Consider the following 144179-nt stretch of genomic DNA (forward strand, 5'->3'; position numbering starts at 1 on the left):
TTGTATTTATCCCTTGTTATGTAAAAGACTAACGTTCTTACGTGGTAAGGATCACTTTCGATCCATTTTACAAAATAGAAATAATTTCGTCACAAATCAACAAACAAACAATAGTTATTTTCCTAACGCATGCTAAAATGCTTTTTTAGCGAAAGAGAGGTTTCGCTAAAAAAGCCTTTTATCATGTGTTAGGAAGAACGTTTTTCCTAAACGACGTGGGAAATAAGCGACGAAGTCGTGATATTTCAACACTAGTTAGGAAAATCAACATTAAACTTTATATTGTAGATTGATAAATGACCATAATTTTTTCGAAAGAAATAAAAGCATGCTGTATGTGAAAGGCTAATGTAATTTCCTCTGATACATACATCACAACATCAGTGACTGTATCAATAATCCAATAGTATTACCGAACGAGTAATACGTAATAAACCTGACAACAAATCTTCTGAAGAAATTGCTTGACCGGAATAACATTATCAGGATACAAAAGTCAGTTACTACTTACTACTTACATACTTCTGCTTCCAATAAACAAAAATTACTAAAGTTATGACATCACATAACATTACATACACACGGATGTAGTGAATAACGTAGATTGACTATGAATTGCATGTGATACTGCATATGTAGGTAGAATCACAATCAATAATGTCTCTAACGCTATAAGTTGATTCGATATAAGACATTCGAGAAACCGAACAGCAAAAGGTGTTCATAAATTCCATCGAGTATCCTTAGCACGTACATCATCTGATGGCTATATATGTTGAGATTTTTCATTACTTACGGGGTGGTGATTTCTTCTCATACATTTTGTATATAAAGCTTGGGAGAAGGTTTAGTTCACTCCGGCTGATTTACGATTGACTTTCAGTTTGGTTCATCACCTACATTTTTCAGCAACAAATCATGGTATGGCGTGTGGAAAATACACTCATCGATGTCTAAAGTGTGATGAATATTTTTTAAGTTTTGATTCGATGTTGATGTTTGAAGAAAAGCTCATTATGAGTTTGAACTTTGATCAATCATGAGCATTCTTTAAGATTCTCTAGCAGAAATTGTATGACCTAGTGTTCGGTACAGAGTAACATTCATCTGTACATTCAAGGCTTTAAGGTACCGTTTCTGTCCTCCATAAGACACAATTGCCGTATTAGAACCACAATTTAACATTAAAAACGTTTTGTGTACTTTGTAAATATGCAAAGGAAAAATGACTTTTTTTCGTAACAGTTCCCATGTCCATATTTGTCTGGACGAAAAAGAGATTTTTTTGTTTCCTATATTATTATGGTAACTTGAGACAGCTTGTTTGTTTTACGTAAGAGCTAGTAAACATATGAAATGAAAATCTCATATTCTTTCGTTTTCGTGTGTAACCATTGTTTACCTAATACCGAGAGTGACCATTATTTAGGCAAATAGTTTGATTTTGGAAAATTGATTGATTTTTCAGATATCGAATTTTGTTTTGTTGGTTTCTACCAAATATTTAATGGGAATTTTTTTCCCCGGAAATTCTGCATGGTAAATGAATCGGTTTGTTTGAGTTTATATTTTATTTAGAAAGACGTTCTTAAGTATGGTAAAGGCGCCTGACAATTCTAATTTAAGTCGAAAATCTGTTATCTGTTCAACAACAAGCATGGTTGAAAAAACATTGTAAGAGTAGCACTGAATACATAGGTTTTAAAGTGAGAGAAAACAAACAAATAACATTGTCAATGGTTTAAGATCCAATAAAGTTAGAGCATTCCGTCAAGTCATTTTTAGTGGGCGTAAAACATTATTCTAAGAAAAAATTGTTCTACGGTATGCCTGTAAAATGAACCCATTTTTTTAGTAATGATTAAAAATTAATTATATGAAAACTTACAGCCGCCCATTAAAAAACATTGAAATGGCAGACCTACATTTTCGATGTTACACTGTTTTAAGATTACTCTGTTGTTATAAAATTTATATATCAATTTTTTAGGTCTTTTTTCTTAAAAAAAGAACCTATTGTGGACACTTCATCTGTCCGTCCGTCCATGTGTCTGTGTCACAAATTATAATTATGGCGATTACAGCCAAATACGTGACACTTAGAATTGCAATGCTACTATGATCAAATCAACACCAGGCAAATCATTATTATTTGTTATCTGGTAACCCATCGATCATAGCAGACATTACGATTTGAAAATTTGGTAGTTTTTGGTAGTTGGACTACCAAAATAATTATCAGCGAAGATGTTAACTGTTCGAGAGATGCGCATCGACTGATGAAATTATTCGGCCTGCTGGTCTATTTAGGTCTATTTATAAATCGAGCATTTGGTAGTTGACTACCAAGCTATTACGGAGGTTGTAGAGATGTTTACTGTTTGAGAGCTGCAAAGCGACTGATGAAATTAGTCGGCTAGCTGGCCTATTTATAATTCGAAAATTTGGTAGTTGAATACCAAACAAAGTGGTAGTTGAATGAATACCAAGCTGATAGTAAACAGAAATTGAAAAAGAAAAGAAAAAAGACCTCACCAGGCTTCAGCCGGTCTATTCTTGTTTTCTTATCGTGCAAATAGCCCCAGTCAAGATTTGGGCGGCTGACGAAATGCGTTGCAATATTATTACAAATTTTTTTTTTTTTTTTTACAAAATGAATTTTATAAAATAATCTGAACATTTTCCAGACATACCGTACAAACAACTTTTTGACTAGAATAACGGTCTGCGTCGAAAAGGTCTCAATGTCTCAACCCTGTGGATGCTATTAACTTATTTACCACATCTTCTTTATGTGTGTAGATAAGTATTTTTTTTGTCTTTTTTCAAAATTTTTGATTGACCAGAGAATCTTTTACTTCAATTGTTTTGATACAGATTTTTAGCTAGATACATTCTCTTACAAAATTAATTCATTTGTAAACAATAAGTGTACTTTTGTTTGGTACACATAATCAAAGGACAAGTTTTTAGCTTGATTTAAGTTTTTTTTTTAATTTTTTGGCGTGTAAATGTAAAATTATTATTAATCTCCTTCTTACGATAAATCGTTGCTTGTACGTGGACGTTGTAAATTAACTGGACATGGCAGCTTCGATATTAAACTGATGTCTTTGACTAAGACTAAGATTCCGACCGGCCGAAATATCTCGGTTCCGTACACATTTCAATTCTGTCGATCGCTGATGGCTGTTGTACGTTGCTTGCTGTTACTTTTCAATGGTCTTGTGGTACAATTGTTCGCCATATCTATAGTAGACTTGCTGGGTATGCTCCTTTGCCTCATCATAAGTTACGTTGAACTTTGTGAAAACGCTGTGCGTTTGTCGCAACATGTTAATGCGAATCGTTTCGGATGATTCTTTCTCGTTAATTGTTGATTAAATTCTTCTTTCTGGTGCGATCGTGTGTTAGGATGTGTCGATCATAATTTTGTTTTTTATTCGACCCATAGCCACACTTGTCACAATTAAATTTGTCAGACTTCACACTCCTTAAGATCGGTATCATTGTTCTTGGCTATAAAAATGATAAAGAAATTTGTTACAATACGAAAGCTTAAAGCTACAATATGATAAAACGGTTGTTGACGTTAGTAGAAAAAGTCACAAAAATTAGACACACATCACATGATACACCAATTCCTCATTTTTTCAAACAATTTTGGTCACTCTTTCCGGGTAATTTCTTTAATGAAACGAGTTCGTGAATACGATTTCACCAACGTTCACCAATTCGCAAAGGGTATGGAACTGCACGCAAAAAGCGTAATATTTGCGGAAGGCTACCGGGGACATTTGATCAAATAATTAATGGCCAAATTCGATTTGAACTCTTCCAACGAACCTCAATCTTACGGCATTGGATTGAAGGGAGTATGGGAAATCGAGGCCAGCAAGCATTTAGCTAGTTTAGCTAGATACAAAAGTGATATAGCAACAGTTCATTGTGTTTATTTTTATTTATTTAATCGCTCGTGATAACTATAACAAAAATGATATACCCAGTTACCTAGTCTAGATGTTTTATTAACCCAATGTGAATTACTCATATTCACCTATATATTGTAATTAATGACATTTTTAAGTGCAACCTTGACTTTCTCCACAAAATATCAATTTCATATTTATAATCAAGCGACTATTATTGTATATTCAACCAAATAAAATTAGTAATTTTTCTTGAATGTCAAATGTAATTTCTCAAATCCAATATATCTTCTGATTCGCCTCTAATAAATCAGCATAAAATTGGACATATATGACACACGATATTCCCGAAAGCAGAAATAATAATCTCATAGCCGCAAAACAACACCTTTCAGTTCGAAAACTTTCAAAAAGAGAAATATTAAAAAATAAAAGAAAAGTAGAAACAGAAACGATTTTTTATTTCAAAATAATTTTTTTTTCGCCAGGAATTACTTTCGTATCTATCATTCGTTCCTTATACTACTATACTACGATATATACGGTCATTGATATTTTCTTGTTTTCCAGGCGATTGAATTTCTTTGTGCAATTTATCAATTTCATAGCCGCCGTATATTTTGTTTCTGGTAACTTTATTGACTATTAAAATACGGTACGCAAAGGATATATATTCAGGAGATCTCGAAATTGCACAAAGTTAAGAAAGCCATTAATTTAATTTTATATTTTTCTGTGTGTTTTTTTCTCTTCGTCTCTTTTCGCTTAGGAAATTTGATCACTTTGTTATTTAAGTGAAGATGTTTTTCTATAAATGTAAGGTACATTTTAGGGTATAAATTAAAATAATTATTGCTTTGCACGTACACTTTCAAATGGCATTGGATCGTACGAAATGGAAAGAAGTTGGAGAGGCCTACATCCAGCAGTGGATAGAAACAGGCTGAAAAAGAAGAAAGAAGAAGAAGACGTACACTTTACTGCCGGTACGTTTGATTATCAATGAAATTAATTTGGACGATTTAACAAATGTGACGTTTATTTCTCAATTAATTGGCACAAATTTGTATCCAATGCTGTTTAAATGATGTACACTCTTTGCAAACGACTTTGTATAGTCCAGTCCGTTAAATATATCAATGGACAAATGATGGAAATGATGCTTCCTGGGGGTATAATTGACCAGGCCTTTGATTCGCTCGGTAAACTTCACAAAAGAAGCACTATTTGCCCATGGATATGTTTCATGTATTAACAATCAGAACTCCGAAAAAGGCCGAAACGAAGATATCGATTGTATAGCTCGAGGTATAGCTCGATCTTCATGCAGAGTCCAAAGTTTTAGTTTTACACGAATGGAATTGTGAAAACCGTCAAAATTTTCTGTTTCTGCGTTTTACTCAAGTTTTTGATTTCTTCATATAAAAATACATGATTTCTGATTTCCTATTTTTAGAAATCACTGTGCGACTGAATTTTAAACGAAAGCTTTTCACAGAAATTTGTAGTTGAATATTAACTGTTCTGTTCCTACACATAACAAAGCGAAAAACAACTCGAAATTTTGATTTCATTTTGTTGTCGGGCAGTTTAACAAAAGCAACTTAAGGTAAATTTCACATTAGGTGGTACTCGCTTGATGAGAATCGCATCATTCTGTCAAGCTAGATTTTATATTCGAAATCCGTAGATCGAATATTCTTTCGCAGTCAAATTTTGAGTGGATTAGGGACTGTGTTCAACATGCAGTTTTAGTTCAGATGTACCACAAACTAGTTCTATTTTCAACAAAATTGGTCATGTTGGTCGTATTTCTCCGCTGTCTTTTGGTCAACGGCAGATAACATCGCAAAATATTTGCAATTTTTTAACACAAAGCTTACCAACTCAATATATCTAACAAAACCTAAAGTTCATTGAGCGCCAAAATTTCTAATTTAGAGAAACATTACCACAACCAAACATGAAATGGTACAAATTCAGCCAACCAACTAAAATAAATCAGTTTGTTTCAGAAAGTCGAGCAAATTTTCATTAAAAAAAGTAAAACCAGCAAAGAAAAATACATCGCTCTGGTATCCGTTCTTTCCAATATCTGACATTACAGTAAAAAAAGCAACCATGAGATTTCGCCTCACCCACGAAAAGCAAATATTCAAATGCAATATCAATGACGACAATAATATAAGTAGCTTTTTTGTGTATAAATTGTAACATCGCATATGTGGTGTATATTATGTGGGGGTATCACACAAAATTTTTCGAACCAAATTCTTTTTCACTATTACTTTCATGGGGAGCTTTTTATTCAGATATGCGAGGAAATGTCTAAAAACGTATTGTGTGTACTCGGTTATATAAAAGCAAAGTGTATTTTAGTATAACTATCGGGTGTTGATCTGGGCAAAAGAAAATTCTTTCACTTCATATTATGCAATGTGTGCTTGAATTTTATATGTATATTTCCACACTACATACAGCATTCAAATATTGTGGAAGAAGATACTGAATCCTATATTGGCGCGGTATATATACATTTAAATTGAAACTTATTTACATAATTTGATTCACACCACCAAATATTTTCGTTGAGTTGATAAATTTTATTTTCTGTTTGATTTTTATTTCTATTTATAGTAACGTTTTCCAACATAAGTATACCTAATCACAATGTTATGCTTTCCGCATGGAATATACGTACATATTCTTCATATATGCCACAAGGATACACTATATACGTACGTCATGGGACAGAGTGTATTATCATGCAAGAATTCAGAAAGTTTTCGCAAAATTTATTCTCGACAAGAATTGTGTATAATATTGAAATATTTCCGAGAAGTTTAAAAAATAACTCAAAGAATATAAAATTGACTTTCAAAGGTTTTGAACTAGCATTTATGCCAAGAAACATTTAAATTCTTTGTAAAAAGTTCGAGATCCGAAAAAAAGGAGAAAATAAAACCGAAAAAAATTGAAATAAACACAAAAAAGAATCACAAGATTAAGAATGGAAACAAATGATACAAATTAAAATGGAAAATTAGTTTTCATTCAACCTTTCCATTACCACATCAAGGTCAAAAACAAATGGATGGGGGGCACAAATAATGGCAACGGGTCGGTTTAATTGTAACTACTTTGTTTAGCAGACCAAATATTTGCCCATGTAGCTTTATAATATCAAGTGAATTTGTTAAAGCCCCCTTAACCATTATAGACTCTGCAGTATTCGAAATATTGTTGTTATGTGAGAGAAAAACCCGAAATGTTCGTATAGTCAACGTGCCTGATGTAAATGATTTTTTTTTTCTATATTAGACTTGCGTTGTTGTTTTGTATATTTTGCGAAGAGTTTACAAACATTTATTTTTGGCGCTAAATCATATCATTGAACACTGCTAATAAAAGTTATGACGATAGACGTCGGCAGCGTATCATTGTACGACTCGAAAATAAACACTGAAACGATTCATCTGAATACAAATTGTTTGGTATCGGCTTTATTTACACTCTGAATAAATATAATTTTGTCTAACGCTTTTTTTCCAATGATTATCTAGGTCGAAAGTCAAATTAAAATTTCTATTTAAGTACAGACTAAAACATGAATTCAATATACAATGGTTGTACATGTGCTTTATATGGAAAAAGAAGGGGTAGAGGTATACGTTGTTATAAAACATTTTATATGACCGAAAACAACAAACCCTATTGACTATTTATTTTGCCAATTTAAATCTATATACGTTGTACTTAAGTGGGCAATAAAATTGATAGATGACTATACGAAATTAAATGGACCAAAGTGAAGTGGAGAAAATACGATCTTGTTCATGTAAATGTATCTAAATAGTTATAAGTTCTGTAAGTTTAGTAAAGGACCGACACGAGAGAGGAAGTAGAGTGTAGCATATACCTCCAAAAATTTTCGAATTGGTAAATTGAACATAGAAATGTGTTTTAATATTGAAACAATTTATTATACATGGAAGTTTTATCGGAATTTCGGGAAGTAGTTGAGTTGTATGCCTTCACATCGTATGAACCCATTCAGATAATGCTGCTAGTGCATATAAATTTTAACCATTTTGATCCAAGAAACGAAAGCTTAGCTCGGTTATTGTGTGTTCAGCGTGGCACCACAGATTTTTTACTGATTTTAATTGAGGTAAGATTGCTAAAATAAGAGGTTAAAACTTATAATTATTTAGACACAGCTACAGTAGCAAATTTTAGCTTAGAAACTGTTTAACATTGTTTGAGCCTTTCTCTCAATTTTTTTTTTCGATTTTCCATTGAGGTCTTTCTGTTAATTTTTCTTCGATTTCCAAACAAACTTTTCCTACTGAGGCATTTCTCTCAATTTTTCATCGATTTCCTACTGAGTCCTTTCTGTTAATTTTTTCTTAGATATCCTACTGAGGCCTTTCTGTAATTTTTTTTCGATTTCCAAACAAAATATTCCTACTTTCTCTCAATTTTTTCTTCGATTTCCTACTGAGGCATTTCTGTTAATTTTTCTTTGATTTACAATCGAAATTTTCCTACTGAGACATTTCTAGAAAACAATTTCGATAGGAAATTAAAGATTTTGTCTATGTTCGCTAAAATGAGCTTCATTTGTTTGAACAATAAATGGTTGAAATTCAAAAAAAGCCTCGTCAGGACTTCGCCCTACTAAGACAAAAGGCCCTTTAAGAATCGCCCGAACACCCAGTATGGCCAGTCCGGACCTGTAGATACAGGCAACTACAGGCAACCAATTACAATGGATCATTTGTACATTTTTACATTTAATGACGGTTACAGTGATAGCAAATATGAATACAATGAGTAGGAATATCGACATTTCAAAAGGTGTTGAGTGAAACATTGGTAATGGAAGACTTACCGAAGGACAGTCTTCTGGTTATCTGGAATTATTTCAGCTCCACAACGAGCACATATTCAAATGAAGAAATAATGGCAAACAAAGGCCAAAGTGCTGATCATTTCTTCGAAAGTGGCTGGGTACGAAAAATGTGCAAAGCAAACTCTCTTCGATGTAATATTTTTTATTCCGACTTTTGATCGGAATTGTAAATACCTTTCACTTGACGTATCGCTTACAAGTGTAGCCTTTAAATGGCCAGAGAAATCTTCGGAAAACGTTAAAGCACTTATGGGCGCTTATAAAGCGCTCAAGAGGGGTCGACCCAAAATCGCCTATCTTCGAACTTAGCCTCACTATTTCAACTACCTTTCAGGGAAAATCGGACATCGGATTTGATTTACTCAAGATATCGACGTGACAGACAGACAGACAAAATTTTTATTGCAGATTCGTCATCTATGAACATAGGCAAACACTTTGCCCCTACCGTCTCATTCGAATTCCATCAATTACACACGGCATCGTAATCCTATAAGCCCCTTTGCACTTCGTAAGGGACTTTTTTTAGCATTGTTTCAGCCAAACGAGAATCTTCATTTTCGATAAAGTATATCTCGAGAAGAACTAGTACCTTCGCTCGGATTGTACATTATAATCATAACAGGCCCAGAATGTCTTCAAATGAAATATTTCTGAGAATACACAATAAAAACTGTGAAGGAGCATAGAATTGTAATGTTCCTGAGCAAATTCGTCGTGAACTAATGGAAGAAAATTAAATATTTTTTTTCTTTTCCATTACAATTCCACGTTGCAAAGGGCGCGCGTTTGAACAATTAACTGAAATTCTTTTTAACAAAATTTAACTTATTTTACCAATGGAAAACAAATTTATTTTCAAAATAGCTGGAAAAAAACCTACATCCGTTACATAACCATCATATGCGAGTATGTTATTCGAAATTGTAACAAAAAAAAGTGGAAAAAGCACAAAAGGCAAATAATCAACCCCGTTGCAAAGTAATTTATCAAATGTAACCACTCTATTAGTCTTTGGCTTCATGTATAAATTGTTCCAATTAAGTAGAGATTATGGGCGGAACAAAACAAACTTGGAAGCTAAAGAAGAAACATGGTTCCGGTGCTTCAATAAATTTGCATGTTTTTATGCACTTTTCAATGACTTATTATGCTATTTTTGAAAGTTTCAAACTTGGATTTTGGTGTTGGCGTACAGTACATATTGATGACATAAAAAATAAGATTATAACAAAAAGTTAAACGTTCCGCGTCAATAGCAAGTTAATTGGAGTTTGACGCAGTAATAAATTATGAATTCGGTAAATATTTTGTTTTGGAGTGAAAAACAGTGAAAATCCAACTGGAAAACAGAATTTACCCACGTTTCTCATATCAACGAAATACCGGATGATGTATCCCCCCTGAAAAAAAGAACAGGATACATTATTATACTTTTCGAAGATCATAAACCATTTCTTAATTCATTTTTCATTGCAAAATCCGAGTCTAAATGCCATAAATATTCGTAACACGTTTTACTTTTCTAAAAATAAATTTAAAAGATTTTGGACTTGTCAATCAAATTATGTTAATCCAAGTTCGGAAGATAATTTTAAGGGAGCACAGCACGTTTCACAGTCAATTTGTAAAGTATTGTATAAAGCTTACTGCTTTTTTACTCGGTGTATGAACTCTCTGGTTCCGATAACATATAGTATAAACGAACTACGTATGTAGGTTGTTTGACTTGCATATAATATCATTCGGGAATCACCATCCACCATGTGAAAGTGTAAATACGGAAACTTTTTGATATATGAAGCTGTGTGAGTGTGTGTGTTTTAATATAAAGTGTAGCGCACGATTTGATCCGTAGCATAAGTCACACCGTTGATGTATACGTTGTGTTTGAAAACTAAACCAACTTTAGATTTCTTCATTTAAGTTGATTTTGAGGAAGTGTGAATTGTGAATGTTGGAAATCGACTAAACTTCTACTCAATTTAGCCGAGGAAAGTTTTCTTGTGGCTTCCAATTTACGATAATTTTGTTACAGATTGACAGCTCGAATTTTATTAATTTTTTTTTCGTTTGCAATGAAATGGATCAGCGGTAAGATCTGTTGACAATCGAAAAGATACATAAGCAAAAAAGGTTGTAGTCACATTTGTTATCACACCATCGCTGACAAAAGTGAACCGTGAGGTTTTTATGGAGTATATAGCAACATTTTTGGTAAAACTAATGAAGAACAAGATTTGACATCAAACACTAGACGACGTTTTAAACAAGATAAGTAGTAGATTGTTATGTAAACGTTGTTTGTAAAAGTTAAAAGACATCTGAAATCTTCTTTATTTCTCTTTTGCATTTATGTGTGAACTACAAGTATAGTATGTAGAAGTTGAAATACAAGCCCATTCGCCATACATACAGGTGATTCCCAGTTCACCACCAGTTAGCATCGAATAATGTAATTAAATTCACACCGAATTTAACAATTCAAATTAATAGTTAAATTTCACTGAAAGGCCATGTATTTCAAATCAATAATTCGACGTGCAACATGTACATTTCAAACAATGCACCATATGCTAAATAATTATTATAATGAGAATTAGAGTTTTGTTTGACCTGACCATAAAATATAATATAAATGCGTTTATGCAGATGAATCAGCAGGCAAAATTTATGGAAAAGCAGCAGTCTGAAATATTTTTATTTCATTATGCCCCGACCGAACCTACGAATTCATGTTTGTCGGACATACATGGAACGGTAGAATCATTTGTATGTTATTTTGGAATTTATTCAACGCGTGAAGCGTTACTTTTGTTTGAATTGATAATAATCAAACGTGTCAACTGAATTGAAACTTTAACGGAACTGACTTTTACCTGCTAAAACATTTAAAATTATCTGGGCGATAGTTAAACTTCTCAACGGCAAGCTTATCTTGTAGGTATAATGATACAAATTGCGAAAGATTCAATACGTAGCGCAACAGTACCAATTGTTACTATAGACTGCAGTTTTGTACAACAGAGAGTACTTACAATGTAAAATGTAAGACAGTACCAATCTGTAAAGTGACCAACGCTGTACGCTGTAAGCATCCTATTATAGAGGACAAATTCAGTAAAGGATTTTTCTTCAATTAAATGAAAGTAACGTTTCTAAGTCCACTCGAGCTTAATAATCTGGGTAGTTGGAGTATTTGGTGCACTCGACGAACCGTACCCTACAGGCGTGCGCGTGGTTCGGAATTTGTGTTACACATTTGGTTGTAACACATATTGTATAGCCTTCCAGTCTTCCCTGAAGTCAATAGATAGTATTTTCCGCTTCAGCAGATGATGCTAAAACCTTAATAGAAAAAAAATCTAAAACATTTCCTTCTTTTTAACATTTTGACCTGGTAATGTTGACATAAGTCTGTTGCAGAATCTGTCTATAATCCTTTCAGCATATTCCATTCAAATCTAATATTTCTACTGGAAAAATGTCTTATTTAGGCACATGTCACGCAAAAGATGTCGCACGACAATAATGCAGTGTGGTATACGAAATATGTGACTTTATAGAAAAGTTTACTTGGGATGTTTACACGAAATCGAAAACCAATCATAAACTTAAGTATAATGCAAAGCCACCAAAATGTGTGGTTTAATAATTCTCGTTTCTCGTTTGCTTCCTTACTTGCACTGACTGCATTTAAATCTTCTCATATTTTCACTTCAATATTATAATATTTGTATAAGAACATCTAACATTTTATGACAAGCTCTGCAATATTGTAACCATAAACTTTACCATACACACAGTTACTCGTTTTCCATGGTTAGTTTATATGTGGAAATCTATTGTGAAGAAAATGCATTTCAATACCCCTCAAAGCATTCGCAATACATATACTTTACATAAACGTATAATAATAATAATGGATCCTCTCCAAAGACGCTTTTCAATACACATATTTATGCAGCCACACAGACACATACTTGCCGAATGTATTATAACCCAAACACATAACCGTTCCATTTAACATTTAACAATTTTCATCAAAGTTGAATTTCAAGTAAACATTCAATAAACCGACTGGAAACAGAATAAAAAAAATGAATTTCATACTCCATAAAAACGCCTTTTTTTACACCAACAACAAGAAGAGTAAAAATCCGAAACGGGAAATGAAATGTCCTTTATATGGGATTTGTATGTCTTGTGAAAAAGTAATTTTATTTTCCCTTATTCGCTATATTTATGACAAGATATGTATTTAATCTGACAAATCCGAGAAGAAAAATGAAAATACAAAAAAAAAATAAGTCTTGTTGCGGGCTTCGGTGTTCGGTGTAAAAATTCGTTGTTAATTTTTGTAATAATTTTATTTACGACAGCAAAAAAGTTTATTGAAATGCATTACCTTCGATATTTTCTTCTCAGAATTTTAAAATTGAAATGCAGTCGAACAAATAATTTTAATAAATGGAAATGAGCCTACATGAGGGTAATCCACTCTGGGCAATGTTGTAAATGACAAGGAATACTGGTAAATACCAATGGTCACATTCTTGGAAATCTGTAGAATTGTGAATGCTATGAAAACGATAGTGTAAGCGCAGCAAATCGAGGGATGACGCAGGTTCTTGACTAAATGGTATCACCACTCACAGCAAAAACCAGTACAGATGAGTAAAATTTTGAGTAATTGGGCTTGCCCTCGAGACTGAACGCAGGACAATCATACAAATTTGTGTCCTGTCTCAGACACACACATATTATATGATCATACCAAGGACATCCACCATCGTAAGTTTCTGCTTTTGTTGACTTTTTCAGTCATTAATTATTAGCTATTCGCTAGCTTGTTAATTCAACTTGTTTAAGATACAGTTAATGTCAACTGAATTCGTGTCTAGGTTTGCTTCAACCGTTTTACCAAGCGTTTTACCAGCTATCCACTTATATAGTCACGCTGCATATGGGTGCTTACATGGTTTTAATACTACCAAGCGAGGCGTGTGACTATGAAACCCAGTGGACCAGTTGGTAAAACAGCTGAAGCTACCGTAAACACAAATTTGGTTAACGTAACTTGTATATACAATTCTCGGAAAAAAAGGTTTATTCATCAAATTAGTTGCAGTGTAAATGTTTCCCAATTGTTCATGAAACACGCCTCGAAATGAAAGCTTTACAATGTGGTGCACAAAGAAAATGTTTAATTTAAATCCACAATCTCCGCTATTCAATTTCCTTCTTGTCTAAGCTTAAAGTTCGCTAAATGTGGACATTGAATTTGATGTTGTTGTTGGCTAAAATATTGGTGAAAGGAATTGGGGATTATTCTTTCAGTTTATCAAGTCGAAAATTGAAATTGAAATATTTCCCTATCACTACGTTTTATAAAATCATTTTGACCATAAATTTAATTGCCATCGACTTTTATTAATTGGATTTAATTTAAAATAGTTTGAAATCAACAGAAACTTCATTGTTATTAATTTCCAATAATACTTCTCGCTCGTAACGTTGCAATGCAAACGAAACTATTTATGCAAATGTGTAGCGTTAAGCAAAACTTATTGAGCAGTTCAAAACTGAAAACTTAATGTATTTTGTGTACGAAATATCGCAGAGGGAAGACGACGACGATGGCGGGAGAATGGGACGTGAAAAACGATAAAATATTCGATAATATTTGCAAAACGATAGTTCCTTTCAAGGTTTGTATAATAAAAACATAATATATAATACACACAGCATTGGCTTTTTATATGAATAAATGAATATAAAGCACTCCACAGCACGGAGTTTCATTTATACTCAGCTTTTCACCCAATTTGTATTCAAACAGCAACTTGTTGAAGTTTAATAAAAATACGGGGTGGCATCTTTCAATGGGGTAAGCTACCTAGCTAGACGCGAACGACATCATCACTATGTTTTTGTTTGCCTTCGTTTCTCTTTTTTTTTCTTGTCTTACATATTATGTTGATATTGTGTCTAGGTTCGATGTTTCAATGTTTATGGAATCGAAAATAAAGATGATGATTCCGTGGAGGTGTGCTACTCAAGGAACACTGAAAAACCCCAATCATGTGGCAGAAGTAATTTTACATGTGATGGTGATGATATTTATCCATCACGGAAAACTGAAAGAAATTCTTACCGCTCTTGTAACATTGTTTAAGTCGTTGAAAATTTTGCTTTTGTCGTATACATTATATACTATTATATTAGCATATTAAATACGGTTATACATGGTGGAACTTGTGCACAGTCATCGTTTCATTCAGGTTTAGTGTTATATTTTACGGACCTTCTTGTTTAATGTGGGGCATGTCATCAAAATGCTAAAAACATTGGTTTTTATATTATGTTGTAGATTTAATCCAATTAAACAGTGTGTTGTATAATGAATACCGTTTATCTAGGGTTGTTTTAGATGACTGGCTGTTTCTTCTGCAGTTCATACACACAGTTGAATTAATTTTTTTTTTGCTTATGAAATTATGACTGAAAATTTATGTCATTTGCTTCATTAGTAAAAATGTTTTACTGTTGTAACAAAATTCATTCAGTCCTGTCTTATCTATAGGAGTTTGACATCTTCATCAGCGGTTGTTGCGAGGAACATTGTTTTTTTTTTAAATTACACACTCCCAATGATTTAATATAATGTGTTAATCATGTACTATTGTAACATACGTCTGATACCTAGGTTCTAAAAGAAAAGGTTGTGACGCCTTAGAGCTCAACACGAAGGCAGGAGCATCAGAACTACCTCTATCGATTTAGAAGATAATTTTTTGTGTTGAAACAGTTCCAATATGGCCTCTAGATGCCTTCGACACGATAGCTTCGTAAGTATCTTAACCTGTTCTTTCAGAACCTAACGTGATACGCCAATGATAATGCGGCTGTTCTGTAAACTCTTGGTTTTTCGTTGGAAATTTGTTAACTGCTAAGAGGTACATCAAAAGCTAGAACTTAGAAATCTAGCTACTCATCCGTTACCACTCTACAAGAAACTGTTTTTTGCAAATAATATACAATTAACTGACTCGAATCCACCTACAACTGTGTCTCTTTTAATATTCCTGTGAATTTGAAACATTTAAAAGTTTTTTTTTCTTTCTTTTCTTTATAGACGAAATGAACCGAACAAATTTAAAGAGGGATAATCGTTGTGTGTTAGAGGTGAACTCTACGGAATTTTTTGTGAACTTTGAAACTCTCAACTAGGCGGAAAACAATGTTGCTTTTATTTTCCTTCGATGTAGGCTTGAATTCTGGATCATTTTACTTTAGTCTCTAGGAAAATAAAGTTTTCGAGAAGAAAAAGTTGTACAAAATATCTGTGCTTTAACCAAAAGTTTAAAGTCAGTTTGAAATTCATGGAAATATTGCAATTATCGTAAAAAAAGTGTTTCAATTGACATTAGTAATTGGTCTATCCCTTGACCCTTGACCAATGTCGAGCAATTTAAAGTTTACCCTTTCAGAAACGGATTGCTCTATAAAATGATCAAAGTTATTACTATTGTTACAATATCGTTTTGTATAAACGCAACTGTTCCACGAGCCCTAATAAAAGTGTTTTTGTCTCAAAGAAAATTAAACAAAGCAGACCCAACCGAAAGCAAGCAGAGCCCAATGTCCCTTTTCTTTTGATGAATATGATTCTATAGCTGTTAGTTAGTTGTCTAGGTCCCAACACCAAGCAAAAGCTCCGTGAACCTTCTTCCGAAATACAATTGATAAATTACGAAAATATCTTGTTGCATTGTAATATCAGTGTAGTTCGGAGCTGAATTCCTTTTCGCATTTGTTGAATTGGTATTTGAGGAACCCAGTATACGATCTGAGCAAACAAAAATATATTTTTCATAAAATTTGTTTAGACAAATTGGAAAGCCCTTGTCTTGGATAAACATTTAAAGAATTTTTCATTATGCAGAAAATGTTGGTTTGTTGGTGACATATTCCCGTTTATAATATGCAACGTTGGAAGTTTTCACTACGTGTGTAACACGTTAAACATACATGGGTAGCATTTATATGCGACATTTGGAGACATGCAGAAAGAACCAAAATAGAAAAACGACGAAAGCGAATTACTTCACGGGATGGTATATTTAGAAGAAGTAGCTGAAGAAGAAAAAAATGAACAAAGGCATTCAACAAGAAAAATTCAAAATATGGGATTTAAAGTGGTTTTGTTTTGACAAAAAGGGATGAAAAACGTTAAATTTGTGAAATAAAATGTAAACTTCCTGATGAACAATTTCTTAACGTCTATGCCGCATGTGGTGTATGTTATGTGGGGGTATAAGTATTATACATAGACTCTGTAGTGTGCATAAAATAACTTGGCAAAACATGATGAACATGAGCGAACATACTTACGTATTTTCTCCACTTTGTCTTCATAATATTGTATGAAAACAAAGCAATGCCAACGATTTACTAAGAGAGTTTACGTTGCTTATGTCATAATGCTACTTACACTCATGTTTTCCTAACAGCATCCTCTAAATATCAAACTTATTTATGCAACACGAGTAAGAAGCTGGCTTTGGAAAAGAATGAAGGGGCTGTTTATCAATGACATGTAAAACTTTCTAGTCATCAGCTTTATTTCGTCACACCGAATAAAATCGTTTTTTTTTTTTGCTTAATAATAATTTATTATTAAAAATATTGTGTTTAAGGCTTACTGTTCAATCAGTTCCTCCTGATAAGACCTCAAACCTATGAATTGATTATATTTGACCTGACAGTTTTTTTCAGGATGTACCTGTATGTAACTCTAATACATTGCAATTGATTTTAAATTCAGATTAGGTTTAGGGTGACCTGGCCTGATAAAAACCTTAAAATACTAAGCTCTTTCGAATTATTTTCATTTTAAATTTCTCAATGATTTCTCACACTGTCGAACTATTCTAATGTTTATTTACTATCGCTGCATGAGCGACGTACACCATTTATCTAATAAATTAGTTTTCGATTTTCTTTAATTCGTGTTCACCCTTGTCTGTGAACGCGCTGTGAATGTGACAAAATTCGATCACCTGATAAATAAAATAACCTAACAAAGACAGTTTTTTTTACATAGAATCAGGTAGTACCTGATTCAGGTACCCAAATGTGTAAGACCTTGAGGAAATTCTCAAAAACTTCTCTTCAGCAAAAACGTAATCACTCCATGTTTTTCCTAAAATTTTAACTTTTTTCAATAAGTTCTGATAGAGTTACGAGCCTTGCAGTAAAAGAAGACGTCATCATCACCATAAGCAAGTAAGCACTGCTCGTATTTAGTTCATAAGGTAAACTGTTTCCATTTTTGTTACTACTATGTATGTAAGCAGCTAAACAGGTTTGTCTTACTATTTATCATACTAAGATGGTGTGCTGACAATTTTCACCTAATTCTAATTAAGCTGCACGATATTTGCTTTTGTTCCACATTTGAGTACCTTACTTCTAATATTTAAAAACATTCATTGTCTGTCCTTGCTGCAAAAATAGTTTTTTTTCCTTAAAACTAAAAAAATATTTTATTTCTGGTTAAATTCAACATAAAATTTCAAATTTGCATCCGAAAAGTTGGTTACTGAATGCAAAAAAAAGTTTTCTGTATGCAGAATATTTCAATTAAAAAGTGGACATGCACGTATTCAAGACACTGATTATATTCACATTTAAGTGGACTCAACGCTTAGTTACTAGATAAAGTCAGTGGTGTCGAGTTTACCGGGGCAGTTCCCCTTATAAGAACAGTAGATTACATTGGATGCTGCGGAGGTACTTCATTACATGAGGTAACAATTTTGTGATACGAGCCCAACTCACAAGTGTGGTTTTAAGCAACAAGCTTTGGAAACGGTTATTTTGACAAGTGTAGAGTTTGCCGAAGTTTGCAACTACACGAGTCAAAATAACCGTTTCCAAAGCGATTTGCTTAAAACCACACGAATAAGTTCGCGAGTTCACAAAATTGATTCCGAGTGTAATGAACTACCAAGCAGCATCCAATGTATGCTGTTTTATTGCCTATTCACCCGGAATATTGTTGTTACGAGTACATTTTTCCACCCAAGGACCTGACAGTTCAAAACCAAAAGTGTTCAAGAAGACACTAGCAGATTCTTGAATACCAAAAGACTATTCTAAATTAATGAATAATTCCCGTTTCTCGATAGAGAAACGGGTCTTCAAAAAAAAATTGCGTTTGTTTGTCCGCAGCCCAACATTATACTATCAATACAATCTACCTGTTTATGTATTATGTATCTATCTATCTAACTATCTATCTATCTATCTATCTATCTATCTATCTATCCATATATCTATCTATCTATCCATCTATCTATCTATTATCTATCAGATATATATTTTCTATTATCTATTATCTATTATGTGTCTGGGCCTGGTCCAAAAAATATTTTTTGAGTTTGTTTGTCCGCAGGCCTCAAAAGTGGCCTCGCAGGGGTCTGCCGGCAGGACGTCGGAGGCCATTTTTCAAAAGTGGCCTCCCAGGGGTCTCCCGGCAGGACGTCGGAGGCCATTTTTCAAAAGTGGCCTCCCAAGGGTCTGCCGGCAGGACGTCGGATGCCATTTTTCAAAAGTGGCTTCCCAGGGGTCTGCTGGCAGGACGTCGGAGGCCATTTTTCAAAAACGGCTTCTCAGAAATAAGTCTACTAGACCTACGAGGCCAATTTTCGAAAACAGCTTCCCAGAGGTCAGTCAACATGACCTACAAGGCCAATTTTCGAAAACGGCCTCCCAGGAGTCAGTCAACAAAACATACGAGGCCAATTTTCGAAAATAGCTTTTCAGATGTTAGTCACCAGGACATACGAGGCCAATTTTCGAAAACGGTCTCCCAGGAGTCAGTCGGCAAGACCTACAAGGCCTATTTTCGAAAACGGTCTCCCAGAAGTCAGTCGACAAGACCTGCAAGGCCTATTTTCGAAAACGGCCTCCCACAGCTTAGCCGATAAGACCTTCAAGACCATTTTTTTAGGATTCAGCCGTGGGATATCCGATGCTTTTCTTTGAAAACAAGCCCAAACGTCTCCCTCGGTCTATACTATGAAATTGTAATTTCCAATGAATTAAAATCTTTTTAGGATTGTATAATCTGATGAATTGTCACAAATCAAGTTGTAAGAAAATCGAAAATGAATCTTGTAAATATTTTTCAAATATTATCTTATTTATTTGTCCGATGATGAGCTTATCTCTATTGATTTATTACAAATATTTACGATATATGTCTACGGCTGATCCAAAAAAGGGTTTGTTTTGCCCACAACCCCTTACAACAATTCAAATATTCATAAGACCATACAGATCGATAAAATTGAGAAACGGGAGTGCCACGTTAGTGGCCTTACTTGTTTTACAACGAACAGCGCGACATATACTATTTGATTCACTGCCTGACCAATAATAAACAAAAAATACCGATACAACAAAAAAATCTGTTGTTGCATTGAAACGTTTATAAACGAATCTAGTCTGCTCATGAAATTGGCTCACACTTCTTCATAATATTAATCCCGAAAGCATCACTGGCAACACTACTGTTTTGATGACATGCTGACAACTACTTCGACTGTTTTGTTTTTATGAAGTGCTAGATTCATATTTTGCGTAATATTTGTCGATTTTTGTGGTGTTACAATAAATTTTGCTGTGAAGTGAAGTGAATACATGATAATAAAGACAAAAGTGTTGATTGTTTTTGAAAATAAGTGAAAAATGCAAAAATTAAAATTGTGCGGCCATAGGTGTTTGTCGAAGTTGAAAAAATTGAAATTGATCAAAATGGCCCCGTCACTTATTTTTGTGTTTTTTTTTTAAAGTTTTTAATGAATTTGCTTAGATTGGTGTGCACTTAATTCAAGTGACAAAGTTTGTGATATTTAAACTAAAATAACATCGCAAGTCATTGTTTCGATTTCAGTGCTAAATAATATTTCATGTGATACACTTTTGCTGATAAAAGTAATGAAATTCTGCTGGTATGTAATGACAATCTCCTGATATGTAATGAATTTTCATATGGCTATAGGTTTGTTCCAAGTAACTGTAAACACGAACTTTGACAACCCGAACAACGACAATTTCATCCATAGCAACGTCGCTTACGTGATATTTCATACAAATCGAGCAACGTCGCCTACGCGATTTACACTGAGATATTATTGAGGTTATGGTTATATGGATGAAATTTGACAATTCATATGGCCTTGGAACAAACCTATTCCTTCACTTATGAGCGCTCACCCCTTGGCAATTTTCTAGCCTACATTTGTGCGCAAAAATATTCGTTTTTTGATGATTTCTCTGAACCAAAATCTTTTTTTGAAAAAGTAAAACCATTAAAGCATGCAAAAATGTGTTACTTTTAAGAAATTGTTTTGTGGATGGTAACTGAACCCACTTGGAGAAGCCTTTGCAAATGTGTAAATTTATGTGTTTTGCAAAGGTTTCTCCAAGTGGGTTCAGTTATCGACCACAAACCAATTTTTCCCTAAAAAGTAACACATTTTTGCATGCTTTAATGGTTTTACTTTTTCAAAAAAAAGTTTTTGGTTCAGAGAAATCATCAAAAAACGAATATTTTTGCGCACAAATGTAGGCTAGAAAATTGCCAAGGGGTGAGCGATCTTATGATGTAATGAAAAAGTTCCCACACGTAACAACCGCTTTCCGCGGGTGGGAAATGTACGTGTAACAACAATATTCCGGGTAGATAGGCAATAATAAATATTATGCACCTAGTTGGTGATTGTGATCCTAAGTCGAAGGCGCGGATCATAATCCAACTCGTCAAAATAAACATTTGCACATAGGTGTGCATATCATTTTTTATGTGTCGATGCAAAGATAAACCCAAACTCCCTCTCCGAGCTGATGCATAATGTTGGTCTTACCACACAATAAATTTGGCACTATGGCGAACGCAGCGTCACTGGATTGTTTTTGCATTCACTTCATATGCATATAATATAATATACTTTCTGTGCTGTGGTTATTAAATTCTTTGATTTACATTTTTAATCTAACAAGAGTAAATTAGAGTGGTGGTGGTTTTTGCAGAATGTAAAAAAAACCTTGGTGTATTAGTCATGTACTTTTCCGTGTTGTTTTTACCATTTCTCATCGTCACAAAATCCGCCATAAATAAATTTGACGAAAAATTAATTTAAATCTCTATAATTCGTATCAAATTGACTTAAAACTGAATGTTTTCTTCTCGAACGTGTTTACATTGAATGATGTAATTTACCGTCCTATAGGACATGATTAATGCTAATGTTTTAAATCCTTTTTTTTTTGAAATGCGAATTCTCTCTTTCTCTGATTATAATAACATTTAAATTTCTACCTCGTTTACCTTTCTATTCAATTAAATTTATGCATCTAGTCGCTCCGAACCAACAATGTTTCCCAGTCAAAGAGAATTCGAAAGTACAATCAAAGAAATCAAATTTTCTAATTTCCCAAATTCGTATTTTATGTATTTTCAAAGGCATTATAGCAACTCCATAAACATAAACATGTAACAAAGTCGTACTGAAGGGAATGATATTCTTTTGACCTTTGTCATTTCGTACTTAATCTACTTATAATTGAATGGATTAAGTGAAAGCTGGTAATTAATTGAGGGGTTTTCAACTGTGAAGTCTGCTAAAAAACTAGAAATGGCAAACAAAACAAAACCGGGAACAGAATGAAATTAAAAAGGAAGAAGAAAAAAGTCATTGCCATGACTTTAAGATTGATGAACAGCCAAGATTTTTGGGATAGCTTTAGGAAGATACTAATTGATGAGATTTGCTTTTGCTTGAGACAAGCTCCATGTATAATTTTTATTCTCATGCTTCGTGCTGTTCGGAGGTGTTTTAAATTGAATTTCTGCTTCCATAAAACAGATAATGTTGCTGTGCTTGGTGTAGAGAAAATAATCAAGAGTTGAGTAAAACGAGGAAATTTTTCGGTGATTCTGAAAACACATTCCAATAAAAAAAACGACATCTCAACCATGTGTGTAAGCAGTTGTGGACATTTTAATGAGATCTTTGACCGCAATATCAATAACATTCACAATTTGCTCCGGTGGAATAACTTTTCCATGAAAGTCAATGGAATGGTACTGCAAACCCATCCACATAGCAATGTTATGATAATGTCTGTTCATCGAATTACGATCGTCCATGAATATTTCGATAAGATGAGAGCCTGGAGTCATGAACATGCTGTATACTAAACCAGCACCGTGGACACCAACTAATATGTTTCCTTGGACAGCAATAACCGTTTGTTCTTTAAATGTTTTGTAGGTCTCTGGACGAAACACTACCACATTTAGTGATGGGAATCTGGTTTTAATGGTTTCAAGGATAACATCTTCGTTTACAAGAACCCTTGTAATACTTCTCGAAGACAGGTACTGTCGCCTGGAGATGAAAAGAAGTGTCAACCGTTTAACAGGAACTGTACCATCAATTTGTAGTTTTTCGATTGCCCAGCTTCTGAAGCCTTTCAAAATCGGAGATGAGCAATAAGTATCCGTTTTATAGCCTCCAAATTCAGTAAAGTGGGACCTCATTCCGTACATATTCGTGATGCTTCGTGCAAAGCAAGTGTTTCGAGGAAAGGGATCATTACGAATGATTCTTACCCCTTTCGGAAACAATTCAGACCAGAACGTGAAAAGCGGATTATTCACAATTCCATCCATACCGTCGTAAATTGCAATTTCCACTTGATTCGGATCTTCGTCGAACAGGATAAGACTCACAAATGTATTTGTAACATCTTCCAAGAAATGATAGGCATTCATTGCATCCCATCTCCAAATCCAGAAGACAGTATGTAAGACTTTGTGTGAGCATTGAAAGTCTAGCATCCTAAATGTATGGAACTGATCCACGCGGAATAAACTGTCGTATTGCATTTTACGTTCATCGACTCCGTTATAGTTAGTTACTATGGACTCACAGTCAGCAGAAACAATATCGTTGTTCATTACCACTGCAGAAAGTGACGATAGATCCGAAGTGTTTGCAACATAATAGGGTTCATACAGTCGAATTTCGGTATTGATTAGCAGACATACCCGCCGAGTAACAGCTTCGTCATATCGTAAATAGCAGGTGATTTTACTTGTTGACTCATTTGCACAAATCTCAAACTTTGTGGACTTCCAAACGTCAAACATTTTCATTCCGTACTTTTGACAACAATTTTCGACCCCATCTTGCACTTCAGTGTCATACCTCAATATGTAGTTGGTTAGGTTTAAAGGAACTATCTCACAATGATTTTTAGGATCACGAAGCACAAAAAATATAATTGAAAAATAAAGTATTAAAGTAATAGTCGTACAAATAAAATATCGACTCCTCAGGCGAAACATGAGAAAGTTGTTTCGGAGAGATTGAATGGATAAATCACCAGATAGAATGCCACTACTCAACTGGCGATTTTACATAATGTAGTACAATATATTAGGTATCGAACTATTAATATTGTTAAGTCGTGCATTTTCATATTTCAATAAAAAAAGCGATAGTCTACATAGAGTTCTGCCGGCACAATAAGCGTGAACAAGAAATATTCGTGATAAGAATTTAACGTTTGCACACTGACCTCGTTTCATATTCTCTAGTCAAGTATAGTAACTTAGTATTGTACGTATAAAATAAGGTATGTTTATGTTACTCATACAGTGCTTCATTGAACAAATTCATCGACCGGTACAAAAGTTCGTCACCAGCTCGATGTCTGATTCACTACTCATTTTGACTACAATAACGTCCAACCAACGTGACGCAATTTGCTCCAGCTGTTTTTCACCTGGTCCAATCATACAACCTCACTACAAAATATTTGAAATAATCCTGGTATTATACTGCATGCATATGGTAAAATATTCTTGAATGTAGGAAAATATGCTCGTATGTGGTAACTTATGATATCTGCAGCCAAAAATTATACTATTTGCAGCCACATTACAATTTTCAATCATTTTAAAAAAAAATAGGTCAGCTAAGACTTCGGATGCCTTCGTGAAAAATTGCGTAGTATCCTCGAGAAAGAGCAGGTATTTTCTTTGGTGACTTTCGAAACGAAAGTTCTAACTTTTTCTCCTTTTTCTATTTCATGCTTTAATGCCACTAGCCATCTGAAAGAATTTTGAATTTGGCGAATGCCGATTATTTAAGAGCGCTTACCCATTGGCAAATCTTTCTCTGAAAAAGTAAAATCATTAAAGCATGCAAAAGTGTGTTACTTTTAAAGGGAAAATTGGTTTGTGGCTGATAACTTGACCATTACACATTTTGCAAGGGTTTCTCCAAGTGGGTAAAGTTATTACTCACAAACCAATTTTTCCTTTTTCAGAAAAAGATTTTGGTTCAGAGAAATCATCAAAATCCGAAAATGTTTGCGCACAAATTCACGCCGTAAGTGTGCCTAAAATTTGAATTTTAAGTGAACGATTCGATGAAAAAGTGAACCGAAAAATACATTTCAACGCTTCATTGTATGAAAATGACGCTACGTTAGAAAGACCTCCGCACTTTCCATTTTGAATTTCGACCACACTTACGGCGTGAATGTAGGCTAGAAATTTGCGGTTAGCTCTTAACAGTGGACAAAATGGAGGTAGACCCAAGATTTTTGTCTAGTAATATACCTCTTAACAGAATTTTCCTAAAGGAATTTGTAAAAATTGATGAAATTTCCAAACGTTTACCGAAAATCATCGAAATAATAAGAAAAGAGTTTAATGCGAGCTCCTTTTAAATTTTATCAAACATAGTTTGCAATCCCTCTCATGTGGATGATAATCTTTTGTCTTGTGACATTGCAACCTCTCATCTCCTTTGGTTTAAAAATGTAAATCTTTTTTTTGTCTCTACGAGTATCTGAAGCGAAATAATCGCACAGACAGTGAATGACCTACAAATCTTCACCTAATGAAAATCAGAAAAGGAAATTCGTGAATATGTGAGTAACTGAAGCTGATAGAAATCTATTTTTAAAGGGAGACAGTTTCACATTGCTTAGCAATTTCACCGATTTGATTTTGTATGTAATTGATTCATATTATCACTTACCGAAACTCAACCGTTTTTATTTTCAGCTGCAACGATCGGTACTACATAAGACTTTGGCGAAAGCACAGTTCTGAAAGAACAGGTTAAGACAACCACGAAGGCGGGTGACGCCAAATTTTATAAACAGATAGTGTGAGAAATCAACTTGAAGAAAATATTTTTCTCGAAAATTCAGAATTTTGTTTTTGTTAAGTTCCATTTTACATATAAACTTCGCAGCCGTTCGTGATCAACTCAGAGTTGTCTTAACCTGTTCTTTCAGAACCTTGGGCGAAAGTGGCTATTATCGTAGCATTTCACGCACAATATAGTCATTAGTATACGCCATATTTAAGCACTTATTTTGTTCAAAGTATCTGTTTTATACAATATATATTACACTTGTCACGAAGAGGCTTGCCGAGACTGATAGTGACAAGTGTGTACTCTATTTTATCACATAAGCGAAAACGAGACAACAACATCATGTCCGGAGCGATAGCGGAGGACTTGACGCAGTCTAATTTCCAAAAAAAGAACGAAGAAATTTTTTTGAGACGCGGCAACTATATATAGGCGAGAATTTAAGATTCTTTCCTTTGGCCTGTATCACCACAAATCCTATTCTATCTTATTCGCGCTTCAAATACGAGCAAAACGAGCTATCACTCGACTATGTAACTTTAAAATTGCCGGAGATACATCGTTTTGAAGTTGGTCATTTTGATAGAAAATGCACCAAATTAACGTTTTCCAAACAATCAAAATCTTTCAACTTACTCTGTATGTTTCTATCTATCTGTCTATCTATCTGTCTATCTATCGACGGTCGATCTCGGAAACTAGTCAGCCAATCTCCATGAAATTTTGCAGGAACCTCAGGGTGGGCATAAAAATGAAAATGTGATACGCCATTACCCCAGGAAAAACCAGAATTTTGTTTTATTGACCTCGAAGTGGTTTCTGAGTGTGGTTTTCGAGGGTCGGGAACGCGTTTTCGGGTGTAGCTTAGCTGTATTGAAGCCTACAGAGGCGTGCGACCCATCAAATGAAAGGTATTCGTAACACGATTCGAACAAAAAAATAATTAAAAAAATCGGGGCAGATTCGTTTGAGCTAGAGTGATTAGAGTGACCAAATTTTGAGCTACTCGAGCGTAGGATGAAAGGACTAATATTTTTTTTGGTTATGAGAGATAGAGAATTACTTTCTTCGGCAAAGTCTCAGAGTTTTACGAGCAGAACAGAGGGGCATATGTGAAAAATGTCGAAAGTTGGAAATGGGTGGGTCAATTGGGGTTTTGGAGATATTTCTTGAATGGTGGCAGATAGAGAGTTACTTTCTTCGGCAAAGTCTCAGAGTTTTACGAGTAGAAAAGAAGGGCATTTGTGAAAAATGTCGAAAGTTGGAAATGGGTGGGTCAATTGGGGTTTTAGAGATATTTCTTGAATGGTGGGAGATTTTCGTCAAATTTCGAATTTCGTCAAATTTTCGATTTTCGTCAAATTTTTGATTTTTGTCAAATTTTTGATTTTTGTCAAATTTCGTCAAATTTTCGACTTTAGTCAAATTTTCGAATTTCGTCAAATTTTCGAATTTCGTCAAATTATCGAATTTCGTCAAATTTCGTCAAATTTTCGAATTTCGTCAAATTTCATCAAATTTTCGAATTTCGTCAAATTTCGTCAAATTTTTGTAATTTGTCAAATTTCGTATAATTTCGTCAAATTTTCAAATTTCGTCAAATTTACGAATTTCGTCAAATTTTCGAATTTCGTCAAATTTTCGAATTTCGTCAAATTTCGTCAAATTTCGTCAAATTTTCGAATTTCGTCAAATTTTCGAATTTCGTCAAATTTTCGATTTTCGTAAAATTTTTGAATTGAAACTGTAAACTGTTATAAAAAGCAGTGTTGACTACACTTCTAAAACGACTGATATCCCAACAAAAATCTCTTCGAGAAAAGTGTGACGCAGTCTTTGAAATACAATTTCTAAAATGAATGATATCGCTAGAGTTGACGCTTTCAGCTTCGTTACGCAAAAATTAAATTTTACACCCAATTTTAGTTCAAACAAGCTGGCTTAGTTTTTCTCATCATCTGCCAAATAATTTTTACAAAAAAAAAATTTGACTGGAAACAACCAAAATTTTACCAAAAAAATCTGCGTCGCATGCGGCAGATAAATTTTCTTGCTGATCTGTTCCTGAACATTTGCCACTTTGCGACGCAGATTTTTTTGGTAAAATTTTGGTTGTTTCCAGTCAAATTTTTTTTTGGTAAAAATTATTTGGCAGATGATGAGAAAAACTAAGCCAGCTTGTTTGAACTAAAATTGGGTGTAAAATTTAATTTTTGCGTAACGAAGCTGAAAGCGTCAACTCTAGCGATATCATTCATTTTAGAAATTGTATTTCAAAGACTGCGTCACACTTTTCTCGAAGAGATTTTTGTTGGGATAAAACTGAAGTGTAATTTTTGAATTATTCTTCTAGTTAAGTAATTTTGACAGCCGAACATCGCGCGTATGTGATAAAGCAGTTTTCATTCTTTTTTTTACCGCGATTAAACCTAGTTTATTGCATTGTATTGCGATCTATATATCGACATTAAACACTCTGTTTTTCAGAGTATTATACCAAACATTATTTCTCTAAATTATTCCATTGATATGACGTCATTATTATTTATCTAGGTAAATATATCCTACATTAATATATCGATAAGTTGATCGTTTCCGCAATACAATAAAACATTATAAGGTACTAGTGAATATACCACGCACTAATACTCTTCTGTATACTCGTTACACTCGTGTTTGTGCAATATACAGAAGAGTATTAATTCTCGGTATATTCACCGGTACCTTAATGTACTATTAGTTCGTTTCAAGCCTAAGTGGTTATATTTAAAATTTATTTACTTTACACTTACATCACATTCGCTCTCACATTTTACAATCCCACCTATGTCAAAGGTAAATTCTGAGCACAGCTTTTAGAATTCGCAAAAATGAAATATATTAAGTTGAGAGATGATTGTTGTAACGTATAAAGCTCAGTGTCTTAAATGGAATATATAAATAAATATGTGTGCTCACGACTGACATATACATGTATGTTGTTGCATTACTTGAATAATATTTAATCTCTTGTGACATCGTCTTCTGCAAATCCGAAAATCTTGAATCAAATTGAACCTAGTTGACAGAGATTTGGTGATGTGAAAACATTTTTCGTTTATTTTATGGTTGACTTAATTTTTGTATTTTTTGATATTATTGATGTCGCTTTCACACCAGAGATTCGACATTTCACATTTTGATAAGACTTTGTCAGATCGTATCGAAGAGAGTCGTTTTTGTGCTCAGCAAATGAAAGCGTTCGCTGGAGATTATTATAGGCAAGGCATATCCGTTCAAGAGCTTTTTGGAACGGTATATTTTTCATATATAAAAAGTTGCTATTTTTAGGATGTCATTTGTAACAAAATAGAAATTGTTTTATCCATACTAAAAGGGATATATATGGAAAGGGCGTCTTTTTTGTTGATGGCAATTTAATTTACCCAAAAACAATTTTGTGTTATTTGTTGTCCTTTCCTTCATCAATTTCACTCAATCCCCAATTAATTAACGACATTTTCAGAAGCCATCCAATTAAATGGAGATTACGGACATTCATTGTATGTGCACAGAGTACATATGTTTGCGTTGTACCATTTGGAATTCAAAGTAATGCCTGGTTATATTCCGATGATCGAATTTAATTCTATGGTCATTATACAGGAGAAATATAACACACCCACCCTGATAATGATGCATTCATTTCTGACATGTGTGTACGTAGAGTGTAACATTCGCGAGCAACATATCAACGATTCTTGTAATTTGGTAGTATCATGTTTCTTACGTTATTTTGTTAGATATTTATAGCATAAACCGATTTTCAGAGTGCAATAGTGCATTAAATGCTCTCCTTCTTGCGATGAATATCAATTCAATGATATCCTTCTTCTTTGATGACGCGGTTTCCTTTTGATTGTTCAATATTAGCATGGAAGAAACTTGTATTATCTTGCTATACTTTCCAAAGTATTTCGTAAAATAATAGTTATATAGTCGGGTGCGAGTTGTCCAAAAAAATCGTTTCGCTCATATTGAATGTGAAAAGCGATTTTATGGTTGATTATCGTAGATGGATCGACCAGTAACTCGAATCGCGATGTTGGCAAGCTGGGATCGGCTTGGTTTGGTCTAGGGAGCCGACGTTGCCCAACACTTCTTTTCGCTCTATAAAATTTTGATTTTTGAAAATTTATTTAAAAATATAAAATGAAATATTTTTGGCATGGTTCCATGGGCGAAAATATTCCGAATGGTGTCTATTTTATGTTAAAAATAAAAAAACATTAATTACTTTAAAAAAAGCATTTCTCGGATTTTCCAGATTTGCACACTTTTTTGAATTGATGGACGCCATCTTGAATTACAGCGCCACCTGCATACTTTTTCATTCACTTATATTTATATCGTATGCAGAAAGGTTCAAGAAACACAGGATTTTTTCACACTCAATTCGGATCAAAATTCAATTTTATAGAGCCGAAAGAAGTTTCAGCTAACGGCGGCTTCTTGGCCCAGACCCAGATTCGAGCTCGTGGCCGACCCACCTACGACAATCAACCATAAAATCGCTTTTCATATTCAATATGAGCGAAAGGACAGCTCGCACTCGACTATATAACTTGTTCATGTGACGTATACTCTGATCTGATTATTCGCACAAGGAAGAGGTGACTTCTTTTCTCGAGGGATTTTTTTTCTTCAATAGACAGCTGCTGATTCGTGGAATAAAATAATCTATTAATTAATTAATTAATTGCTTCTGTTAAAATGTGACTTTCCAATTGTTTATGTCGAACAAGATGTTTAGATATTAATTTGACTCGAGTCCGTAATCTACCATTCCAGAACATCTGATTGTGTCCGAATGGTTTTCTTCTTCTTTTGATATGGAGTGTCTAAATCTAACGAAAAAAAACTGAGCTCGTAATTCTATATGGTACAATTACGTTTCCACAGAATTACATTACCCAAAAAAAAATTGTTTCAGCATTTTCGGTAATAAGAACCAAAACTCCGAAAATTTAATTTCAAACCAAATTTTATTTCCTCTTCGCATTCCTACCGAAATAGAATTGCATTTATGCCCATGTTTAAGCTACAGTGCACACACAATAGTTCAACTTAAAAGATTTTAAGTTTATAAAATAATAAAATCTACCCTCTCCGTGGCAATCCCATTCAAGGATCCCATTCCGTTCAGCTAAAAACGTTATATATATACACAATATATACTGTACATGTACATCGTAAAATGTAATGTAATGTTAGCTCTCGGGAGAAGCGGAAAACGCGCTTTAAAAATTTTTATTATTATTGTGTGCGGACGGCGTTCAGATTCCAAGGATATTGAAGGAAAAGGATATTTCATATTATTGCGCTTGCAATCGTAAACCTTCAGCATATAACAAATCATTTTGTCGGTACTTTATCATCCTAGTTCTGTACGTAATACTTCTGTTTTTGACAAACGAAATTATACGAAATAATTGATGTTCGATATTGCTACAATTGTTTCATGGAAAATAACACGAATCCGAATTCTAGAATTTTGTTACGACCTACATGTAATATGCATTTGATTAACAAATAATTTTCAGGGCAACAGAATCAGTAAATTGTATCGTATTGTGTAATAGTTACAACGTTGAACATACGACTACCATATAATACACAATGTATGTAATAACATCGTGTGTAAATTGTAAAATGGGTGCGATTGACGGTGAATGATGCTGCAGCAATGGTGTTATACTATACATGACAATCGGCGGCAATAAGTGATTAAGCAAGGAAGTTTCGTGCTTGAACCACTGACTGTTGAGTTGACTATATAAACGAAAATTTTTGCTACTGAAATTTTGAACTACACAGTTCAAAAGACTTTTGGGCCTAAATTAATTAATAAAATAATCAAACTTCGCTCGAGCAAGCCGTATTTTTGTTATCACAAGTTCATCGATCTTACATGAATTCACATTCCAGTGGTTTATTAAATCTAAGCACAAAAAATGCTCAAGTCTCTTCTGATGTTCGTTATGTAAGTTGTTGGCATAAACTTTTAGTTCATTAATAATGTCGCCAAATAATAATGAATGCCTTGATTCGATTGTTCATACTGATGTATAAAACATAAGTTAGTGGACTGCTCACTTAAAAATTATAATTTTTGTGATTTTCAAATATAAATTTTAAAGGAGTCATCATTAATTCAGTTTTAAAGTCATCATATGAAGAAGAAGAAGATCATACGTCATATATTTTGTCTTCTCTAATAAATTCGAATTTATTTTAATTATTTTACTATTTTACATGCTCAAATTATGTTGGAAATGTCAATGAGACTCGGTTATTAATCAAATTGATGGAGTGCGCGAATTGAAGTTCCAAATTATGTTGTAATTTACATTGAACAGAATCTACTGCGGACATAACCTCGGAATATTCTGACACCGAAAGTGAATTCATCACTGTGTAAACAACATTTGGAAATTGTGAGTTTTATATTCGACATATATTTTACTAATCATTCTTCGCTTCTTCTATTCTAGCCACACAAAAAAACGAAAAACCGAACGAAAAACCAATCGCTTTTTATCTCTAAAAAGAGAAAAATTGAAATACCGAACTCGATATCAAAATTTTCCTATTTTCCTATCTACCGAAAAACCGAAACGTAAGATCGATTTCCTAAAACCCGTAAAGTCCAGTGAGAAAGGTGTATGTAGAACCTGTGTAAGACCAAACGAAAAACCGATAATCAAATATCTACATACACCGTGTCATTCTAGATAATTTGGTTTGTAAGTTTGCCATATGTAACGTGAATGATCAAGGCTGAAATGATACAGTCTAAAATGAGGTCGCATGAACGCATTAGTGTCTACTACCAGAATGTTCGAGGATTGAGAACGAAGGTTAGAGACTTTCTGTCTAATGTATGAGTAGAGACATCGATGTGATAGTATTGACCGAAACCTGGCTGAATGACAACATCAACTGTGTCGAGTTGTTTGGCAGGGAATATGTTGTTTATAGGGCGGACCGTGATTTGAGCCAGACGACAAAGACAGACGGCGGTGGCTGTCTGATCGCGGTGAAGTCGAAATACTACTCCTGTAGACTGGATGACTGGGAATTAGTTGACGGCGATCTGTAGGTGTCAGTTGAGAAGTTAAACGGAGAGAAATTGTTTGTGAATGTGAAATATATTAATCATGACAGCTCGTTCGATCAGTACAACGCTCATTTCAAGAAGCTCGAAGAGGTCGTAAGTTTACGTCCTCTGACTAGTGAATTTCTGCTTCTTGGTGACTATAACCTGTCTGACTCAGTAGAATGGGTCGTAAACTCAGATGGAATTTGTGAACCGCGAAATATTCGTGGGCAAAAGAAGCTGATGGCACATGCTCTATTAGACGCTATGTCGCTGTCAAACTTGAATCAGTTTAGTCATGTTAAGAATGATATAGGCCGGACGCTAGACTTAGTTTTGTCCAATGTTGACAGTACGAAGGTGTTGGTGGTCCAAGACGTGGATCCACTAGTCGAGATAGATAAGCAGCATCCAGCGTTGCTGCTTGAAGTCGATTTGAAACCGCTCAAATATTTGAGTGAGAAGAGACTGCCGAAATACAATTTCTTCCGTGCAAACTACGAAGAACTGAATAGGTTGATACGGTTTATTGACTGGTAACTAGGTATTATGAACTCATCCAGACATTGCTTTTGACCGTACCGAAAGTGAGACGCTACACAGGCAAGTATCCTTGTTGGTATTCCAGCGAGTTGATTAGATTAATTCAACGTAAGTCCATCGTTAAGAGTTTGCATGATGCGAAGAAGAAAACAGGTCTTGACTCCACAGAAGATTACAGGTTGTTTTCTTCGTTACGTCGGCAAGTGAAGCAGCTCCAGGAGCGATGTGAGACGGAATACGTGTCGAATATTGAAGAGAAACTGTCTTCAAATACGAAGGTTTTTTCTCGTACACTAAATCGCAGAGGGCATCTAACTCGCTTCCGAATGCGGTTCACCATGGTGACGTCACTGCTACCGATAGACAATCTGCCTGCAACTTATTTGCAGACTACTTTGCATCCGTCTATCAAGATCCAGATCAAGAACGAACGAACGAAGCACAACTTTTGACGGACTTTGTAATGCTTCCTATAGAAACCAGCGAGGTAAGATCGATCTTGGTCAAGCTGAACCAATACAAGGCAACAAGTCCCGATACTATTCCAGCTGTCTTCTACAAAAATCTGGCCGATTCGATTAGCATACCATTATCACTACTGTTCAATAAATCGATAGAAGAAGGAAGGTACCCTAAACAATGGAAGGTTAGCTACGTATTGCCGACATTCAAATCTGGTAACCGTTCGAAAGTGGAAAACTATCGACCCATTAGTATCCTCTGTGCTATCTCAAAAGTGTTTGAACGTATAATGTTTAACCGTCTGTATACCACATCAAAGACTACATAAGTCAGCGTCAACATGGCTTCGTTCCAGGTAAGTCAGTCCAATCAAATTTACTAGAATTTATGAACTTTGTAGTTAAGTCGATATCTGACGGGGGCCAAGTTGACACCGTGTTCACTGACTTCTCGAAAGCGTTTGATAAGGTCTCACATAATTTGCTGATACAAGATTTAGAGACGTTGGGAGTGAAGAACGGTTACAGTCGTTGGTTTCACACGTACCTAACAGGTAGAGTGTTTCACACGTACCTAACAGGTAGAGTACAGTTGGTCGTGATCGGAAGCACTCAGTCGAAAGCTATTAGACCTTCATCTGGAATACCACAGGGATCCATATTGGGTCCTCTAATGTTTTTGATATTTATAAATAGTCTTCCGGCGATATTTAACTCATCGTGGAGTTCGCTTTTTGCTGACGACCACAAATTATCGAAAAAGATACGAAGCGAAAGTGACTGTACGGATTTTCAAGCCGATCTGGACTTACTGACGGAGTGGTGTAAACGGCGTCTATTGGACCTGAATGTGAAAAAATGCAGCACGCTCACGGTTACTTATAAGCAGGGGCACCGACTTCTAAGGACAAGCGAGGCTCGGGCACCACTACTCGAATGATGAGCACCACTACATCTTTCCAGTTTTAATTGAAAGAGCACCACTACTCCCAGATTCGCTTGTTGTATGAGCACCACTCCTCCTAAACACAAGTCGTCGTCCCTGCTTATAGGCCGGATAAAATTGACTTCAATTACTCAATTAATGGCGAAGGTACTACCAGAGTCAACGTTAAAAAGGAACTTGGTGTGGATTTCGACGAAAAGGTAAAGTTTAACCATCACATTTCTAACGTGACCCGCAAGTGTTACCAGATGATTGGATTCATTTTTCGAACGACGAGAAGCTTCAGTAACCCGAAAAGTATAATTAAACTGTATGATACATATGTCCGCACTCGACTCGAATACTGCAGTTCTATTTGGAACCCTTATTACACCAAATATATCGACCTACTTGAGAGAGTTCAAAGAAAGTTTACAAGACTTTTGTTCTATAGATTCAACTGGGCAAAAACTGATTATAAATCAAGGCTGAAACATCTTATGATGCACTCACTTGAGACTCGACGCCTTCAACTGGATGAAATGTTACTGTACAACCTGACCAGTGGAAGGCTTACTACGACACTCTCATCCGATATTATATTTCACCAACCAAACCGCTATACGAGGAATCCGCCGACATTCTATCTGCCGACACCTACATCCAACTATGCAGATAATGAACCGCTACACCGAATCAAACGCCACCACAACACGATATTTTCATCACTTGACCTTACCAACCCGAGTCGATATGCTTTCAAACGTGCAGTGATGTCGTTCTTTGAATTTTAGACGGAAATTTGTTATTTTTTTCTCTATTTTTTTTTCTATTTTTTTTTCTAATTTTTTCTAATTTTTTCTAATTTGTCTTTTTTTTGTATTAATGTAAACGATCGCTTGTAATTGGGCACGTGGCCTGTAAGATGATTCTTTATGGTAAATTATGGGTAGATGAACAACTTATTAAGTTCATTTTTTCGTAAATGTAGTTAAATACAATTGTATACAAACTGGAGCTACGCAGATCGTTTATTAACGATTAACTTTTTATGAAAATAAATGAAATGTAAAAGGAACATCTCACTTTGTACATCTCAACCAAAAATTGTAACTTTTTCTGCTTACAAAATCTACAAATCATGACATTAAAAGTCGTGTGCGTTAGGTTCATAGAGAATCTATCTAATGATAGGATAGGATAAGATGGGTAGTAAAGCTGATGCTGTCCAAGCACCTAATCCGCAAAAAGGCCCCTTCGCTGTAACTCAAAGTTAAAGTCTAAAATATGCCAAACCCGAGTGAAATTTTTTCCGAAATTGAGACCGTTTTTGAGACCGTTTCATTTGTATGGTGACTGAGGGTCTCTTTTAGAGCCTTTGAGACAGTTGAGACCGAATGAATTCATCCGATTTTTCATCGGAGCTCATACGAGATGGTTAAAAGTCGTCACAAATCTGTGACAGTTTGCAGGTCTTATATTTGAGACCGTCTGAGTGGTCTCAAAATTGGTTATTTTTTGTATTTCGAAAAGAAATGATGGAAGACCGTTTGAGTGGTCTAAAAATCGATTCCTTTTTTTCTTTTCGAAAAAGAAAATTGCAATTATTTTTTGAGACCGTCCGAGAAGTCTCAAATTATTTTTTTGTATTTTTTTACTTTGTAGCAAGCTTGCATTTATGTATCTTGTGACTTATATATCTGAAACATTCTCATAATTCCCAAAGGATGGGGGTGTTCATTATTTTTCTTATAATTCGCTAGACCCAATTTTACCGGCAAAGTTTCGGAAATGATTTAGAAATTTGTTATATTATTTGAATTTTTTTTACCTTTTTTTTGTGATTTTGTGATTCCGGTCACCCTTCCGAGTACTAACCGCGCCGAATGATGCTTAACTTCTGGATTTGACTGCCAGTGACCATACGCTTGCTGCTAATCTGATATATCTTTTTACAGTTCTTATTTTTGAACCGTTGTTACAATTGGGTTTAGACCGAAAGAGTAGTCTCAATTTATGAATAACACAAGAAATTATTTAGGGATTTTCAGAGACAGCTTGAGACCTTGTAAATGGTCTAAAAATCAACAATATTTCTTTGGATTTTTGAAAGGGAATAATTGGAAATATTTTTTGAGACCGTTTGGGTCACTCGGTGAAGGGTCTAAAAATCAAAAATATTTTTTTTCGTGAATTTCGTTTGGTTTTTGATAGGGATTAATTGGAAATATTTTCTGAGACCGTTTGAGACCGAATGAGTGGTCTAAAAATCGTTCGGTCATTCGGTCTCAAACGGCCTTAAAAAATATTTCCAATGAATTCCTTTCAAAAACCAAACGAAATTCACGAAAAAAAATATTTTCGATTTAGAGACCACTCACACGGTCTCAGTAGCCTGTCTCTAAAAATCCACGAATTTCAACGTGAATTTCTTCTATTTAGACCACTCGTATGGTCTCAACCCAAACACAAGTTAAATAACTATTGCGTTCCTTCAAATTGAGACTCCTCACACAGCCTCTGTAAATGTAATTCATTTTTTCTCTCTAAAGGTGAGACTCCTCACGCAGTCTCTGGAAGTGTTATTTTATTTTTCTTCATATTATTCGAAATTCAGACTGCTCACTGAGCAGTGCTCAGCCATCTCAAACAGTCTCACAAACTGCAATGAACAGCAAATTTAACTTATCCAAAAAATATTGAGACCGAAATTGGACGAATGAATAATTGAGATCAAAACGAGAGTGTTGACGGACCTAAATTGACGATCTCAATGAGACCGTAATTTCACTCGGGAAATTGCTCTAATTTTACAAAATTCTTGGAATTTCTTCAGCTTTCCCACACATTTTTCTATGCAATCTTTCTTTGGACCATTTTCATGCAACCAGCAGTCAGGCGTTTCTAAAAGAATCAAAAGTACCCTTCTGGTTAATAATTAGTTGATTTTACAAAATTCCTGGAATTTCTTTAGTTTCCCCGATATTTTGCTACATTGTTTCAAGTTTGAGGAATTATTCTGAATTTTCCTATCATTTTTTTCTCATCATATTGCTACCTTAATTCAATATTATTTTAACGAATTTCTAGCTAAAACACAATTAAATTTCCATAATTTGAATTCAAAAAAAAACTTCCATGTGATAGCCGGAATTTCCAAGTTAGGGTTGTTGCGGTAAGGTAATTACAAATACTTTAGTCATGTCTCTGTTAATATTTTTACTAGCACCGGAGCGCAATGGTTTTCCTCTCACGAAACGATTATTTTTTTATGGATGATGCACGTCACAGCGCAATATAAATATTCCGAAAACTATTCAGCTGGAATAGACTTCCAGCAAAATAGTTTTAAACAAAAATGAAAAAATGAAACTCGTGTATATCGGTCGAGTATGATACAGCCTTGTCACATCAAATTCGGTCTTAAAATTTTCCTCCTGTTATTTTCAGCTTTCAACCGTAATTCTTCATTGCTTTCTCATACCAACAAAAATATGTTCTCTGCCTGCCTTAGTTTACTTAAATGAATGTCATAATAAAAGTTTTTGTGGCTTCAATGTTGCAGAAAACGTACACACAAAGTTCAGCAGAAATAAAGAAATGAAAAAAACATTGCAATTAGTCTGGATATTTAATGCCATAATGTGGTGGAATAGAATTTATCTGTATACAAATACCTCATCGTTGGTTGCAATAATGGAAGAAAAAAAAATCCTCACCTTTCTACACATTCAATCCGGTAAAATAAAAGTTTGCAGACAAACAATAGCAGCACACCTCTATTGTTAGGTTTTCATTCAGTGCTCTTTTTTTCATTTTACACTAAAAGAGAAACTTACTTATGGGGTGTGGTTGTCAGACACATTTTTATTTTGCCAGACTAGCAAAAAAATATCTTAGTAATGGAGGCATTAAGGCGTATATATAGTTTGCGACATGTTCGACATATTTTATTATTAAAAGTAATTCTTGTTAACATTCACCTAACATAACATCCAATAAATTCCAAATATGCATACCGTTCATAACGAGTATGTGCCATAATACAATCCAACTAAAATAGTGGAGGCGTGTAACAACTATAAGCTACATTCTTGAACTTCATATATTTTAATACCAGTATTAGCAAGGAATTTCGTGTCCTGGAATGGCGTGTGCTCTAAATAGAAGGCTTCCATGGTTTTAAAGAAACATATTTGTGGCGTAAACGTGCACTGGTAGAACCTAAGTACATTGCGATGCTGTGTATCCACCGTTAGGATGCCGGGGATGCCGTATGACTTTTGATTTATTATTTTATAAGTGTCTGTTATGTTTGGCATTTCAGTGAAATTGTTTGCTTAACAGAATATCTCTGTGTGCTTTGAACCGCCGTTTTGGTCTTAAAATAAAAAGATTGGATAGAATTCCGTTGTTGGCTGGAATACATATTTTGCGAAAATTCCTCTTAATTGTCCTTGTTTGATAGTTTCGAAAATATTTCTTGTTTAGCGTGTGAGGTTTATGCAAATTGTAAACCCTCAGATCTCCCATCAATTTTCATATTTTCAAGGAAAATGCGTCATTTTCTCATTTTCTTAATGCTCGATTTGTTTAAAAAGGACTTGCATTTCCGAAACTGCATAACAAAATGTTTTCATAAACTCAAAACAAATTAATTTTGCACTGAAAGAGCTTTGTATGTCTATTAACATTTTTATATTTTCAGGGAAAACTAAACAGTCGCGAGTGGGTGCACACTGAAACAAGTAGCATGTTCAATAAGGAATTTATTTTTCGTATCTCTGCAGAATATTCTGCATAAACTGTGAAATGAATACGAGGTCTCAGTAGGGACCAGTGCGGTCCTAAGACTTTAAAAACATTACAGTTATCCATACTTTCGAATACTTTATACTAAATACTTTATAATAAAGAGAAAATTCATTAATTTTAAAAGCATTACTACAAAATTGGCTCAAATGGCAACGCAAATAAGTCAAATTGAACGAACACTGTGTTTTGTCGAGTAAATCGTGAGCGAAGCGAGCAATTTTTTGTTTTATCTAATAAAATGAGGGTAATGTTCGAATTGATGAAATGCTTTTTGCTTATAAATCTCGTCGAAGAAAATTCTAGAAGAATTGCCCGTTTGGTCCCTCCATTAAGCTGGTAGCGACAGCTACCAATCTGAGTAAACATTTTACAATTTTTACAGCGAAAACAATTTCAATTCCTTTTTCGTTTACACCTAGATTTACCCCTCATGCAGGGTTCTAAGATTACTATTGAACCTAAAAGAAATTAACGAAAAAGTTTACTGAATACTTTAAACTCGACATTTCGTGAAAGTAGTAGCAAGCGTTCGCCTTTTTTAAACGGTTAAAATTTGTCTCTGTGTGTCGACAAATATTTGACAATGGATGTCGAGTACGATTAAATTGCAAATTAATGTTCAATATTTTGTGAAGTTGCGAAAATATTTAGTGTCATTATTATACGAAATATGTAGCCATATAAAAAGCATCGACCATACGTTTATTCTACGGCAATCGTTTCAACTTGAATCAATGTAATCAAATTCACCCACAGGACACCGATATTTGTATAAAAGGGAGATTGCTACATTCACATAATAAGAAACCACATATAAAAGGTACATCGTTATGTTTAATGCATGTAAAAATGGACAATTTCAGAAATATGTTTCTCAACGAAATATAACTGAAGTGTGTGGGATTTATATTGACATTATTGTCAGCAAAAATTTTCTATTAAACATTCTCTGCGCACAGTCATGTGAATATAACAGTTGTAATCTGCACTCTCCCACAAGTTATAACCAATTTTATGCTCATTTTCTTTTCCAAAGGATTTTTGAGGATTGTTTTATTTTCAATAAGTTTATTTCTTGGCGCTATATACACAATGTAAATGTTGCCTCAAATGACAAAGTTGGAACAAAGTTACACATCAGAGAATTTCATCAGATCTGATACATAATAATATTTCGCATCTTTATCTTTAAGTTAACTTACATGGATAATGTCTTAGATAATTTAATTTAATTAATTACGATCTCGTACTATATGTATCCAATAACACTTTCTACATGCACGAGTACACTATGTGTGTGTGTCATAAACATTGAAATCATATCGAATTACTCAAGTAAACCAGCATTAAAGGCTCAAACGGATTTTGATTTTCTTCGTACGGATATATTGTCTATATATACACTCTAGCGCCGTGCTTTAACTTATCTTATGTACTAAATTTAAGGTTAGTAATCTAATTGTGTAATTGTGAATGGTGTACTTATGGAATGAGAGTATATATTGTGAAATGTGTAATGTTATATTAAGACTATGGATAGTACACAAATATAAATAGCTGTACTGGGAAACATCGTGATATTATAGGGCTGTATACTTGTTATACTTGTTATTGTGTATAATAGTATATATTACACATAAGGATAAGGAGTGGATGTGTTGTATATGTACGTACACGTAAGCTCATGGTTTTTTATGGCCATCAGGGTGTCAGATTATTGTAAGCTTTGGGTATGCTTTTGGTTAAATCTTTTTAGAATGTTAAGCCGAACCACCATCCAGACAGGTTATGGTGTATGTATTTCGTTGTGTCCTTGTTGTATGTAGAAATATCTTGTCAGATCTATGTCTATAACCAGTTTTTCTTTTTCTTTTTTCACTTTTCGACCCAACGAGTGTACATATAAGATCGAATATCCCATGTCCAGACAAACGTAAATCGTGTGTGAATCGGATGAGCTAACTCGAAAAAGTTCAAAGAAAATCGAAAATCTGTCGCGTATTTAACTGCTGAAATATACTCAGATTTCGCTCCTTATTCAAATGTGCATGCAATTTCAGTGGTAGAAACTAAATAATAGCATCAACAGAATAGTGATTTTTAGCGGGCTATTGATCGTATGTAATTATCAAATTTGTCACTTCATTTGATGCAAAATCTTGTACGTCAATAGTTTAACAATATATTTTGCTATATAGGAGAAACCAAATCACACCTCAGGCTTATCGAATATTTTTGTAGTCGTTGTTGATAGCAGATGTCTCAAAATCAATTGATGAAATATCCATTCGTAGATAAAAATGTCCTCTTTTTCGGCTCAGTGTGAAAAAAGTAGTCTTCGAAGTCAGGAAAAATTAGAATGGATCCGATGGAAAACGTTTCTGCCACTGTTTCGATCGGTGAGAGAGTGTAAAAATAAACCACATTTAATCAGGTCATGACGACAATGGCAAAGAAATGAAAAGCCTCTATGATGTAGGTCATACTTTTTGCATGTACAAGTCTAGTGAATTATACTTTCATATCATTTCATCACCCGATTTGATAACACATGTGGGTCTTGTGGTGAAGCGACCACTACGCTGGTACCAAGAAACACACATATCAGTGCTTTTTATGAACATTTGGAGTATGAAAACTCAAATGGATCCGATATTGCCCAAACGTAAAGTATTGTCATTCCTTCGTGTAGTTCCCCTGCGAGATCATAGATATTCTGGCGATACTTCGCGCATTTTCATTTTTTTTATGAACAAATAGCTTTTAAACCGAAGGGACCTTAGGTATCAAGTCCTTCCCTGAGCCTGTGCCAGGATGCACTAACTCTTCAATATTCATAGTACCAGGGATTCCACTCACTCACTTTTCTCACTTTTTCCAACTAATTTCAACATGTAAAAAAGTGAGCAACTATTTGCTCGATTTCTCTCTTTTTTCAACTATTTTCAGTCCATTCACTCACTTTTTTACGTCGATTCCAATATACTTTTTGATCCCCACCACGAGCTTGTACCATTGCTATAAAAATTCAAACAGAATGCACGCTTCTTATGATTTAGGGATCCGATCAGAGCTTCAAAGCTGTCAGGTGAATTACAGGTAGCTTGCAACTTTCATAAAAATTTTCCCGGTAACCAGGTTCCAGGTTTCAAAGCAGGTATGGATTAAGTCTCAATGAACCAAACATGAAATGAAAATGGCAGACACAAGAACAAGAGGGACAAGAGTTTAAGAAAATGTTGAGCTCTTAAAAATTGTTAGTTTATTGAAATCCTGATAAAAATTACAGCAAGGTTCCTCACACTCAACCTTCATTAAAATTCTGTAGCTCCGTAATTGTTCTATCAATTTCCAATTGAAAGCCTTCCCTACTATGAGTCACAGGAAATGTAAGATGGAGGTAAAGGGTTTCTCTAGATCTATCTGTTTCCTTAGCCAGAATCATTAAATTCTCAATGTCTTCCACATCCAAGTTTAAGACAACATGCCGAAACCTGGATTCTTTCTGAATTTACAACAATTTTCTCACAAGGACATTCATGATGATTCGAAAACTGCTGTGACGCAACAAAGTTCTAGTTGAGTTTGACGAATTTTAATTTTTAGAAACTTACTTGCGGAATAGCCTTTAGCGTAAAAAAAGGGTACAAAAGTACCTCGAAAAGTACCCGAAAACTCACCTTTTCACCAACTTTTTGATCAAAAAATCAACTATTTCTAGCAACTATTTTCGTGATTTTCGATCACTTTTCCACTTTTTCACTTTAAATTCTCCGTGGAATCCCTGTAGTACGTATCGAAATAATTTCTCTCTGAAAATAAAACTTTACATGAGAACACAAGAATTTCGTCTCTAACAGAGACTGTCTTTTGAAATAGGGTGACCTATACAATTTATACCCACTCCTATTGCATTGACCACAAATTAATCTGTTTATTCCCAGGAATATTTATTTTTCATTAGCCCTAAGTAAATCGCAATTATGAACAATGTTGGCACCATTTACACTCCACAATAATTTTGCAATTTGTTTAGACTTAAAAATCATATAGAAAGAACAAAAAAGTGAAATTTTGGAAATAGCAAAATTCGTCATTTAAAATAAAATTTCCAAGTTTCACCGGTTTTAAATTTATAAGTTGTAGAACAGCCTGCAGCTATTACATCAATTATCCCTTTTTTGTGGAAAACATGAAACTCGTTAAGTAATATTCGCTAATAAAGATTTTGATTTTATTCAAACACTTTGTTAATTGAATTGCCTTTATGAATATGATATTAATTTAGAATTTTCAAATTTGTGTTTATGTTTAATTTAATTTTGGTTAATAACATTTTACTTTAGGGCTTTTTACACTCGAAAATAAAGTCTACCACACAACTATACACAACACAACCTCATCCAAATGACGAGAGTAAGCGTCAATTGTTTCAATATATAATTTTATATCTTTTCATATTTTGAAGTGCAAGGTAAACGAATTTTTATCATTTTCATTGCACACTCTTGACATAACCAACAATAAAAGGTAGCTAATATAAAATCGCTGAATGATCTGCACGTATATAACCAGTGTTCTTGGTGCTCCACATATATAATACATATATACATTAAAATAGAGCTTAAAGTTCAGACCATTTTACTTTTTATATCACAGAAATTATATACCTAATCCCAGACAGTAAAAGATTCAATTTATAGCTTTCTTGGTGCTCTTTGAGCTGGCATGGGATGAAATAGTGAAGTAGAATAAGTAGAATTGTTAACGCTAGAATTGAATTGCACATTGGATTTGGAAAGGTTTGTCGACTATCTCAAAAGAGGGTCTATTGTGGATAAATGCGGTTCATTGCGCCACATACAAATGTGTCTTTATCGATTTGGCTATTTACATGATTCTTTGTTGCGACATTATTCATTAAAAATTGTAGAAACAATATGTATGGGGACCGGGGAGGATATTTGTTAAAAATAAGAGGGGCCATTCACAAATTACGTTCACTCCTAAGGGCAGAAGATGTGTGACAGAAGCCCTACATTCATTTTCAAAATATTCTAAATATTTGTCGTGTTTAGGGGTGGGCGGTTTGAAATTGATCATTTTTTGAGTGCGTTCTTTGTGATTGTTCTCTTAATAATTTTCTGAAATTGCAAAACTTATCCGTAAGCGAACGATTATATTGATAAGCGAATTAATGCGAATTTGGTTTTATCTACAGACTTTCATTTACTTACTTTATACCGCGATGTTTGTGTTGGAAGTTTTACGCGAGCTTAACAGTTTCGTATGTAAACTAAGAAAAGCTATGAGTGAGAATAGTTTCGTCTGAGATTACAGTTTTGAAGAAAAAGGTGTATAATCCCAAATGTAATCTAGATCTTTAATTTAAAATTTATTTAGCTATTAAAGGGTGAAGAAAATAAAGAGTACAGTTGCCTTTCTGTGTCGTTCAGGTGCATACCTTTATTTAAAAATTGAATTATGTTTCGTATACCGTTTTTCTGAGCATTCACCTTGCGAATCGGTAATATTTCAAATTAGAGTAGTAAAAAAATAGCATTCATGAAAACGCAGTGAAAAGAAGTGTAATTTTGCGATAGAGGTACAGTCTCGGAATTATAAGAAGTTACATTTCAAACAATTACAATCCAATCGACGTTATTCATTCCACATGCGATTTACACGTTATAATACATACACATACGTAAATGTCGTAACGTTTACATGTGGAATGAATAACGGCGATTGGATTGTAATTGTTTGAAATGTAACTTCTTATAATTCTTCCACCGTAATCAAGAAACATCATTTTGTTCTGTTTGAGTCTGAAATCGAAATTTCACAAGAAAAACTTGTAATAACGAAAATGATCAATTTTCAAAAATCGCTGCAAGATTACTGAATTTTATATCAACTGTAGCTTCCTGGTTTTTCTCCAAATTTTGTTTTTCCTTTTCTAATTTTTCAAAAGTTATCAAGAAAACTCAGAAAATCAAAGAAAAAACTTCTGAGTTGGAAGTTTCCCAATAGGTTAATATGCAATAAGGCTACAACATATACAACTATTTTAACACCTGTAAAAAGCGGGAATAGACATTTACTTACATAACTAGGGACGAGACAGCTTTCTAGCAACCGCTTATAGTATGTTTACAAAATTAGAAAGCGGAAAATGCATACGCTTTTAACATAATAAGCAGGAAAAAAGCGTTGGTATGTCTAAGTATTATTTTTTTGCTTGTCGAGAATTAAATCGAGAAATTATCAAATGTGGGCTTCAAAAGGAAATTAGCGCTGAATTTACGTATATACTAAACGAATTCACTAACCGTCGACCGCAGGGTAGGAAAAATTTATTTTCTGAATTTGGTATATTTTGCTTTGTTACGCCCTTGTATTGCAATGAATGTGGGAATAAATTTGGAAATTAGGTAATTAAGTCAACTGACTTCTCGCCTCTGCAACCCCGGAAAACAGTCAAGACAAAAAACAATAATGCAACCGTAGAGCGCCAAAGTAAACAATAATATCATAATTTTGTTTGATTTATCTACCCTCATCATAACATCATTGTACACCGGCTTTGATTCCATAATTTTCGTTATATTGACTTTATTATTATTTATGCAGTCGGTACAGGTAAAAGGACATGTCTCAAAAGGAAAGAAAAACGAAATGTTTTCTCCATTTGGCTGTTAATTCTTTCTTACAGAATCAAACTTCTCTCGTGTTGTAGTAAAATAAATCACAGATCCACGCAACTCAATATAGTCTGAAATCTCTCCCTCAAATATACACCATATACCCGTCTCCATCCGAACTTGTATATCCGTACTGTTTTGTCGCCGAAGCAAAAACTTTACAGTTCCAATACAATCCATTCTCGTAGTTAAACTTTCTCCAGTTGTGTACAGATACTTCATCGACGTAGAACATAACGCATCTTTTCGTAGAACGGAAACAGCACGCGTAAAAACATTGTTATTCCTGATTCATGTGACGATTTCGTTTTTCCACACCGAGTTGCTGAAAATATGATTTATTGTACATGGTGTGTATGTACTTTGAATATTTTTCGACATAATAAATGACCGGTCATTGTGAATGTTAAAGAGTATAAAAGAATAGAAGAAAGTAGTCAACGAAAGAAAGAAAAAAATAACGAAGCACATAGCTAAGAAAATCCTTTTGTTGAAAAGGAAATTTTCTTATTTTTTGATTATAAATTGTGGCGATAAAAAATTGGTTAAGTAAAAATATATCTTTCCTTTCTCCGAATGAAGTGTGCAAACTTTTCCCGTTGTTAATCTGGCGATGTAATAATTTTTGGTGTTTTTTTTTCGGTGGATTGTTAAAATCCCGTCCGCAAGATAATATAGAAAGCGTAACTTAATGTTCATTGATGCAGAACTGAACACAAACACTATGTAACGTAATATAATATAACAACGTGTAATAAATGAACATTAAAAGCGTGTTTAATGTAGTGTGCTAAGTTATAGTTTTTGATTAATTGCTGAAGTTTCGACTTAGGAATTTATTGGAACCTCTGGTTTGTTAAAAATTTTATTATTTATGTTGTTTAAAATACATTTTTATTGGAGTGTCCTTATAGTTGTAACGTCGTAATTCATTCATAATCTGTCATTTTTCATAAGTTATAGATTTGGAATGTTATGAGTGTAATAAAATCCTAAATTATATTTCGGTTCATGCATATCTATGCATCATTTTTACTGAAATATTGTCTTTGTACACAGTCGAGTATTGAATAAGGTTTTGAAAGTTGTCAACCTTTACATAATTGACATGGAAAAAGAAAATTAATTTTGGCGTATGAAATCCTCCTCCATACTTCCGTTGGGAGATCTTTATTTTATTTTCAATTGATATAAGTTGACAGTGAATTTCCATTCCAGACTCGATGCCCGATATCACAGTACAAATTAGATTTTCTCTGTTATCAACTCATTCCCTCAAGTAAACCTTACATTAAATTCTACTACTTCAAAAAATCGTGAAAATTCACATGAAAACGTTTGTTTGGTTAGATTATGCATCATACTGACAAAATTTAAAAAAATAGTTTTTACTGCGAAACGGTTCTATCTAAACCAGGACCGTTGCTAGACAGGAATTTAAGGGTGAGCCCAAAGCTGGAAAAAGTATTTTTGTATGGTGAAATTAAAGAAAAACCGGTTATTCTAAAATTTCAAAGCATTCTATCTTGGCCCCTTAGTAGATACGTCCTGATCTAAGCCCACAGTTAAACCCAACTCCTAGGAAGTTAGACATATCTCTTTAAAAACAAGTTTTCATCCAACCTAAATGCATTTCAACTTCTTAATTAAACATTTTGTTATTAATAGAAAAATAAATTTGACTTTTCTAATGTATTTACATTTGAATTAGCAGAAACCAGCATGTTAATCTAATAAATATGTATTTGGGTTGCTAGCGCAACGAGTCATAATTACAAAACCAACGCAGGTCTAACTGTAATCAATTATCCTCCATTGCTTATACATTCCCACTTTACTTATTTTGTTTGCACAACACAATGACGAATTACAAAATAATTAGCAACGTCTCTTGCCGAGTCTCTTGCTTATTACCTTCAAACAAAATGTTAATAAATTTGTTGGTCCATAGCTTTATGACAGAAAATGTCTCGAACAGTAAGATTAAAATCGTCGATAAGTCTTTCTGTCGTTGCGTGTCGTTGCGTTTACTCAGACGGTTATTTAAAAATGTCCTAAATGTTTCCAATGAAGAGCTTATCGTCTGGGTAGCATAAATTTTCCGTTTTTTTTATTATTATAACAGCAAAAAATTCTCGATTACCGTTACGTATAAACGACGGTTTTTGCCAAATTAAATTAATTGATGTAACTTAATATTGAGATGTACATTTTAACCTTCGTAAATTTATTTTTACGAACTTTTTTTCTGAAGACATTAATGGGTGGGAGTGAGTTGAGGTCGCGATAAAAATAACTTCAAGAAAGAAAATGTGACCGCGCTTAAGAACAGAAATTATGCACGGGTGTGTTTTTCTTCGAGGACATATTTAAGTGAGCATGATAAAACAGGAATTTGGTCACCATAAAATATGAATTAACATTACTCAAAAACTGTAAACACAACTTTTTAACGACAAGGGTTGTTCTACTTATTTTTTATTTAAAAAAACATCGACATTCGTCTCAAGGAATACTTATATCGTTGTGCAAATAATGAGCCATCCAATTAAGATTTCAATTCTGTGGTGATTTGCTTAAATTGTATTTTTTGTTGATCAAAAATTATTTCTTGATGGTCAATTTTGTAAGTGCCACCATTTTTTATCCATTTCAATTTTACTTAAATCCAACTTAAACTATCTACAAACAAACCAACCAGATTTAATTTAATTAAGTAAATTGTTTGCAAAACTTTAGAAAGCTATTCAAGTTCTGCAAGTGACCGATACAGTTATAGAGTTCTGTTGGAAAATGTATACGTTTAATATTCAAAATAAATATTTTCTGTGAATATTAGACTGTTTTTTTTTACATATTTTGTGAAATGTTGTCGATAAAACACCACCCTTCTATGTAATTAGTTACATGTAACATTTTTTATGGACGTAAACTTTTTTTAAAATAATTTTTGTTTTTGATATTGTTCGATAATAAATGTCGAAATGTCTCAATTAAATATAATATGACAAATAAGTGAGGACTCATGCGAAAATATATTTTAATTTGAATTGTCATTTTAGTTTTTTCTCGGAAATCTGTTTTAATAGTATTTTATCGCATAGGGTGTGTGTATTGTGCGCTATATACACGACATACATAAGAGTAAGCAGTAATGTACTGTACTGCTATAAGGCTGTATATAAGAGACGTGTACGTATACGAGAGCTTGCGCAAGTATTAGTACGAGTCTCTTATATACAGCCTTATATCAGTGAGGTATTTTATCGCAGTAGGCAAACATCTCTTTTTCTAGTGATATAATTTTGCTTTGAAAACCTTTAGCACTCTAGGGTAAAAAAATGCCGTAACTCTCTGGAAAAATCGGATTAGATAAAAACGAGTTTGAGAAACTCTGCTACTTAATAAAGTTTATAAAAGTGTGAACAAAGTAGCATAGATTCACAAACGTCTTTACCTTAATAATTGTAGTTTGTTTGCTAGAGAGAGTACTGGTCAGGGTTTAATATTTGACAAAGTTTCACAAATGTTTACCAAATGTTTAAAAAATTTGTGAACATATGAAAATCGTTACGATGACATCTGTAAGAAAATAGAAAATTCCAACAAAAGCGAATTTTTGCAATCAGGGCATAACGACGGACAGGAATCACTAGAGTTGGATTTTCATATTTTCCTCCCTTGAAGTAAAAGTTTTATAATAAACCACCAAAAATTAGCTTCAACAACTAAACTAACACACTAAATGATTTTACACATTTTTTAGAAGGAGAAGGCAGGTAAATACAGTTTCTCTTCCGTTTTAAACCATGAAAGTCTTTCTTACATTAACTGTCCGATTGACAATGTCAATCAAAATGAAAAAAGTCATTGACTCGCTTTGAATCGACATATAAAGTTGTATTCGAAGCGTAAATTATCATACAAATCTATTGTCTTTACTGCCGTAATTCGCATGTCGGACTTAGTGCAAAATTTAAACAAAAGAATTCTTTGTTTAAATTTTGCACTAAGTCCGACATGCGAATTACGGCAGTTTATGTGAGATTAATAGGGATGATCTTTAAATTGATTGTGTCTAGTTGTGTTTAGACCGAATTAAAGTGGACAGGACACCCTAACTCGCCTTTATATCAGTACTTAGACATTTATGTTGCAAGGGTACAGTCCGTTTACTTCGGTGTATAATACACTTCTTAAAGTTCGTTGACACTCGCTCATCTTTTAGAGTACTGTAGATCCTAAGGATTCCTTGGGCAAAGACTATGGAAATTTGATATAGTGAAAGGAAATCTAAAACTTCAACAAACTGTAAAGTAAGGCATAACGAGTACATAAACCACTCTTGAAATGTACCAGATGTAAATTTGATTTGCAGGTTCCATTTATTCCGAACTTTGAAACTTAGCTATAAATTTCAGTATTAAAATTCTTCAGGTTGACAATAGCTTACCTACAATTGCTAATGCTCCGTCACTAACATCATTGATTAATTTCAGTGATAAAATATCTTTACAAACTTTGAATCCATTCAATTCTCCACAATATTGTCCAGTTGCACAGTCTCTATTTTTGTTACAAAAACAGTCATCTTGTAAAGCGCAATGCTCCATTCTTGGATCAATAGTTAATTCTCTAGACGCGCCTGTAATTCTTTTCCCGAATTTGTTAAGAAACACTCCGTTTTGATCATATTTCCGTATAATTGCTCCGAAACGCGATAGATTCGGATAATTTTTTTGTGCCATAGAGGTAGTATGAAAAACTTGACCACTCATTGACCAGTGTGGGCGACCACCTAACTGCTGCTTAAAATAAAAAGGCGGTTATTGAGTCATCTGTAACAAGCCTTCAACTTAGATACATTCAAAAATTGCTCTATCGCTTGCACTGTACTTAATCCGTACCGAGATTCTTTGAAACGATTTTTACGCATTGGAGTCACAATTTCAATATGAACTGTGGTCTGTCCAAACTCAACAGCCATCATAGCTGTAGATTGCGGAGCAAATCGGATGAATATGCCGTATATGGGAAATGTAGCATGATCTAGACTAAGAATATTGCGAATACCCGAAACAGCTTCCTTAAACTTAGAAATGTCAAGCCCGACCGCGAATTCTTGAACGTAAACTGATCGTCCTGGACCGTAATCCCAGCCACATTTCTTGCATTTATTTTGCATGAGACCATGGACGTATCCAGTTGCAGGATTTGTGATTGAGATCCCACCATCTTGCGAAAAAATCGGTTGTCGTAGTGGTACTTGTTTATGAAGTGAGAGTTTAGACCAAAGTTCAAGTGCTCCCAAAACAATTCCACTGCGCGTAGTCTGACCTAATTCAAATGCATTATTGATTATTTCGGCAGTAAGTTGATCGATTTCGGGAATATTGTATGTGCTTGCATTTCCCAGGGCGTCATTGTTGATGTAAATCCCCTCTGACACTATGACCGATTTCGTATTTGGAAACCACCACATTTGAAACCAATCTTTTTCGGTAGCCATTCTTATTGCCGAATTATCAAACAAAATATCATCCTTAACCTGATAATTGTAAACGTGCATTTTGTAAGATGCGCAGGTTCGAAAGCTTGCTTCAACGATAACTCCTAAAAGCCCTAAATGAACTTTAAATGCCGACAAGTCGTCAGGTTTAGATTCATCAATGACTTGAATATTTCCAAAACCATCAACTACTTTGACCGCAATAAGTTGATCTGAAAGTGATGTGTGATGCATCAGAGATGAACCTCTAGCGCCTGTTCCCAAAGCGCCGCCTATTGTAACACCACCAAATGATGGTACTTGACCGTATAAAGCTTTACCATTTTCTTGTAATTTCGCGACAAAATCTGCAAGCTGAGCTCCAGCACCTGCCTTTACAATATTAGCGTTTGTATCGACATCTACGTAGTTGATATTCCGCATATCAATTGGAGTGCCATTTGTACAAATAGTGTCAAGAACAGAATGTCTGGCACCAAATGCTTTTACTGTGCTATTTGCGGCAATGGCTTTTAGAACTAGTCGCTGAACTTCTTCGATTGTGGCAGGATATTCGATAGGATAGGTAGCATAGCAAGCTATTTCACTTTGGTAGGACGTGTATATAGTAATTCCATGAACATATCTGAAACTAGATGGGCGGTATTAACAAAGCAATGAAAAATCACAACAAGCCGTAAGTCACACTGATTCAGATCACAGCATTTCTCCTAGCATGAACACTGAATTGTCAAGTGTCATATTTGGAGGCGTTAGTGCTAAAGCTTAGAATATTTTGTATTGTGAAAGAAACGCAGTGCCTGCTGTGAATTTGTCAGTCTCCGAATTTTTCCATGTTCATACTAGGAGCTCAGACGCAAAGATAGATACAAAAGATGCAGAACTATACCTGCTGTGATTTGACATTGCTTATCAATTGAACGACTTCAAAAAATATTTACGTGCGTTCGGACCGAAAAACCTCACTCAAATACTAGACTTTGTGTGTGTGTACTTACAGTGAATTCAGCGTAACGATTGATAGTACAAAAACACTTTCTACTTTATTTAAATTCATGATCATCTATTTGAGAAACTCAATTCTTTGCTCACACTTGACACACCAGGTTGAATATTATGAAATTATAATCGGGTTTCTGGTTTATATTGTAATCGAGCGCATGACTCACAGTTGTCGCTAAATAAACTGATCATTTTTAAATCAATATTTTTACGAATTTAAATCGGTCATTGAAATTATAAACAATTGTTGCAGAGAGATGATGTTAATTACGTTATTTCAATTATTTTATATAAAAAACGGTTTTTAACACTTTGCCGCTTCTTCATTTCAGCTAAATAAGTTGAGCGTCCAGAATTAGAAAAATTATGTGAAGAGTGGAGTCACGAGAGGAATAAACGAACGCTAGCGGTTATCCACTATTATATTATCAAAAGTACACCCTTTCGCGAATTTGGTGTTTCCTTACTACCGTTTCCTTCTAAAATAATTGAGAATATCAATTTTTTTGTAAAGACAGCCTAATCTCAAATTAATATTTTTACATTTCATGGCCACTGACAATTCTCTATAAATAGAGAACCTACGTAACAAGACAATCGACATGTTTTACAGTTTCCTTTTTGATCAAATTTCATGATCAGATCAGTATTATCGTCTTCGTATGTGTTGTTTCGTAATAGGTAAAGATAAAGGTTTCATAAACAGTACTTATTGTAGTTTCGTGATCAAAATTATTGTTTCGTGTCAATACGTTCTCTAGCAAACAAACTTTGTTTTGACGCTGTCAAAATGTCACCTTATTCGTTTGTTCGTACAATCATACACTCTTGACTAATTTCTAATTTTAAATGTAAAATACTAAGGCTATGTTGCACTTTTACCACCTAAATAAATGTAGTTAGGTTGCTAGAGAGGGTATTGTACGTGTAAGAAAAAAAAAACTATATTGGCGGGCTGTGTGCATGCATTAGAAAAATAGCTTCACTGAAGCTATGAAAAGTGGAAACGATAATTTCAACATGTGCATTTGGAACGAAATGGCCATAGTAGGAAACAATTCATTTCTAATTCGATCGATGATCGAATCTTATTTTGCACATATCAGTCTCGCTTTTCTTTCGGTTGTTATCCATTCCCGCAAACCACCCTCACAACAACAATCAGTTGCATTTAATTACAAAAAATCACATCGAACAAATATTTGCGAATCCTATAGACACTTTTAACCACACAAAAGAAGAATGGAATCCAACAGACATGTGTTAAGATAATGAAAATCATCTCTTAATTTACAGTATTGTATAGTGAATTGAATACCTACTCCCACCCAAACAACTCTATTCTACTTAAGAAAATTGAAAATAGAACTACACCATACACAACATGGAAAAGAAAAAAGAAGGAAAAAAAGAGTCTAGCAATTCGAATTTGTTGTTGTATTCGCTTTTATTACACTTCAAAGAATATAAAAAAATCCTTTCACAAAGATCTATTTGAAATAAGTGAAGGTTAAACTGCGAAAACCCCACTATGTTCAAAGTCTCAACAATGGAATGAAAAAAAAAACTTTTGAAAGGAAAAAAATTACCCAAACAAATGATACAGTTTGGGGTCAGGCTATAAAAACGAAAATGGGAAAACAATAGCATCAGGAAGATAGAATTTTTTTTTTCATTTAAGCCACAACTGAAATAGCGACTTCATTAAAACGAATAGTTACTTTCACATTCATTTTCTATTAAATATCTCATTAGCATTGTTTCAAATTGAAATTATTTTCCGTTTTTTATTTTTCATACAATCTTTTCGTTTGCTGCACGATTTTATACGCTTAACGAGGGAGTGTAGAATACAATGCGAAAAAGATTCTTTCGGTTGAAAAATGCAGTTAGACATTATTAAATTCTGTAATGCCGTGCAATTTAAATATTTTTTTTTACTTCGCACTCTTTTTGAGAACGGGCAAAAAAGCTTTTTTTAAAATCCGAAATTATTGGCTCGTCTTAACACTTTTATGTTAGTTTATATTTTACGCCATCGGATAATTATTAAATTTAGGTTAACTGCTACGGATTTAGGCTCATTACGTTTGTTTTTTCATAATAATTTTACAGACATGTATAATAGGACTCGTCTTTGGTCTTTCTCTCTTTATGTGGTTCCCTACAGATTTTAAGCCGAGGGAGATTTGAATAATTTCTGAATTTTGTAAATGAAACTTTTTCTGTTAATTTACGATTACGGTGGGGCTGAACGAACTTTAAATAAACATGTCGACTTCCATCTCGGTTCTTTTCATAGCTGAGTTGGGGGAGTCGTGTACTATCCAACGGCACATGTTGCAGGCGCAACCGCTGAGCCGTTTCTGAGAACTTGCATCATCATCTATCGTCTTACTCCTCGAGGGAGCCGCAAATTCTACAAATTGCCGCCATCGTATTCGGTTCAGTGCAAGTGCCTTGACTTCCGTCCATTTCCCGCAGGGCGTCAAAATGTCTGGCCGATCCAATTCCATTTCCGACGTATGATCATCACTTTCATTTTATCGAATTTGGTTAGGTTACACAACTCGATGCTTAAAATCTTTTCTGGCCAGCGTATTCTCAGGAGTCTTCTGAGGCATTGATTGCCGAAGACTTGTATTTTGTTCTCGATTATCGATGTCAATTTCCAAGTTTCTCAGCCGTAGACTAATACTGAGATGCAATTTGATTTGAAGAATTTCAGCTTCAAGTTTGTCGTTAGTTGTGTCGAGTTTCAAATATTGTTTAGAGAGATGAAAGTATTTTTCGGTTCCTTATTTTTTTTTTCTTCTCATAGACATTTTTGGGCAAATTTGGAAAAACGTAGGAAAATTTGGAAAAATTTAGGAAGGCAAGAGAAAATGGGTTCCCTAAAATAATACCTGCTACCTGCTACTAATACCTGCGTTAGTTGTTTCCTACATTTGTTACGTCCATAGTATTCTAATATTTAACAAAAGCTAATCCACCTGTTATCGACAATGATAATAAATGGAGTGGAGATCTCTATCTTCTATATTCTCTCACATAGCAAAACCTATGTTAAATAATGTATCTTTAAGTCTCGAGCACTCGCAATTCTCTTGCAATCGTGACTCCCAAGAGTCTTTCATTTTTTTTTACTCCTGACGAATCAAAACTATCAATGAGTTCTAAATATCTAGGAAATCTAGGTAAATCACTTGAGTTATTGGAAAAGCCAGATATCCACCTTTCGAAATAAATTAATTAGCTACCACCACTTATTAAACGAACGAATGATACACGAAAAACGCTTTTAAATCTACTGCCATGACCAACTTCCCAAATGTTATGTGTATACTCAAAATTTTCGACGATTTATTAACATTTTTTAAATAGCTTAAGCTTTATGTATCTATAGAAATGTGAATGTTCATTAAATAGATTGGTAAATGTTATTCGTATGCAATAACAGCGGTCGTTTTATGGTAGCGTTTACACAGATAATTTCCACAGACAGTGCCAGAGGAAATGCCATTTTCAAAGCTACGTTATAATAAAGGAGAGGTGAAAGTAAGGTCATTTTAATCTCTTGCAAGCTGCACATGCTTGTCGTACCTTATGTGAACACATCTAGGTATGTTACGAAATGATACTGACTTTTTTTGGTTCTTTGTTGTATTTTTCTCTCTCCTTTTTTCTACAACCTAAACGAACGGTTATATATTACTGTGAGTAGCAGGAGTGCTTTTTTGTAGCAAAATTTTGGTCGTATTTCATTCATGATAAAGCTAGAGAAATGGAATCACATGTGCAAACTGGAATTCAAATAGCTTAATTATACAGCCACCCCAAACTTATCAAGTTTTGTATGTTGTTTTATAAGTTAAGTGTAGGATGTTTCATCGTCATTTCGTGTATGTTTAAAAATATGCAACTGTGTCTCAATAATGTTTGTCGTATGAAAATACGAGAATCTTCGCCTGGAGAGTGATTACGATATCAGTTCTCTTTTCTCTATTCAATCAAAACTCTTCCGATAGAGAACGATTCACTATCTCATTGAAAGATGTCGCTGCAACAAAACTAAGGACCTCAGGACTCTGGCACAGCATTTTTTTTTAATCGGTTCTATATCGGCTTGGCGATAAGAGTCTTAAAAAAGGATGTGACGCAGCAAACGTTTTTTCAAACCCTTATCCGAAAGCCGATATAGGGCCGATTGAAAAACTGATTACTGTTCCGGAGATCATGTGATACATTATGGCATTTTATTTTACTAAAATCCGTCGAGCAAAAAAATAATTATTTTTCTGATGACATTGTTTTGTTGCAGCGACATCTTTCAATGAGATAGTGAATCGTTCTCTATCGGTAGAGTTTTGATTGAATAGAGAAAAGAGAACTGATGTCTCGTAATCCCTTTGCTGGGCCTAGTTTGTAAAACGTTTTTTGTAGGAATTCTAGATTTTGTTTAAAAAGAAATTTCTGGAAGTTTCAGAATTTGTATGAAATATTTTTAAAAATATCTACAATTTCTAGAAATTCTACAAAAAAAAATCTGGAAATTTATAGAAATGTAAAAGTTTTGTAGAATTTGTGGAAATCTATAGAATAAAGAATTTTCTAAAAACTCCTAAAATTTGTAGAAAACTTTAGAAAGACTTACATAAGACTTAATGTATTTATTTCCGGATTTAAACTATTTCCTCGCAGATTGTTTTTCTACGGTTTGTTGTGTTCTCTTTTTTTTTAATAAAACTCATTTCGTTCTAATTTAGAACTTAGTAAGTTCAACTTACCAAGCAAGCACCATTTCGTCAGAAACCCAAAATATGCCTGCACTTAAAAAAAATTCCGGACCGTCACTACTATGATCTACTTTCCTCATTGATTCTCAATAAGTATCTAGAGATCTAGCTATAGAGGGAAAGATACAGATGTGTTGACGAGATCTGTTATAGATGTGTATCTCGGACCTTCACCGAGACACCTCATCCTGATACCTAAGCTCTTCTTTTAGTCTCCTTGTGCATATTATCGTAAATAAATTTGAAAATTTGAAACATGAATTTCTTACTAAGAAAGTCGAAATAAAACGTTCGTCTCTTTCAGTAAATATCAATTCTAACATATTTGAAAACCTGTAAAGTATCTGATTGAGATGCGTACGTAATAAACATGACAAAAGCTTGAGTTTCAAACAAATTACTGCATTTGTAATAACTCTTAGAAGCACAAAGTTTGACATAGTTTCATAGTTGGATACATTTTTGACACAGAATTAAAAGGTAGACTTTTTGTTATACCCAATGCCGAGAAATTCCTAAATCGTAGATAATTAACCAGCCAACTAAAACTAATTGCTGTGAAGTATGAACAACTTTCGAAACCATTCAAAAAGTTTATTTTATTCCATCAAGTTGAGCTTCCCAAAATACAAATATATTCAGCTGGGAACAATTTTCGCACTGCAAATTAACATAAAAAAATTAAGGCGAAAAAGAACTTTTCTCTTTGCAAAAGATACCTTTGCGATTGAGTTTAAGCAGAAAGATGTTTATTAATTAGTTAAGTTTACCGTTTATTTTTTTCAAGGGAAATACTTTAAAGTCTAAACTGCATTATTGAGTGAGATAAGAAAAATCTTTTCTGATCCCTAATTGTGCTTGTAGCTTTTTATTCGAGCAACGTCAAGAATGCAGGAAGGCAGCAATATAGTTTTATAAATATATTGAAGAATTTCCCATTGTTGTTGTGTTACTACTTATGCGCGCTAAATACTTTTGGAATATAAACAAACATAACAAACTAAAAACTTTGGATATTCCAAAAGTTTATTAAAAAAAAGCTAAAATAAAAACAAGTGGAAAGTTACTGAACTATGTAAAATACCATTTTTTTGCTAAATGTTTGCTTGCAGATGTTGCATGGAATTGGATAAAAATGAACTCGGTTGTATATTTAGTTTACAATCACTTGATTGGTTCGAAGCCCGAATTGCCTGACTGTACTTACTGAGCCGTGTATAGACCAGTGTTTATCGAGTATTTTAAGGTATAGTGCTACATTTTGATTGTACTCTTCTTTCTTTCCTTTAGATTAGGAGGCATGGCCACTTAGATTTAACTGAAATTATAGCCCACACTTGTGAGTTTTGTATTTTATTTTCGATGATTTCTTTTCACAAAAATCCTTTTTCAACAAAGTTTGATCTTTATTTCCAGAAGAAATGTATGCCAGTTTAAGCGGCGGAAAAAATTGTGCAGCTTATGAAAATTTCGGTAAACTGCTCAATTTTCTCAGAACCGCTCAGCCCGACCACACCAACTCTACTTTTCAATAAAAAAATTGTCTTTTATTCGCAATTTTCGTTGATTGCGCCGAACGCCAAACTGAAACAACTAAAAAAACTAATGTATAAAATTGTCGACCTACTTTTAACGTAAACATAGTAACATTTTTTTTAGTCTGAGTCTGCAGTAGGATCTATGTCCTTCATAGTATCGTTTGAAACAGCATGAATTTGAATTTGAAGGCGGAATAAGATTTCGATTTTTCCTATTAAGATTTAGATGCTTCAAACAATTCTTTATATGTTTGTACATTCGACAACTCAAGTCAACTTATCCGATAATCGAATACGTAAATCTAACTTTAAAGTTGTGCCAAAAAAAATTGGTCATCCTTGGTGGTTGTTTATTAAGTCAAAATAAAAACCTATAGATCTCCTGTTAGAACATTTTTTATCTCTTGTATTGTTGGCGGCTTGTTTTAATTTAATTAAAACTACAAGAATAAATGAAATAACTAAACTAAATACATGAATATGACCCAAATAGAGTTTCAGTCATATCATGGTGACACATTGTTAGTCATGTAAAGTTTATGCAAAGTCAATGGTCTCACGTCAGAAAATACCCCTTCAAATTCAAATCGGTTTTATGAAATGTATGAAGTGTTGACTGCACAATAATTCAAGTAATTTTGAATCGATCACACCACCCCTGAACAAAAATAAAGTTTTACCGAAAATGCACCCAAAAATTGATTGCTGTTCTGAATAGAGGGACCCTAGGGGAGTTCAAAACGATGGTCCGTTAAGCTGGACCAGATGCTTCCCCACACCCATACAACTAAGGAAAAAATTGTATGGGCTGGGGAAGCATCTGGTCCAGCTTAACGGACCATCGTTTTGAACTCCCCTAGGGTCCCTCTATTCAGAACAGCAATCAATTTTTGGGTGCATTTTCGGTAAAACTTTATTTTTGTTCAGGGGGGGTGTGCGATTTCAAAAATTTAGTTTCAATAAAATTTTGAAATTTTGATTTATTCTCTAAGGAATAAATGTTTGGTTTATTATTCGTACATGGACAATGTCAGGTCAGACTGACGATTGAATGAGTTATTTCCAAAAGAAGTTTTGCCGTTTTTCTAGATGGGATGATATTTTTAGTATTTTTGAATCGATTTTCTAAATTTTGGTTTCTTTCATTTAAAAATCAAATTCATGAGATCTGGTTCACAGACTAACAAAATCCATGTAATGTTCTGGAAATTATTCCCAAATGAGTATTTCGCTGAATTTTCGATCGATGGTCAATTACTAGTAATTCTGAACCGATTTAAAAAAAACCGATAGCCCGAAACTTGACAGATACTGAGACCCGAAAGACAGTTTCTTGAACTCCTTCCAAGAAAAACGAAATTGCCTAAGTTAGATCCACATATAAGTGTCCGATGCTGTGACTTTACATAGAAAACTTTAATTCGGGTCGGTTTCGAATTTAAAATTTAAAACCCGGCCCGACCCGAACCCGACCAGAATTGAATTTTGGGAACCCGAACAACCCGAAGCCCGTTAAAATTGAATCGGGTTCGGGTTCGGGCCGGGTCGGGTTCGGTCCGGGCCGGGTTTTTGGCCGACTTCGGGTAGCCCGCTCACCTCTACAGTGATAACTCACCCTCATACCTATTGATCTTTATACAACCAGAGCACTTCAAGCAAAAGTGCTATTAATGACAGCTGCCAAATAGAGTACTTTTTGTATGAAATTTTATCTCCACTCTTTTTACAGTGTAAAATTTTGTATGGAGCACTGTCAAGTTTCAGAACCTATTTAGAGTACAACTTTTGCTTGAAGTACGTTGATACAACGCAAAAAACGCATACATCCTATTGAGATGTAGAAAACAAATTTAAGTCATCAATGTAGGCTTTTGCATTTTAAGCCATCGAATTTGTTTTCCAAAAGGGGTAAAAATGCCAACTATTTTAGGTTGTTGTCCACTTTCTGTGGTACCATCCCCTAACCCTTTATTGTTTCGTTTTTAATTCATTGCAGGGTGTTTAGACCTATGTATTTTTTGGGACTTATTTAAGGAATGGAGTTTTAAAGTCGAAATAAAAGAATGTTTTTTGATATCTTCATCAGTCAAGGGACCTTGTTCACCTATTGGGTGGGGTCTAGTTATTTCAGCATTATATACATAAAACTCTAAGCTTGGTTGAAAATACAACGCTCTACAATCACGTTTCATAATAATATTTAACGACTGTAAACATTCAGCCGATTAATATCGCCATTCCGTCTTCAAACGATATGTAAGTTTAATTGATGAAATTTTAGGTATTCGCAACATTGAAATTACTTCTGTTAGATGAATAATGTAGAATTCATAAACCAAATTCGAATTACGGATTGATGGAACATAAATAAATTTAAATTCCTCATTTCGAGAACCGAATATCATGAATAGCTAACTTAATACGCCAGCGGCGAGGAAAGGTGAATAATCAACAGGTGACGTGAAACGTTCTGAGAGGTGCTATATAGTGTATGATTTTCGTAACTTGAATGGATCGTTACAATTTATAAGCATACTTTATACAACATACATCCGTTTAAAATGTTTAACTTCAGTATATACCGCATTTCATACGTTCGTCTATTGAATCATTCCATTTTCTATATCTAGATATACGATACGGAAAATTACGATTTTCATTTAACAAATGGGGAAAATGTGAAAATCCGTTTTTATTATTTTGATTTTCATTAAAACGTTTTTGATTTATGTATTTCTATTCAATTGGCTTTGAGCTTTGACTATAAACTGGTATTTTCGAAGTGACACTTTATAATATTTCTCGAATAGGCATATGGGAATTGGAATACGATGTGGTAACATACACACAGAACAGAAGTGGAAAAGTTGATTTCTGGTGAGAAATAAAATACATGCCATAAAATTAACGACACCAGGAAAATACAATAAAATTGAAAATTTACGCGAATGATTTCTCATAATTTTCCGGAGTGTGTTGTACGGGTTTTTTTTGTGTGTTGGATTTGCAAAGATTTTCTGTGCACACACCGTACACACGCAGTATTTTATGATAAAACCAAACTCTGTGGCAAAGAATGAAACGGGGAATTTGAATCCCATGAGATGAAACGGTATGATAAATATTTTAGTGAGCGTAGCTTTTAAGAAAATTCGTACTGGGAAATTGTTAGATTGTAAAATGTTCAACATTCCTTTCATAAATTCTGTTTCATTTTTTCTGCCAAAATTTTTCTTCGCAAAGTTTCAAAAGGCTCATATATTTTAACGAAAATATTTCTGAATCGTCAGTAATACGCACATTACCACAGCCGAGAATTGAAGTCATGCTATATTCAGTACAACATATTTCTCAATTATTTCTATTCGGTCCACATCTTTTGTTTGTTGATTGTGCCTACCTATTTGCAAATAATTTCCATCTTTTCTCGTTCACAGTACCTCTAAAACCAATTACAAGTTAACAAATTAAACACACTTTGTTAGAGAAATTAAATTGAAAATCTTTGCACTTGTTATTTCGAGAGATATCATTAAAGCAATGTACACATACTTGGCTTGTGTAACAAGAAATTCTTAACTTACAAACTGTAACCAACTATCCTCTTTCGAATTACTTTTTTTACAAAATTGTATCCGATTTTTTCCTGTTCACCGTATTATAACATTGCAACACAAGTACCATAGAAAGAACTAGACTCTGTCTGTCAAGCACCGTGACAATTCAATTATAAAACCATCCCTATGAGAACTTTACCTTCTCTTTGCTATGTAGGTACATTGTGTCGAAGACTTGAGAGCAGGTGAGTGTATTTGTTGTACGTTGTGTATGTAAACCCTGAGCGTTTCGAGATGACCAGACGATGTTTTCGAATAGATAATAACGTTTGTGGGAATTTTGTACAAATCATTGAATTGAATCATTGATTTGAATTTTCTGATTTTTAGAAATTGAACATTGGTCATTGTCACCTTGTGATAATTGAAAATTATTACTCAAAGTTAATGCACGGTACGGGTTCGGTTTGACCGCAACCTGACCTGAAATTTTCAGGCTGAACCATGTCGGGTTCGTGAACGTAAAAGTTCAGGTTCGGGTCAATCCCGTATGTAAGAGTTCAGGTTCAGGTTCGAATCGAACCAATTCATTTTCGGGTGGGGTTGATCTCGAAATCGAAAATTTCAGGCTCGGGTCGAATCTGAAATTTTAGTTCCGGTTCACATCGAAATCAGGTTCGGGTCCACCTGAATTGAAACAGTTCAGCTCGAAACCGATCAGAGCCTTACCCAAAGTTCTACTGTAGATTTAGGTAGATGTCGATGGCAGAGATACCTTATGTGACCTACAATTTCTTCCGTTCTTTCATATCGTGCAAGTTTAGGGGTGCTAGTATATGTCATAGCATTGAGTAATGTAAATAATGTAAAGAGTTTGTGTATAGTACTTCTCGATACTTTAATCAAATGAAGTAGCAGATTTAATGACTATAACGCGCTACGATTGACGTTGTTTTTAAAAGCTAACATTTTATACAAGGTTAGTGTTAAAGTGTCGTTTAGAAGAAAGGTAACAAAAGAATCTGAGAACACTGATATTATAGTACTAGTTTGCATAAAAATAGCATTACCATTTCCTACAATTCCTTTTTACTCAATTCAAAATTGCACAATTCCACACGTATTCATGTATAAAATAATATCTAACTTACAATGCACGTATATAAAACTTTTTGGCGAACGAACAAAGAATTTGATGATTAAATAAAAATGATTTATGTTTTCCATTTTGTTGTCTAAATAAAAATAAACACAAGAGCATTTTTGTGAGATTTTTTTCTTTTTTCGTCTTCCACCCATCATCCGAAGGAAAAAAAAATTAAATAATATGAAAACATTCGGGCTCACCTGCGCTGTAGGTACAACCTTTTTTTTCTCGTTTTCTTCCCATTTTAAGCTGGTAATATTCGATGCATTTATTTACAAATTACTTTCGAAAGTTGTAACTGGGAGAGAATCGGAAAAAGTAAATTCATTTTAAGATTTTGTTTTCTTTTTGTTGCATTGTCTTCCAATTGAATTTATTTTGTCAATTTATTTGGATTTCAAGGAGCGAGCAACTACTTAAAGTGTATTCACCGCTGTTTTTGTCCTGCAAACCGTTAGGTTTCTTTAATGTACAATGATGTTTCGAGTGGATTTATTTGCTTCATGAATCAATGTAGCGAAATTTCTGTCTGACTTATAGAATCATAGTTGGGCGAAGCGGTATGAGTCGGTGTGTAAAATTTCGGTTATACATTATCGTCTATCACATCAACCAGCTCAAGTCAGACCTTAGGTGAATTTTACACTTCCATTTTAGATGAGAGATTTAGACGTTGTTCTTGTAAAAGAATTTTTTTCTCTTTGGAACCAACAATGCGACGATGTCAACTTTGTCTCTACATAAAATAGCCACTTTGATATCTTAGTCTTAAGTCTTATTGACAAAATATTGACCGAAAGTTGTGATGGTAGGTCCTCTTGAAAGAAATTAGATGAATTCATGTCAACACCACTAAAAGGCACTATAAAGATCCTATTTTTAGAACGAAAGCAGCTTAATGTGGACCGTTTCAACTACGATTGAATTCGTTGTTATTGGGTTAATCATTACCATTCACTATTTTCTTAGCTGTAAGTCCTGTCCAAGCAAAATATTTTATTTAATACGATCAATTTAATGCTTTCGAATTCTATTTATCTAATTGGGTGAAATAAAGAGCTCTTTCGCTGACAATATTGATGGTAATTGATAATACTGTTCAAAACTGATGAAATTTGCTAGAAACGTCACGTAATGATTAAATTTCCCTCAACAAATTTGTGGACGCTCTAAGTGATATGATGATGACATATCACAAATAGAACTCATATAATACTTCGTCCTTTGCCGTTCGTAAAATTGCACATCCTTGCCACTGGTATATGATAATATTCTATTCAAACTAAACAACCTAAAAGCACCAGGAACATATTAAGGAAATCGAATTTCCATATACAGTAGTGCAGGCTTGTATGTTCCACCGTACAATTTCACATAAAATACGTATGTGTTCCGTATGTATTCATCACAGTTAATTCAAATTTACCTAAACATGAAGAACGCAACACAAAACATCCTAACCATCTAAAACCACATCTATGACGTTCGTTTCAATAATATAATGCACTTATTGTCTCTTTGTGGAAGACATATATCTCGACATTGCTGTTCAAAATACATTGTTCAATGTACAAATGAAAAACATAATTCTCTATTTTTCAAACGGTATATACGTAGACACTACGACTCAATGAATAAAGTGAATGAAACAAAGTTGATCATAACAACGTAAATATTAAAACATGCCCAAAGTTTCGTGGCATTTTACGATAATAATTCTGTTTGAACATTTCGGTGCTGTACAAGTCTTTTTCTATAACATTTATATGTATGCACCATTTTCACCATCATTTTCGTCACAATTTTCATCGCCATGAATTCCCTCAAAAAGCGAATATATGTTCCTATATACAGGGTACATAAAACATTCAGTTTACAGAGAGATACGATAACTTTATGTGTTCGGTTGAGCTATTGTGTATCAAAAAGCGTGAAATTAAATATGAAATGCTCATTATTTGTACCATAATGAAATAATGAAAGTTTGGAGGCTTCCGAGAAATAGTTCGAGTTGATTCATTTACAGTATCTAAAAGTGATTCGAAAAAAAATAATTTGCAAATTAACAACGTTAATATATTTGTTCGTACAAAAAATGAACGTACAGGGCTCCCATTTATTAGAAATTCCCTTATTCACAAACCTAGAACGGTTTCTATGATCCTAACTATTAGGTTTTTTGGTTTTGATCTTCTAATCACTGAAACAAGGAAACGGTAAACAATGAATGAATCTTTCAAATCTGTACAGTCAAGCTATCATCTTTAATGCGTCTAATTTAACCTTATTTTCTAACTTATCTGGTGATGGGGGGAGTTTCACAATTTTCCCTACGAAAATTAACTGCCCCAGTAACACACTTTTACATTAAAGTAACTTTCAAAATGTACCAAAACATACACCCGTACAGCGCTCTCCTTGCAGATTGGAGAGCCGCCGATTTTTAGCCGCCGAAAAACGGCGGCTGAAGGCTAAAAGGGCTATTTTAGTTGGCTGAGTTCGGCTAGCCGCCGTTAGCCGCCGCCAGAGGTTAAGGTCGGCTGACTAGGCGGCTGGAGTAATTTTGTTAGATTAAATCTATTAAAAAACTCAATTTTTTAAGTTAAATTGTCTGATGCCTTGCGTCTCTTGACAGACTACCCGCGCTCTAAATTTTTTTTCTTTAATTCCTCCTCTGGAAAATTCGGCTTCTTGATTTCATTTTTCTTCACGGAGTTCGGTAATGCAATTTAAAAATTTTCAAGTTTTCTTTAATGATTCTATTGTTTTTGTTGATTTTTTAATAAATTCAGCTTCATTTGTAATGCTTGTAATACTGTACCTTTATGATTAGAATGTGCTATAAATGAAAAATTCGATAGAAGAACATCCAATCGCTTAGGTATCACACTCAATATTCAACAAAGCGGTTCACTACTCGCCACCTCGTACGTAGCAGTTACGAGTTCGAAAACATGCAGGCACTTTTTCATGCCGATTCTAAATCACTAAAGCACTACATCCTAGGTCGTCAGGATCATGAGATAAACCCGGTTTAAATGCATTAGTGGAAGCGAGAAGAAAATATGTCACCATGTCTAGCTCGCATCAATGCAACTCCCATTTAACTTAAAACGGGAATGTCTCTGGATCCCGACGTCCTAGAAAGGTACGCTAAGGTAATATCTATGGTATCGCACAAAAAATAACATCAACACCCAGACTTGCTGAACAATCGCAACAATTTTCAGCAGAGGCCAGAAAAAGATCTTTTTAATAAACAAAATTGTTCATTAAGCCGCCGCCAGCCGACTTTTTTACCGGCGTCTAGTCCTGGCCGCCGCCATCGTTTTTTCATCGGCTTAGCCGAGCTAGCCGCCAGCCGCCGACCTTTTTTTAACGGCTAGACGCCGCCGTCAATTTTATCACGGCTCTCCAGTCTGTCTCCTTGTACTGCACGTACAAACACTTTGTGTATTGACTTCTCATACGAGTGTTACACGGAAATTAAATCCACGTTTCGATTTGTATATCGATTATTGTAGTTACCTCAGTGTCGTGGCAGGCGTAACTAGTTGTATAATTTTAGGTGATGTTGGAGACCATAAAAGGATATAAAATTGATTTGTGTAAGACTTGCGACTAACAGTGATTTTAAACATGAACAGGCACATACCATAACTCAATTGTTTTCCCAACTGATCTTTAGTTATTCTTCATGTTTAAACTAAATCTTTGAGTAAGCCATATTACACCAATATCCTTGCCAATATCACCATTGAATCCGAGCCTGTAATAGGGAAAAAAAATCAAAAATTTTCATGAACTTTCAAAATGTTTCAGGAGTTTTCTCGAATTTTTCCGAATTTTCGTGATTTTTAAGATTTCCGTAAATCGTTAAAATTCGCATAAATTCATGAACATTGCCGAAAACGTTTTCCCAATAACAGTAGAATGATTACGACGTCAGTTCTCTTTTCTCTATTCACTATTCACTATCTCATTGAAAGATGTCGCTGCAACAAAACCAATGTCATCAGAAAAATAATTAATTTTTTGCTCGACGGATTTTAGTCAAATTACATGCCATCGTGTATCACATGATCTCAGGACTCCGGAACAGTAATCAGTAATCAGTTTTTCAATCGGTCCTATATCGGCTTGGGGATAAGGGTTTGAAAAAACGTTTGCTGCCGTTTCATCACATTCTTTTTTAAGACTCTTATCGCCAAGCCGATATAGGACCGATTTAAAAAAATAATTGCAGTTCCAGAGTCCTGAGGTCATGTGTCTTGACTAAAATCCGTCGAGAAAAAAATAATTATTTTTCTGAACATTGGTTGTGTTACAGCAACATCTTTCAATGAGATAGTGAATCGTTCTCTATCGGTAGAGTTTCGATTGAATAGAGAAAAGAGAACTGATGTCGTAATCCATCTCCAGGCCCTGCCGTACAATACCATGCCGTACAATAGATGAATTGAAGTCGCATACATCGATGAAAGTTATAATTCTATGACTGTATATCAGAATAAAAAAAAACTCTTCAATCTATCTTAACATAAATCGAAAAAATAAGTGTCGCGTAACAACATTAGCATGAATGTACACAGTTCATATAAAAAGGAGCATCGATGTCATGACGCTAATGGTGTTAATTTAAATTATTTTTTATGCAATCATGTTTCCACAATAATCTGCATTCAAAATACATTTATTTAATGTGGAGAATAATATTTTTATCGACAACATGGTACGGTACATTATATTATAATTTCCATCATGTGTCACTGCATGTAATCTCACCGGTTTAACCATTTATTTTAACAAAAAAAAGAACACAATAGCAACATCAACAGCAACAATAAAATGCATGACTACCGGCAACAGTGACAGTAATTACCTATGCCGATAATTCAATTTAAATATTTAAAATATAAAATTGGATCCTAAAATTTAATTCAATTATTTTAAAACCAGTGATAATAATCTATTACATAATTGACTTTAATGTACTGTTGCTATAAACCCTCGTTTTGTCCTGACTGTGTAAATTTTCCAGGCTTAAACAAAGGCACATTATAAATAATTTCACTATAAAACATATAATGTATATTAGCGTATCCATGTCCATAATGTATATAGATGATGATTTACTATATCTGTGCATACAGAGTCCGGGTAACATATACAATTTTGACTTTCAGATAAAAGGTTTTAATTCAATTGTCGCATATTGTTCGACTATGAGCTGCTTATTTCTCGGTCACATGCAGATTATAATTTCGTATTAGCAATCTTGATTGGAAAAACCGAAAACTAATACCAGAACACCGACCAGGAGTCGGTTTATTTTTCACACGGTTTATAGTTTTGCTCATACTGACCGAATGTGTCGCACATATCCTCTCATTTTCATTTAGTCAACACGATGCTAAAACAGCACATTTTGCTCTTTGAATTTTATGGTATCACCCTCTCAGAATACAAAAAAAAAACCCAAACCCAAAACGAATATAAACTAAAATACTGTTCATATCGTTCCCCATTTACACATTTTCCCTTTTTCCGTTCAGAAACAAGAGAAGGTATATTGAACACCCGAAACGAAAGTCTGTCTCTTTTCAATATTCCTTGCAAATTGCAATCTAATTCGAACGAAATGATTTTCCATTCAGTAGTGATTCTGTCGTTTCACGCAAATGACACGTTTTATTTTTAATAAAACAAAGAGGGAAGATTATAATACTCGCAAATCGTATCACAGTCAATGCATCCGACAAATATGTTTTTGTTGTTTTCGGAGCGTCCCTAATTGGGAACATAAATCTTTTCGGACTCCATAACTTGTAGTTTTTATATGGATAGAAAATAAGAGAATTGTTTTTTTGAAGAAATTCAATTTCAAAAATTTTCGTTCGTAGCTTTTCAAACTTTTAATTTTTTTTTCCTTCCCGTATTGGCCAACGATAAAAGAAAGAAAAAACAAATAATTAAATGTTTTTGAAGGTATAAATGGGAAATAAGTTGGGTATTGGAACGAAAAAAATGAGAAGGAAAATTTTAAATTAATTTTCATTAAAACTGCTAACCATTTTCGTCAGCCAGAGGAGGGCAGGCAGCAAAATTATAAATCACAAAATTTTATCAACAATTCCTGCCGAGAGAGAGTATATGCATATACATTAGTGAAATTGATTTTGTTTGATTAATTACCTTCGCTGTTAATAATTTATATCCTTTGGACTTGTTTATTATAAATTGTGTTTTCTATTTAAACGCGTGGGAAACACGTGTTACAAATAATGTTATAAGTTTCCGTGTACATATAGATCGGTTTTCGTTTATAGTCGAATACAACATTCTTCTATATGGCAATACATTCGTATGTATGAATAAGATCGAAATCCTTTATTTGATACACTAAGTTAAATCCTGAAAGTAACACGAAACGGAAAATATGTGCAGCCATGTGTGATGTGTTGTAATGTTATGTCGAGGGAAAATCGTGTAAGATTATAAAAGCGTTTTAAGCGAATAACTGTGTTGTGTATGAAAATAGCATTCACAGTATAAACTCTCGAAACAGATGCATGGCAGTATTCATTCGGTGAAAATACATTATTATAGTGAAATTCTTCATTTCTATTTTCCCTATTGCATTTTGAGGGTTTACTACGAAAAGACAACGGGAATTAAATGCTTGTGTAAGTTGATGTAGTGGTATAACTGTGCCATTTTCTTCTTTATTTTATTTTTTTTATAAAAAAGGATTTAAAAACAAAGCTCACATTTTTTTCTCAGTTTTTATTTTTATTTATAACAACAATGAGAATTATAACCTATGCCACGACATAACTGTAGGACGTATTCCTAGTTTTAAGTATAAACCTCAAATTACAAGAGTGAAAGAGAGATAGAGAGAGCGAAGAAATGGAAAAATTGTTTAACGACATAACTGCATTGAAAGGATTTCCATTTTTTTCCATTCCAGAAAAACTTCTATCATCTTCTTCGTTCACTTTTTATTTGGGTTTTACGTGTTATTTTAATGGTATATGTCTTTCTTGTGTTTTTTTATACATTATTTTGTTTTCATTCCGTCTTGCACAACAAGCATATTTTCAAAGGATTTTATATATATATATATATATATATATATATATGGAATGGTATGCAAGACTATATTCAAAATATATTTCGTTGGTTCTTTTATTTATTTATCTTCTTTATTTTGTTATGCGTTTATCCCTCGAATGTAGGTTCCCTTGTTTGTGTGTCTGTTTCTGACGAAAATGTTCCAATTTCATTTTAAAGTTTTGTCTGCTTTTCTCCTCGCAGTTATTTTTGAAGTTTCTATTTTATTGAACGTTCGCAACTTTTTAGGTACAGTTCCTTAATGACTCTTAGTTCCGGAATTGCTAGAAAAAAAATGAATAGTTTTATTTGACTCTATCAATTAGTTTCCAAAAGTCAAGGCGAAAGTATTACAGTGAATTCAGAACTGAAAGAAGTCCTCAAAGAAATTAATTCTTAAAATTAATTTTAGAGGATTTTCTTAGAATGTTAGAATACTCTTTTTAACAATTCCTTCAGACGAAGAAGGTTTTCACGAAATTTTTAGGATTCTTTAGAAAATTGCATTGAAGTGGAGGATTTTCTTTGAAAGTTTTTATGAAGAGTCTATTTTGTAAAAGACAAAGCGACAAAGAATTTTGTACGTTTTTCCGGTTCTTTGTTTAAAGTGCTTGGTTTTTGTACACCGATTTTACATGCTGACTGATAACAAGTGACAAATTTGCACTGCCAATCTATTTGGTATGTTGGGCCAGAGAAAAGATGTTAGTGTGTCTGGCTGTTGTTTTGTCTACGTTAAAAAAAAAAAACAAAAAGAAAAAAAAATAGCCATTAGGTGTAGTAGTTACACACAACTACCTGCAGGTGAGTTCCACAAAAGCAAGTTCAGAAATATTTTCCAATATTTAGAATTTTTACTTTTTAGTTTAAACTGCAACTTACAAAGTTCTTCTGATTGCACCTTTATTCCAAGAATTTTCTCCAGAATTTCCGAATAAAGTGAGTGAAATGTAATGTAAATCTAAATCACGTAACGACGGATATCTGGTTGTCATGCCATCCTTTTTTAGCGTGACTTCAGTTTATTATCATTCCTTTACTTGAATGTATAGGCGTGAATGGACTGTAAAAGTGTTGATTGTTTGTACAGTTGTAAACTTTTGCGCGTTTTTATTACAAATTCCATTGCTATATTTTTCCAAAATAAATCGGTGACTAAATGTGTCTATATGTCTACAATATTGGTTTGTTCCAAGTTACTGTAAACACGAATTTTACCTGATCGAACGAATACGATTTCATCTATAGAGATCGGGTTTCGAAAAAATATTGATGAGGTTATGTCCCTATGGATGAAATATGACAGTATTTTGAGAATTCGTATGGACTTGGAACAGACCTATAACCGTGTGACTGGTACGGTATTTATACGCGAAGTATAGGAAATTGTCAAACTAATCGCACTCGTGTGCGAATAGTCAATTGTGAGACTATTCGCACGCGAATGCAACTTGAATACAAAAACTATTCACCTAACACCAAGGTTTGATGTTATATAAATATTCGCATTTAAGGAAAAAGGTTGCATAAGGAGGTAATGTCTTATTTACAACATGGAACATGAGAAGTTTAGGCTTACTTTAACACCATGGAACATAAGTCGCTTTTACAACATAGAACATAAAGAACCTATTCTTCCTTTTACAAAATGAAACACAGAAAACTTATACTCCATTTTACAAAATACAACATAAGTAGCTTCCTTTACCAAATTGAACAAAAGGAGCTTATGCTTCCTTTTACAAAATGGAACATAAAAAACTTATTAAGGAACTGAAGCTTCCTTTAAAAAAATTAAACAATCCACAATCACAACTAAAACAAATGAAGAGGATAATAAATTCGTGTGCGAATAGTCTCACAAGTTTAACTGAACGAATCCTTGAGGAGCAACTATGATCGCGAAAAGATTTCCCGTTTTGATTCTGAAATGTATTAACCGAAAATGGAACTACTCCAAAGGTTCCGACGCTCGTCTTAAATTTATGGAATTCCAACCCCTATTACGAAAGTAAATATTTCTAAATGTTACAAACGCACACGGATAGCACTGCGTAGCACTGCTTCCAGCAATAACATAGAAAATATTCGGAGGCAACACACTCTGCCGCTATTGTCCGTAAAGTGTGTGTTGTTCGTATTGAGGCTATTTAATAAAGATGACTTGTTTTCGTTGTATGGGCTAAGGCACAAAGCCTCCTAAGGTCCATGATGGTACCGAATTCACCGTATTCCAAGAATTTTATTTTCATCTTTCGTTCTAAAAGTAGATACCAGCCGCAGAGAATCTTGGATTCCTAACAATCTGTGTGATTTTCATCCTACACGAATTTCTACAAGATATCATGAAAAAATCTTGTAGGCCATCCCTTGTTCAAACATCAACATTTAAGTAGCACAAACAAATTATGGTTGAATTGGAACTAAAAAAAAATAATCATTCGCCTCAAGTTTACAATTCATCCCAAAACTTTTATTGACATGACCTCACTATGTCGGAATAAAAAAATCAATCAATCAATTTGTGCAAAGATTGACAGTGAAAATATATGTCATGTAAGAATTACTCTGTCTATTAATGCATAATTAAATTGTAAAGTGGAAGCATTTTTAAATTTTCTAAATAATAAAAGGAAAATCCACTTTAAAAAATACGAGAAAATATTAAAATGCATAAAAGCTAACATCGGGTTCATCCGATATTGAAATGGTTTTACTTTTATATTATTTCATTCACTTTAACGACCATAAACTATATAAAACTTTTATATTATCCGAAAGTTTTAAAAAAAATTATATTTCTTTTGCATAGGAAATATAATTCGAACATTTTCAACACGTGTGGAGTGTATATTCAAAATTAAATATTAAAAACTTTCTTCGTGCACACAATACAATAGTTACAGTTTCATTTCAATGGAAAAAAGCGCACATAAATGCCATTTTTCTGTTATTAAAGCATACTTTTAATATTATTGAAATTTTCATAGAGAATAGCGTCGTCGACTCATAACATAATGTTTATCTATATGTAGAACAGGTTGGTGTGGATGTCTATCTGCGTACACATTAAATTCAAAATTTTTTGAAGAGTAAAAATTTAAATAGAATTGGTTATTGGAACTGGAGTGAATGTTGTATTTATATCTCAATTTAATAATAAAATGTACGTTAAATCTAATATCGTAAAACAAAAACGTTGTTCGTTCGTCTTAATGATAAGATAAAATTTCCATAAAATAAAACATCAAACTCATTGAATTCATCGGGCACGTAAACAATTAAATTTTATTTCTATTACATTACCATTATAAAATAAGAAAATTTTGTGCTGAGATGGCTTCTTCGATTTTGAATCCGGGAAAATTGATGTATATTCAAACTCTTCTCTCTCTCTCTTTCTATTATATATTATATATATGCAGTGCGAAGACATTCTTGACCTAAGTGAAGGGGAACCGTTATGCAGCGATAGATAAAATATGAGTGAAGGAAATGGGAATTTAAAACAGTGCGGTGGTTGGGAAATCAGGTCGGATAGTGTTACATATTATGCTTTTAACAAATACTTCGTTTCAAAATCCTTCGCTTTTTCCTACATTTTATTTTTCCGTCGGAAAATATTAAATTTATTTATTTACTTGCTTCTTGTGCAATGGCGCGTGCAATTTAAATCAGGAATTCTTTAGTAAAGAAAGCCGCTTATGATAAAATCGAGGCTATTACTCTTTAATAGAAATTTAGAAACGGTTAAGCATCTGTATCAACAGCAACACCTCCCCATTCGAAGGAGACTGATATATGGACGAAATATTATATATAAAATTGTAATGCTAAAGCACCACGCCTTGGGGATTACTTTAAATAATAAACAAATAGTTAAAATTAGAAGGGTAATAAGGACAGTTACAGCTGAATTTTTTTATAAAAATAATTTTAACAGACAGGCTTGTATGGAAATCCAACATAACAACGAAAAAAAAAATTAAATTTTCATACGAAATTCAAATTTTTAACGGTCAAAAATTATTTTTATAAAAAAATTCAGCTGTACGAGCCTTCTTTAATTTAGTTGTATTGCTCCTGCTTTTATCGCTTTAAAGATCATATTTGAGTGCTATTTTCTTTCAGTGTTCGTAACTGACAGGGGCTCGTAACTGAAAGAGGCTCGTAACTAACCTGTTCTATTCTAGTACAACAACTAGATTTATTCGTTGTCTCTTGGATGAACTGCCAGCATCATAATCATCAAAGTTGATTTGTTTTAATCTTTGTGCCAAAGCGGTAATGTATTTAGTTCACTCACGGTACTTTGCAACTTGGAAGCAGTCGCATTTCTTAAAACTTCTAACAGAAAATTCAGATGCATCCTCAAAATAATCTTTTTGACAAGAAACTCCCCCTCAAAAAGAGCAGTTAAAGATCAGTAGTTAAACGCTTGTATAGTAATAGTATGTTAGGTCACTGTTTGTAAATATTTGTTTAGGCAAGTGTGAGGTTTGCGGAACGAGCCGAAGGCGAGTGGAGTAATCACACGTGCCTAAACAAGCATTTACAAGCAGTGACGTAACACATTTTACATGTTTGTGGACGGTAAGTTTATTTCCCTGTCACAAGCACTGATGTAAAGTGCACTTTACCGTGCATAAGCTAGTGAAAACCTTTTCCCTCGCTCGTAAAGTAAAACGTTATACTTTACACGTGAAATAATTTGATATCTCGTATCACGATGAGTACAGGTACCTCGGGCTGAAGCCCTCGGATACTCATCTGGATACGAGATACTTCACTTATAATCTGAATTTGTCTAGTTATTTCAGTCATCTCCTCCGTCGAGCTGTGAACTTAAGGAATTAAATCAAGAAAAACTCTTTGCTGTTTTTTTATAATTCCTAAAAACTACTCTCCACTCCACAATCCAATTACTCTCTACTTTTTATGAATTTTAAAGGGTCTCTCTACGAAAATATCCAATTATTGACGTAATAATTTGGTTTCTTTTGTTTAGTCTACTTCATAGATATAGAAAGGAATGTCTGCTTCAATATTGACGATACATTAAGTTGAGTAAAAAGATGTATAGACAGAAAGATATATTCTCGGCATTGAAAACACAAAATGATTTCATTTATCTGATCGAAAATGGTGATGATGATGATGATATACATTAACCATATTTAGTATAATTTGGAATGAAAGTAAAACTTATTGAATACACGAGCAGCAGCAGTAGCGGTAGCTGTACCACTAACAAAATATAATCTTCTTTTACCTTTTTGCTCCATGAAAAAGAGCACATCGAAAGATAAAAAAAATGTTAAATGTAGAGTGAAAAGTAATTGATTCAAATTTAATTGAAAAAAAATTAAGACACAAAAGAAGACAAAAAGGGAATGGAAAAACGCTGGGAAATTTATTGTTATCGATATTTCTGCCTTTTTGTGTTGACTTCATCTAATTTGATTAAAAGACGTGTTTTTATGTAAATTGTGATTGAACATTTTTGCAAGAGACAGAGAGTTTGACAATGAATTTTCAACGGGAAATTTCTTGTTTTAGGGAAACTTTTCATGCCAGCATTTTGTCGGTTTATTACATCATTGGCTTGATGTATCGGTATCTATTTAATAGGCTGAAAGTGCTTTTTGTCGAAAGAAAAGTTCTTTTTTTGCAGATGGATTTACAGCTGAATTTAAACAACGTGAAAAGAAGATGTTAATGTGAACAATTAAATTGTCTGCTTTCAATGGGTAATGGGTCAGAGCGTAGTGACTTCGAAAAAATTACCATCGTCTTGTTCATTTTATGCGCGACGCAGTCCGTCGCGTGTTTTGCTGTTGACTGTTACGATTTGTTTTTTTTTAATCAAAATTTCATTTGTTTAATTCCAGAAAAATCAATGACAAAAATGACAAGCGTGCGCATCTTCAAAAAATTTTTCCTCAAGATTTTATTCAGTTGTTTGATGGCTGCAATCTTCGTGAACGGTAAGTGAAGAAAGTCGTAAATTTTCGAAATTGTTTCTTTATTCCAATCGTATGTTACAGGGCACAATCAATCCGTAGACATTATGCCCGAATTCTTAGCACCATTGGAAAATCTGACAGCCACTCAAGGTCGAGATGTGCAGTTCACTTGTATTGTGAATGATTTAGGCTCTTTTCGGGTAAGAGTTTTTTTTTTCTTCCTTTTTCGTTTTATTTTGTATGAGTACTAACCGAGCACCATTCTGTTTCTCTCTCCACATTTTCGTATTTTTATTGCTTAAGTCATAATTACAGTTTTAGAATTAACGAGAAAACTTTCTTTTTTATCTCAACACAAAATTGCGTTTTTTCTTTCTTCATTGCACACATTTGCAAAACTTCAATTTAAAATCATATTATTTCTCCACCATGGAATTCAACCTAAATTCTTCAAGAACGAATTAAAGAAGAAGAAAAAAAAACTTTTCGTGACATTTTTAAGACTTACAGATTTCACTCCTTTTTTTACTTTTACTTATCGCTATCCCACTTTATAGATCCTTCGGATGGTAACGAAAACTTATTTTAATTATATTTTCATGTTTTAAAACGGAAAAACTTTTTCACATAGCGCTGAATGAGGTAGACTGTGAAATTGCTTGAAAATACCGTCTGTGTGACGTCATCGTCGGTCGTGTTGTGAAGTGAATGAAATTCTACGATTTAAAATTATGGTACACCAAACTCAAAGAAATGTTGTTGTTGAGCTAGCTACCTTTTCGTGAAACGTGTAAGAGCATATAAATTGGCAAATGAAATTCGGATTTTTTCCTTTGCATAAAAAGAGTGTATTCGTGCGCTGCAATGATAACAGATTTACTTCTCCAATTCAATAATCAGATCAAACAAAAAAAAATCCACTTTTCGCTTAATTGCTAATTCATTCAAGTTTTTCAGTTCAGATAATTTAATTGAAGTTATTTATTCACTTCGTTCTCAAACCGGAACGTATACGTACACGGCATGCAATCAAATCTGAAACATTTTCGACATTATAGAAAGACAACAAATCGAGCAAATGTTGACCTAGAATGTAACGTAATTTTTGTTTTCTTTTCAATTCCATCATCCTTTTTGGAATAGTTGGATGTGTGTCGCAAGAGTGCTGGTAGTTCAGAGTTATATGACATTCAGACGTAAATTCAAAGCCAGCAAAAAATACTTATTTAGAATATACTGTTTGACTGTGGGACAGTTCTTTAAGAGAAAATGTATTTGACGTTGGAGAACATTCATTTTTTTTAATTCGTTTTTATGGTTTATTTGTTCAACAATTTCGCATCAAAGCTCAAATAAACCTACATCTAATCAGTCTTCACTGAGTTGAATCTTGTAAATTTTTTTATTTGTTTAACTAAAAATGAAATTCAATGAATTCATTTTTCCCTTCCATTTTGATTCTCCACTTTGTTAACAACTCGACAATTTTTTTTATGCATAACTGTTGGACCATTTCGGAAAAGGTCTCTCACATTCGATGTAAAATATTACTGCTAAATAGTCCGGACAAAAAAAATTCTCAATTAAGTCTGAAGAATTTATAAATTGTTTCCGTTTGTAACACTGTTACACCTATCCGTATCGGATAAGGCTTTGAAAAATGCACGTTAATTAATCCATTTTGCATGCATCTCATCATTTTAAAATGTCAAGAATTTATCCGGAAATTTCATACAAAGTTTTCATAAACATTTAACAACCATATGTGCAACGTACACAGAACGACCATTACATTAAAAAAACACTAGCAGATCCCAGACTAAATGCCACCTTTAAAACGTTAAATCCAATTGTTTCTCCAGAAGGTAACCAAACAATTCGTGCATAGTGTGTGTTTAAATACAGCTACGACGTAGAGCTATGTACACATTCAACACAAAATTATTGCAAAGAACCTTTAAAACAAAACAATTTTATTTTGCAAGCATAAAGTTGGGGAAAAAAATTTGAGGAATTTTCCTTAACTTTTACACACATCCACAGCATTTAAGCTATACAGTAATGAAATATCTCGTCTCTCTACAGTGTTTTATACGAAGCGATTGCTGGAATAATTTCATGAGTACCATTTTATCCTTTTTACCATGTAGAACATTCATACGATAGTCCAACAATTTTCCAACAGAGTCGCTAGATTATTATAAACGTTTTGAAAATTATTTAAATGGAAATGTTTTTGGTTTATGTGCTTTACATTTTATAAGTAAATGTAATTGTGTGTATATAGAGATGAACATTTATTACACAACATTCATACAGACGACGACATTATACATTATAATCTGGGAAACTATATTTGCACTTTAGAAAACCCACAAAAGATTTGTGTGACATGAAAAGTTTTCCAGAAATCGTTTTTCGGTTGAAATATAATCTTTCATGTGGCATGGCAATATTAGACGAGACGTTAGACGGGCTTGCGTTGAAATGCAATGTTGGAAAATTTTCATAGAAAATTTATAAGTAACATTAACTGCTTAGCAAATTTTCTGTCATGGAATTGGCTGGAAGGAAAATTTAATACCCAACCCGTTATGTGCTTACATGTTGATGTCGGTATTCATAAATGTTATTATTGAATGCCTCAACTGGCAATAATTTATAAAATGTGTCAAACTTAAATATTACATTCTCAAAAATGGCAAAACTGATATTGTTTTTACCTTGGCATCGCATGCCCTACACAGTTCGCTTATAAAGTCTAAATGGCAAACCTGTGTGTTTTGTATACGAAAGTGTTGAATATATATTTTCGGTTGAACACACATCAAGTTAACATGTTTGTCGTATCAATGATTAATGGCAAAATATTGAGAAAGTGACTGGGAATGATAGGAATATGTATAATAAGAAATGACTGAAAGTTTAGTGTCTTATTTTATCGATGTATATTTGTAGATTAAGTGTAGTTCCAAAACAGAGTTCAGATAATGTCATGAACTCAATAAAGGGAAATAAATAAATATGTTGCAGACGTATATATTGCTAAATCATTGTGTGGGGCGCAAAAAAACACTTGTTCATTTCATGGCTTGGAGGTCATTTATTGATTGAGAAAGTTTACGTACAGCGATACGTTCACGAATTTGTGCAGTTCGTTCGTTTCAGCTGAATTTAACAGGTGACATAGAAAGATACCTCAGGGTTGAAAGCAATGAAAGTGTAAAACAGGTATGGTCTATTGTCCGCCCGGAGGACATAAAAATTTGATTTTCGTACTTAAACGCACTCATTTTCATATTATTTTGACATAAAATGTGAGTCCGTTTAAGACGAATTCGCCGATCGGCCATACCTGTTCTAGACTATTATTGGTTGAAAGTACTTATAACACGTATAAATGTAGCAAATCCACTATTACTTATACTTGGATTCTGGTAGATTCAACTAGAGCAAAAAGCTGTACACATTTTCGAATTTAAAACTGTATTATTAACTCAACAAAAGGGATGCATTGAGTTTAGAGAAAAGAATTGGTTGAGCTTGAACGGTATGCTGAAGTTAGGATTTCAAAATTTTCTTATCACTAGTTCACAAGGTATTCCGAATAATAGAAATTAACACAAAAAATCGTACTTATTCTTGTTCCTATATCAATTATCGGTAAAATGTATATGTACACAGTCACGACCCTATTATTTTTCCATTATTTACGAGACTAAGTCATCGTCACTGAAAAGGAAGGTCGTCTAACTAAATATCAATTACTGGGTAGGTGACGTTAATCGTGCAAGTATACAACAAGTATATATAAAACTCTAATGGGTCGTAGAATAAGGTGTGTCTGAAAGTTGAAAGTTTTAATTTGTTCCAGCATATATATCCGAAAAAGTTTCTAATCGTCGAAAAAGTAAGTGCTGAACCAGAAATACGGTTCATGTTCATATTCCGTAAACGAGTCGTCTAGGTTCCATTAGAAATTTATTTTAAATTGATTAAGTTTGAAAAATAAAAGGAATTAGATTTTAAAGAAGTGTCATTATTGATAAACATCAATATCACATCACATACATTTATATTCCACATGACACGGCAGATTCGCAGCGGATGGTGTTTTCTTATTTTTATTGTGAAGATAGAATATGTTTTGGAGCACATTTCGATGGTGAAATAATGAAACAGCTTGTGAAGGAGCGGAAAAAAAAACAACCGATGGTCAGATTACTTCAACCTGGACCTCATTCTCCTACTCAATCTAACTTTATTGGAAGCTTTTACAATGTGAGAAATACCCATATATTGAATTGTAGAGCTTTGTGACCTATTTTTGGGCAAAACATTTTTTTAATCGACTTTTGACCGTGATGTAGAATGTAGAAAAACGATCGTAAAGTACCACATGAAAAATCGCCTGAAAACTAGGAGGCCCTAAGAGGGATAGGCGTATACTCCAGTGAGCTTTCATCGCTCAAAAGATTGCTTTTCAAATGAACATATTCGTATGTCGTGTAGAAAAAGACAAATTATCAACGTTTTCGTCATGAGTTCATTCTCCATGTGACGTGAATGTCAGTCATTCAATGGCTTTATAAAGAACAAACATTTTCCAACTTAGGTAGCGTTACAATTTGTCGTAGGTTTATGTGAAAAGACTCTCATATCCACATCCACATAAACTCTCTGACTGTGAGCGGACTGCGTCGAATGTTGTTTAATTAATCTTCTACAAATCGTTATTACCAAACTCATAATGCCCTCGTAATAACCTAGAATACCATGACCACGACTTTATACAAAGCTTTTAATTCTTCAAATTTGTTAATAAATAGAAATTTTCCCTTTAATGGGCATATCATTTTAATGAAATCACAGCACACATCGTTCGTTTCATGCTATTATTCATCATGCCTCCCCTTGGCTACACCGTATATAAATAGTGTACTAACGCGTTGTACTTTCTGTAATACGTATTGTAACTTATTTGTATTTAACCAAACCATATACACAATGCTATTGTGTACACATTGGAGCAAAAGCGTATCAGTCATCTTTATCCACAAACATATCTAAAAACAATATCTCGAAACACCTCCAATTTCAAATGATAATGATCGTAACATGAAATTACGGATTCTCTTCAACCACACACTATTCATAAACAAAATTCGGTATGTGTATGTGCACATCACAAAACCGAAAACATTAAGGAAATAAACCATTAATTTTAATAATAATTCATAGAAATTCAGGATGCAAACGAATATTTCTACATGTGTAATAATACATTATTGATTTGGTTCCGAGTGAATTAACCAGTGACGGTTTTAGGGTATATAATACAAAAATAGAAAGAGAGTTAGACAAGGTCTATGTTTTGAACTGCGAAATTATATATCTTGCCGATGAGACTATCAGACAAACTATATACATAGTGATTGACTTTCGAAGAGATGATTGATTGATCATTAATTGGATGAATATTAAGTAGCATGTGCTTCGTTTGTAATAATGGCGTAAATCAATCATCAATGATATCCAATCCATGGGGAAAACAAAACTTGTCTAAAATTCTCCAGTTGTTCTACCATCAAATTGGTAACTTATGATATCTTACAGCTCTGTACTATAATTCCAACAATCTTGAAATTTGTTAATAGTTTTTAGTAATGCAAACTTAGCTAAATGACTTCAATCCATAAATGTCGCAGGTCTCAAGTTCATCTATCTAATAAATATTGATAAATAATTTTTGATCAGAGAAATTCATATTTTCGCGTGAGTGTATTCAAATTCAGTTAAATTCAATCCGTCTTCAATCGTATCTCACCCAATAATAACAACCGTTTCCATCAATCAAAATTCGTAGATTTTTCTTTTTAAAAATTGAAAGAACTCTGCATGAACTGAATAGTAAATCCACCATCACTCAATTCATATCTGTTTTAACCAAGTTTCGTGTTTTACTTATTTTCGATCGAAAATATTTTGCTTCTTCAGTTAGTTCCGACTTATGCTTGGTTTTAAATATTTTCTAAAGTTTTTCGTTCGTTGATGTTACAGATAGGAAGCGTCTGGTATAAAAAATGTTTTCACGTTTAATTTTTGGCATAAGTTTGTCGATTGGTTTCAGTGAAGAAACTAAAAGTTTGTTGAATTCTGATTGCTGAAGTTCTTATTATATGTGTGATGTCGACTTCCTTAAGAATAATAAACGGATTTTCATTGCTAATAGGTAAAGACGGATTTTATCTCTGGTTAAGTTGGATTTGGTATAGAAAAGAAATTTGTCAAATTTTAATTTTGTTCTCTTTTGACAAGAAAGCTTTATTCTAACTAAACCGATTGTGAAAGAATAATCCTGAAGAAATATGCACCGCATAAAGTTTTGGCGCTTCTTTAGAGTGAAACATTCTCGTTACAAATTTTCTTATTGTTCAACTCACATCCAATACGCTTGCGTGGAATTAATCTGGCTAGATCTATTTAATGCTTGTGACATTACCACCCGTCAAGATCGATTTTATCTTTTAGTTTTAGTTAAAGAAAGAAGTCGGAAACGGTTTCAACAAATTCTGGGTAGCCAGTCCAACTCTGAATCCAAGGTAATCCTCCACATCAATCAACTTTTCAGAAATGAGCGTTAAACTTCAATGAAAAAAATTATTCTGAAATTGGTAGATCTGAGGCGAAGCCAAGTTTACAAAATTCGACGTAACATTTCATGTTTATCAAGTTTTCTATGCTGAAAGCGACCAAGGAAATACTTTATATAATTCGAATGTAATGACAGAAAATATTTTTATTCTATCAGAGGATTACCTTTCATGCCCGCTTAACCAATGTAAATGAATGTGTTCAACATTAATCACACACGTACTGACAAAATATCAATTATTTCAATAATAGACTTTGTTTGTTTGTTATTTTATACTGCAACAACAAAAAAAAGTCCATCAGATTAACATCCGAACTAAATGAAAAATTATATTGTTGAGAATGAAGCCAACTGCTTTATTGATTTTGCTTTTATTTATTTAATGAATGGCCATTTAATATTGAACAAAGAGTCCATTATTTACAGAATAATCGTCGCACAATGTTGAATTATCTGGTAAATAAAATAAAATTTATATCGACAACACACTATTCCCATATCTAGTCATATTCACATACGAAATATGCAGCCTCACTAATAAAAGTTGCACATAAATTTTTTTTAGAATTTGTTTGTGAAAAATAAGAAGATTTTCGTCTATACGACTGGTGCTTTCGAGATTTTACATTAAATAGATATGGGACTATCTCTATAGTACCTCTGTATGCAATGGGGTCTGCATAAAAAACTTCATATCATGAAAATTGATGTAGATTAGCGTATCGAGAAAAATGAGAAGAGAAGAAAATAAATTCGTTCTGATTTTTTTTAACTGAAATATTGATCTTATTTGTTCCAACATGATTCGGTTTTCTTTTTTTATTTTATTTAATTATACGATCCATTGAAATCCTATAAAAGTTTTTTTTTTGAAACGACAAACCTATCTTGATATAATTATTGTCAAATGATATCTCTGATCGAGGCGATGGAGCCATCGGTCCGAGACAACGTCGAAATGCAAATGTATTAATATTTCAAAGTAGCAAATTCTGTTTTCATTATACATTACATTATTCATTTGTCATAAGCCTAAGATTCCTCAGATCCTCTACTAAAACTAACTATACGAGCATCTATGCATGAATGAGTCAAATAATTATATTGGTTTATTAATATCTATCCCAGCCTGTATTACATGCATGCAATGGATCTAATTATCTTACAGTGGTTTCTCTATTTATATTAGGATATCAGACGTGCGCTTGTTTTAGCCTAAAACTTCATGTGGAATCTCATTTATTAGTTATTGAAACTCAATGAAGATTGAGTGTCAATATATTCATTTGCCGAATTACCTGAAATCTACAATAAAATTAACAAAATTTACCGACAATGTACCGACTCTTCGGTAGATTTAGTAAATTTCGGTAATTTTAGCAATAAAGGCATTGAACGGCACTGTGAGTTTCGAACTCGTTTGTCGTTATACTCACCATGTTAAGTACACATGGTGTTATTATAGTTGAAGATAAGTTTTAATATGAACTTCAATCCTTATTTATTATTGTATTGCAAATAAAAATTGTCATTAATTTTCCCTCCTTAAGAAACGAAATTAAATTTTATTCTGTTTATGTGAAATCCAGCAAGATACAGTCACCTATAGAACGTGGATATGGAAGATGTTGGATTATAAACGATGAACAGATGACTTCTTATTTTTTGCGGACTGTAATATTAATCAACCATAAATTATTTTTCACTTTAACGTACAAAATTGTTGATTGAAGATCAAAAGTAAAATGAAAACTTCATGATGAAAACATTTCTAGTGACTAAATTAACAACATGCTGTGGTAGTGCGGTAGCAGTAGCCTGTGTTTGTGTGTTGATTGAAAGAACTAATTGCACACTATAGATCGCATATCGCGGTGAAATTGGAGATAAAATGTTTGGAGTTAAAACCAGGGTAATTGTTTTCGGTGCATAGAACGATACACCGATTCGCTTTTGTGATTTTTCCTTTTTAAAGGCATTTCAAAAAGCATTTTTTAAAAGCACTGAAACAATCAGCTACAAAACTGCACAAAATACTTTCATGTTGAATGACTGAAATAATTCTAATAAAAGTTGCTCGCAACTAAATTGTGAAAAGCGAACCATAAAACTTTACTCCAAAAAATATATTGTATACCGCTCCATAACAAAATATATGTGATATCCATAAAGTTCGTTTTTTTACTCTACATAGCAAAATAAAGAACAACTTTTTAATATCTATAATATTGCTCGTATATTTAACCTTTACACATACACAAAAAAAACCGTCCACAGCATATGATAACAGCCGAATTTATGAGTCAGTCGTTCTTTGAAAATTTTTAAAACAGAACACTTTATGTGAACGTACACACTCACTTCACTTTTTCACATATAATACGGACTTTGAACACAATTTTTGTTATCATCATGTCTGGCTGCCATATGTTTTATTTAGAGAGACATAAAATGCCATAATTCTATAACTATTTAAGCGACAAGAAGAGGAGTATAATTTAACTTTTTACTTTGAGGGTTCGGTTAGACGCAAATGTTTTCCGTTTAAGAAAATGAGAAAGCTTTTCTCGAACATGAAAAATAACATAAAAATATTTACACATATTGCATACATCTATCGTGTGTTGGTGTCTATGGTTCAAAGGCATAACATGAAAATGTGAAAAATAAAAGAAAATTCTTGAACAATGACAATATTTTTTAATGTATTAGATTGAGCTTTTGTGTTTCCAACGGATGCATTGTTACATTTTTCAACTATGATTGAATATCGAATTTATTAGGTTGAATACCGAACGCAGAGGATAATAGATTATGGGAACATTATTAAGATTAAGCATGCGAAAGCGTTTTATGTTCGTATATTATTGTTGATTTCACTCTCTTTGTACACCATCTTTTGGTTGTTTTATCTTAGAATTTATGTTCTCGCTCGTAAGTCTAACTGGACGAAATTTTTATGGCTCGAGAATCTGATGAAATTCGGATTTATAAAGTTACTACTAAGTCACCGAAAACTTAAAATTACAAAGTTTTCACCAGCGAACCATAATATACAACACTCAATTCACTTTGAACTGAATGTATACACAAAATATCCAGTACTTACATTTTCAAATTGTTTTAACTGACATTGAAGGATAAATGGATTTTCTCACAGTTTTGTTCAGATGAGACAGAGGATATTAAGTTTAATGATACTGAGGGTGTCACTACATTGAACTATCTGCAACTTTTTTTGTTCTTCTAGTTATTCTGAAGTTCTTTTAAAATTAGTTTCTATATTATTGAGTCGAGTCAATGTGGAATTAATGTAGCTTGGGAAATATAATGTATATACATGCAGTGCAGTACTGTTACATACAAAATTAAAAACGTCCTGTCAGGTTGCGAATGGAAAATAAAAGCATTCTGTCAAGTGATCACTGTATTGCGCTATATGACCTATACTTTCTAATATGATTTAAAATGTAAAGTAGAAAATACTTCAACATCTACGCCTAAGCGTCTCTTTATCATATGTCCCAAGATAGTAATCTAACGCTATGACGTTCTCCCAAAATTATATTTATTGATTTTTTAGAAACGGCAAGCATATCGCCATAAGATCAGTAAATCTGCTACTTCTATCGATTGGACATTGGTTTAGTCTGTTTAAAAAAATCTTTTCCTCCAATTTTTAAACAATCGGATTAGTATAAAAGAAAGACAGATTACCCTTATACCATTACTTATTTTTAGCGATCCTGCCAATAACATATGATTTGATTGGTCGTTTCTGAAAAGTAATTGGGTTTGGAGACAAACAATTATCAAATTTTGACTCATCCCCTTTCATTCTGTCCATGCTGTCCATGCAAGTACGGGAAAATGTATGTGATCTAAAAAGGCATTTTATGTTAAACTTCTTCAATTTATTGAGGGAATGAGAGGGAATGGTATCTAATTTTTTACTAGATTCTGTAGAGAATTAGTAGACCTGTTATTATTTGAAAAAAAAAATGTAAATAAATCGACAAATATTACGCAAAATATGAATCTAGCACTTCACAAAAACAAAACAGTCGAAGTAGTTTGTCAACATGTCATCAAAACAGTAGTGTTGCCAGTGATGCTTTCGGAATTAATGTTATGAAGAAGTGTGAGCCAATTTCATGAGCAGACTAGATTCGTTTATAAACGTTTCAATGCAACAACAGATTTTTTTGTTGGTTTTGTGCTATCGGTATTTTTTATGTTTATCATTAGTCTGGTAGTGATGTAGTGAATGAAATAGCGCGACAGAAATGTTGTGAAATTATACATTAAATTAGAATAATCTTTTGGTATTCAAGTATCTGCTAGTGTCTTCTTGAACACTTTTGGTTTTGAACTGTCAGGTCCTTGGGTGGAAAAATGTACTCGTAACAACAATATTCCGGGTGAATAGGCAAAAAAACAGCATACATTGGATGCTGCGGAGGTAGTTCATTACACTCGGAATCAATTTTGTGAAATCGCGAACTCATTCGTGTGGTTTTAAGCAACTCGCTTTGGAAACGGTTATTTTGACTCGTGTAGTTGCATACCTCGCCTTCGGCTCGGATATGCAAACTCTACACTTGTCAAAATAACCGTTCCCAAAGCTTGTTGCTTAAAACCACACTTGTGAGTTCGGCTCGTATCACAAAATTGATCCCTCATGTAATGAACTACCTCCGCAGCATCCAATGTAATCTAGTATTATTTAATTAATTTCACTTTTCGTATTGCTGCTACGTTACAATATAAAAATGTTTTCATATGTCAAGTATGCGAAACGTCATACAATTACAAAAAAATTGATAACAAAGAGCTGTACACTTTCCCACATACATAAAATATTCGAAAATTCAGTGAAATATCTTTTACTGCACGGATTCATAATACTATCCATAATAACCTCAACCGTTGAGCTCGTCGCGACTGCTAGATATAATGTTTCTGTGTGCCATATTACACTTTAATCGTAATTAAAATCCTCATTTTGAATAAAATCATATATCCAATAGGTTGCCTGGATTAAATCCGATTCCAAAGCTATTCTCGCCATTCATACCCACATGGTAGCGCTGAACCAACGTTTATCAGTCACCCACAATGGACATAATACATGGAAATTGCATATAGCTCATGTACAACTGAATGATAGTGGCAGCTATATGTGCCAGGTCAACACAGACCCAATGCGAAGTCAAGTAAGTTTTTGGAAAAACAATTAAATGCCACACACACATACACTACACACATATCCCATTGTTCTTAGTATGGGGAACTTTGTTTTATCTTCCCTTTCCTTTCCATTCAACATGTTTCCCAAAGTAAATATATGAACAAAGAACTTTTTGCAGTTTGCATAAATTGTTTTCGGTTATTTTCCAAAACTTTCTCTTTATTTATTGTGATTGTAGTCCGGTCACTTGAATGTGGTCGTTCCTCCAGATATATTAAATGAGCCTGAATTGAACACCGGTTCACTGGATGAAGGTATCACAAATGAAGGCGGCCAAATACAGTTGGTGTGCATTGCTACAGGAGTACCAGGTATTCATACTATAAAGTGAAAATCAAAACAAAAGACGAATATTTTATCAAATTAACTGCACATGCAATTATTTAACTTTTAAAAACTTACTCTCAGAACCCAGTGTACAATGGCGACGAGAAGGAGGCAAGGACATTGTTCTTCGGTCTGAAGGACGTGATAAACAATGTAATTTATATATAAAAAATAGAAAATTTTCGTCGCTCGCAAAATACTAAAATCATTGGTTTTATGTTTACATGTAGTTGTTAAGCACGTTGAAGGGGAAAGATTAACTCTGCAGCAAGTACACCGAACTGATATGGGAGGATATTTATGTATAGCCTCTAATGGTATACCGCCCTCCGTCTCGAAACGTTTTGATGTCCAAGTTAATTGTGAGTATTGTTGCTGTGTTTTGTACGTATAAAGGTTTTTACTTTATTGCATATATATATGTGTGGCATACGTGAATACAATTTCTATATATATTTTGATGGCCTGTGGTAAAAGTTTATTCACGTTCTCATGGATGTACTCATAAATGATTTTTTTTTATACAATTAACAAAGAATCGCTCTTATGTTTTGAGTTCCCATGGTTTCGCCTAACCGAATAAATGGTTTAGTAAAATATATTGTAAAGCAGGTATTATGTTGAAGCAGTTCGAAACAAGCATTGATGAAATTGCAGCAGATTATTACTTCGTATTCCGCACTCCGCGTTTCCGTATAGGACGATTCCGGAATATTTTTCGTCGTCCAAAATTTTTTGTTAGAAAAACTGGGTTGAATCGGTCTGCCCAAAACAATTGCTAATAATCACTTAAGTTTTCAGTCTTAAATTGGCATATAAAGTTTTAATGTTAGCGCTAACTTCACGATATTATAAAAGTTAGTGGTAAAATACCGTTTTCTTATTCATACAGCTATAGCATGGCTTCAATTCAAATTAAAAATTAATTTTGATTGATTAATTTCCCATAGCCCAAACGACATATATACAAAATTCATTTCTTCCCTTTTCAAAAGTTCTCCAGACATCTCAACAATACGAAAATTAATTTATCATAAAATGAAAACCTTTAAACTTTTCGTCAAGTGGGCATGGGAAAACCGCTAATAATACCTCAAAATTAGATCATAAACAATGACTCATTAAAAAAAAAATTGCCCTCATATACACTTTGCAAAGAAAAGAAATTAATTTTCCTTCCGAAAAAAAGAGAAAATTTTCTAAATATGTTTTCCCATTTTATTTTTTTATTAACGCATCGCTATCACACACATACACAGTTGCTCCAATGGTGAAGGCCGTAAATCAATTAGTTGGCGCTCCGGTAGAAAGTCATGTTCTTTTGGAGTGCCTTGTTGAAGTTTTCCCGAAACCATTAAACGGCTGGTACCGCAATGGTAAGATTTTAATAATATGAATTTTACGTTAAATATTAGATGATTTATACGACGATCAGGACAGTTGTTGGTGGAATGGTCATGTAAAAGTGAGGAATCAAATGAACTGATGAACCTATGTTGTATTTTGCTGAATACTGGTCAGCATTTCATGGATGCAAAATCTATTACTTCATTTGTTTTAACATATATTTTGCTATAAAATACCACATTACCTTGAACTCATCAATCGACTACTGCTACTAAATTATGAAGAATAAGTTTCATCAGGTTCACTTGCTACTTCCGGTGCGATGTTTCAAGAATATGAAGCTTAAACTGTAATCTTTCACTATGAACTTGTCATACATTCAGTTGCATTATCATCTGACGTATTATACTTGATTCAACTCCGAAAATTTTGTTTATACATCCTATTTCGTCCAATCTGTGAGTTTAATAACTCTGCAATGACTCAACTCATACAATACATCTTCGACGAAATTACAAGGAGTTAGCTGTAATAGTGCGTACATTCACGTTTTTTTCTGGCATGATCTTTCGTAAAGTAAGGATTCAGGTTGATTTCTCTCCACTTCCATCAGCTTTCTTGATGCATTTTGGGTCATTTTGGACCAGACTGATTCGGGCTGTGTTGTATTTCCTCCACTACTTATTGAAACTTTATATTTACGAAATTCTAATTCAATTTAATTTCGTTCACCAACACAGAAGGCAGCATTAAATTACACGACGGACCAAAGTATTTGATCACAGAGGGACTGATTAACGCGTATACATGGCAAATGAATTTAACCATAAGAAAATTAGAAAAAAATGATTTTGGTGCCTACACTTGCACCTCGATAAACGCGTTGGGTAAACACGAAGCTCGCATACGACTACAAGGTAATTGTTTAACTTTAAGTTTACATTTGAAAGTTTTTCGGTGACGTTTATGGTTGGTGCGATATGAATATAGCATTAGACAGGACTTTAGAATTTCATCTAAAGATTGTGTGTTTTGTTATGCTTCTAAGTTGAAGTTTTGAGGCAATAAATCAATGAAATTTATGAAAATTCTAAACTACGTTCTTTGTTCTCGAAAACATTTATTTAGAGCTGAGACTACCGCCCAAGCCAGCAACAACGACACTCATACCATACGTTTACACAACAGTGAAGCCACGACGAAAGCAACACCAAAGCCATAACAATAAAGCAGGTCACGATACGTACCGCGGTAAGGAAACATTAATTCCAAGTATCATTCTCGAGCAGAATGAAATTGTTGGCTCCGTTGAAGGTAAGACGAAAAGTGTTGTATACATTGTTCTATTTATGGAATATTATCATTTTCAATCCTTTCATACTCACTGGGGGCAACCATATTTCCTTTCTCCATTTTCGTATTACTTTAAACTCCTAACACCATAATTTATCGCCATAATGGTCAATTAAATATTTTATTAAAACAGTTCACACTCAAGTTCCGGTACGGCCGTCTAGTGGCATTGAAAAAACACGGAACACTCAAATGCCGGCGGCTTCTGTACCCTCGCAAATAACACCATTCTACAACAGTAATGTGAAAAAATTGGTGGAAGCAAATTTGAAAATTTTAACTTTGTGTTTGGTGCTACTGTTATAATCGTTACTTTTAATTTCTGTGTAGAAAGAGAGTGAAAAAATAAGCAAACATTTTGTAGCTGAGTAAATAATCTAGCGAAATCCGACATCATTCCGAAAATCCGTTGTAAAATGTTGGGAGGGCATTTTTATTTTTAATGCGGATTCGTTAATTTTATTAATGTAAAGTGCGCGATATGAATTTACTAGGTTGTAAGATTTGATTTTTTTTTTGTTAAATATAATTTATGCTCGAGAAGACATTTAAAACAAAACCAAAAAAAAAGAATTTTTTAAAATAAGTGCACTTTATGATACGAAAAAGAGAGAAGAAAAAATTAATTTAAATTTTGTTAGATAAATTATAAGAAATAAAATACAAACTGGTTCTTAATCTAATAATTAATCGTAACGCTTATCTTGTTGTGCATGCAAACGAACAAAATCTGTTGGATAAATTCACCAAATTAATTAGGGGAATATCTTTTTTACTTGCTTTAAGGCAGTCCAGCATTATATACACTTTTACTCACTTCATTTTAATGTTCCGTAAACAGAATCCCACACTGCCGTAAGACTTTCGGTTGAATTTTAATTATTCATTTTTGTGTGGAAAATAATTTCCGTTAGGTTACCGGGATCTGCATAGGATATGGAGTTAGAGACGTCATATTTTACATATTTTACAATAATGTTGATGAAAAAGCTTTAATTCCGTAGTGAGTTGTTCCCACATCTACTTTTTCCATTCAACTGATGTGACTATATGCTTTACTTGAGAGGTGGTATCACATCAATAGATAAATAGTCTATAAATAAGAGCGATTAACCACAATAAAGATGCAAGTGCGAATCTCATAAATATGTGTTTGAGCATGTGTATGTTTCATATTACTCTCCATTTCTATCTGTAACGCATCGCTTTAATGTATTCACTTGGAAAACTAAAATTTTCCAAATAAATTGTTCCGATTATTTACAAAATACCATCCATGGTTTGACCTGCAGTTAACCAGACACCATATAATTAGTCGAGTTTTTTTTGTATAATTTTGGCATGCATTGCAAACATGCTATGTTTGCCAATTGGAATAATTTATAATTTACCTCGGTAATTTAGATATATTTACTGCACTCGTTATACGGGGTACAATGTTTCAAATACATATTCGTTTGTTGTTTGTTGTAATAATTCAGAATCGACCTACTATTTGCGAGTTTCCTTGCGCTCCTTCCCCTTCTTCACAGAAAAAATATACAATTTTGTATGGAGCGGAAGGAAAGGCAGGCGAGAGGGGTAAACAGTTAATTGAAATAAAAAATTATTATCTTTGAGGGGGATAGGATTTAGGGATGAAACCTGAGTCTTTTCAAATATTTTCTCATGGATTTACACCTACAAAACTGCAGTCATTCTATCGACAAGGATCATAAAGAACGCAACCCTTATTGAATGTCAGATGAAGCACACGAATGTTGTATAGGCAATGAACATATTTACATTTATAATTTGTTGATATAGATGCAATGCTGGACTAGAATGATTTTCTTGTTATGAACCATTACTATCGATTATGGCAGTTAGGAAAATTGCATAGAAATGCGTAAATATTTTCATCTGTAATCCGGTTACAATTCATCTCAATTCATTCCATTTCAGCTGTAACCAATTCATTCTCTTTTTTTCAAGTAGTACTTAACATTGTTTGTAATCAGCTTTCGGAGTCAAATTACTTTAGTTCAACAATGCGAATACCAACAATGCTCGGTCAGTTTTATAAAATATTTTACGATTTATTCTCCTGTTTCATAAGTCGAACTTGAGAAGCTTTCGTACAACAAACAAGTTTTTCAGTGAATTTTATTTTTCAACTATAACTGCCATAACAAAGACGATTTTTTTTGTAAGAAAACAAAAAATCAAAATCCTGTAGAACAGAAAAATAATTTTTCTAAAACAAATTGTATTTTTTGTATATAAAGAGTCTTCCGAATTTTGTAATTTAAAAAGAAAATTGTAAATATTGAAGATTGGAAAAAAGTACGATATTGTTGATTAAAAAATATTATAAATGAAAAATAAGTGAAAAAAATAAACAAAATAAATAAATAAAATAGGGGGACTGATCAAAGTTCAAATTATTTCATTCGTTTGATATTCCGAAGAAAATTCATATCATTCAAGTCAAAGAAACATAAAAGATTTTTCCGAACACAAAAGAAACCATATCAAAAAAAGAAAATTTATATACTCACTAACCGCAATATTCTCTCCTTTCTATACAATATGTTTTTCTGTTTGGTAAGTTCGAAAATATTTTCAATTGTCAATGAAAGATAAATAATAAAAAATGTTAAATCTACATTCACAACGGAGGATGCAAAATATCTCTAACGACGCGTCGCAGGATTCTTTTTCACTTTTATGTGAAAAACATTTACACAGTGAGCGGCATTCAATTTTGTGTCTTAGTTTACATTTTACATGCATCAGATGGAGTTTGAAAGAATTTTGAAAAACAGAAAAGAATTAATTAAAAATATAAATTTTCGTAATTTCACCGTGGTAAAAATTGTCATCCATCTAAAAAAGTAATGAATAGCCACATTGAAACTATATGGAAGAGGTATAGCCATATACCACCAAAGAGAACATAAAACGCACCCATTTTCATAGAATTTCGACATAAATTACAATGAAAGTAAATGGATAGGTATGGCCAAACGTTCAAATTTGTTCTTGCCGGAGCACATACGGATTTGCATGGCGCCACCTCAAACGAACTCATTTCTAGTGCAAATTTCCACTAGAAATCAGTTCGTTTGAGGTGGCGCCATGCAAATCCGTATGTGCTCCGACTTGTATGGACTGGCCATACCTACTTATCTACTTTCATTGATAAATTATGCGCGTTTTCGAGATCAATAGGCTACTTCGCCGAATGGAACGCACTCACTAGCCGTGGGATAAACAACCACTTGACTATGTGAGTGCGAAGAAACGACATGACATATATTTTGATATATCTCTGTTGCTTCGCACTCACTCAGTCAAATGGTTGTTTACCCCACGGCTGGTGAGTGCATTTTATTCGGCGAAGTAGCCTATTGGCCATATCTACCAAGGTTCTGAAAGAACAGGTTAGAACACCCACGAGGGCGGGTGACACCGATATCGATAAACGCACTCAGTACAGATTGTGTGTGAAATCAACTTAAAGAAAATGTTTTTTTAGGAAAATTCGGAATTTTGTTTTTGTTACGTTGCCTTTTTCATATATACTTCGTAGCCGCTGAACTCAATTTGTGTGTCACCGCCTTCGTGGTCAACTCAGAGTTGTCTTAACCTGTTCTTTCAGAACCTTGATATCTAGTCTCTACTTTCATTGGTGGTACATTGAAAATTTCTCTTAAAATGAACGGTTGCTGGAAAATGAAACAGCTAGTTTGTTCGAATGAAGTACATTTCGACACAAAAATGACTGTCACATGCTGTATTCAAGTTCGATATAATCGATTTTGCTTAATAAACAAAACTGACTTAACTGAACATTATTGAATATATTTTTAATGAATGCAAAATAATAACAAGAAAACATTTTTTTGTAAATAAAAATTAAAATGAAAAAATAAAATTGTATATCCAATTTACATGATTCAAATAGATTTATTAAAAAATACTAAAAAATATATATAATAAAACAAAAAAAAAAAGAAACGAAAAATAAATATGGCAAACATTTTTTGTGTAATAATGTTTTATATTTTGATGAATGTGAAATAAATTAATATTTAATCCGTTAAATGAACATCAGAAAAAATGTTGTTATACGTTTGAGTTGCTGGTACACGTTTAAATACAAATTCACAAAATTTCAATATTCCCGATAAAACATTTCTGAGTAGGTGGAGTTATGAATTAAATGTAATTTACTCTCAAATTTCCGAAATTGTTTTGCAAGTTTTTTTAATGCCAATTTTTCCAACATGTTACTCTTGAAGAGGCAATATTTGTTCCAATTAAATTACAAAGTGGATTCCCGTCAGTGACAACAATTTTTTGTTACGTCGTCATTAAGTGATGATTTTAATATGTCGATTGTTTTCATAATTTTTATTTAAATATTTGGTAAAACGGATTTCTATATCTGCAGCAAAGCATGTAACGAGGTAACATCAGGAAGGAGACCATTTTTACACATTTACTGAATAAAATGTTTGTGGAGAATTCGATTCATAGGACAAGACTCTCAAAAGTTTGTAAGGAGGGATTCTTCTGAAAAACAGAAGACCGAAATCGGACGCATTTTCTATTGGAATTTTTTATAAGTACCTAGAAAGGTATTCGACCCCAGAAGCCAAAACCACTTTCAAAAAAATTCTTCGAAGCTTGTGTGGCTAGTGTGAGGTGATCGAAAACCGAAAATTTGCACTTTTCTTACAAAAATTTCTCCAGTTACACGAGCCGTACAGGATCGTGTGGGGTGTCATTAGAAAGGTAATTGCATGTACTTACGGGGCAAATAGGGTCTTATTGGGTTTTGAAATTCATCTACACTGAGATATGTACAGTTGAAGTTTTCAACCGAAAAAAGACTGAAAACTTACACTTTTCTTACAGACATTTCTCGAGGCACACGAAACGTACATGGTCGTGTGGGGTGTCATTAGAAAGGTAATTTTATGTACTTTCAGGGCAAATAGGGTCTTTTTGGAGTTTGGAAGCATCTACGACTAATTATGCGTAGTTGAAATGTTTAAGTTGAATCGAAGATGCTACCAAACTTCCGTAAGCTCTACTTTTCCTGAAGGTATATGCAAATACCTTTCTAGTTACCTTTCTAATGACACTCCACACGACCCTGTACGGTTCGTGTAACTGCAGAAATGTTTGTGAGAAAAGTACTGGTTTTCGGTTTTTGATGACCTCATACCAGCCACAAAAACTTCGACGAATTTTTTTGAAAGTGGTTTTGGCTTCTGAGGTCGAATACTTTACAGAGCCTGAAAATTTCGGTTGACGACTGAAGAAGTTGGTTGATAACAGCATAATTATCGAGTCTGCTACTTCTTTTGATCGCAGAAACTTCAATATCGTAAAAATCTTTTACACCTTTAGCATTAAGATGCACTATGGTATGTACGACAAAATTTTTGTCATCCCTGTCAATGTCAGATGAATCTTATCCAATCTAAAAAAAAGTCCTTACTTGACCACTTAAGCTGATCACACGTGAAACGAAGCTACACTTAAACGAAGCTCTAAAATCGGTTCGTGTTCGATGAATGTAGACTCTCACATTCTTCAAACACGTTTGTGTTTATAATAATTACAGATAAATTGAACAATATTCATTAATTTCCTATCCCTGTTTCCATTCACATAATAGAAATGCGTACATCACACATATCAGAGAAACGTAAGAGGTGTTGACAAGGTGGTGTTAAATGGCTTCATTATAGAGCCGGTTAACTCCTGCTTGAGTGTTCAATTGTGGAACGTTTTCCTTTAAGCAAATGTGTTTAGCATGGGAAATTATTTCGATCACTGAATATTGAAGTAGCAGTTTATTTATAACATGACTGTTTCGATTCTATCTGATAAATTTATTGTCTTCGGATAATTTTAATTAAATGTGAATACAATGGGACAATCATGTCTTATTGAACTGTGTATAAAGTTTAACGAAGAAATATGCCAATTTTTGTTAAATATTTAAGCTTTTGAATGGGATGTGAAACAGGAAATTCGGCTCAATGACTTTTTTCTTGAATTATTAAAAAATTTCTCCAAAGAAAAAAACGACCGTCATCATGCTCATTAGCAAATTTTCCGGAAAAATGTTTAGAAAAGTTTTCATTGAATTGATCACCATCGTCACACAAGTAGAAACAAAGAAAAATTTGGTAGCGGGCTTCAGGCATGTCCCAACTAATTTTCCTATTTCCTGTAATTAATTTTCTACAGACAGTGGATGGTGTGTCGTGAGGGCAACGTTTAGAGTTGACAACTTTTTACCCGATAAGTTCACCGTCGAACAATGTTCTATTCTTGTGGCATACGGTACCATTGAAAATTTCACACACAAAGAAGAGTATTCAAAAATTTGCGATCGTCAAAAAGTACAATAAAAAAGCACATCAAGCGAGAAAGTCGTAAGAAGGGTATGTATCGATTTCCTATTCTTACAATATATTACGTCTCAATGTTGAGTATTTATTTATGAAAAAGCACACACTTTTTTTCCTGCTGTATACCATAAAAAATGACATTTTCTGGATTTTTATCCGGTCTTAAAAATTAATATTGATTACTTACACACCGGTCGTCTACATAAGCTTGCATATACTTATATAGATTGTATATGGTGAGTTTACCCGGTCTAGTTGACATAAAAATCCCCCGCCGAAGTAAAATCTTTCTTTTCTCATTTTTATAGCCAATTAAGTTGTCATTTATCTGAAATATTGTTGAGCGACAAAAAAGGATAAAGAGAGTAAAAAAGTATTTAATGTGTATGATGAAAAAACAACAGCAACAGCAACAAACGATTAGAATGTGAAATAATCTGATTGAAGGATTTTTATGCGTTAAATAATTAACAAAATTAATTGAATTATGCATAGGACACTATAAAATATATCAAAAAAAGAGGAAAATACGTTACATTTATTATTATTATATATATATATAAATAAATATTATGTAATTAAATGAAAATGAATGAATGAATATAAATAGCAATTAATATAAAACATGACAATAAATTATATTAATGAAAAATTTATGAGACTCTTTGATTTCATCTTTCTTTCGCAAAATCGATATTTATGCATCTAGAATCGAATGAAGGTATTCAAAGCACCTAGCAGGGTAATAGAAAAAAATAAAGTAGTACTTTAATCGAAATATGCGAATATTTCCATACCTTCCTTTTCGTAATGTCATTGCAAAATTACCAATAAGGCTGCTAATGGTATTATTGGTATCAAAAAACTACTCTATTTGACGTGTAAAAACCTCTATTACCCTGCTAGGTGCTTTGAGGTATTCCTTCGAATTAGATAATTCGAGGTAGTCAGCCCAAGGCGAAGCCGATAAAATGCCTATTATTCAATTCATGGTGGAAATGAGCCATAAATTTCTATGAAAAATATACGAACCGAATTTTTCTGTTAAAACAATTTCTTACATCGCAGCGCCTACAGTCGGAGAAATATAGATTTCGGATTTTTTTTAGAGATATCATTTCTCTCAATTTGAAATAACATGCGAATGAGAGAATACAAAAACGATAAAAACGATGATGCCTCTTAAAATCTCGAAATCAATTTTTCTCCGACTGTAAAATGAAAGCAAAATAAAATGATCGATTCTGGTTTTTGACAATCGAAATTCAATTGTCAAAAACCAGACTCGATCATTTTATTTTGCTTTCATTTTAGTATTGGTCAATTTTTTTATACCGAATTTACTGAATTTTACCGAAAATTCAAAAATTAGAGAATTTATGTTTCGATAAATTCGGTAGAGATTTGGTAAATTTCAGTTAATTTCGGATCTAAACATCGATCAAAATACTCTACATAAAACTCATTTTATTTCTTTCTTCGATTTCAACAGAAATCTTATTTGTAATTACAGAGACAAACTCTCTAAATGACCGTCTTTTTCTAAATCTCTTATTTCTCCAACTTCTGAGAAGTTAGGAACAGATCACTTTTATCTGATCTGAAACTGAAAAAAGACGATCTGAAATTTGCAGATTCAGTTCAGATTGATTTAAAATTTATCTGATCTGAATCTGAAAACAGATCAAATCTGAATTCAAAATGAAATCTCAAAATCTGAATTTTTGCAATCTGATATGAAATTTTTCAGATTGATCTGAAAATTTTTGCAATTTCCTGAAATTTTTATACAAATTTTTCAGATAATCAGATCAAATCAGTTTTTATCCGAACTAAATCGGAAATCACGCGATCTGAAATTTCAGATTAAGATCAGATTCAATTCAACAGTAATCTGATCTGAATCTGAAAATTTCTTAATCTGATCTGAAAATCTGATCTGTTCCGACCTCTAAACTTCTCTCATTTCTCCATAACGAATATATCGAGAAATGAGATCAGTAAGAGAAATAAGAAATTTAGAAAAAGACGGTCATTTAGAGAGTTTATCACAGTAAGTAATAAATACGGCAAAAAAACTATCTTAGATAGAGGCAGCCCCGGCTTGATCCAATGGACACAATGACAACAAATGGCACTTTGCAAATTATCTTCATACGACGTTCGAAGGAAAAAGGAAATTATACTCGAAGGATTATTTGTCTGAGATGAGAATTTTAATTCTTCATAAATATTTTAAATACCCGGCCATCATTTTCGTGAAATTGGTAGCGATTCAATGAAAATATTGGTAAATTGAATTATTTTTAACGCTCAATCAAAAGCAAATAATGTTCTTTTGTTACCATCCACTCAGAAATGGTTGTTCGATATACATATAGTTTTCTTTCTTTAATCAGAAATGTACAAATTTTTAGTTATTTATCTACCAAGGTAGGTATGAAGGTATTTTTTCGCACTAGATGTCGACCCGAGGCGAAGCCGAGGTCGACAAGACATCGTGTGCGAAAAAATACCGGCATACCTTCCGTGGTAGATACAACGTTTTTCGCAATTTCGGGCCATAATTACCTTTCCAATGCAAAACATGTCCTACATTTTGTTCCAAAATTCTTGTGTATACAGAAATTCATTTGAACGATCAAGAAGGCTGCATTATGATACACATTGCTATGTGATGTAAAGAGACGCGTTGAATGAAATCGAGTAGTCAATGCTTAGTATATACGCTTCAACAATACGTTCGGTATAATTGTGTGACTCTATAGCCGAATGGCTATAGTCGCTGCTATGTGTTCAAAAACCTTTTGGTGTCGGGGGTTCGGTTTCTGGTCAATGCAAGATTTTTATTTATAAAAATTTAGCCTTCGTTGAAGGTAATAGGTTCTTTAGCGTGAGAAAAAAAGTTGATATCGCACTGCGTGCGAAAAAAAAAGTTAATATCGCACTGTGTCCAGAAATACAGTGAAATAAATACCTTCAAAACGACATTAAATGGATGCATGGAAAGGTGATGATTATGGACCGGAATTGCGAAAAATACTATTTCGAAAAACAAAATAATTATTTTTCGAAAAAGTTTGTAATTTAAATTACAGCAGCCTATAGTACACATTATTGCCTTGACAAAAAGTTTTAGTAACACATATGAAATTGAATATTTTCAATTATGTCCATGATCAAAAGGTAGTCGTAACTATTAATACCGAAAACGGCGAGAGAAATAAGATAATATCAGAGCTTATGTATAGTAAAATTTAAGTTAGTAAGAACATTTTGCATAAATTGAGGACGATAAAATACTTTTTGTAAAAGGCTAAAAATGGTGTAGTTTTAGCGAATTCTTGTTTCAAAAAAATTTATTTGCCGTAAAACACATAAATCAAGTCTTTTCTTATATGTGTTGTGTGTAGTACGGTAGTTATGCTTTCCTTCCTTATTATAAACAGATTTTTACAGACTCATTACTTGTAAATTTGTGTTGAATAATGGAAAACATTATTTTCTTCTTTGATTTTTTACTGTTTTGTAATGGAACACGATACACAATATAAATTACCAATCAACCGCTGCTAGTTAATCTAAGAGTGAAAAAGTTAATTCTAAAATTCCAAAAAACTTGTACAGGTGGTACATACAGAATAAATAACAAGATTAAGCATACATTTTTAACGAATTCCTTGATTCGGACTTTATTTCTCAATCTTAAGCTCCGTGTAAGTTCAATTTCATACGGTTCGTGCAACGCAAAAGTTTCAAATTCATCGGATATTATAAACTTCCCTGATCACCACAACAGAATAAAAATAAGAAATGGGAAACAGCGGAAAGAAAAACAGCAAATTCTTTTCCAATTTTTTGAGAATATGTGGAAAAAGAAAAGAAGAAAGTAGGAGAAGAGTTTAAAGTTCCATATTACGTTTGTTTTGAGAGGAGAGAAAAAAAAACTTGAGACAGAAGTTCAAATGTTCGAAATAAGTTTTGTCTGTATTTACTTCATGTATTATGGATGTTACGTTTGGGATGACGTTTACAACTATGTTATCTAGACTAATAGAAAACTGGAACAAATCGTAAAGGTGTTGTCTTCATTGTATCAAGATTATCGATGAAATTGATATGTTTCGCATAAAACGCTTGAAATGTTTTAGGTATTTCAACCTACATAGGTGCAGGAATTAAATGAATGTTTTATTATTACCGGAATCTCATCGCCAGTTCATTTGAAACAATTTTTTAGAGTGCCGAGACTGAAAGTGGAGAAAAATGCATAAATTTTGGGATTATTGAATTTGCTAAACGTGAACGAGCATCATCTATTGAAATATCTAACAAATAACCACATCAAACGTTGCACATTGCTAAGCCAAAGAGGAAGAAAAATTCCACAACCGATAACACTCATCGCAAAATCCATATTAGCATTTAATTTAATTTGAACAATTGGCGGTATTATGTGCATCGCTTTTTCACTGGCTCCCATGAATTTGAAACTCCACATAACACACATCCCAACATCCTATACGAAATATTTAGTTCGATTTGACTATGAACGACTGAACCCGTTCGCTTCCACTATCTAATAATTTAGTATCTAAATCCATTCAATACAGACAATTGGCTCTGATTTCACCCATTGTTGTTCAATGTAAGTGTTCTCGATATATCCCTAATCTGTGTTTAATTGAACAGATTTTCAAAGCCTCGTTAATTAATTTGGGATTTCTTTGCGAATGTATATGTTCACATTTAACTTCACTGTATACATTGGATAATACACCCTCACAATATGTTCAATTTGCTGTGTGATTGTGTCATTTTATATAGCCGTTAAAAGAAGAGCAAACGAAAGCTTGAAAGTTAAGATTCTTTACAATTAAGATGGCTTGGATTTAGACAAGGGCTGCTACAGCTACATAGTCATTCGGTCTAATAAAGATAAATTCACTAAGCTGAAGCATGCTGGAAGACATAATTATTTTAGATTGTTTTTACTATTTTATTGCAAGTAGCAATACTAAATAGATTATATCTGTCGTTAAAGTCGAAGAAGGATTGATCGTCAATCTTAGTTGTTTATGCATTGAACGGTGTCGTATTTTCTATAGGACTTATAAGCTATTAAAAGAAATAGTTTGAGTTTATTGGCATGTACGTACGTACAGGCACTGAAGGAGATAGTTTTGTACAATGTTGGAAAACATGGTTTAAACATTGACTTCATTCTACATCTGTGATTAACGGTATTATAACATGCACACAGTGACGACTCAGATAGGAAGAGGGACTTTTAATTCATAAGTAGACTTCGATGTAGAGAAATGAGCGCAAATGTTTTCAGTAAATATCGGCAAGCACTAAATTTGAATTTAAGTAGCATGGCTATGAAAATCCAATTTATGTCGGATTTGCTCCAATTTGAAATTCATGTGATCTTCAATTGAAACCACACACAACGATAGAAGTGTCCAAAACTGTATGACTTTTTCGTAACACTGGCTGCCAGATGGAAGCTTTATGTCCTTATCCAACGGTGTAACCATATATTGACAATATTGGGTGCGAACATTCTAAGAAATATTTGTAAGACGAATCACACGTTACAGTTATCCTAAAGTTTCATTTTAACATTGCTTCACATCAAGATTCATCACACATATATGGTTTCATAGGTTTCTGAGAGAATTAATAGCATACCATAGAAGTACAAACAAGATTAGTTATGTCATGGTCATTTAATGGTAAGGTGCAGCAGTATGTTTGACCTAGGTATTTGGTATTTAGTACCTAAATGAGCTTTATTGATCATCAACGAAAATTTTTCTAAAAAAATACACCACCAACTATCAACGTCGTGCTTAGAATGCTTTAATTGTTGTAGCTCCTTTGAATGTCCTAACTATACCAGCTATATCTAAAGAAAGAAACTAATGTATCAGGACAATTTATTACATTAAACGAAATTTGAGCTTTGATGGAGGTATTGATAATTAAATTCAACTATGGTTCATTATTTAACATTGAAACAGTGAAATGTGAAAGCAAATTATGCATAAAATTTTAGGTGCTATATTGCTGTCAGATGGCTCAAGTATGGTCAGCAACAGCCAACATAAAAGTGGTTTTTGGTTAGTTAACCATTATGAAACACACGTAAAGTAATTGTTTCATTAATTAAAGTTCCGAAGGTGCTACTTGACAAACATTTGTCTACACCTCTTATGTCCTCTGTTAATCGACAGTGGCAGCAAAATTAAGTGATGAATTCTTGCTGATGCAGTCATATGATATGGCCTTGGATAAGGCTTGATTTCCACTTACCAAAAAGTACTCCGTGTGAGAGACAAAGTTGATTTTTTTTTCAATTTTCGTAGATGCTATTGGCAGACCACTTCACTTGCTATTGGCAGGCGCCTGCTAATAGCCTGTGTAAAAGAGAAAATGCTATTGGCAGGCGCCTGCCAATAGCATCTTTAGTAATAATTTGGCTATTGGCAGGCGCCTGCGAATAGTTACTACGTTCAATTTTTGCTTTGTTTACTTGACTCGCTCTCTCACGGCTCTCTCACGGAGTACTTTAGTGTTGAGTGGAAACCATATGTAAGGCAAATTAATGAAAGAGAAGAATTTATTGCGGAAATTCAGAAATGATTATTTGATAAACCGAGTCACATTTGAAAAATGTAAAATAGCAACACTGTCTACAGTGGAAAAAAATTTAACATTTGCAGTGTTTATCTCTTTGTATGTAACCCACAAACGTCTGATGTCTCATCATCATAGCAGAGACACTTCGTGTAGCTTTAGATTGTCTGACGAATTGTACTGAAGCACAAAACCGCACATCTCAAAAATGGAATGAACTGTAGATTCCTTCTACGCTGAGAATTTCTGGTTTAGTTTTCACGAACGATGTCATATTTAAAATATAAATTGGCAATTTTGCTCATATAAAACACAGTAAACTAACGACTGAGATACATTTTCCCAATCGGTGAATTGATACATTTAAACCAAACTCTGGCATGACAAACATTGTACAAATTCCAAGAAACATAGCAAAAGACTAACTGTTTTCATGTCTTCATTCTATCCGTATACACAAAATAAATTAAAAACTTTCGTACCGAAAATGTTTTGTGTTGCTCGGGAAAATTTAGTGAAAATTCCTATCTCGTTGCAAAATAACACAAATTTCTATGGCGAAGAGATAGGAGAAGCTTTTATTATAAAAAGTATGCGGAAAATGTCCTCAGTTTTCATAACTAAATTACGTTGAAATGCCTTTGATACGGAAACAATTTCACAAAGTGCTTAGATTTTTCCAACCGTTTGTAACAATTACAATTTTCTAACAAAATTATGAGTATGTGTTCATGGGGGTAATAAAATGTTACGCTGCAGACACATGAGGAAGACATAACATATACGGAACGGTTATCACCTAAATTATGTCGCTGGAAACACCAACGCGTCGTCGTATACTCGTAACGTTTTACACTCATATTTTACAGCATAAAACAAAATTTATTAAAATTTGGAATTATCGATCGAATGAAAGAATGTTTTACGGTTTGATTATTAAAGTCGATGAGCGGTCGTCTCTCAACAAATTAATGGCTAAGCAGAAAAAAAATTATCTTTTTCCCATAAAAAAAACCATCTGGTTTCGAGAAAGTCGACCCAACGCAAAAAAGCGAACGTATAAAAGGTTACAAAACAATTCCATGAAAATGATGTTATAAAATTAGCATCCTTTTTATCATTTAGGCGAGCGATAAAATTAAGTATCAAAATTTTTCATTTAATTGCCAAATATTTTACAATTATTTAATGAATTACTTTCTAACAGACAGCCGTATTGCATATAAAAAAAGAATTAGAAAAAAAATGTATGCTTAACTTGCCGCAGGCGACCCGTACGTACACCTACAATCGACGGTACGTTTATTTAACTCTTTCAATATCCCACATGAATCGGTAAAGATCGTATCAAACGGCTAAACACATAATAAGCTCTTCATATCCCATCTAGAGAATTTGCTGTAGGCAATGTTTTGAATACATGAACGAAATAAGAGAGGTTGAAGAATTTGTTGTCCAAATTCTTTGTTTTTAGAAAAGCATACAAAGCAAAGCGAAATCTTAAACCAATTTAATCGACCTACACCCAGAAAAGCGAAAAGTGAATGAATGTGTATAATTTTAGAATCGTCAGCCAATGATTTTCATACACATACAAGCACACAAACAGTAGTACACTACTGCCACTTTGTGCACCTAAAGAACAAAAGAAAAGTTTGAATTATGTCTTTACAGTTAGAGGCAGTGAAATTTCAGCATAAATTTGCTTCGGCAGTTTTTCAGCTGATTCACGCAAATAATCGAAACTGTCTTAAAACCGTTTAACCACCACCACACGCGTGCATGTAGCAGCTTCAACCGCATAAACAAGTATAAACCGTTTTGTTTGTATGTGTGGATCAGCTGAAAAACAGCTGAAACAAATTCATGCTGAAATTTCACTGTCTTTAACTGTACGGTGGAAGAAATATAAGAAGCTACATTTTTAATAATTACAATCCAATCAATGTTATTCATTCCACACGCGATTTAAACGTTATAATACATATACATACGTACATGTCGTAACGTTGGTAATGCATGTAGAATGAATAGCACTGATTGGATTGTAATTGTTACTTCTTATAATTCCGAGACTGTATGTATCTTTTGCGCAGCTACAGTCAAGACCTCCGCGTACTTACGCCGTTTAGCTCTCCGTTTATTTCACAGTTTGTTTACAATGAAAACTCCGTCTAACAGTGTAGGTTCGTGGAAGCCTTATTATCTTCACACATAGATTAGTAGCGAGAATTTCTGTCACAGTACCGGCGGCCAATATCTTGCTTAAAAAATAGTTTTGCGTCAAATTATTTCAAGTATCATGCTCAAGATATTAATACCACAATCTGCTACTGGGTTGAAGTGTTTTCAGGTGTCTGACACAACTTCTTTTTTTTTAAATAAGTTTTTTATTAAATATCATTCCAATTATAAATATAGTGCGGAATACAATCTAGGACTACTTCATTAGTTTTTTTTAGAGAACTAACAGAGCTCATCGCTTATTTTTGTCGTCGATAACAGAAGGTGGTCCCGAAAGAACGTTTGTCATTGCTTCACGCTAATGAAATATTTCTAGCATCACTTGTGGTACTACCATTATATTGACATGAACATATCGAAGCTATCCTTTATATGTGGTTTAATTTAATTTGTACACAAAATATGAAATCTGTACACAATAAAAAATAACTGTACACAAAAAAAATTCTCGTACAAAAAAACCAATAATTTGTACACAAAAAAATAATTAATTGTACACAAAAATGTTTATTTTGTACATAAAATGTCAATTTTGTACATAACAAATAAATATTAATACAAAAAATAAATATTTTGTACATAAGAATTAATACATTGTACAAAGAAAGAGTGATACTGTACACTAATTTTTTTTTCATACACATATAAATAAATATTGTAACAAAAAATAGATTTCGTACACAAGCATAAAAACAAGAAACTAGATGTACGGCACGGAAAGAATAAATATAATCCTTATACACAATGTGGCACCAAAGTTTTCGATATTATCCCTTATACACAGTGTGGCACAAAATTCTCAATCTCAATATATTCCTTTAACAGAGTAACGCACCACAGAGTGATTGTAGGTGAAAATTGGATTTTACCTTTAAGTGAATAACATTCGAAAGTTGATATACGACACGGAGAGAATCAATATTTTCCTTTTACACAATGTGGCACCAAAGTCTCAATATTTTCCTTTAACAGAGTAATCACAGAGTGATTGTAGGTGAAAATTGGATTTTACATTTAAGTGAATAGCATTCGAAAGTTGATATACGACACGGAGAGAATCAATATTTTCCTTTTACACAATGTGGCACCAAAATATTTTCCTTTTACACAGTGTGGCACCAAAGTCTCAATATTTTCCTTTAACAGAGTAACGCATCACAGAGTGAATGTAGGGGAAAATATAATTTTACCTTTAAGTGAATAGCATTCGAAAGTTGATATACGACAGGGAGAGAGTCAATATTTTCCTTTTACACAATGTGGCACCAAAGTCTCAATATTTTCCTTTTACACAGTGTGGCACCAAAGTCTCAATATTTTCCTTTAACAGAGTAACACACCACAGAGTGAATGTAGGGGAAAATTGGATTTTACATTTAAGTGAATAGCATTCGAAAGTTGATATACGACACGGAGAGAATCAATATTTTCCTTTTACACAATGTGGCATCAAAGTCTCAATATTTTCCTTTTACACAGTGTGGCACCAAAGTCTCAATATTTTCCTTTAACAGAGTAATCACAGAGTGATTGTAGGTGAAAATTGGATTTTACATTTAAGTGAATAGCATTCGAAAGTTGATATACGACACGGAGAGAATCAATATTTTCCTTTTACACAATGTGGCACCAAAGTCTCAATATTTTCCTTTTACACAGTGTGGCACCAAAGTCTCAATATTTTCCTTTAACAGAGTAACACACCACAGAGTGAATGTAGGGGAAAATTGAATTTTACCTTTAAGTAAATAGCATTCGAAAGTTGATATACGACACAGAGAGAATCAATATTTTCCTTTTACACAATGTGGCACCAAAGTCTCAATATTTTCCTTTTACACAATAAAACCATATGAACATACAGTGCAAATCATAAACTTCCTATTCTTTCACCGGCGTTCGGTCCAAATAACTATTTTTTTATAACTAACTACAAAAATAACTATAGGCCATATCAACTAATGTATCAAAACAACTAATGACAAAAATAACTATATTCGAATATATCGACTATATTCGAGAGAATATCGACTATTTCGAGTATATCAAAAGTTTTCGAGAATATATCGACTATATTCGATAGTATATCGACTATATTCGAAAAAAGGTCGACCATATTCGATGGAATAGAGTAACCAGAATTCACTTGATACTAATAAGTGCAGCATCAACAATTTAAATACTATTATTATTTTTAGGGAATAGTGAGCGCCGCAGGCCGTGAAGAAAATGGAAAAATAAAAAAGCGGGGTCGAGGGGCGGCAGCCCCCGCAAAGGGGGGTCAAGGGGGGAGTATCCCCCCTTGAATGTTCAGGAGATTGTCTACGTGTTTTATCCGAAAATTCATATTATTTTTGTACGGGAGTAATTTGTGTATTTAGTAATTTTTGACTCCAATTGTTTGTGCTTAAGTCAGAAAGGTGTTAGTTATTTTTGTCGTTAGTTATAAAAAATTAGTTTTTTCCATTCACTACTTTGTTGCGGAAAAGAAACCACGCGAACACCTAATACAATATAAATAATACTAGAGTACAAAGTGTTTTTCTTATGTGTACGAAAAATATTTTTCTGTACAATATAACTGTCTCTGGGTACAAAATAAAAAATGAAAATGTACAAAATATTCAATTTTATGTACAGAATACATTTATTGTGTACAATGTAAACAATCTTGTGTACAAAATGAACATTTTTGTGTACAAAATATTTTTTTTTTGTGTATAAAAATCATTTTTTGTGTACAGAACTCATTTTTTGTGTACAAAATGAAATGAACCTTTATATGTCTGCATGTTTGGTCTAGTAATAAAACAAGAAGTTCTCTTGTTCGAAATTCTAAATGCCGAAAATAGCCGATACGGTACGGGCGAGGGTACGGGTCTAAAAATAAAAAATTAACTGGAACATTAATAAACCAACGAAAAAAAATAAAAAAAATTAGCGAAAGTGTAAGTTAAACCGAGATAAATTCCAGGATTACAAAAAAAGGAACATCAAGCAATTAGACAAACCTGGGTCTACACTTAATTACGTACTTATACATGCACTCCTACTCCCGCAAAACATCACAGGGCCAGAAAAAAGAACCAATGTCGGAAAAAAGTAATCTATTATGGGCAATTTAACGAAATTTTTCCTGGAGTATTTAAGATTATAAATTTTCGGGCGGTGTTTATTTAAAATTATCCACAGACAGTGTATTTATGGAGTATATTTTGTTTCAGTCTGTCTGGTTTTTGTTGGCTACGCGATGTACATATACTCAATGCTATTAGGGAAATTGCCTGAACGAAGCTGGGTTATATATCTTGGTGGCTTAAAGTAAAATTTGATAATTTATCATAGTTGTTCATTGTTTGCAGTTGTTTAGTGCTTAGTGTAATGTGTGCTTAGTTTCGGGTCTGTGGGGTAAGTCAAACGTATACACCGTCAGTTTATGCATTGAATTATTAAGTATGCGCTCAGTCAGACAATGAGCGATTAGAAATTAATATTGTAATTAAACTAGCACGATTACCTCATAATTTTCATGAATGTGCAAGAGCTTATTCATCTCAAAATTCCTACATTGTTAAAAAAAATCGAAATTCAAAAATTCAAACGTTATACTGAAAATCAATAGGTAGTTCTGTTAGACCAACGCACTTCAAGCAAAAGTGCTTCGAGTGACAACTGCCAAATCGAGTACTATTTTGTGTGAAAATTTTCACAATTTCACAATAACTCCAATAAATTAAAAGAATCTGTCAAGTTCAACCTGTTGTTTTGTTTTTCCATTTACTTTGTGTTGGAGTTAATTTTTAAACAGCTAAATGCTATTTTAGATGAAAAAAAAAATTTGATTTTGATGGTATTACCAGGTAAAAACAATACGCGATGACAGGTGTCCGTGGCTGTTATAGTGTGATGCACAAGTAAAACCAGAACACGTCAAAGTTAGGAAAATTTAATTACAAAATCAGAGAGAATGATTCATTTCATAAACTTTAAAACTATTGATGGTTGCGCTTTTATGAGAAGTCTTTTTCGCTTTTAATACGTGGAAAATAATTCAAATGTCCCCACATTATCACTCTTCGTTATTTTACTTTGATTTTGTCCGAATATTAATTTAAAAAATGAAAAACTTATTTAGCATTTCATTCAATTTTCATTAGTTTTGACTGTAAAGCCGGACGTAATTTCTGAAAATGAAATCTCGGTCATATCCAATCAAAACATTGATTTTGTAAATTTAGTTTTCGCATATATTACAAAATCGTTTTTTGTGATTGTGAATCAGGTTGTACAAAATTACAATTTTACTAAATGGCTTTGAAGTCATTTGCACAAATTAAATATGGTTACAAGAAAGTCTTGCACAACTCAAAATAATAAAAATGAACATGACAAACTAAAATAGCTATTTTCATAATAAGGTAGTAAATGGGATTGTTTTGCGCAATAGATGTGAGATTGCCGATACGAGCGAAGCGAGTTCTGCAACACATCGTGTGCGCAAAACCCCCATTTACTACCGTGTTAGGAACAAGGTTTTATCTCCTGTAATGTCATAATCACCATAAAAAACAAATTTCAAAAATCAAACTGAAACATAAACACGCCATGACGCCGTCACTCATTCATATTCCCCACAAATAAAACACACATCTAGTATACTGTCAAGAATTTGTCAATTTTCAGTGAATAAATGAGAAATTATCGAAGTTTTTCGTGAATAAATGTGAAATTATCGAAGTTAGCCGTGCGCAAATGACCATTTATCGAAATTTTCAGTTAATAAACGTACGTTCTGTGATTCTAAAAGTGACACTCAAATTGTGAATATTATGACATTACAGGAGATAAACTCTTTTTAGTCTGTAATGATGAAATAAAAAAAAACTCTTTGGTAAAGAGTTACTTTGTATTCAATTTTAAAATTAGAATAAGGGATGTGACATCCCTCTAACTAAATGTGTTATCGTAAAGCTCCTCAAAAGTTTATGCTTTCGCACTAATTTATTTCACCGGAAACGTACACATATTTAAGCGAAAGTGTTTCCGCTAAAACGTAATTTTTAAGCTTACCTCCGACATTTTTTTTCTACTGGGTCATCTCTTTTGAACCTCACATAAGGGGCCATTCACATATTACGTCACACTTTTTCAGTGCTGCCAGCAGATTAAAATCTCTAATAACTCGTCAAGTATGTACTTTTTTGAGTCAATAGTGTGTGCTACCCCTCCAAATACACCCCCTAAATGGAAGGGGAAGGCCTAACACTAAACTACAATATTGTTGTTTGTTTACATGATTGGTCATGGTCATCATAAATTTTTCTTAATTTCGTTGGCTTGACGAATATTTTAAGTAAACTGTTGATTGTAAAAAAAAACACAAGAAGCACATTTCCGCACAAAATCTAAATTAAATCACATCGAAATCTCCGAAATTATTACAATTTTCACAACCGACACTAAATTTTTGTGTTGGTGATTTGACGTTTCTAAAACAATACTCATGTTACGATTGACGAATTTGACGACGATTTTCTTCGTTAAACCATATTTGACTAAGTTCAGAGTGGATGTGATTTGGGTGTGAATTTGAGTGGGAAGTGCTTTTTACATAGATTTTCTTTTTGTAAAATCTTTTTAATCAGACAATATTTTGAGAATGCCCGATATACGAGTTTCTTATTTTTCGTGTTTCTGCTAATATGTGATCCGTCCCTCCCTTAATAAGAGTTCTGCTTATTGCAGAAAACGGGGTGTGTACCTCGTTACATAAGCTGATTTTTGATCACACTTTTCTGCCTTGGTAGGAACAATCTTAGGACTATTTTCCTATGTAGACATTTGATAATGGCAAGTTTGTGAACAAAAGGTGACAGCTAGTAGCGAAGCCATTAAATGCAAAAGTTAGAAACGCAAATTTAAAACATTCGGTTGAATTTTACTTATACTCGCATGTAGGAATTGTTTTTTGAACGCAATCCAATTTTTCCCAAAATAATATGTCCAAGTTTTCTTGTGAGCAATGGCAGAATATAGCCTATATAGGAAAAGGCTTGTTATTACAAGTGAAGTAAAACATCTTGCATGAACTAAAAGGTTGTAATTTGAACAAATGATGTAGCAGATTTAATGATTTCATGGCAATACGCTTGCCGCTTCTTTTTCTCTAGAAAGTTAAGCAATAAATATTATGCACCTGTGTCCAAATGTTTATTTTGACGACTTGGATTATGACGAGCGCCTTCGGCTTAGGATCAAAATCACCAACTCGTCAAAATAAACATTTGGACACAGGTGCATAATATTTAATATTTTATTTCTGAGTGCATTGCAGGTACGTTGATGGCAAAATATGGCATTGAATACCATAAATGTTCAAAACATGGGATGAAAGGCGGCTTATCTGCAAGGAACTCGAATATGTGAATTCCAAAACAAATTTACTCGCGATAGAGCGAATGCTTAGCTTAAAATTCTTTAAAAAAATAATCTATTACCCACTCAATGATTGGATCGGTCCATTGTTGTTACGCCAATTGTTTCGAGTTATTTTGCATTCCGCAAATGAGATACAATTTCCACTTACAATTGAAACTCAACTCGAATATATGGAAGGATAGAATTTCGAGTTCATTTCAGGTCTTATTCGGGGAAAAACAAAGATAATGTATTTATTGCTAAAACAAATCTCCACAATAATTATTCAAAAATACGAATCGTGTATTCGTGTATAACACACAACAAAAGAATTCAAATTACAATGCCGAATCTGTTTCAGAGAGATATGATATAAAGTACTTCAAATATGCTCCTTCCCAACCGAATTGCCACAACTTTCATATCTCACTCATGTTCAAAATTATTTGTGTTATTTGCCTATATACATTCATACACCAGAATGTGAATGTTGATTTCAACTAAAATTATATGGATGTGAAACAAAGTGTTCCCTATATTATCCTTTCTTTTCGAATGGCAAACTTAAATACTAATAACTCAGACAAATATCACGAGATGATATTTCCCCTATAACAATAGAATGTTAAATTTTCTGAAGAATAATTACTTTTCTTCATTCGTTTTCATTTTGGCGAAATTATTATGTGCGAATGTAATATTCTTAACAACAGACGTCGGCATAGTAGCTGTATGTTGTAAGATAAAATTTGAGGTTTGTTGTCTTTCGAGTATGCGGATGCTGTATGTACTATCGAAGAAACTATGATTTATCACAAAAAGACTTTTGGTACCTATTACATATTACATTATGCGTTAACTGCTGAAAGCGATTTCTGTGTATGACAATATTTTAATCTCATATGCATGTTGTGACGGTGATTAAATTTTCATTGCTCTTCACATTCACATATAATTTCGACAAATTCCAAATGCCTTTAAAGATTTTGCCGGAAGAATTTCGGTGGATTCACAAATGCTTAGGTTCTTCCATTGTTGAAGCAATGAAAATTGTTCTTTGTAGTGTAAACAATGTCGTTGTGTAATATTTGTCATTTTCTGGGTATAATGAATATGTGGCCAAGTCTAGCAGCTCTACGACGATTGACAATGTATGAAATCAAAGCGCTTTACAACTGTCGACAGTTCTTTATGATATTCAAAAGACAATTCAGTTTTTCCGTCAATCTGTGTGATCTAACTTTTCTATAATAAATGCAGTCTGTAATCGAAAAAGACGCAGATGGTTGGGTAGGTAGGACCAAAGTATAAGTAAGTAAAATATATCGAGGCAGAAAATTTGTAGACTAATCTATCATACCTATGGTATGGAGCAAAATGTCGGCCCAGAGGATGTAGATATTTTGTAAACGCACTCATTGATTATACATTATTTTCCCTAGAGTCGAAAGTGGCCTAATATAACCCTAGGGATGGAAAGTAAATAGCATTGAGTTTATATTACGAGAAAAATCTTCTCAATGAATCAATAAGTATCGGCTGCAATCCTACTCGTTAGGTGAAAGTACAGGTTTCACTGTTGACGGAATAAGCTACTTTGTGCACCTACAAAGTTAAACAAATTATTTGTTTATATTACCTGTCGAGAATATCAAAGAAAACAAATCAAATTTATAAATGACACCGACATATTTTCGTGTTTTATCGTTCTATATACTCTCAAAGATGTAAAACCGTACTGGGACGAAAATAGGAACTTGCATTAGACAGATTGAAATTGTCAATTTAACAAATTGAAAAAAAAAAGAAACAAAAAATTGGTTACATCAAAATAAAACCTTGTTTTTCGGCTCATTCCGTTTAGATCTACAGTCTCAATTAGCATTTCATTGCTTGGGAATATAATCCGCTTGTTTTATGAATGATATAACGTATGGTATCCGTATGTTAGTAGCAATACCATAACTATAACCGACACCCCGAATGTGTCTTAGATTTAAAAATAAATAAGACAAATGCCAGGCGAAATAAATAATAATAACTCACAAAGCTATTATGCAAATCGAAATCCATAAAATTGAAATTTTCTTTCATGTGATATCTTTCGCTTTTGTTTCCATACTTTTTAAGTGACTTTTTCACAGAATTTTTTTTTCATTTTTTTTTTCTTCTTTCCTTATCATATTTTTCTTTCCTTTACTTTTCTTTCATATAAATTTGATTATAAAGAGCAAATAATTTTCCGAACCCAAAGAGACATGAAATATTTGTAATAGAATTATTCATGATTAAATAATTCAATAAAAATCTGTCTTTTCTGTACCTTTTGAATTTAAGTATAAATATAAGTAGGAAAAAGCGTTGGAGGAACTTTCTTTTTTTCTGAAGAAACATCAGCGATGAGAGAAAATGTTGTAGAAATTATGTTGAACAAGGAATAATAAAAAATAAGAAAGAAAATAACATTTACAGTAGAGATTTATTCGTTTATGGCATAGAAATTCGTAGATTTCCGCAGGTATTTATGTACGCGTATTGGTGTTGTGGGACTTCGTGTGTTTCTATACGTCTCTCTATCAAATTGCGGTGTGATACCGTGCGATATGGGGTATATATAACAAAAATGTTTTTACAAACTCTGTATAGTGGCATTTCCTTCATTCTCTTGTATAGTGTGCTTGCAAAAAGAACATTTTTCTTTTCAAATTGAAGAGAAAATTAGATTTCCAATACAAGCGGGTAAAGATAAATTGATACTTTTACTGAGATGGTTCGGTAACTTAATTTGGAGTGTGGTTGCTGATTGAGTATGTACTCATATATGATATTATTTGCCAGCAAATAACGTAGATTCAACTAACCGAAAATGGTACACAAGCAATGCTGCCGTTGCCATGCGATTGATACCCTAACAATAAAAAAAATTGTTGTCGAAAATATTCGTACAGGAATTCCGTTGAGCCTTTGAGTTATTTAGACTGTGAACGGTACTGTGAAACATTCCACGAAAAACTGTGTCATTTTTAAAGATTTCCGGCTTGGGAAAGTCTAAAAAATTGGTCAGACACCCAGTACAAGACTCAACTGAAAACAAAAATGCTATCAAACGCACAGAATAAGATTAAAAGAATGGATTCTACGCAGTCCGTATGGACTTATGACAAATGTTCTACTCATTTTACTTTTCTGTCCTAACAAATTGGTGTACTGTAAACTGAAATAATAACGTTACCTGCATTATCAGAAGTAAAACATTTTTGTTTGTAACATAATCACCTTCGATTGCATCTGCGGCATAATTTACTTGCCTGTAGCATATTATTCTTGCCTATTGATTGTATTTTGCTAAGCGCATTATGCTTTAAGCATATAAAACATTTGCTAGTTCTATCATAAACTGATTATCTGTTGTTCTGTACAGTGAAAATTTGAATTTGCACATCCCATCAATATTTTCTTCTCCAATATACACCAAAATGAAATCGCCTTAGCTCTATTGCCAGCTACAGACTAAATGTAACAGATGCATAATGAACATTAATTTTTAGCCCCGTACGAAGTACTGGGGGCTTATAAGATTAATATGCCGTTTGTAACACGTCGAATTGGAAGCAGACAGTAAGGGCAAAGCTTTTGGTTATGTTCATAGATGACGAATCCGCAATAAAAAAAATGTCCGTCCGTCCGTCCGTCCGTCCGTGACCCCTCTAGCTTGAGCAAATCACAACATTTTTTCAAAATTCTTTTTTTCCCCGATTGGTATCGACAAAAGTAAGGTCAAGTTCGAAAATGGGCATGGTAGGGTCGGCCCTTCCAGAGCTAGGGCCCTATAGGTGTTTTTCAGTCTTTCGACGATATCTACCGAAATACGCACGTAATAGCTGCTTGTGATATATCACATGAAAGGTATTGACGAGTAGAACAAAGTTGCTGAACATTGTTTTTGTGTAGGATGCAGGATGTAGGATGTAGGAGCTTGTTGGGAGGGCTCAAAGGTCGTTACTCGGCCCTAAGTGTTTTTTCCACATAAATCGAGTAAATCTCATCCGATTTTGCCAGATTTAGTTTTTTATGGAAGGTAATTGAATACCGAAAAGAACGTGGCGAAAAAAGTTTCAAATTTGGGCCCTTGGACTAAGGCCGCTACTCGGCCCTAAGTGTTTTTTGCACATAAATCGAGTAAATCTCATCCGATTTTGCTAGATTTTGTTTTATTTGAGAGATAATTGAATACCGAATAGAATGATGGCAAAAAATGTTTCAAATTTGGGCCCTTGGACTAAGGCCGCTACTCGGCCCTAAGTGTTTTTTGCGCATAAATCGAGTAAATCTCATCCGATTTTGCTAGATTTAGTTTTTTATGGAAGGTAATTGAATACCGAAAAGAACGTGGCGAAAAAAGTTTAAAATTTGGTCCCTTGGACTAAGGCCGCTACTCGGCCCTAAGTGTTTTTTGCACATAAATCGAGTAAATCTCATCCGATTTTGCTAGATTTAGTTTTTTATGGAAGGTAATTGAATACCGAAAAGAACGTGGCGAAAAATTTTTCAAATTTGGGCCCTTGGACTAAGGCCGCTACTCGGCCCTAAGTGTTTTTTGCACATAAATCGAGTAAATCTCATCCGATTTTGCTAGTTTTTGTTTCATTTGAGAGATAATTGAATGCCGAATAGAATGATGGCAAAAAAAGTTTCAAATTTGCGCCCTTGGACTAAGGCCGCTACTCGGCCCTAAGTGCTTTTTGCACATAAATCGAGTAAATCTCAACCGATTTTGCTAGTTTTTGTTTTATTTGAGAGGTAATTGAATACCCAATGGAAAGTTGGCAAAAAATTTTGGGTTTCTAAAATAATGTCGTAAATTGTTGGTTTTATTTGAGAGGTACTTCGTACGGGCTTTCGTAATTGCGCTATGCGCAATTTTAAAAATGAACACTTTCAGTAAATTTGACCATGCCCAACTTGACTTTCATTTTGGTAACAGACGCATTAGAGGGTTGTAGACGTATTAGGGTTCCGGGCGTATTACGGCTACGGACGTATTATGGTTACGGACGAAATAGGATTACGGATCGTACGGGGCTAAGTCGCAGCAAACGCTCCGACTGTTCTGATGCCTTGTTTTTTATATGAAATTACCGAAAGAGTATAATGAAAGCTAAAAATTCCCTGCTTATTAAATGAAGCACTAAGTAGCTTAAGTGTTCCAAGTATGTTATCGTCGGGATCCATCCTAATGCACTGTTTATAGGTGATGATGTACAAATATATTCCAAATTACTTTGTTTATTAAATTAATTCTGTGAGTAACCTTGTAACTGAGCGACAAGAACACTGCTAATTCCTAATTATATTATTCGTTAGAATTACCGGTTTCAAATGGAGTGATGTCTGGGAAGTAATGTCATTTCGTATTAACACTCGCACGAGTGTAACTCTGTTAGAATTTTTATAATTGACTCTAGACGCATAAGCGAAATTTTTTGTCACATGTTCATCAATGCTATCGGATAACACTTTGCCAATGCGAAAATTATGATTTTGACAATTTTGTGACATGCTGTGCATGTAATTTATATTTTGAGCTAAAATATGGTTTAAAAAAAACTTGAAATTAATTTTGGATACCGCGAACGCGATACACATAAGTTACTCGATACATTACTGATATGCAAAACATATTCAAAACTCGATATAAAGAGCGTTGAAATGCAACATGCTGATTTTCTGTATGCGGCTAGGGTTTCTGCATCCCCTACCCCATTGGTATAGAAAACATTATATGTATTAGGAACAGAGACAGAGATCAATGCCCATTGTTCATACCAAAATAACACAAAATGCTAATATCTAATTGAGTTACAATTGCCCCCGAACAACACATATTGCAACAACAAATAAATTACATCCAGATAACAAAAACATTATTCTGGGTCACATGCACAATCCCTCCATCAGAGTTGTGTGCTGGTTGTACTATAATATATCGGCAGTACTAGTTTTCGTTGAGATGTACATGGTCGGATTAACTGGTGTGTGCGGGTACAGGAATATTTTGGGAGGTAGTAGTATATATATATATATGTGTGTTATTTATATGGTTGCGTTATTTTACTATTTTTGGTAGGTACCAATTATTCGTTGAATATACGCTGTGTACTAACATACACACTCTGTGCCATTGCACATAGGCATCAAATTATCATTTATCAGCCAAACGCGGACATGATATACGAATATTTTTGCCATAAATAATATTTGATATTTCAAATGGAGTGGTTTATTTATTTGCTGTCTTTTTGCATTTCTATTTAGCAGAGATATAAATTAGCAGTAATTTAAAGAGTAAGGATAAAAAAAATCGGTAGAAATGAATTTTCTCTTGTTCATTGATCTGTCGGCTTATCCATAAACTTATGACTACACTAAAATCATTTTCTTTTTAGCTCCGTACGAAGTACTGGGGGCTTATAAGATTAATATGCCGTTTGTAACACGTCAAATTGGAAGCAGACAGTAAGGGCAAAGCATTTGGTTATGTTCATAGATGACGAATCCGCAATAAAAACAAGGCATCAGAACAGTCGGAGCGTTTGCTACGACTGAGCCCCGTACGACCCGTAAACCTATTTAGTCCGAAACCATTATACGTCCATAGCCCTAATAAGCCCGTAACCCTTATTCGTCCGATATCAAAATGCTTCCGTAACCTTATTGCGTACTTGACATCATTGTCTATTTTTGCAAATTGTAAACTGTAAGCGTTCATCTTTAAAATTGCGCTTAGCGCAATTACAAAAGCCCGTACGAAGTACTTCTCAAGTATAAAACAAAAGTTTACGATGTAATCTTAGGAATCCGAATTTACAACTTTTTTTTATCCCAATTTTCTTTCGGTATTGAATTATCTGTCAAACGAAACAAAAAGTAGCAAAATCTGATGAAAAATACTCGATTTATGTGCAAAAAACACTTAGGGCCGAGCAGCGGCCTTAGTTCAAGGGCCCAAATTTGAAACTTTTTTCGCCACGTTCTTTTCTGTATTATATTACCTTCCATAGAAAACTAAATCTAGCAAAATCGGATGAGATTTACTCGATTTATGTGCAAAAAACACTTAGGGCCACGTTCTTTTCGGTATTCAATTATCTCTCAAACGAAACGAAACAAAAACTAACAAAATCGGATGAGATTTATTCGATTTATGTGCAAAAACTACTTAGGGCCGAGTAGCGGCCTCAGTCCAAGGGCCCAAATTTGAAACTTTTTTCGCAACGTTCTTTTCGGTATTCAATTACCTTTCATAAAAAACTAAATCTAGCAAAATCGGATGAGATTTACTCGATTTATGTGCAAAAAACCCTTAGGGCCGAGTAGCGGCCTTAGTCCAAGGACCCAAATTTGAAACTTTTTTTGCCATCATTCTATTCGGCATTCAATTATCTCTCAAATGAAACAAAAACTAGCAAAATCGGATGAGATTTATTCGATTTATGTGCAAAAACGACTTAGGGCCGAGTAGCGGCCTTAGTCCAAGGGCCCGAATTTGAAACTTTTTTCCCCACGTTCTTTTCGGTATTCAATTACCTTTCATAAAAAACTAAATCTAGCAAAATCGGATGAGATTTACTCGATTTATGTGCAAAAAACACTTAGGGCCGAGTAACGACCTTTCAGCCATCCCAACAAGCCCACATTGCATCTTACCCAAAAACAATGTTCAGCAACTTTGTTCTACTCGTCAATACCTTTCATTTGATATATCACAAGCAGGTATTGCGTGCGTATTTCGGTAGATATCGGCGAAAGACTGAAAAACACCTATAGGGCCCTAGCTCTGGAAGGGCCGGCCCTACCATGCCCATTTTCGAACTTGACCTTACTTTTGTCCATACCAATCGGGGAAAAAAAGAATTTTGAAAAAAGGTTGTGATTTACTCTAGCTAGAGGGGTCACGGACGGACGGACGGACAGTTTTAGCCCCGTACGAAGTACTGGGGGCTTATAAGATTAATATGCCGTTTGTAACACGTCGAATTGGAAGCAGACAGTAAGGGCAAAGCATTTGGTTATGTTCATAGACTACGAATCCGCAATAAAAAAAATGTCCGTCCGTCCGTCCGTCCGTCCGTGACCCCTCTAGCTTGAGCAAATCACAACCTTTTTTCAAAATTCTTTTTTTCCCCGATTGGTATCGACAAAAGTAAGGTCAAGTTCGAAAATGGGCATGGTAGGGTCGGCCCTTCCAGAGCTAGGGCCCTATAGGTGTTTTTCAGTCTTTCGACGATATCTACCGAAATACGCACGCAATAGATGCTTGTGATATATCAAATGAAAGGTATTGACGAGTAGAACAAAGTTGCTGAACATTGTTTTTGTGTAGGATGCAACGCGAGCTTGTTGGTAGGGCTCAAAGGTCGTTACTCGGCCCTAAGAGTTTTTTCCACATAAATCGAGTAAATCTCATCCGATTTTGCCAGATTTAGTTTTTTATGGAAGGTAATTGAATACCGAAAAGAACGTGTCGAAAAAAGTTTCAAATTTGGGCCCTTGGACTAAGGCCGCTACTCGGCCCTAAGTGTTTTTTGCACATAAATCGAGTAAATCTTATCCGATTTTGCCAGATTTAGTTTTTTATGGAAGGTAATTGAATACCGAAAAGAACGTGGCGAAAAAAGTTTCAAATTTGGGCCCTTGGACTAAGGCCGCTACTCGGCCCTAAGTGTTTTTTGCACATAAATCGAGTAAATCTTATCCGATTTTGCTAGATTTAGTTTTTTATGGAAGGTAATTGAATACCGAAAAGAACGTGGCGAAAAAAGTTTCAAATTTGGGCCCTTGGACTAAGGCCGCTACTCGGCCCTAAGTGTTTTTTGCACATAAATCGAGTAAATCTCATCCGATTTTGCTAGATTTTGTTTCATTTGAGAGATAATTGAATGCCGAATTGAATGATGGCAAAAAAAGTTTCAAATTTGGGCCTTTGGACTAAGGCCGCTACTCGGCCCTAAGTGTTTTTTGCACATAAATCGAGTAAATCTCATCCGATTTTGCTAGATTTAGTTTTTTGTGGAATCTAATTGAATACCGAAAAGAACGTGGCGAAAAAAGTTTCAAATTTGGGCCCTTGGACTAAGGCCGCTACTCTGCCCTAAGTGTTTTTTGCACATAAATCGAGTAAATCTTATCCGATTTTGCTAGATTTAGTTTTTTATGGAAGGTAATTGAATACCGAAAAGAACGTGGCGAAAAAAGTTTCAAATTTGGGCCCTTGGACTAAGGCCGCTATTGGGCCCTAAGTGTTTTTTGCACATAAATCGAGTAAATCTCATCCGATTTTGCTAGTTTTGGTTTCATTTGAGAGATAATTGAATACCCAATAGAAAATAATATCGTAAATTGTTGGTTTTATTTGAGAGGTACTTCGTACGGGCTTTCGTAATTGCGCTATGCGCAATTTTAAAAATGAACACTTTCAGTAAATTTGACCATGCCCAACTTGACTTGCATTTTGGTAACAGACGCATTAGAGGGTTGTAGACGTATTAGGGTTCCGGGCGTATTACGGCTACGGACGTATTATGGTTACGAACGAAATAGGATTACGGGTCGTACGGGGCTAAGTCGCAGCAAACGCTCCGACTGTTCTGATGCCTTGTTTTTATTGCGGATTTGTCATCTATGAACATAACCAAATGCTTTGCCCTTACTTACTTACTTACTTTTGCCCTTACATGATCAGAAATCTGCCGTGCATAAGAACTTTTAAAGCTAAAGTGAGACTGAAGGTTATGCGTGAAAGTGACACTTTTTCTCCGGTCTCGCCTTTTGTGTTTCTAAATTGACTGGTTACCTGTGTGATACTTTACTTTTCTTGTGAATTAAAAAAAAAAATGATCTGTGATGTAGACCTTCAAGGTCTTTTTTGAAATTTTGATTTTATTTATTTTTGCTATTTGTTTTAGAATAGTTTTGACTTGTACTGTGTACGCAAATTTTTTTACTCTATTTTTTGGACTATGTTGGACTATTGTTATATTTCTTTTGTGCTAAATTTTTATAAGACGATGTTAGGAAGACTAAAAAATGTTGGACTAATTTAATTTCAGACAAATTGTTACGTTAATAGATTATAATAGATTCGAGATGTAAATAGTGTTCCACACAGAAATATATTGGGATGATAATAAATAGATTATTTAAAAAAAACAAGGCATCAGAACAGTCGGAGCGTTTGCTGCGACTTAGCCCCGTACGACCCGTAATCCTATTTCGTCCGTAACCATAATACGTCCGTAGCCCCTAATAAGCCCGTAACCCATATTCGTCCGTTACCAAAATGCTTCTGTAACCTTATTGCGTACTTGACATTATTGCCCATTTTTGAAAGTGTTCATCTTTAAAATTGCGCATAGCGCAATTACAAAAGCCCGTACGAAGTACTTCTCAAGTAAAACAAAAGTTTACGATGTAATTTTAGGAACCCGTATTTGCAACTTTTTTATCAACTTTCTTTCGGTATTGAATAATCTGACAAACGAAACAAAAAGTAGCAATATAACTCCTGTAGGTTCAGAGATAACCCCAAAAACATAATTGAAACAGCCAATTCCAAATTCCCGACTTTTTCATGAATGCAGCCGTCTTCTACTCTCAAAACTCTAAGACTTTGCCGAAGAAACCAATATTCCATCTGTCATATGTCATGAGATAATTCTAAAAACCTGATTGAAACACCAATGTCCAACTTTTCGACATTTTCATGAATACAGCCGTCTTCTACTCTCAAAACTCTAAGACTTTGCCGAAGAAACCAATATTCCATCTGTCATATGTCATGAGATAATTCTAAAAACCTGATTGAAACACCAAGGTCCAACTTTTCGACATTTTCATGAATACAGCCGTCTTCTACTCTCAAAACTCTAAAACTTTGCCGAAGAAACCAATATTCCATCTGTCATATGTCATGAGATAATTTATAGTGAATCACTTAGGGTCGAGTAACGCCCTTTGAGCCCTCCCAGCAAGCCCACGTTTCATCCTACCCAAAAACAATGTTCAGCAACTTTGTTCTACTCGTCAATACCTTTCATTTGATATATCACAAGCAGCTACTGCGTGCGTATTTCTGTAGATATCGTCAAAAGACTGAAAAACACCTATCCGTGACCCCTCTAGCTAGAGTAAATCACAACCTTTTTTCAAAATTCTTTTTTTCCCCGATTGGTATCGACAAAAGGAAGGTCAAGTTCGAAAATGGGCATGGTAGGGTCGGCCCCTCCAGAGCTAGGGCCCTATAGGTGTTTTTCAGTCTTTCGACGATATCTACCGAAATACGCACGCAATAGCTGCTTGTGATATATCAAATGAAAGGTATTGACGAGTAGAACAAAGTTGCCGAACATTGTTTTTGGGTAAGATGTAACGTGGGCTTTTTGGGAGGGCTCAAAGGTCGTTACTCGGCCCTAAGTGTTTTTTGCACATAAATCGAGTAAATCTCATCCGATTTTGCTAGATTTAGTTTTTTATGGAAGGTAATTGAATACCGAAAAGAACGTGACGAAAAAATTTTTAAATTAGGGCCCTTGGACTAAGGCCGCTACTCGGCCCTAAGTGTTTTTTGCATATAAATCGAGTAAATCTCATCCGATTTTGCTAGATTTAGTTTTTTATGGAAGGTAATTGAATACCGAAAAGAACGTGGCGAAAAAAGTTTCAAATTTGGGCCCTTGGACTAAGGCCGCTACTCGGCCCTAAGTGTTTTTTGCACATAAATCGAGTAAATCTCATCCAATTTTGCTAGTTTTTGTTTCATTTGAGAGATAATTGAATGCCGAATAGAATGATGGCAAAAAAAAGTTTCAAATTTGGGCCCTTGCACTAAGGCCGCTGCTCGGCCCTAAGTGTTTTTTGCACATAAATCGAGTAAATCTCATCCAATTTTGCTAGTTTTTGTTTCATTTGAGAGATAATTGAATGCCGAATAGAATGATGGCAAAAAAAAAGTTTCAAATTTGGGCCCTTGCACTAAGGCCGCTACTCGGCCCTAAGTGCTTTTTGCACATAAATCGAGTAAATCTCAACCGATTTTGCTAGTTTTTGTTTCATTTGAGAGGTAATTGAATACCCAATGGAAAGTTGGCAAAAAATTTTGGGTTTCTAAAATATTGTCGTAAATTGTTGGTTTTATTTGAGAGGTACTTCGTACGGGCTTTCGTAATTGCGCCATGCGCAATTTTAAAAATGAACACTTTCAGTAAATTTGACAATTCCCAACTTGACTTGCATTTTGGTAACAGACGCATTAGAGGGTTGTAGACGTATTAGGGTTCCGGGCTTATTAGGGCTACGGACGTATTATGGTTGCGGACGAAATAGGATTACGGGTTGTACGGGGTTAAGTCGCAGCAAACGCTCCGACTGTTCTGATGCCTTGTTTAAATTAGGGCCCTTGGACTAAGGCCGCTACTCGGCCCTAAGTGTTTTTTGCACATAAATCGAGTAAATCTCATCCGATTTTGCTAGATTTAGTTTTTTATGGAAGGTAATTGAATACCGAAAAGAACGTGGCGAAAAAAGTTTCAAATTTGGGCCCTTGGACTAAGGCTGCTACTCGGCCCTAAGTGTTTTTTGCACATAAATCGAGTAAATCTCATCCAATTTTGCTAGTTTTTGTTTCATTTGAGAGATAATTGAATGCCGAATAGAATGATGGCAAAAAAAAGTTTCAAATTTGGGCCCTTGCACTAAGGCCGCTTCTCGGCCCTAAGTGCTTTTTGCACATAAATCGAGTAAATCTCAACCGATTTTGCTAGTTTTTGTTTCATTTGAGAGGTAATTGAATACCCAATGGAAAGTTGGCAAAAAATTTTGGGTTTCTAAAATAATGTCGTAAATTGTTGGTTTTATTTGAGAGGTACTTCGTACGGGCTTTCGTAATTGCGCTATGCGCAATTTAAAAAATGAACACTTTCAGTAAATTTGACAATTCCCAACTTGACTTGCATTTTGGTAACAGACGCATTAGAGGGTTGTAGACGTATTAGGGTTCCGGGCTTATTAGGGCTACGGACGTATTATGGTTGCGGACGAAATAGGATTACGGGTTGTACGGGGCTAAGTCGCAGCAAACGCTCCGACTGTTCTGATGCCTTGTTTTCTTATTCTTCTAAAAAAAACATTACCGAAAATTGCCTCTATGTCGATTTAAATCTACTAATTATCAACATTGCTTGGGCTTATAATATGCATTGTATACGTATACAATCTTGACCAAATCTCTAAAGTTATTCAATTTTCTTCAAAGATAATCATTTAAATTCACCACACCGCTGTGAAACTAGGCGTCTGGCTAAAATTCCACTCATCTCAGTAAAATAACTATAACGTTTTGGGGTTCGCAATAAATGTTAAACTTTCACAGTAAATAATATTAAAATTACAAGTTACATCACAAGGAATAACATTTACGAACATGAGTGGCTTTGTGTGCCTCAACTGGGTCCCATCGAATGGGTGGGTCAGATCCCTTGACTGTCGAAGTTATCAATATACTTTGAAACATTCTCTTATTTTAATTACAAAACTTCATCCTCTAAATTAGGACCATAAAATATGTAAGCCCAAACGCCCTGCACTGAGGAACAATACAATATGCATAGGTTAGGAGATAATATCACAGGAAGTGGGCAAACATCCAAAAATAGTTGGCACTTGAATTAGATTTGTAAAGAGAACCAGGCAATTTTATTTTGGTAATCACTCTCAGATCATTGGGTCGATGCTGCTCATCTACGAACTTGACCTCAGAAAATTTATTCCTCTTCGATTCAAAGCAAAATTTCCAAAATTGGTTTAGCCCAGTCAAAACCTCTTTTAGTAATAATGTCCAAGATAATTAGTCCGATGCTGTTCATCTGCGAACTTGACTCTCAGGAATTTTATTCCTCGTCTGTGGAAACTAGTTTTTTGTAAGCTTGTTATCATGTCATCAAGCCTTAGTACGTCAGTATTTTCTGTTTTATTGCCAACCCCGGTCATAGTGACGTAGGACCCTTGACTTAACAGTCACGGGAATGACTTTGCCGATAAAGTAATCAAGTTATGTACATTTTTATAGGAATAATTATTTATCTTTTTATTGGAAGGCAGGGCCTATTTTTGGTAAATTTATTTGGAAAATTTTTATGAACTCTTCCAGAATTAGACAAAATTAACCAAATATACCAAAAGTAAGCCTTTCGGGAGTATTTAATATGCTCATTGACCAAAAATTTTTGAAAACTTATACTAATTTTTCCTATTTTTCATCAATGAATAGTGAAACCTCTCTATTGATTTTTAGATTGATTTGCGAGCGTGCAGATATCCAAAAACCTGAGGCTTTATTTAAATGTGGATACGTTTTGAGTGCATAAACATAAAGAGGCATCGGCACTTTTTCCTACCACAAAACCCCAAAAAAACGACCCGAAAACTGTCGATGTATCTCTTAGGAAGTCATATAAAATGATTCGAATATGTTTCAGAAAGGTAATTTGGACTTTCACCGTTGGAATTGCGGTCTTACATTTTCCAGAAATTATTAAAATTTTAATAAAATAATGAAATTAAAGTACCTCTGTTTTGAGCTACAATTTTCACAAAACTGCTCACTTTCCTGACAACACCAAAAATATCACAACACAAGAGCGTACTATATAAAATACTGCCACTGATTCGGTTGGAATTGCGGTCACAAATTTTTTAAATAAATCTTTAAATTTCACAAATGTTAAAAAACAAACAAGCAATAGGTTTAAGCATTATCAAAATATAATAAAATGGCGACACACTAAATCGAATCATTTCCGAAAAATGAATCCAAAAATGATGTCATTTCGATGAAAATGCTACTTTCAGTAAAGTGGACATATGGGCAGCCAAATTTTTGATCTAAATAACAAAATAAATTTTTGATAATTTAAACGATTTCATCCTTTATTATACGCTGATTACCAGTGCATACATTGTAGAAATTGATTTCAGCAAATAAGTGACAGAAAATCTAGATATTTAAGTCAAAATTTTGTGTGTTCAAATTTAAATTATTGCGCTTTTCCGAATTTCCTAGTTGTTTTGAGTTGTGATCGTTGGATGGAGCAAGTATCAATTGTTAAGAAGAATCATGTTGGAGTGTGTCTTAGAAGGAACAATTATGCCTCTTAACTAGTAATAGTGACTCGGTTGTGTTACGTTGTTGATCAGAGAAACTACATTCTACGCACGACACCATGCAATTTTTTTTTGTCTAAGAGACTTTGCCATAACATAAATGAGATCAATAACTTCTTCTGCTTTTTTAACGATTAAGCATAAACCTGTGTGGGAGCTCTGTGAACGCATAGAAAAAGTAAATAAACTAAGCGATCGATTACCAACAGAGATAATTATCCTATAATCCTTCTATATCATTTATAAAGTCATTTTACATCAGAAACGTTGAATAGAAAAGCGTTTCCAGATTATATTTTTGTTTCTGGCAACACGTACGTCAGAACAATAAACTGGAAGAAAATCAAAATCATTGGAAAACTGTTTTGTGTAATACCAAGCGTAATGTATAATATATATAATGTTATACGAGAGAACTCAAACATTTTTAACAAGAAAATAATGTTACAAGTCATCTTTGTGTCTATTTATCTTTTAGATATTTTGCTGTATAACATGCATACGTTTCTCCTCTACTATTTAATATAAGATGCCTTTTCATATTATAAACATAATAAAATATCTTCTGTTGAAATTCTCAATAAAAATCAACCAAAGGATTTTTTCATATTGAAATGTCGACAATGTTAAAAGGTCTTACTTATTATTCCTTCTTTCTTTATTTCGTTCTTACTTATTGATAAACATTTAACCATCAGTACTCATTCGGTTGTAAAATGTAAAAGTTTTCACTATCCTTCAATTTCAATTCAGAATAAACTTGGTAAAGTTAAACATTTCGATCTTTTGGGATGTTTTTTCACAGAGATCAATGGGCGAATTGCGGGGCAAGTGAATGTGTGTCGATTATGTGCGATCGTGAGACACGTAAAAGAGAGGAACTGAAAGTAAAATTCAATATTATTAAAAATTTTAAAATGTAACGTTTGGTTGGGTCACTACTATGTATGCTGCCAAGGATGTTCAACATAATAAAAAAAAACGCTGAAACACACAGAGTTGGATCGGTTATCCGAAAAACCGAAAATTTCGGTTCGGATAGAACCGAACCGAGAATTTCAGTACGGATTGAACCGAACCGAAAACTTTGGTTTTGTCGAAAAACAATATGAAATGAAGGCAGACTCGTCAAAATTGATTGATTTCATTATGAACTAACCAAAAAGAAGTAAATGGAGCAATTCTGGAGCAATTGCATGATACTTTTATTGAGAATTGAAAATCTCATAAGTTCTTGTCAAATTCGTTTTCTCACAAAAATCGCATGCAATTGCTCCATTTACTTCTTTTTGTTTAGTTCATAATGAAATCAATCAATTTTGACGAGTCTGCCTTCATTTCATATTGTTTTACGACAAAACCAAAGTATTCGGTTCGGTTCAAACCGAACCGAAAATTTCGGTTCGGTTCAATCCGAACCGAAATTCTCGGTTCGGTTCTATCCGAACCGAAATTTTCGGTTTTTCGGATAACCGATCCAACTCTGGAAACACATCGAAGTAGCTATTTGTACCCAGATGCCAGTATTATTGTAGACGCTATTTGCACCCGGTGGTATCTTTGTTTTTGTAATCTTACTTCAATAGACCCGGGTGAAAATAGCAATTACAATTTTTTGCACCTGGATGCAGACAGCATCCACTGAAAGACATCACTCCATTATTATTGTACCTCACAATTCACTGCAATTCAATGCACATCCATCTAGAATCTACAAGACGAAATTGTATATATGGGTAACTCCAGGGTTAGCTGCATTACAAATTTCGACAATTCAAAATTTTTCGAGATAATCTCGACGAGTCAAAATTCGAGGATGACACTTATCAACACTGGGAAGCTGATTTCACCTACTTCAATCACCCAACTAACCTGATCGAGCCAAAGTTATTTTTCTGTAGCTTTCGAATGACACCGATCTTCAGTTTTTATATGAAAAAATGTAATTTTGGCAACGTTTGGGTCGAGGTAATTTCACCTTACTTCGAAGCAAAATGAACCAAAAATCTTTTAAAAATTTAATTTGTGTCAATTGTGGAATTATAGCGTTCGTTACTACAGGGAAACAAGTTTACAGATATTATTTGAGATTTATTGAGAATATCTTGGAAAGACAAACACTTTTTGGTCATATCTCCCCGAGACGTTATGCCAATGACCTCATATTGGTGTCAAGCTACGTGTCTTGTCTCAATAGCTTTCAGCAAAAAAAAAGTTTAGTGAAATCGGTTCAGGTTTCGTGAAATAAACTATAATTTTCGCAAATTTGCTAAAAACAACCATACATTCTTATGGTGGTATCTCTCGGAGAATTTGGGCCACCGACTTAATATATGTCTGGTCAACAGCTTTCAAGAAAAAAAAAGTTTACTGAAATCGGTTTTCATTTGGTGAAAATATTTCGAAAAGTCTCAAATTAGCTTGAGTTACCCATATATGGTTGAGGAAAATTAGGCCAGAGGCTGCAGTAGAGAAATATTGTGAAACAATCATCTATTTGACTAATTCTAAATAGTCAGCAAATTATTCTCGTAGTTATTTCCCCTTGCGTCTACCATTCAAATTAAATTAAAATTAAAAGATTTATAGTTCCACCAAATGGTGCGTAAAAGGTCGTATCACAACAACCAAACTTTTCAGACTGTTGTACCAGTCATAAAATAGCAGTTCGTAACCCCTAAACTCGTTTATTAATACTCGATTTCGCATTATACATCTGTGCATACCAGAATGTACCAACTAACCAGTTTAAAATCGAATGCAATTTTAACATTCATTGGGCTTAGGTATTTCGTGTATATATATGCAAGTGTTCGCTCGCTTAGTTATGGAAAGCCCTCTGCATTAATTATAAGATTTAATTTCGGGTAGCGAAAAAAAAATCGACGAAACTGCTTGGGAACAAACAAAATTTAATAATAAAATTTTTTAATAACTCCTAAATTCGCTTTAAAGCTAAGTGAAAATTTTTGATAAAGTATGAATCCCACATAGAGGAGAAATAGCAGCAAAGTTTTTTTTTCTGTTTCGGCTTATTCCCTGTTTAACATTAATGCGGGGGGACGGATTATGTGAACATTACACATATACAGAGCTATGAAAAATACGCTTATTTTGTATTTTTTTTTTATTTTGCAAAATGTTTATTATTTATGAGAAAAGTTTTGTTTGCATATTTAATTCTACATTACACTTTCCAACTTCATGTTCATTGGGTCTCGGGTATATTATACCCACCTAGCCATAAAAAAGTTGCCATGCAGATTTCAAACATTTAATTTATTTCGTTTAAATTAAAACAAATTACAACAAGCGATTTCGTTATTTTTTATTGTTTATAAAAAGGTAAAATGATCGTTAAAAATGTCTCGAAAGTGGAACAGTGGTATAATTGGATTTTGGTGAGAAAAGATCTACAAGTTGCGGTGACGGTGTTTATAACATTGATTAAATAATGTCAATTTCATTTAAAATTTTGTGCAAGCCAGCTAGAAGCCCGACCATTTCAAATTTATATTCGATCTATCCATCATTGTCATTTATTTATTCAGAATTTATATTAAGCTACCAAACAGTGTTGCAAGTGGAGTTGTACACAGCCCATATTCACAGTGCTTAATAGATGTGCTTATCAAAATGTTCGAACGAAATTGGTGTCGCAGACTTACGATTTTGTGAATCCGTTTTCTAACGCCTAACACTTTTCACACCGACCATATCCCCCCGTGTGAAAATAAAATACCGAAAATGTTGAAAATGTTGAATCCTCTTGTGCCACAATGTATAGAGTTCAGTCGTTGAATTTTCAATTGGAATACCACATGCTTATAACTCGATAAACGAGAAAGTATTGTGTTGACCGCAATATCTATATATGTTTCTTATTGTAAATCAGGGGAAACAATGGTAGGAACATCGAATCAATTATGGACCTCCAACCATTGTAACTTTATTTTTATCACACATAGTCTCACATTCATGACTATTCTGATGTCAGTGACGATTCAAATGTCTTTTTTTGATCAAAGAAGATGAAATGCTTTCATGTAAACACAACGGAACAAACTCATCTCATTTTGAGCGGGTTAAAACTTGTTGGGTTAAATCGATGAGTTACAATATATCCCACCTTCTACTATTGAAATGAATGTACCGCCACCAATATACGTATATATTGTGTTTGTCAGTAAAAAAGCTACTTATTTGTAAACACTCTGCATCTATCAGTCAGTCGAAATCGAAACTGAAACCGCTATTGGAAAAATTCCACGCGGCATATATAGCACAGAAAAACGTTTCTTTATCCGATTTTTATCGATTGCTTTTATTTGCCTAAATTTGTATGCAATATATTTGCCAAATACCATTTTACTGTTAAATCTTTGATCTGAAGAGTGTATTTGAGGAGAAAGACGAGTAAAAAAAAGTAAAATAAAAAATAGAATAAGTAAAATATGAATAACAGTTGAAATGTTGTATAAATGAAATGCTATTTGTATATATCGAGTTTATTTGCCATTATTGAGGATGTTAAGGAAGTAAAGAAGAAAATCCATATTTGATGGGTTCCTATAAAGTGTATTGACATAGTTCATAAATTTGAAATTGAAATGTTATTTGCGATTCGTTTCGCTCTTTTTTATCTTCGCAGCTATAAAACGAGCAATTCAATTAATGTGCAACCATAATGATCTATGTTCCGTAAATATTTTCGCTTTATATTCGAAAAGTTAGCTTTATTTTCAATCATTCGCTCAACTGAACAACAACTATTTAGCCGAGTATATGCTGGGTTGTGAATAGTGCAACGGAGATGCCATTTTTTGTGAATAAACTCATACGGTTTACTTTTGCTTGCGTGCTACAATATGCAATGGCGAGTGTACTTAGCTGAAATTATTAAGTAGGGAAGTGGAAAGTCCCTGGAAGATGATAGGAAGAAAGAAAAATCTTAATTTTTAAAACAAAGTGTGCTGCCCTCTTAGAGAAGGTTGCTCGTCCACACAGCATATCCATCAAAATTATTTCACAGCACTCCCAGAAAAAGAAAATTCATACAATACACCGGATATGTGTAAAATTCGTCGGAAAGGTGGAATATACTTCATTAACGTATGTGATACATGGGCAATATTTTCTATACGTGGAACACGTTAAAAGCGTAGTTACGTATTTCGATTGTCAGATTTGAATATTCATGCGTTACGTATTGTGGTGATATACGCGGAATATGAATAACTTTACGAGTGGGACGGAAGTTAAACGCACATCACGTATGTTAAACGTATATAAAAGGATGTTGGTCCTAGACATTGAATTTGTATCATATTTATATTTCTTAACACGTAGTAGTTATAGTAAATTAGAAAAATTCTCGTCAAAATACTTTCATTTTTTATTAATTAATTTCATTTCGTAATCATATCAGAAAGTTGTTAAAGTTGAATTTATCTATAATTGATTATCCAGTATTTCGATAATCCAAGTCCACAACTATATTGCCATCAAGTCGAAGCTAATTACGCATGCTTTATAAACTTAAATTCAATAATGTTAAAAAACGACATATCACTATTATTGTGCGTTACGTTATAACGTGCTCTGTGTAACTTATACGCCACACACGTTTATAGCTTTCAAAGTACGCTTCAACAATAAGAAATGTCAACCAACACTACTGCACTGCAACATTAGAAAGATCGTTGGCTCATGATCGAGAGGTACCCGGTTCAACTCCCAAAGAAGTCAATTTTTAATTTAAAGTATTTGTTACCAATAACTGCTAAAATGTATAATAACTACTATAAACTAGAGGTGTGCGCCGGTCAATTTTTTCTCATCGGCGCGGCGTGAAAATGGGAAAATATTGATCGGCGGCGTAACTTTCCATACAAATTTAGTCAAAGATTACGATCGGCGGCGCAAAATTGACGAAAGTTTCTATCCGCGGCGTGTCGGCGCACACCTCTACTATAAACTGGTTAATATGGGGTAAATCGTAGGTGAATTCAATAAAATTCATATTTTTAAATCTGTCAAAGCGAAATACGTCTCGCGCGTATTATATTCGAGCCCGCTGTATAACTACCCTACCACACTTTTTAACAGGGGGCACGAATGATATACGCATGGCATGTAAGATATTTCGCTCAGTGCATACATCTAAAATGTAATACCGTTGATATTTTATGTTGATCTTCAAAGTCTAGTACTTCACAATAAAAATCTTTGAATTTTCAACATTTTCTATTTTTTATAGATATAAATTCAAATCTGCGTTCTACTGCAGTGCTCCAAGTGTTTCTACTTTTTACATCTGACGAAAAGCTCAAATGAATCATAGAATAGATTACTTTTGTGCACAGATTTACATTTTCCGTTGAATAAAAATAAACAAAAAATCGGTTTCTCTGTACTATTTCACCGGCTGGTCCAAGCATCCAAAAACACTTCTTTCTTCTTATACTGTTTATACGGTTTTACCAGTACCACACACGTGAGTAGAGTATGACAGTAAGACCCTGACTTCCATATAAAGATGGAGAGACAATGTGTTTGTATGAGTGGACAGTGGACTAGCTGAAGGGATAACAGATAACGAGATCAGTCAAAAACACTCAAAAGAGTAAAAGTGACGCAAGTCCTTGTGCATACTTCCAAAACAACTGATATCGCTGGAGGTGACGCATTCTGCGCTTGTACGCAAAAACTATAACAGCAAAAATTTGACCAAAGAAATTCTAGAAACAAAATTTTACCAAAAAAATTTTGCGTCACAAAGTGGCAGATGTTGAGGAAAGTACTTTTAGGAAATTTTTTAAAATAGGCAATTATACGTCCTAATACGTCCGAATCACATTTTTTTTAAATTTTTTAAATTTTTCAATTTTTTTCAAATTTAAATTTGAATAGTTTTAAATTTGAAAAAAATTGAAAAATTTAAAAAATTAAAAAAAAAATTGAAAAAATTGAAAATTTTGAAAAAATTGAAAATTTTGAAAAAATTTTAAAAAATGTGAAAAATTTGAAAAATTTAAAAAAATTGAAAAATTTAAAAAAAAAAATAAAAAATTTAAAATAAAATGAAAGCAAAATAAAATGATCGAGTCTGGTTTTTGACAATTGAAATTCAATTTTATTTTGCTTTTACCTTAATTAAAAAATTTTAAAAATTTTAAAAAATTAAAAAATTTAAAAAAATTAAAAAATTTTGAAAAATTAAAAAAATTTTGAAAAATGTAAAAAAATTAAAAAATTTAAAAATTACTAAATTTAAAAATTACTAAATTTAGGAAAAAAATTTGAGTCGAGCAGAGCTTACCAAAAGCGAACAAATTTGTTCTACCATACCGACACACACTGTATGGTGTTCTTATATGGGGCCTATATGGGAACTTCGAGGAGCCCTAGCTCCGAAACGAGGCCGGTTCCCCCCAATTTTTTTTTCTGGAATGTCTTAGAATGACTACTAGAATCTACTCCCAAAATTTCAACAAAATCTAAAGAAGACTTTAGAAGATAGGAAACACGGACGGACGGACGGACGGACGGACGGACTAACAAAGTAACGTAGGATTTTTTCATTTCGTTAAAAGTACTGAAATTGACCAAAATGTATGGAAATGGGGCTTCTTGGAAGATTTTTTGCGTGGCCAAATTTTAAGCTGCAAGAACGTGTGATAGCTCGTTGAACTCGTACGGACGCCTAGTTTTTTTTAATGGTAATTTGGAGTCATTTGTATTTGAATTGTAGAACTTAAATATTTGCTGTATATATGGTTCTGCAGTCTACGACAAAAAAAATTTTTTGAAATTTTTTCTAGTAATAGGACTTGCGTCACGGGCGCTATGCTAACGCGCGCCCATGATTTGATGGTCGGAATTCTTGGTATTGCTGCAATTTGTGCTAGATCGTCATGCTGAGTGTTGTTAATCATAAACTGCTATTTGAAAAATCTTCCTCTTTCTAAGTCTATTTGATTTTTTTTGAAGAAAAGACATCCTAAATTTATAAAAGCTTAGGTTTCAAACATCGTATTTGCATGTACGAAAATCTTGCTTCTTTTAAAATGGATTTCTTGTGTAATGCTTCAATAAATTTTTATTTATATTTTCTCTTTTATCCATAAACAAGGATTAAAATTTTCACTCTTTCTTTTTACTTTTGTTGCTCTATTTTTTACACACAAAAAACCACTCAACGAAAAGTATATTCTCCCTTTTATAACACCACAATGCAAAGGCAAAATCATAACATTAATAAATATCTATAAACAACAACAACACAAAAAAATGTCAATTCTAAAAGTTTTTCACCTGAAATTTTACCTAAATTATGTACGAGCATAAAACTCTGATTTTTTTCACCGAAAGTTGTGTTCTTCATACCTTTTTACATTTTCCCATAAAAAAACAACCACAAAATATAACCGAAATTTCGTTTTTATTACAATAGTTCACGTATGTATATACGTATACATTACACCACACGACGGGGAGTCCGCATGTATCGGTAATGCTAACGGAAGGAAATGTGCTTTTGTATGATAAAAGGCTAAAGCGCTTTTATTAAAGTACTTGTGATTTCTTTTTTTTTATGTACGTATTTAGTACGGTTAAAGATATAATGATATTAGCACGTTAAAGTACAGTTTAAGTGTTTAACGATACTTATATTTGAAAAATTGAATTGAATTTGAATAAAGTGCGGCAGGAACTAAATTAAATTACAAGAAGGAAATTGTAATAATCAAAAACAGTGGAAAAATTGAAGCTAATAGGAACAGATAATTTTTGTCACAATGTTTAGATTAATGATCAAGACGTTGCAGTACTTCTGACACCAAAGACGTTGTAAATTTTCGCGAAACTGGAAGATTTTTCATGTAAGAATAGCTTTATCAAAATGTACTCAACATAAATCCCTCTGTGCAAATTCCGGAAATGGCACAGTTTGTATGCATCTCCCATCCAATAAAATTGTTTTTTCTTCAATCTTCATTGATCACTTCCCATTCACATTTGCATAATTTTGTGATTTTTAATTTCCCTTACGATTCGCTATATATGTACGTACATGTACAAAGGTATGACTAACCTCCCAAAAGTTTGTTATTTTCTTTCCGCAGTCACCTTTCCCTGATGAATTCTCACATTTGTATGGTTGAAAAGAATTAGAGTGAATGTCTCTCAGATCGAAATATCCATGTCAGAAAGGAAGACACTACTACAAAAGATTTTTCACTTTTCCTTCTTTGTTTTTATTAATGTGATTAAATAGCAAAACAAAAACTAAAAAAAAATCTTTCCAACAAAAGTTCAAACTAAATCACATATCAAGCCACCGTCTTTACACAAAATGTATAAAATGTAATTAAGATGCCACATTATCATCGTTTCAGTCATATAAATAAAGCCCAAGCAACCTCTATTATACAACATTATGTCTTTAACAGTTTCACTATGTCTTAAATAACATAGGTTCGAGTATTCCATTCTACTATGTAAGACATCCAAACCCAAGCCGCACATTTTCTCTGTTGAAAAAAAAAATCTTTTTGTTGTGTATGTGGGTGAAGTACCCTCTAAATTCAATAAGTAAATCTTTTGTAAAAGGATTTTCTTTCTTGAAGTATTGAGAAAAATAGCGCGATTATAATGAAATAGTAAGATTGTATTGGCCTGATGGCTTAGTCTTTTTTGTGTGTGGATGTGTGTGTTTTATTTAAACTTGTTCCTTTTTCCTTTTTAAAGTTCTTTTTGTGAAATTGCTTATGTGTAGAGTCGGAGACATAAAATAATTTCACTGGTAGCATTAACTGCAATTTATTTGTTGAAATGTTTATACGTCAAATAAAACTAATGAAAAAATACAAAACATTGATTGACATTGAATGCAAGACTCGCCTTCGGTTCTCCTTAACTTTTCGTACTCAGTAATAGCCCCAACACACTCTCGCAGCGTAGTGACATTAATAGTATATTACTTTCGAGGTTCCAAGCTGTGTATTTGATAAGTGGGGCGTTACAGACCGACCCGAAGGGGAGGGCTGTATTCCCCACTTGTCAAATAACAACTTGGAACCTCGTAAGTACAATGCTTTACGTAATTAGGCAATGTAAATGAAAATGAAGGTCATTCTTCCCTATCTGATTCATTACTTAACAACAACAAAAACTCTCATCGTATACTGTACTATACTAATCCGAGGCGTAATATTACAAGGCATAAGGGGTAATTATAAAATTATCCATAGATTCGAATAAAGTACTATTGAATGCTTCGTTAGTGATCGTCTCACCCTGATAAATCATAATCTGTGAAGAGGAAGATGAAAGGGATGGAATTTTAGAATTTGTCATGTGTTGTCCCTTTACACGTTCTTTTATGAATCGTTTCGGATGATCGCTCTGGCATGCTACAACAAGCGAAATAGTCTAAAGTCAATCGTCCGATCAGAAACACAAATAACTTAACAAACATTTGATAAAGTTAGTGTATTTTTTTTAAGAAATAACCGAGCATTAACTCTTGAAATGGTCGAACCAATTAAATTTTCGTATCTGTCATATGCAGAAAATAATTTCTGAACACTCTTACTACGTTAAAAAAGCATAAAAAAACAGTCCATGAGGTATTTAGCGCAAATAGATCAGCAAAAATTCTAACACTGATATAATATACGAAAAGAAAATGTATTTCGAACATAAAAACGGGATTATTTCGAAAGCCAGATATAATAAGGATAAAAATACCGAAAGACATCATTTTTTTATGGAATTTTGTGTGTATTTTTAGGGTTATAAAAACACCGAAATTCCACGTATATGTCGAACATATTCTAAACAAAAAAATACCAAGAGACATGAGTACCCGAAAAAAAAACGTTGCTTTACTTTCAGATAATACTAAAAATCAATTCCTTTCCCAGACGCTAATCATTACATATCCCTAATTTTCAATGCGACAAAAATCCCTATTGAGTACTAGATCCAACGTGAGTTGAATACAACATTTTCCCCTTCTATTATCGTAGCTCCACCCTTAGAGATTTCCATACTTTCATTGATAAACAGGAAAAATAGAAAAAAAAAGTTTAAAAACACTTATTTGGCTTTGGGATAGGTCGGCGATGACTTATGAATGTAGATTGATGAGATATGAAGAATGCGAAAAAGGATTTGATGAGAATTGAAGTAAATCATAATTTTCAATAAAATTTTTTTCTTACCACAAATAAGAAGTTAGGGTTTAAAATTTATTGGAAAAAGTGTCATGGGACACTTGAAGTACTGTCGTGAAAATTATGTTACTTTAACCTTTTGTAGCGAAGTTTCTCCGACTAATCCGCTTTTACTTTTTATGTAACCATCGTCATGTGGTAATGTAAGATGTAAGCCAACTACACAAATCTACCATTTAATGATCAAAGCCTCAAAGGCCTTTCAATCGTTACATTAGAAATCATACAATAATAGAAAGCTTCTCATGCTAAAGACCTCATATTAAGCGTCACAATGATTTTCTTAAATAATTTTCTAAAGTTTTTGGAAATTTTTTAAAAGGGTAAAAGAAATGTGAACCAATAAGGAAGGGACCGATCGATTTTTTATCACATATCAGCAGAAACACGAAAAATAAGAAACTCGTATATCGGGCATTCTCAAAATATTGTATAATTTAAAAGATTTTATAAAAAGAAATCTATGAAAATAGCACTTCCCACTCAATTTCACACCCAAATCACATCCACTCTGAGCTTAGTCAAATATGGTTTAACGAAGAAAATCGTCGTCAAAGTCGAGTATTGTTTTTGAAACGTCAAACAGCCAACACAAAAATTTAGTGTCTTTTGTGAGAATTGTAATAATTTCGGTGATTTCGATGTGATTTAATTCAGATTTTGTGCGGAAATGTCCTTTTTGTGTTTCATTAAAATTACAATCCTCGGTTTACTTAAAATATTCGTCAAAAGCAACGAAATTATGAAAAATTTGTGGTGACCAATTATGTAAATAAACAACAATGTTGTCGTTTGGTGGGATGTGAGGTTAAAAAGAGATGACCCAGTAGAAATAAAATGTCGGCGGTAATCTTAAAAATTGCGTTTTAGCGGAAACGCTTTAGGTTAAATGTGTGTATGTTTCCGGTAAAAAAAAATACTGCGAAAGCATCCAATTTGGAGGAGCTTTAAGATAACACCTTTAGTTAGAGGGGTGTCACATCCCTTATTGCAGCACGACACAGTACGAGGACATATTTGATCTATATATTAAATCATTCAAATTCAATATAATTGTATAACTGACCATAGCAAACAAAAATTTAATGGAAAATTGACAATAAATTGGCACTGATTATCGATATTACGAGCATGTATTTATATTGCATATAAATGTAGCTAAATAAATGCATAGCGAAACATGTTTTTCACCGTTCAATCGATTATTCATAGCACTGCATAATGTAACAACAGAATCTTGTATTGAATTTATTTATTTTGAATAATCAAAAATATTGTTTATTGTATAACTAACTACGTGGCATCCAAACACGGTAATGATGGAACATTGAAAAAAGATTCTTTTTTTGGGGGGGGAAGGTGGAAATGTTATGTTGTTATATTAATTTAATTTCGATGCATCATTTTGTAGCTCTACGGACTTAAAGTGAATGATAACATCGATTTCATTTTGTATAATGCTTAATGCAATCCAAACTTAAAAATATAATTATGTTCAAACAGATTTTATTTATTCAATTCTTGAATTTTTAAATGAATTGGCAAACAATTCGGTGTATTTGTTTAATAAAATCGGAATTTAATTGAGGAAAGCTGCTCGACTGCATTCAATAAATCGTTTCAGTTAATTTTTACAGAGAAATTGAAATTGAGGTATGGAGCCGTGCATAATTATTATATTTTCTATAAAATGCGGGTAAGCAGTGTTGTATAGTATTTACTTATGACATCAAGAGCAAAATATCTGCAGCCTCTTGTCAAAATTACACATCTAGATCCTAATAAAGTAGTTTGTACCACGATTCATACAACGATTCATGCAATAGAGGCATCTAAAGTTTGAGATTTTTTTCACATTACGATGCTGAGTTGCATCAATTAAATAAAATGAAGTTCGAAATGAATTTGAAGTTCTGATTATGTTATTTGAATTTTTTAATGAACGTGCACAAAAGAAATCACAGATCACATATTCTTGTAGCCAACCCTTTCATTTGAACTCTCGGTCATATTGTCATATCTGTTTTTGCCATAGAGTTTTTCTTTGGAATCAATCACATCTATCATGCTACCATCACCAATGAAAGTCTAAAACAGGTATGGTCTATGTCCCGGAGGACATAAAAATTTGATTTTCGTACTTAAACGCACTCATTTTCATATTATTTTGACATAAAATGTGAGTGCGTTTAAGACGAATTCGCCGATCGACCATACCTGTTCTAGACTTTCATTGACCATCACTTCATTGATTTAATCAGACCAGCAATATTTTAGGGAATCAATCTGGTCACTCAAACATTTAAGTTTGCAAAAATATCATATTTACCACCCCGAAACATGGAAAACCCGATTATTCAGCTTGATCTGTTCTCTGATAACGGAAAAACATAGAAAGACATCGTAATAATAATACGAGATAAAAAGAAAAATCCAATATCCCATTATTACAAATATGAAATTATTTTCGTAATACTTTCATCTCTAAATATCACTTTACTGGGCAAAAGTTCCGACAGCCGACACAAGAAAATAGGCAAAACTAAATTTCCCATCAAATAAAACAAAATCAGTCACAGGGCAATGAGAAGAAGCTCATAATTGTCAGCCAAACAAATAACCAATTCATAAAAGGGATTATTTCTATTGACAATAACATGAGGAAAGATTACCCGAAATGGTTAATGGTTTATATACATATATATACACACTTCTACCCAGTTCGAATTCGCATTGAGAGTAATGTATAAGTGTATAAGTAAGTATACACGAGCGGTGTCTTTTTTTTCGTTGTATAAATTTTCCCATTTAATCTTTTCAACTCAGTGGAAAATGAGAACTCAAATTTTAAGAGCAGCGAATGTGCTTTTCTATTGGTTAAATAGAATGATTGCTGATATTCTGGTGAAAATATAATAGACTTTATGAGTCGAAAAGATTTACCAAATTATTTGATGAATGTTTTCAAATGAATGTTTTGTATACTTAAACGTTTAAACGAAAAAAGAATGCCCTTTCGTTTAGTGCGTTGATCTGAATGTAAGTTGAAGTTAACATTTCTCAATTTTGAGTGGAAAAGTTTTTGTGTGAGCTTTGGTCGAGGGCAACAAACTGCAAGCATGAGTGATTTCAGAGACAGCTGCCAAATAGAGTCACTATTTTGTATGAAAATTTGTTCAAAATTTTTGTACAGTGCAAAAATGTGTATGATGCCCATACTACCCATTTTTGTTTAGCAGCCCTTGTCAACCCAAGCAGGTTTTGGCTGACTCTACTAACTTCCTCCACTCGTTCCTGCCCAATCCGCGACCCCCAATGATCTAGTATCTTCGACTACTACTACCCATTGATCCAAGTAATAGTAAAAGTGAAAAAAGTACGATTTCTGTTTATTATTGAAAATTATTATTTTGCTTGATGACTAATTCTATTCTGGGATTTATTAGGGGCGCATACGATCAGGCACAAAATTCTAATTCTAAATTAAGAAATGTACTTTTTCATTTGTTAACCAGTATTATTTAATCCAACCTTATGTACATAAGTAACTGAATACGTGTATCTTTTGAACTGGTAAGAACAAGCTCTGTATGTTACCCAATTTTAAGATTGTTTGTCCGTATTACTCAACAGATTAGAGTGCAAAATTCAATCACTAAACCTTAACACATGTATTGTGAAGAAACAATTTACATTCTGCGGCAATTGTTGTGGCTACATACAGTAAAGCTTCTTTTACTTCTATCGAA

General features: G+C 33.6%; 3 protein-coding genes and 1 long non-coding RNA gene across 7 annotated transcripts; 2 read left to right on the plus strand and 2 right to left on the minus strand.

Moving 5' to 3' along the window:
* Positions 1 to 22888: 22888 nt before the first annotated feature.
* LOC119075585 (beta-1,2-xylosyltransferase RCN11-like) lies at positions 22889 to 23695 on the minus strand. The gene has a single exon (XM_037182053.1). It carries the CDS (start codon positions 23693 to 23695, stop codon positions 22889 to 22891), a length of 807 nt encoding a protein of 268 aa, XP_037037948.1.
* A 6133-nt stretch (positions 23696 to 29828) lies between these two features.
* Positions 29829 to 45774, plus strand: LOC119076318. Its single transcript, XR_005087604.1, has 3 exons — positions 29829 to 29841; positions 43555 to 43559; positions 45587 to 45774. It is a non-coding gene; the product is annotated as an uncharacterized LOC119076318 (long non-coding RNA).
* A 1095-nt stretch (positions 45775 to 46869) lies between these two features.
* Positions 46870 to 94490, plus strand: LOC119076320 (lachesin). 3 transcript variants are annotated; one of them, XM_037182989.1, is made up of 11 exons: positions 46870 to 47536; positions 77242 to 77337; positions 77398 to 77516; positions 89002 to 89187; positions 89401 to 89533; positions 89631 to 89702; positions 89780 to 89911; positions 90809 to 90925; positions 91637 to 91813; positions 92025 to 92210; positions 92383 to 94490. In XM_037182989.1, exons 2-11 carry the CDS (start codon positions 77250 to 77252, stop codon positions 92553 to 92555), a joined length of 1383 nt encoding a protein of 460 aa, XP_037038884.1. In that variant the 5' UTR covers positions 46870 to 47536; positions 77242 to 77249; the 3' UTR covers positions 92556 to 94490. The 3 variants fall into 3 exon arrangements, with proteins under 3 accessions (XP_037038884.1, XP_037038885.1, XP_037038886.1); XM_037182990.1 differs by having other exon boundaries at positions 46870 to 47035; XM_037182991.1 differs by lacking the exon at positions 46870 to 47536 and adding an exon at positions 70642 to 70920.
* Positions 50884 to 53281, minus strand: LOC119076319 (L-gulonolactone oxidase 5-like). 2 transcript variants are annotated; one of them, XM_037182988.1, is made up of 3 exons: positions 53193 to 53281; positions 51550 to 52825; positions 50884 to 51490 (listed from the first exon to the last, which is right to left on the minus strand). In XM_037182988.1, the coding sequence occupies exons 1-3, from the start codon at positions 53255 to 53257 to the stop codon at positions 51119 to 51121; spliced, it is 1713 nt and encodes a 570-aa protein (XP_037038883.1). In that variant the 5' UTR covers positions 53258 to 53281; the 3' UTR covers positions 50884 to 51118. The 2 variants fall into 2 exon arrangements, with proteins under 2 accessions (XP_037038883.1, XP_037038882.1); XM_037182987.1 differs by having other exon boundaries at positions 50884 to 51493.
* Positions 94491 to 144179: the final 49689 nt, after the last annotated feature.

Source organism: Bradysia coprophila, unplaced genomic scaffold, assembly GCF_014529535.1.
Source record: "Bradysia coprophila strain Holo2 unplaced genomic scaffold, BU_Bcop_v1 contig_232, whole genome shotgun sequence".
Taxonomy (NCBI): Eukaryota; Metazoa; Arthropoda; class Insecta; order Diptera; family Sciaridae; genus Bradysia; species Bradysia coprophila.

Coding starts and splice junctions, on each gene's coding strand:
- LOC119075585 (XM_037182053.1), bottom strand. CDS start 23,695: ATGAATGCCTATCATTTCTTGGAAGATGTTACAAATACATTTGTGAGT.
- LOC119076319 (XM_037182987.1), bottom strand. CDS start 53,257: ATGATCATGAATTTAAATAAAGTAGAAAGTGTTTTTGTACTATCAATC. Junction 52,826..53,192: donor ATCGTTACGCTGAATTCACT/GTAAGTACACAC, acceptor CCGCCCATCTAG/TTTCAGATATGTTCATGGAA. Junction 51,494..51,549: donor CGATAGAGCAATTTTTGAAT/GTATCTAAGTTG, acceptor TTTTATTTTAAG/CAGCAGTTAGGTGGTCGCCC.
- LOC119076320 (XM_037182989.1), top strand. CDS start 77,250: ATGACAAAAATGACAAGCGTGCGCATCTTCAAAAAATTTTTCCTCAAG. Junction 77,338..77,397: donor GGCTGCAATCTTCGTGAACG/GTAAGTGAAGAA, acceptor CGTATGTTACAG/GGCACAATCAATCCGTAGAC. Junction 89,534..89,630: donor CATTGCTACAGGAGTACCAG/GTATTCATACTA, acceptor ACTTACTCTCAG/AACCCAGTGTACAATGGCGA.